Source organism: Diachasmimorpha longicaudata, unplaced genomic scaffold, assembly GCF_034640455.1.
Source record: "Diachasmimorpha longicaudata isolate KC_UGA_2023 unplaced genomic scaffold, iyDiaLong2 ctg00000055.1, whole genome shotgun sequence".
In the NCBI taxonomy this organism is placed as follows: Eukaryota; Metazoa; Arthropoda; class Insecta; order Hymenoptera; family Braconidae; genus Diachasmimorpha; species Diachasmimorpha longicaudata.
The window spans coordinates 1519783-1663540 of NW_026973895.1; the positions used below are offsets into that span (position 1 = coordinate 1519783).

A 143758-nucleotide genomic window follows, 5' to 3' on the forward strand; every position below is an offset into this window, starting at 1 on the left:
GGTCTCGTACTCGTTTAATCCATCGTATGATATATTCAAAGGAGAACAATTGGTGAAGGCCAAGGAGCTGGAGTCTGGAGAGTCAATGGAGCCACAGACGAACCAGCGGACTGCGGAGACGGGTGAGGAAACTGCGGATCCCTTCGAAGGAAAATCTGTAGCCGAGAGGAAGGAACGTGAGAAAAGAGCTCTCAGGAACTTCGAAAAAATGGCTAAGAAGTCCACCAAGTCCAAAACACTGGGGTCGAAGGTGATAAAGAAGAAGAAAGGGGGAAAAATAAAATTGGAATATGAATTTGTTATTTGGGTGGGTGAATAAAAAAAGTATTTTAGATTTTTGTCTTGTTCTTTAAGGTGGTGTCATTCAGGGAATTTTTTCTCCGCCGTCCCGTCAGGAAGACGCAAGGCATCGCCGCGGACGAGAGTACCCAAGTCAAGGTGAAAGTTATCGTGCCGAGGGCTGAATGGCACTGGGGAACAGTGTCTTCAACGATACCCTTGGGGAACCAGGCAGCACCCCATTGTATTTATGCCTTACCCCGGTATTCAGGCTCTGCGGGGGTGGACTTTACTTTCCTAGGCTTCTCGTGGGACATTTATGGAACCAACTAATAATCAAAATTGTAACGACGATAGCTTTCGTATTTACGGATTAACGAAATTTATCTGGAGAGATGTAAAAGGAGTTTTTCCAGAGTTTTATTCGAAGGGAGGAAGAAAAGAGATCTCTTGATGTGGTTTTCAAATGCCAAAAGTGGTCCTTCTGCCAAATTTGTCCTTGAGAATAGTAAGTTGATCTAGCAATTCCATATTGTCTTCCCAAATTTTTTTCCTACTTCTTCCTAATCTTTGAATATCCATTTTCCAATGAGGTTCTGATTTTTTGTTTTTTTTTTTTCTCATTTTAATTCATTAACTTTTTGAAACGTTCACATTTATTTAAACTGTCAATTTTCACAGTTCACACAATGGGAGAAATGAAATTGACAGGCAATTGCCTAAAGGGATCACGTCCAATTCTCTCCTTCGATGTGAACTTCTCCACAAATCCTCACTACGCCCTCCTGCAAGAGTTGGTCGCCCAGATATTTGGTGTGCCCAACAACCACCCCAAAAGCAAGTCCTTCTTCGACCACGTCTACACATTCAGCGTCCTGGACAACAGGAAATGGTTCAGAAACTACGAGATCCTGAGTGAAGATGGAGGATTGGCAGAGATAGGCCCCAGATTTGTTTTGAATCCAGTGAAAATATTCGCCGGGAGTTTCGCAGGAGAAACCCTCTGGGACAACTCCTTCTACATCTCTCCAGCGAAATTTCGTCAAGCCGTAAATAAGAAAGGTGGTGGAAAGTACATAAATAGAGTCGATCAGAAGATGGCACAGAAGACGAACAAGCCTGAGGTCTCGTACTCGTTTAATCCATCGTATGATATATTCAAAGGAGAACAATTGGTGAAGGCCAAGGAGCTGGAGTCTGGAGAGTCAATGGAGCCACAGACGAACCAGCGGACTGCGGAGACGGGTGAGGAAACTGCGGATCCCTTCGAAGGAAAATCTGTAGCCGAGAGGAAGGAACGTGAGAAAAGAGCTCTCAGGAACTTCGAAAAAATGGCTAAGAAGTCCACCAAGTCCAAAACACTGGGGTCGAAGGTGATAAAGAAGAAGAAAGGGGGAAAAATAAAATTGGAATATGAATTTGTTATTTGGGTGGGTGAATAAAAAAAGTATTTTAGATTTTTGTCTTGTTCTTTAAGGTGGTGTCATTCAGGGAATTTTTTCTCCGCCGTCCCGTCAGGAAGACGCAAGGCATCGCCGCGGACGAGAGTACCCAAGTCAAGGTGAAAGTTATCGTGCCGAGGGCTGAATGGCACTGGGGAACAGTGTCTTCAACGATACCCTTGGGGAACCAGGCAGCACCCCATTGTATTTATGCCTTACCCCGGTATTCAGGCTCTGCGGGGGTGGACTTTACTTTCCTAGGCTTCTCGTGGGACATTTATGGAACCAACTAATAATCAAAATTGTAACGACGATAGCTTTCGTATTTACGGATTAACGAAATTTATCTGGAGAGATGTAAAAGGAGTTTTTCCAGAGTTTTATTCGAAGGGAGGAAGAAAAGAGATCTCTTGATGTGGTTTTCAAATGCCAAAAGTGGTCCTTCTGTCAAATTTGTCCTTGAGAATAGTAAGTTGATCTAGCAATTCCATATTGTCGTCCCAAATTTTTTTCCTACTTCTTCCTAATCTTTGAATATCCATTTTCCAATGAGGTTCTGATTTTTTGTTTTTTTTCTCATTTTAATTCATTAACTTTTTGAAACGTTCAAATTTATTTAAACTGTCAATTTTCACAGTTCACACAATGGGAGAAATGAAATTGACAGGCAATTGCCTAAAGGGATCACGTCCAATTCTCTCCTTCGATGTGAACTTCTCCACAAATCCTCACTACGCCCTCCTGCAAGAGTTGGTCGCCCAGATATTTGGTGTGCCCAACAACCACCCCAAAAGCAAGTCCTTCTTCGACCACGTCTACACATTCAGCGTCCTGGACAACAGGAAATGGTTCAGAAACTACGAGATCCTGAGTGAAGATGGAGGATTGGCAGAGATAGGCCCCAGATTTGTTTTGAATCCAGTGAAAATATTCGCTGGGAGTTTCGCAGGAGAAACCCTCTGGGACAACTCCTTCTACATCTCTCCAGCGAAATTTCGTCAAGCCGTAAATAAGAAAGCTGGTGGAAAGTACATAAATAGAGTCGAGCAGAAGATGGCACAGAAGACGAACAAGCCTGAGGTCTCGTACTCGTTTAATCCATCGTATGATATATTCAAAGGAGAACAATTGGTGAAGGCCAAGGAGCTGGAGTCTGGAGAGTCAATGGAGCCACAGACGAACCAGCGGACTGCGGAGACGGGTGAGGAAACTGCGGATCCCTTCGAAGGAAAATCTGTAGCCGAGAGGAAGGAACGTGAGAAAAGAGCTCTCAGGAACTTCGAAAAAATGGCTAAGAAGTCCACCAAGTCCAAAACACTGGGGTCGAAGGTGATAAAGAAGAAGAAAGGGGGAAAAATAAAATTGGAATATGAATTTGTTATTTGGGTGGGTGAATAAAAAAAGTATTTCAGATTTTTGTCTTGTTTTTTAAGATCTTGTCATTCAGGGAATTTTTTCCCCGCCGTCCCGTCAGGAAGACGCAAGGCATCGCCGCGGACGAGAGTACCCAAGTCAAGGTGAAAGTTATCGTGCCGAGGGCTGAATGGCACTGGGGAACAGTGTCTTCAACGATACCCTTGGGGAACCAGGCAGCACCCCATTGTATTTATGCCATACCCCGGTATTCAGGCTCTGCGGGGGTGGACTTTACTTTCCTAGGCTTCTCGAGGGACATTTATGGAACCAACTAATAATCAAAATTGTAACGACGATAGCTTTCGTATTTACGGATTAACGAAATTTCTCTGGAGAGATGTAAAAGGAGTTTTTCCAGAGTTTTATTCGAAGGGAGAAAGAAAAGAGATCTCTTGATGTGGTTTTCAAATGCCAAAAGTGGTCCTTCTGCCAAATTTGTCCTTGAGAATAGTAAGTTGATCTAGCAATTCCATATTGTCTTCCCAAATTTTTTTCCTACTTCTTCCTAATTTTTGAATATCCATTTTCCAATGAGGTTCTGATTTTTTGTTTTTTTTTCTCATTTTAATTCATTAACTTTTTGAAACGTTCAAATTTATTTAAACTGTCAATTTTCACAGTTCACACAATGGGAGAAATGAAATTGACAGGCAATTGCCTAAAGGGATCACGTCCAATTCTCTCCTTCGATGAGAACTTCTCCACGAATCCTCACTACGCCCTCCTGCAAGAGTTGGTCGCCCAGATATTTGGTGTGCCCAACAACCACCCCAAAAGCAAGTCCTTCTTCGACCACGTCTACACATTCAGCGTCCTGGACAACAGGATATGGTTCAGAAACTACGAGATCCTGACTGAAGATGGAGGATTGGCAGAGATAGGCCCCAGATTTGTTTTGAATCCAGTGAAAAAGTTCGCCGGGAGTTTCGCAGGAGAAACCCTCTGGGACAACTCCTTCAACATCTCTCCAGCGAAATTTCGTCAAGCCGTAAATAAGAAAGCTGGTGGAAAGCACATAAATAGAGTCGAGCAGAAGATGGCACAGAAGACGAACAAGCCTGAGGTCTCGTACTCGTTTAATCCATTGTATGATATATTCAAAGGAGAACAATTGGTGAAGGCCAAGGAGCTGGAGGCCGGAGAGTCAATGGAGCCACAGACGAACCAGCGGACTGCGGAGACGGGTGAGGAAACTGCGGATCCCTTCGAAGGAAAATCTGTAGCCGAGATGAAGGAACGTGAGAAAAGAGCTCTGAGGAACTTCGAAAAAATGGCTAAGAAGTCCACCAAGTCCAAAACACTGGGGTCGAAGGTGATAAAGAAGAAGAAAGGGGGAAAAATAAAATTGGAAAATGAGTTTGTTATTTGTGTGGGTGAATAAAAAAAGTATTTTAGATTTTTGTCTTGTTCTTTAAGGTTGTGTCATTAAGGGAAATTTTTCCCCGCCGTCCCGTCAGGAAGACGCAAGGCATCGCCGCGGACGAGAGTACCCAAGTCAAGGTGAAAGTTATCGTGCCGAGGGCTGAATGGCACTGGGGAACAGTGTCTTCAAGGATACCCTTGGGGAACCAGGCAGCACCCCATTGTATTTATGCCTTACCCCGGTATTCAGGCTCTGCGGGGGTGGACTTTACTTTCCTAGGCTTCTCGTGGGACATTTATGGAACCAACTAATAATCAAAATTGTAGCGACGATAGCTTTCGTATTTACGGATTAACGAAATTTCTCTGGAGAGATGTAAAAGGAGTTTTTCCAGAGTTTTATTCGAAGGGAGGAAGAAAAGAGATCTCTTGATGTGGTTTTGAAATGCCAAAAGTGGTCCTTCTGCCAAATTTGTCCTTGAGAATAGTAAGTTGATCTAGCAATTCCATATTGTCTTCCCAAATTTTTTTCCTACTTCTTCCTAATCTTTGAATATCCATTTTCCAATGAGGTTCTGATTTTTTGTTTTTTTTTTTTCTCATTTTAATTCATTAACTTTTTGAAACGTTCACATTTATTTAAACTGTCAATTTTCACAGTTCACACAATGGGAGAAATGAAATTGACAGGCAATTGCCTAAAGGGATCACGTCCAATTCTCTCCTTCGATGTGAACTTCTCCACAAATCCTCACTACGCCCTCCTGCAAGAGTTGGTCGCCCAGATATTTGGTGTGCCCAACAACCACCCCAAAAGCAAGTCCTTCTTCGACCACGTCTACACATTCAGCGTCCTGGACAACAGGAAATGGTTCAGAAACTACGAGATCCTGAGTGAAGATGGAGGATTGGCAGAGATAGGCCCCAGATTTGTTTTGAATCCAGTGAAAATATTCGCCGGGAGTTTCGCAGGAGAAACCCTCTGGGACAACTCCTTCTACATCTCTCCAGCGAAATTTCGTCAAGCCGTAAATAAGAAAGGTGGTGGAAAGTACATAAATAGAGTCGATCAGAAGATGGCACAGAAGACGAACAAGCCTGAGGTCTCGTACTCGTTTAATCCATCGTATGATATATTCAAAGGAGAACAATTGGTGAAGGCCAAGGAGCTGGAGTCTGGAGAGTCAATGGAGCCACAGACGAACCAGCGGACTGCGGAGACGGGTGAGGAAACTGCGGATCCCTTCGAAGGAAAATCTGTAGCCGAGAGGAAGGAACGTGAGAAAAGATCTCTCAGGAACTTCGAAAAAATGGCTAAGAAGTCCACCAAGTCCAAAACACTGGGGTCGAAGGTGATAAAGAAGAAGAAAGGGGGAAAAATAAAATTGGAATATGAATTTGTTATTTGGGTGGGTGAATAAAAAAAGTATTTCAGATTTTTGTCTTGTTTTTTAAGATCTTGTCATTCAGGGAATTTTTTCCCCGCCGTCCCGTCAGGAAGACGCAAGGCATCGCCGCGGACGAGAGTACCCAAGTCAAGGTGAAAGTTATCGTGCCGAGGGCTGAATGGCACTGGGGAACAGTGTTTTCAACGATACCCTTGGGGAACCAGGCAGCACCCCATTGTATTTATGCCATACCCCGGTATTCAGGCTCTGCGGGGGTGGACTTTACTTTCCTAGGCTTCTCGTGGGACATTTATGGAACCAACTAATAATCAAAATTGTAACGACGATAGCTTTCGTATTTACGGATTAACGAAATTTCTCTGGAGAGATGTAAAAGGAGTTTTTCCAGAGTTTTATTCGAAGGGAGGAAGAAAAGAGATCTCTTGATGTGGTTTTCAAATGCCAAAAGTGGTCCTTCTGCCAAATTTGTCCTTGAGAATAGTAAGTTGATCTAGCAATTCCATATTGTCTTCCCAAATTTTTTTCCTACTTCTTCCTAATTTTTGAATATCCATTTTCCAATGAGGTTCTGATTTTTTGTTTTTTTTTCTCATTTTAATTCATTAACTTTTTGAAACGTTCAAATTTATTTAAACTGTCAATTTTCACAGTTCACACAATGGGAGAAATGAAATTGACAGGCAATTGCCTAAAGGGATCACGTCCAATTCTCTCCTTCGATGAGAACTTCTCCACGAATCCTCACTACGCCCTCCTGCAAGAGTTGGTCGCCCAGATATTTGGTGTGCCCAACAACCACCCCAAAAGCAAGTCCTTCTTCGACCACGTCTACACATTCAGCGTCCTGGACAACAGGATATGGTTCAGAAACTACGAGATCCTGACTGAAGATGGAGGATTGGCAGAGATAGGCCCCAGATTTGTTTTGAATCCAGTGAAAAAGTTCGCCGGGAGTTTCGCAGGAGAAACCCTCTGGGACAACTCCTTCAACATCTCTCCAGCGAAATTTCGTCAAGCCGTAAATAAGAAAGCTGGTGGAAAGCACATAAATAGAGTCGAGCAGAAGATGGCACAGAAGACGAACAAGCCTGAGGTCTCGTACTCGTTTAATCCATTGTATGATATATTCAAAGGAGAACAATTGGTGAAGGCCAAGGAGCTGGAGGCCGGAGAGTCAATGGAGCCACAGACGAACCAGCGGACTGCGGAGACGGGTGAGGAAACTGCGGATCCCTTCGAAGGAAAATCTGTAGCCGAGATGAAGGAACGTGAGAAAAGAGCTCTGAGGAACTTCGAAAAAATGGCTAAGAAGTCCACCAAGTCCAAAACACTGGGGTCGAAGGTGATAAAGAAGAAGAAAGGGGGAAAAATAAAATTGGAAAATGAGTTTGTTATTTGTGTGGGTGAATAAAAAAAGTATTTTAGATTTTTGTCTTGTTCTTTAAGGTTGTGTCATTAAGGGAAATTTTTCCCCGCCGTCCCGTCAGGAAGACGCAAGGCATCGCCGCGGACGAGAGTACCCAAGTCAAGGTGAAAGTTATCGTGCCGAGGGCTGAATGGCACTGGGGAACAGTGTCTTCAAGGATACCCTTGGGGAACCAGGCAGCACCCCATTGTATTTATGCCTTACCCCGGTATTCAGGCTCTGCGGGGGTGGACTTTACTTTCCTAGGCTTCTCGTGGGACATTTATGGAACCAACTAATAATCAAAATTGTAGCGACGATAGCTTTCGTATTTACGGATTAACGAAATTTCTCGGGAGAGATGTAAAAGGAGTTTTTCCAGAGTTTTATTCGAAGGGAGGAAGAAAAGAGATCTCTTGATGTGGTTTTCAAATGCCAAAAGTGGTCCTTCTGCCAAATTTGTCCTTGAGAATAGTAAGTTGATCTAGCAATTCCATATTGTCTTCCCAAATTTTTTTCCTACTTCTTCCTAATCTTTGAATATCCATTTTCCAATGAGGTTCTGATTTTTTGTTTTTTTTTTTCTCATTTTAATTCATTAACTTTTTGAAACGTTCACATTTATTTAAACTGTCAATTTTCACAGTTCACACAATGGGAGAAATGAAATTGACAGGCAATTGCCTAAAGGGATCACGTCCAATTCTCTCCTTCGATGTGAACTTCTCCACAAATCCTCACTACGCCCTCCTGCAAGAGTTGGTCGCCCAGATATTTGGTGTGCCCAACAACCACCCCAAAAGCAAGTCCTTCTTCGACCACGTCTACACATTCAGCGTCCTGGACAACAGGAAATGGTTCAGAAACTACGAGATCCTGAGTGAAGATGGAGGATTGGCAGAGATAGGCCCCAGATTTGTTTTGAATCCAGTGAAAATATTCGCCGGGAGTTTCGCAGGAGAAACCCTCTGGGACAACTCCTTCTACATCTCTCCAGCGAAATTTCGTCAAGCCGTAAATAAGAAAGCTGGTGGAAAGTACATAAATAGAGTCGAGCAGAAGATGGCACAGAAGACGAACAAGCCTGAGGTCTCGTACTCGTTTAATCCATCGTATGATATATTCAAAGGAGAACAATTGGTGAAGGCCAAGGAGCTGGAGTCTGGAGAGTCAATGGAGCCACAGACGAACCAGCGGACTGCGGAGACGGGTGAGGAAACTGCGGATCCCTTCGAAGGAAAATCTGTAGCCGAGATGAAGGAACGTGAGAAAAGAGCTCTGAGGAACTTCGAAAAAATGGCTAAGAAGTCCACCAAGTCCAAAACACTGGGGTCGAAGGTGATAAAGAAGAAGAAAGGGGGAAAAATAAAATTGGAAAATGAGTTTGTTATTTGTGTGGGTGAATAAAAAAAGTATTTTAGATTTTTGTCTTGTTCTTTAAGGTTGTGTCATTAAGGGAAATTTTTCCCCGCCGTCCCGTCAGGAAGACGCAAGGCATCGCCGCGGACGAGAGTACCCAAGTCAAGGTGAAAGTTATCGTGCCGAGGGCTGAATGGCACTGGGGAACAGTGTCTTCAAGGATACCCTTGGGGAACCAGGCAGCACCCCATTGTATTTATGCCTTACCCCGGTATTCAGGCTCTGCGGGGGTGGACTTTACTTTCCTAGGCTTCTCGTGGGACATTTATGGAACCAACTAATAATCAAAATTGTAGCGACGATAGCTTTCGTATTTACGGATTAACGAAATTTCTCTGGAGAGATGTAAAAGGAGTTTTTCCAGAGTTTTATTCGAAGGGAGGAAGAAAAGAGATCTCTTGATGTGGTTTTCAAATGCCAAAAGTGGTCCTTCTGCCAAATTTGTCCTTGAGAATAGTAAGTTGATCTAGCAATTCCATATTGTCTTTCCAAATTTTTTTCCTTCTTCTTCCTAATCTTTGAATATCCATTTTCCAATGAGGTTCTGATTTTTTGTTTTTTTTTTCTCATTTTAATTCATTAACTTTTTGAAACGTTCACATTTATTTAAACTGTCAATTTTCACAGTTCACACAATGGGAGAAATGAAATTGACAGGCAATTGCCTAAAGGGATCACGTCCAATTCTCTCCTTCGATGTGAACTTCTCCACAAATCCTCACTACGCCCTCCTGCAAGAGTTGGTCGCCCAGATATTTGGTGTGCCCAACAACCACCCCAAAAGCAAGTCCTTCTTCGACCACGTCTACACATTCAGCGTCCTGGACAACAGGAAATGGTTCAGAAACTACGAGATCCTGAGTGAAGATGGAGGATTGGCAGAGATAGGCCCCAGATTTGTTTTGAATCCAGTGAAAATATTCGCCGGGAGTTTCGCAGGAGAAACCCTCTGGGACAACTCCTTCTACATCTCTCCAGCGAAATTTCGTCAAGCCGTAAATAAGAAAGCTGGTGGAAAGTACATAAATAGAGTCGAGCAGAAGATGGCACAGAAGACGAACAAGCCTGAGGTCTCGTACTCGTTTAATCCATCGTATGATATATTCAAAGGAGAACAATTGGTGAAGGCCAAGGAGCTGGAGTCTGGAGAGTCAATGGAGCCACAGACGAACCAGCGGACTGCGGAGACGGGTGAGGAAACTGCGGATCCCTTCGAAGGAAAATCTGTAGCCGAGAGGAAGGAACGTGAGAAAAGAGCTCTCAGGAACTTCGAAAAAATGGCTAAGAAGTCCACCAAGTCCAAAACACTGGGGTCGAAGGTGATAAAGAAGAAGAAAGGGGGAAAAATAAAATTGGAATATGAATTTGTTATTTGGGTGGGTGAATAAAAAAAGTATTTTAGATTTTTGTCTTGTTCTTTAAGGTAGTGTCATTCAGGGAATTTTTTCTCCGCCGTCCCGTCAGGAAGACGCAAGGCATCGCCGCGGACGAGAGTACCCAAGTCAAGGTGAAAGTTATCGTGCCGAGGGCTGAATGGCACTGGGGAACAGTGTCTTCAACGATACCCTTGGGGAACCAGGCAGCACCCCATTGTATTTATGCCTTACCCCGGTATTCAGGCTCTGCGGGGGTGGACTTTACTTTCCTAGGCTTCTCGTGGGACATTTATGGAACCAACTAATAATCAAAATTGTAACGACGATAGCTTTCGTATTTACGGATTAACGAAATTTATCTGGAGAGATGTAAAAGGAGTTTTTCCAGAGTTTTATTCGAAGGGAGGAAGAAAAGAGATCTCTTGATGTGGTTTTCAAATGCCAAAAGTGGTCCTTCTGTCAAATTTGTCCTTGAGAATAGTAAGTTGATCTAGCAATTCCATATTGTCTTCCCAAATTTTTTTCCTACTTCTTCCTAATCTTTGAATATCCATTTTCCAATGAGGTTCTGATTTTTTGTTTTTTTTCTCATTTTAATTCATTAACTTTTTGAAACGTTCAAATTTATTTAAACTGTCAATTTTCACAGTTCACACAATGGGAGAAATGAAATTGACAGGCAATTGCCTAAAGGGATCACGTCCAATTCTCTCCTTCGATGTGAACTTCTCCACAAATCCTCACTACGCCCTCCTGCAAGAGTTGGTCGCCCAGATATTTGGTGTGCCCAACAACCACCCCAAAAGCAAGTCCTTCTTCGACCACGTCTACACATTCAGCGTCCTGGACAACAGGAAATGGTTCAGAAACTACGAGATCCTGAGTGAAGATGGAGGATTGGCAGAGATAGGCCCCAGATTTGTTTTGAATCCAGTGAAAATATTCGCCGGGAGTTTCGCAGGAGAAACCCTCTGGGACAACTCCTTCTACATCTCTCCAGCGAAATTTCGTCAAGCCGTAAATAAGAAAGGTGGTGGAAAGTACATAAATAGAGTCGATCAGAAGATGGCACAGAAGACGAACAAGCCTGAGGTCTCGTACTCGTTTAATCCATCGTATGATATATTCAAAGGAGAACAATTGGTGAAGGCCAAGGAGCTGGAGTCTGGAGAGTCAATGGAGCCACAGACGAACCAGCGGACTGCGGAGACGGGTGAGGAAACTGCGGATCCCTTCGAAGGAAAATCTGTAGCCGAGAGGAAGGAACGTGAGAAAAGAGCTCTCAGGAACTTCGAAAAAATGGCTAAGAAGTCCACCAAGTCCAAAACACTGGGGTCGAAGGTGATAAAGAAGAAGAAAGGGGGAAAAATAAAATTGGAAAATGAATTTGTTATTTGGGTGGGTGAATAAAAAAAGTATTTTAGATTTTTGTCGTGTTCTTTAAGGTAGTGTCATTCAGGGAATTTTTTCCCCGCCGTCCCGTCAGGAAGACGCAAGGCATCGCCGCGGACGAGAGTACCCAAGTCAAGGTGAAAGTTATCGTGCCGAGGGCTGAATGGCACTGGGGAACAGTGTCTTCAACGATACCCTTGGGGAACCAGGCAGCACCCCATTGTATTTATGCCTTACCCCGGTATTCAGGCTCTGCGGGGGTGGACTTTACTTTCCTAGGCTTCTCGTGGGACATTTATGGAACCAACTAATAATCAAAATTGTAACGACGATAGCTTTCGTATTTACGGATTACCGAAATTTATCTGGAGAGATGTAAAAGGAGTTTTTCCAGAGTTTTATTCGAAGGGAGGAAGAAAAGAGATCTCTTGATGTGGTTTTCAAATGCCAAAAGTGGTCCTTCTGCCAAATTTGTCCTTGAGAATAGTAAGTTGATCTAGCAATTCCATATTGTCTTCCCAAATTTTTTTCCTACTTCTTCCTAATCTTTGAATATCCATTTTCCAATGAGGTTCTGATTTTTTGTTTTTTTTCTCATTTTAATTCATTAACTTTTTGAAACGTTCAAATTTATTTAAACTGTCAATTTTCACAGTTCACAAAATGGGAGAAATGAAATTGACAGGCAATTGCCTAAAGGGATCACGTCCAATTCTCTCCTTCGATGAGAACTTCTCCACAAATCCTCACTACGTCCTCCTGCAAGAGTTGGTCGCCCAGATATTTGGTGTGCCCAACAACCACCCCAAAAGCAAGTCCTTCTTCGACCACGTCTACACATTCAGCGTCCTGGACAACAGGATATGGTTCAGAAACTACGAGATCCTGACTGAAGATGGAGGATTGGCAGAGATAGGCCCCAGATTTGTTTTGAATCCAGTGAAAATATTCGCCGGGAGTTTCGCAGGAGAAACCCTCTGGGACAACTGCTTCAACATCTCTCCAGCGAAATTTCGTCAAGCCGTAAATAAGAAAGCTGGAGGAAAGCACATAAATAGAGTCGAGCAGAAGATGGCACAGAAGACGAACAAGCCTGAGGTCTCGTACTCGTTTAATCCATTGTATGATATATTCAAAGGAGAACAATTGGTGAAGGCCAAGGAGCTGGAGGCCGGAGAGTCAATGGAGCCACAGACGAACCAGCGGACTGCGGAGACTGGTGAGGAAACTGCGGATCCCTTCGAAGGAAAATCTGTAGCCGAGATGAAGGAACGCGAGAAAAGAGCTCTGAGGAACTTCGAAAAAATGGCTAAGAAGTCCACCAAGTCCAAAACACTGGGGTCGAAGGTGATAAAGAAGAAGAAAGGGGGAAAAATAACATTGGAAAATGAATTTGTTATTTGGGTGGGTGAATAAAAAAAGTATTTCAGATTTTTGTCTTGTTTTTTAAGGTCTTGTCATTCAGGGAATTTTTTCCCCGCCGTCCCGTCAGGAAGACGCAAGGCATCGCCGCGGACGAGAGTACCCAAGTCAAGGTGAAAGTCATCGTGCCGAGGGCTGAATGGCACTGGGGAACAGTGTCTTCAACGATACCCTTGGGGAACCAGGCAGCACCCCATTGTATTTATGCCTTACCCCGGTATTCAGGCTCTGCGGGGGTGGACTTTACTTTCCTAGGCTTCTAGTGGGACATTTATGGAACCATCTAATAATCGAAATTGTAACGACGATAGCTTTCGTATTTACGGATTAACGAAATTTCTCTGGAGAGATGTGAAAGGAGTTTTTCCAGAGTTTTATTCAAAGGGAGGAAGAAAAGAGATCTCTTGATGTGGTTTTCAAATGCCAAAAGTGGTCCTTCTGCCAAATTTGTCCCTGAGAATAGTAAGTTGATCTAGCAATTCCATATTGTCTTTCCAAATTTCTTTCCTACTTCTTCCTAATCTTTGAATATCCATTGTCCAATGAGGTTCTGATTTTTTGTTTTTTTTTCTCATTTTAATTCATTAACTTTTTGAAACGTTCAAATTTATTTAAACTGTCAATTTTCACAGTTCACACAATGGGAGAAATGAAATTGACAGGCAATTGCCTAAAGGGATCACTTCCAATTCTCTCCTTCGATGAGAACTTCTCCACGAATCCTCACTACGCCCTCCTGCAAGAGTTGGTCGCCCAGATATTTGGTGTGCCCAACAACCACCCCAAAAGCAAGTCCTTCTTCGACCACGTCTACACATTCAGCGTCCTGGACAACAGGATATGGTTCAGAAACTACGAGATCCTGACTGAAGATGGAGGATTGGCAGAGATAGGCCCCAGATTTGTTTTGAATCCAGTGAAAAAGTTCGCCGGGAGTTTCGCAGGAGAAACCCTCTGGGACAACTCCTTCAACATCTCTCCAGCGAAATTTCGTCAAGCCGTAAATAAGAAAGCTGGTGGAAAGCACATAAATAGAGTCGAGCAGAAGATGGCACAGAAGACGAACAAGCCTGAGGTCTCGTACTCGTTTAATCCATTGTATGATATATTCAAAGGAGAACAATTGGTGAAGGCCAAGGAGCTGGAGGCCGGAGAGTCAATGGAGCCACAGACGAACCAGCGGACTGCGGAGACGGGTGAGGAAACTGCGGATCCCTTCGAAGGAAAATCTGTAGCCGAGATGAAGGAACGTGAGAAAAGAGCTCTGAGGAACTTCGAAAAAATGGCTAAGAAGTCCACCAAGTCCAAAACACTGGGGTCGAAGGTGATAAAGAAGAAGAAAGGGGGAAAAATAAAATTGGAAAATGAGTTTGTTATTTGTGTGGGTGAATAAAAAAAGTATTTTAGATTTTTGTCTTGTTCTTTAAGGTTGTGTCATTAAGGGAAATTTTTCCCCGCCGTCCCGTCAGGAAGACGCAAGGCATCGCCGCGGACGAGAGTACCCAAGTCAAGGTGAAAGTTATCGTGCCGAGGGCTGAATGGCACTGGGGAACAGTGTCTTCAAGCATACCCTTGGGGAACCAGGCAGCACCCCATTGTATTTATGCCTTACCCCGGTATTCAGGCTCTGCGGGGGTGGACTTTACTTTCCTAGGCTTCTCGTGGGACATTTATGGAACCAACTAATAATCAAAATTGTAGCGACGATAGCTTTCGTATTTACGGATTAACGAAATTTCTCTGGAGAGATGTAAAAGGAGTTTTTCCAGAGTTTTATTCGAAGGGAGGAAGAAAAGAGATCTCTTGATGTGGTTTTCAAATGCCAAAAGTGGTCCTTCTGTCAAATTTGTCCTTGAGAATAGTAAGTTGATCTAGCAATTCCATATTGTCTTCCCAAATTTTTTTCCTACTTCTTCCTAATCTTTGAATATCCATTTTCCAATGAGGTTCTGATTTTTTGTTTTTTTTCTCATTTTAATTCATTAACTTTTTGAAACGTTCAAATTTATTTAAACTGTCAATTTTCACAGTTCACACAATGGGAGAAATGAAATTGACAGGCAATTGCCTAAAGGGATCACGTCCAATTCTCTCCTTCGATGTGAACTTCTCCACAAATCCTCACTACGCCCTCCTGTAAGAGTTGGTCGCCCAGATATTTGGTGTGCCCAACAACCACCCCAAAAGCAAGTCCTTCTTCGACCACGTCTACACATTCAGCGTCCTGGACAACAGGAAATGGTTCAGAAACTACGAGATCCTGAGTGAAGATGGAGGATTGGCAGAGATAGGCCCCAGATTTGTTTTGAATCCAGTGAAAATATTCGCCGGGAGTTTCGCAGGAGAAACCCTCTGGGACAACTCCTTCTACATCTCTCCAGCGAAATTTCGTCAAGCCGTAAATAAGAAAGGTGGTGGAAAGTACATAAATAGAGTCGATCAGAAGATGGCACAGAAGACGAACAAGCCTGAGGTCTCGTACTCGTTTAATCCATCGTATGATATATTCAAAGGAGAACAATTGGTGAAGGCCAAGGAGCTGGAGTCTGGAGAGTCAATGGAGCCACAGACGAACCAGCGGACTGCGGAGACGGGTGAGGAAACTGCGGATCCCTTCGAAGGAAAATCTGTAGCCGAGAGGAAGGAACGTGAGAAAAGAGCTCTCAGGAACTTCGAAAAAATGGCTAAGAAGTCCACCAAGTCCAAAACACTGGGGTCGAAGGTGATAAAGAAGAAGAAAGGGGGAAAAATAAAATTGGAATATGAATTTGTTATTTGGGTGGGTGAATAAAAAAAGTATTTTAGATTTTTGTCTTGTTCTTTAAGGTAGTGTCATTCAGGGAATTTTTTCCCCGCCGTCCCGTCAGGAAGACGCAAGGCATCGCCGCGGACGAGAGTACCCAAGTCAAGGTGAAAGTTATCGTGCCGAGGGCTGAATGGCACTGGGGAACAGTGTCTTCAAGGATACCCTTGGGGAACCAGGCAGCACCCCATTGTATTTATGCCTTACCCCGGTATTCAGGCTCTGCGGGGGTGGACTTTACTTTCCTAGGCTTCTCGTGGGACATTTATGGAACCAACTAATAATCAAAATTGTAGCGACGATAGCTTTCGTATTTACGGATTAACGAAATTTCTCTGGAGAGATGTAAAAGGAGTTTTTCCAGAGTTTGATTCGAAGGGAGGAAGAAAAGAGATCTCTTGATGTGGTTTTCAAATGCCAAAAGTGGTCCTTCTGCCAAATTTGTCCTTGAGAATAGTAAGTTGATCTAGCAATTCCATATTGTCTTCCCAAATTTTTTTCCTACTTCTTCCTAATCTTTGAATATCCATTTTCCAATGAGGTTCTGATTTTTTGTTTTTTTTTTCTCATTTTAATTCATTAACTTTTTGAAACGTTCACATTTATTTAAACTGTCAATTTTCACAGTTCACACAATGGGAGAAATGAAATTGACAGGCAATTGCCTAAAGGGATCACGTCCAATTCTCTCCTTCGATGTGAACTTCTCCACAAATCCTCACTACGCCCTCCTGCAAGAGTTGGTCGCCCAGATATTTGGTGTGCCCAACAACCACCCCAAAAGCAAGTCCTTCTTCGACCACGTCTACACATTCAGCGTCCTGGACAACAGGAAATGATTCAGAAACTACGAGATCCTGAGTGAAGATGGAGGATTGGCAGAGATAGGCCCCAGATTTGTTTTGAATCCAGTGAAAATATTCGCCGGGAGTTTCGCAGGAGAAACCCTCTGGGACAACTCCTTCTACATCTCTCCAGCGAAATTTCGTCAAGCCGTAAATAAGAAAGCTGGTGGAAAGTACATAAATAGAGTCGAGCAGAAGATGGCACAGAAGACGAACAAGCCTGAGGTCTCGTACTCGTTTAATCCATCGTATGATATATTCAAAGGAGAACAATTGGTGAAGGCCAAGGAGCTGGAGTCTGGAGAGTCAATGGAGCCACAGACGAACCAGCGGACTGCGGAGACGGGTGAGGAAACTGCGGATCCCTTCGAAGGAAAATCTGTAGCCGAGAGGAAGGAACGTGAGAAAAGAGCTCTCAGGAACTTCGAAAAAATGGCTAAGAAGTCCACCAAGTCCAAAACACTGGGGTCGAAGGTGATAAAGAAGAAGAAAGGGGGAAAAATAAAATTGGAATATGAATTTGTTATGTGGGTGGGTGAATAAAAAAAGTATTTTAGATTTTTGTCTTGTTCTTTAAGGTAGTGTCATTCAGGGAATTTTTTCTCCGCCGTCCCGTCAGGAAGACGCAAGGCATCGCCGCGGACGAGAGTACCCAAGTCAAGGTGAAAGTTATCGTGCCGAGGGCTGAATGGCACTGGGGAACAGTGTCTTCAACGATACCCTTGGGGAACCAGGCAGCACCCCATTGTATTTATGCCTTACCCCGGTATTCAGGCTCTGCGGCGGTGGACTTTACTTTCCTAGGCTTCTCGTGGGACATTTATGGAACCAACTAATAATCAAAATTGTAACGACGATAGCTTTCGTATTTACGGATTAACGAAATTTATCTGGAGAGATGTAAAAGGAGTTTTTCCAGAGTTTTATTCGAAGGGAGGAAGAAAAGAGATCTCTTGATGTGGTTTTCAAATGCCAAAAGTGGTCCTTCTGTCAAATTTGTCCTTGAGAATAGTAAGTTGATCTAGCAATTCCATATTGTCTTCCCAAATTTTTTTCCTACTTCTTCCTAATCTTTGAATATCCATTTTCCAATGAGGTTCTGATTTTTTGTTTTTTTTCTCATTTTAATTCATTAACTTTTTGAAACGTTCAAATTTATTTAAACTGTCAATTTTCACAGTTCACACAATGGGAGAAATGAAATTGACAGGCAATTGCCTAAAGGGATCACGTCCAATTCTCTCCTTCGATTTGAACTTCTCCACAAATCCTCACTACGCCCTCCTGCAAGAGTTGGTCGCCCAGATATTTGGTGTGCCCAACAACCACCCCAAAAGCAAGTCCTTCTTCGACCACGTCTACACATTCAGCGTCCTGGACAACAGGAAATGGTTCAGAAACTACGAGATCCTGAGTGAAGATGGAGGATTGGCAGAGATAGGCCCCAGATTTGTTTTGAATCCAGTGAAAATATTCGCCGGGAGTTTCGCAGGAGAAACCCTCTGGGACAACTCCTTCTACATCTCTCCAGCGAAATTTCGTCAAGCCGTAAATAAGAAAGGTGGTGGAAAGTACATAAATAGAGTCGATCAGAAGATGGCACAGAAGACGAACAAGCCTGAGGTCTCGTACTCGTTTAATCCATCGTATGATATATTCAAAGGAGAACAATTGGTGAAGGCCAAGGAGCTGGAGTCTGGAGAGTCAATGGAGCCACAGACGAACCAGCGGACTGCGGAGACGGGTGAGGAAACTGCGGATCCCTTCGAAGGAAAATCTGTAGCCGAGAGGAAGGAACGTGAGAAAAGAGCTCTCAGGAACTTCGAAAAAATGGCTAAGAAGTCCACCAAGTCCAAAACACTGGGGTCGAAGGTGATAAAGAAGAAGAAAGGGGGAAAAATAAAATTGGAAAATGAATTTGTTATTTGGGTGGGTGAATAAAAAAAGTATTTTAGATTTTTGTCTTGTTCTTTAAGGTAGTGTCATTCAGGGAATTTTTTCCCCGCCGTCCCGTCAGGAAGACGCAAGGCATCGCCGCGGACGAGAGTACCCAAGTCAAGGTGAAAGTTATCGTGCCGAGGGCTGAATGGCACTGGGGAACAGTGTCTTCAACGATACCCTTGGGGAACCAGGCAGCACCCCATTGTATTTATGCCTTACCCCGGTATTCAGGCTCTGCGGGGGTGGACTTTACTTTCCTAGGCTTCTCGTGGGACATTTATGGAACCAACTAATAATCAAAATTGTAACGACGATAGCTTTCGTATTTACGGATTACCGAAATTTATCTGGAGAGATGTAAAAGGAGTTTTTCCAGAGTTTTATTCGAAGGGAGGAAGAAAAGAGATCTCTTGATGTGGTTTTCAAATGCCAAAAGTGGTCCTTCTGCCAAATTTGTCCTTGAGAATAGTAAGTAGATCTAGCAATTCCATATTGTCTTCCCAAATTTTTTTCCTACTTCTTCCTAATCTTTGAATATCCATTTTCCAATGAGGTTCTGATTTTTTGTTTTTTTTCTCATTTTAATTCATTAACTTTTTGAAACGTTCAAATTTATTTAAACTGTCAATTTTCACAGTTCACACAATGGGAGAAATGAAATTGACAGGCAATTACCTAAAGGGATCACGTCCAATTCTCTCCTTCGATGAGAACTTCTCCACAAATCCTCACTACGTCCTCCTGCAAGAGTTGGTCGCCCAGATATTTGGTGTGCCCAACAACCACCCCAAAAGCAAGTCCTTCTTCGACCACGTCTACACATTCAGCGTCCTGGACAACAGGAAATGGTTCAGAAACTACGAGATCCTGAGTGAAGATGGAGGATTGGCAGAGATAGGCCCCAGATTTGTTTTGAATCCAGTGAAAATATTCGCCGGGAGTTTCGCAGGAGAAACCATCTGGGACAACTCCTTCTACATCTCTCCAGCGAAATTTCGTCAAGCCGTAAATAAGAAAGCTGGTGGAAAGTACATAAATAGAGTCGAGCAGAAGATGGCACAGAAGACGAACAAGCCTGAGGTCTCGTACTCGTTTAATCCATCGTATGATATATTCAAAGGAGAACAATTGGTGAAGGCCAAGGAGCTGGAGTCTGGAGAGTCAATGGAGCCACAGACGAACCAGCGGACTGCGGAGACGGGTGAGGAAACTGCGGATCCCTTCGAAGGAAAATCTGTAGCCGAGATGAAGGAACGTGAGAAAAGAGCTCTGAGGAACTTCGAAAAAATGGCTAAGAAGTCCACCAAGTCCAAAACACTGGGGTCGAAGGTGATAAAGAAGAAGAAAGGGGGAAAAATAAAATTGGAAAATGAGTTTGTTATTTGTGTGGGTGAATAAAAAAAGTATTTTAGATTTTTGTCTTGTTCTTTAAGGTTGTGTCATTAAGGGAAATTTTTCCCCGCCGTCCCGTCAGGAAGACGCAAGGCATCGCCGCGGACGAGAGTACCCAAGTCAAGGTGAAAGTTATCGTGCCGAGGGCTGAATGGCACTGGGGAACAGTGTCTTCAACGATACCCTTGGGGAACCAGGCAGCACCCCATTGTATTTATGCCTTACCCCGGTATTCAGGCTCTGCGGGGGTGGACTTTACTTTCCTAGGCTTCTCGTGGGACATTTATGGAACCAACTAATAATCAAAATTGTAACGACGATAGCTTTCGTATTTACGGATTAACGAAATTTATCTGGAGAGATGTAAAAGGAGTTTTTCCAGAGTTTTATTCGAAGGGAGGAAGAAAAGAGATCTCTTGATGTGGTTTTCAAATGCCAAAAGTGGTCCTTCTGTCAAATTTGTCCTTGAGAATAGTAAGTTGATCTAGCAATTCCATATTGTCTTCCCAAATTTTTTTCCTACTTCTTCCTAATCTTTGAATATCCATTTTCCAATGAGGTTCTGATTTTTTGTTTTTTTTCTCATTTTAATTCATTAACTTTTTGAAACGTTCAAATTTATTTAAACTGTCAATTTTCACAGTTCACACAATGGGAGAAATGAAATTGACAGGCAATTGCCTAAAGGGATCACGTCCAATTCTCTCCTTCGATGTGAACTTCTCCACAAATCCTCACTACGCCCTCCTGCAAGAGTTGGTCGCCCAGATATTTGGTGTGCCCAACAACCGACCCAAAAGCAAGTCCTTCTTCGACCACGTCTACACATTCAGCGTCCTGGACAACAGGAAATGGTTCAGAAACTACGAGATCCTGAGTGAAGATGGAGGATTGGCAGAGATAGGCCCCAGATTTGTTTTGAATCCAGTGAAAATATTCGCCGGGAGTTTCGCAGGAGAAACCCTCTGGGACAACTCCTTCTACATCTCTCCAGCGAAATTTCGTCAAGCCGTAAATAAGAAAGGTGGTGGAAAGTACATAAATAGAGTCGATCAGAAGATGGCACAGAAGACGAACAAGCCTGAGGTCTCGTACTCGTTTAATCCATCGTATGATATATTCAAAGGAGAACAATTGGTGAAGGCCAAGGAGCTGGAGTCTGGAGAGTCAATGGAGCCACAGACGAACCAGCGGACTGCGGAGACGGGTGAGGAAACTGCGGATCCCTTCGAAGGAAAATCTGTAGCCGAGAGGAAGGAACGTGAGAAAAGAGCTCTCAGGAACTTCGAAAAAATGGCTAAGAAGTCCACCAAGTCCAAAACACTGGGGTCGAAGGTGATAAAGAAGAAGAAAGGGGGAAAAATAAAATTGGAAAATGAATTTGTTATTTGGGTGGGTGAATAAAAAAAGTATTTTAGATTTTTGTCTTGTTCTTTAAGGTAGTGTCATTCAGGGAATTTTTTCCCCGCCGTCCCGTCAGGAAGACGCAAGGCATCGCCGCGGACGAGAGTACCCAAGTCAAGGTGAAAGTTATCGTGCCGAGGGCTGAATGGCACTGGGGAACAGTGTCTTCAACGATACCCTTGGGGAACCAGGCAGCACCCCATTGTATTTATGCCTTACCCCGGTATTCAGGCTCTGCGGGGGTGGACTTTACTTTCCTAGGCTTCTCGTGGGACATTTATGGAACCAACTAATAATCAAAATTGTAACGACGATAGCTTTCGTATTTACGGATTACCGAAATTTATCTGGAGAGATGTAAAAGGAGTTTTTCCAGAGTTTTATTCGAAGGGAGGAAGAAAAGAGATCTCTTGATGTGGTTTTCAAATGCCAAAAGTGGTCCTTCTGCCAAATTTGTCCTTGAGAATAGTAAGTTGATCTAGCAATTCCATATTGTCTTCCCAAATTTTTTTCCTACTTCTTCCTAATCTTTGAATATCCATTTTCCAATGAGGTTCTGATTTTTTGTTTTTTTTCTCATTTTAATTCATTAACTTTTTGAAACGTTCAAATTTATTTAAACTGTCAATTTTCACAGTTCACACAATGGGAGAAATGAAATTGACAGGCAATTGCCTAAAGGGATCACGTCCAATTCTCTCCTTCGATGAGAACTTCTCCACAAATCCTCACTACGTCCTCCTGCTAGAGTTGGTCGCCCAGATATTTGGTGTGCCCAACAACCACCCCAAAAGCAAGTCCTTCTTCGACCACGTCTACACATTCAGCGTCCTGGACAACAGGATATGGTTCAGAAACTACGAGATCCTGACTGAAGATGGAGGATTGGCAGAGATAGGCCCCAGATTTGTTTTGAATCCAGTGAAAATATTCGCCGGGAGTTTCGCAGGAGAAACCCTCTGGGACAACTCCTTCAACATCTCTCCAGCGAAATTTCGTCAAGCCGTAAATAAGAAAGCTGGAGGAAAGCACATAAATAGAGTCGAGCAGAAGATGGCACAGAAGACGAACAAGCCTGAGGTCTCGTACTCGTTTAATCCATTGTATGATATATTCAAAGGAGAACAATTGGTGAAGGCCAAGGAGCTGGAGGCCGGAGAGTCAATGGAGCCACAGACGAACCAGCGGACTGCGGAGACTGGTGAGGAAACTGCGGATCCCTTCGAAGGAAAATCTGTAGCCGAGATGAAGGAACGCGAGAAAAGAGCTCTGAGGAACTTCGAAAAAATGGCTAAGAAGTCCACCAAGTCCAAAACACTGGGGTCGAAGGTGATAAAGAAGAAGAAAGGGGGAAAAATAACATTGGAAAATGAATTTGTTATTTGGGTGGGTGAATAAAAAAAGTATTTCAGATTTTTGTCTTGTTTTTTAAGGTCTTGTCATTCAGGGAATTTTTTCCCCGCCGTCCCGTCAGGAAGACGCAAGGCATCGCCGCGGACGAGAGTACCCAAGTCAAGGTGAAAGTCATCGTGCCGAGGGCTGAATGGCACTGGGGAACAGTGTCTTCAACGATACCCTTGGGGAACCAGGCAGCACCCCATTGTATTTATGCCTTACCCCGGTATTCAGGCTCTGCGGGGGTGGACTTTACTTTCCTAGGCTTCTAGTGGGACATTTATGGAACCATCTAATAATCGAAATTGTAACGACGATAGCTTTCGTATTTACGGATTAACGAAATTTCTCTGGAGAGATGTAAAAGGAGTTTTTCCAGAGTTTTATTCGAAGGGAGGAAGAAAAGAGATCTCTTGATGTGGTTTTCAAATGCCAAAAGTGGTCCTTCTGCCAAATTTGTCCTTGAGAATAGTAAGTTGATCTAGCAATTCCATATTGTCTTCCCAAATTTTTTTCCTACTTCTTCCTAATCTTTGAATATCCATTTTCCAATGAGGTTCTGATTTTTTGTTTTTTTTTTTCTCATTTTAATTCATTAACTTTTTGAAACGTTCACATTTATTTAAACTGTCAATTTTCACAGTTCACACAATGGGAGAAATGAAATTGACAGGCAATTGCCTAAAGGGATCACGTCCAATTCTCTCCTTCGATGTGAACTTCTCCACAAATCCTCACTACGCCCTCCTGCAAGAGTTGGTCGCCCAGATATTTGGTGTGCCCAACAACCACCCCAAAAGCAAGTCCTTCTTCGACCACGTCTACACATTCAGCGTCCTGGACAACAGGAAATGGTTCAGAAACTACGAGATCCTGAGTGAAGATGGAGGATTGGCAGAGATAGGCCCCAGATTTGTTTTGAATCCAGTGAAAATATTCGCCGGGAGTTTCGCAGGAGAAACCCTCTGGGACAACTCCTTCTACATCTCTCCAGCGAAATTTCGTCAAGCCGTAAATAAGAAAGCTGGTGGAAAGTACATAAATAGAGTCGAGCAGAAGATGGCACAGAAGACGAACAAGCCTGAGGTCTCGTACTCGTTTAATCCATCGTATGATATATTCAAAGGAGAACAATTGGTGAAGGCCAAGGAGCTGGAGTCTGGAGAGTCAATGGAGCCACAGACGAACCAGCGGACTGCGGAGACGAGTGAGGAAACTGCGGATCCCTTCGAAGGAAAATCTGTAGCCGAGATGAAGGAACGTGAGAAAAGAGCTCTGAGGAACTTCGAAAAAATGGCTAAGAAGTCCACCAAGTCCAAAACACTGGGGTCGAAGGTGATAAAGAAGAAGAAAGGGGGAAAAATAAAATTGGAAAATGAGTTTGTGTTGAGGCGACAGCCTCATATGGGCTGAGGGTGGCAGCACCTCCTGGACGAGGTCTGCCTGACCGGCCGCGCTGGCATCCAGGTGCGTGACTACGCACCTGAGGCGCTGCCCTTATCACCGTTTCCGGTGATTTATCTGGAACGTTCGATTTCGATCTCGAACGTTCCATACATCCGGAGGGATTTCTCTCGCACGTTCCATGAACTCACTTCTCAACGTGCTCTCGTGGCGACCTATCTCTACGTTACATCTCTGTCGCCAAAGTTGTCTCTACCGCGTGTAATATTAACGTGTTCGTTCGCGGCTCGTGTGCAAGGCACAACTGTGTAATTGTAGTTTTTTAATAATTGTTAATCACGAGTGACGTAGAAATAAACAGTTTTCTATAGTGACAAATAGTGCGTCTCGTGTCACAGTTATTCTCCCCCCTTAACCCGCATCCCCCTCTCTACCGGTTTTTTGTGCGCTCTCGCCGGAACATTTGGTCCTTCGAGCCGGATCGGGTTATCGGGAAGAGTTTTCAAGTTTTTTAGTGGTGCACATTTCGCGGGTGAGAAAACGCGGGAACCCGGACCTGCGTGTGGTGCGCCCCGCCTCCATCGACGTCACCGACGCCCCGCCCACAGCGACGCCTGCCGCTCCGCCCCTCTCTACACGTACCGGTCGCCGCCCACGGACCGACGGTCGAGGTTTTGGGGCTACGCTTTTACCGACGGGAGGCACGCTAACCGACTGGAGCATCCCTACACCCCCTCAGATCTCAGGAAAGTCAATAATTAATAATTCTACGGTTTTCTATTGATCTTTGCCTGTCAATATATTAATAATTAATTAATATTAATTAATTAATATTGCTGACCCTACTGCTATCGCTACCGGGGGTGTTTCGGTGTGCTTTATTACTGCGTGCGCTCAATTTGTTGTGGAATTCTCCGCCTGGGTTCTTATTTTCTTCTTTCTTTATTTGTTTATTGTTCCCTAACAAAGGGGAACTATCGGTGTTTCTCTCTGCTCGGGCTGCGGGCTGTTTTTTTTGAGGGAAAGGTTCCTCATTCCTGCTTGAGCATGGCGTTTAAGGGGAAAATTTTACTCCAGGCTAGCAGGGCTAGGTTTATCGAGAGTCTGAGAGCGGAGTCAGCCTCCGAAAGCGTGCAGGCTCTCACGGTGGCTGAGCTCCAATCCAAGCTCGACATGCTGGAGAACCATTGGAGCCTGTTCGACACTCTACATGTGAAGCTGCTGACTGCCAAAGATAATGAGGAGGTGCTGGAACACGCTTACGTCACGGAGGAGGTGTACGACAAGTGCCTGGTGATGTACTCCGCAGCGCGCAGCAAGTTCATGGGATTGATCAAGGGTCTGGATGAGTCCATCGACCTCTCCGAGTCATTCCGTCGGCCATCTGCTCCGTCTCCACCGGCGTCTGTGGCTCATCGGCAGTTGCCTAAGATCTCGCTGCCAACATTCTCAGGGGCCTTCTCGGAGTGGATACCGTACAAGGATCTGTTCCTCTCCATGGTGGTCGGGAGTTCGGCGTTAAGTACTGTGGAGAAGTTCCACTATCTGCTGACGTCTCTCACGGGTGAGCCTAAGCAGCTGGTCTCCACCTTGCCCGTGACCGAGGACGCGTTCCTGCCAGCGTGGAACGCCCTCTTGGCTCGTTACGAGAACAAGAGGCGGCTCATCTCTATCCAGCTGGGGAAGCTTCACGCGGCGCCGAGGGTCATTAACCGCACCGCCAGGGAGTACAACGCGCTTCTCAACTCCGTGGCTGAGGCGGTCACCGCGCTGGAGTCTCTCGGTCGTCCGGTGGAGCATTGGGACGATATGCTCGTCCACCTCGTTTCGACGCGGCTGGACGCCAAGATGCTGGAGGCTTGGGAGATTGAACTCGGCTCATCAACGGAGTTTCCCACGTACGCCGCTCTCAGGGAGTTCGTGCTCGGTAGGGCCTTGGCCAGGGAGACGATGGAGATGCACGCCTCGGAGCCGCCCTCGACTGCGTCATCGAACCCTCACCAGGCTTCGAAGCCTCGGCCATCGAAGGGCCAGCCCTCAAATCAGACTGTGACGGTCTACGCTCCAGGCCAGCCTGCTCGGGTCTACAGTGCCTCGGCTGGTCCTACTTCGCAGCCTATGTCCGGGAAAGAGTCGGGGAGCCACTCGTCTCGGGCTGTGAAGCCTCAACCTCAGCCTCCGTCTCAAAGTTGGGCGGACATGTGCTTCCGGGCCTGTCCGATGTGCGAGGAGGAGCATTCGTTGGACAGGTGCTCCAAATTCAAGGCTCTGTCTCCTACCGAGAGGAGATCATTCGTCGTTCTCAAGCATCGATGCTTCAACTGCCTGGGGAAGCATAATAGGGAGAGTTGCCGGAGCCTCAACAAGACCTGCGTTGTGTGTCGGCAGAATCACCACTCGATGATTCACATTAATCGTCCTCAGCCAACACCTCAAGGATACTCTCAGCCTCGTGACAGCCAGAAGGTTGTTAAGACGATGCAGGAGCCTCAGCCCGGCCCATCTATACAGTCCACTGCCTCTAGGGCTGACATGTCTCCACAGTGACATGCGATACCAACGCCTACGCCAGAGTCGTCGCCGCGCCATGACCTCTCTCTACGGCCGGCTCTGGCGAGTGCTGCTCCGTGTGTAGCCGCGATCAATCGCAAAGTCTCTCCACAGCCCAGACCAGGTGTAATTCTCGCCACGGCCCTAGCCTCGCTAGTCTTGAGGGACGGCGCTTCTCACGAGGTTAGGATGCTGCTGGATACCGGTTCTGAGCTGTCGTTTGCTACAAGGGAGCTGGTCAAGAAGCTCAGCTTGCCGATTTCTCCAGCTGTGCTGCCGGTCGTTGGTATCAGTGGTTCGACCTCGGCCTCTAATGGGTTCTCTCAATTCTCTCTCAAGTCTCTGCACTCCAGCAAGCAGATTCTTGTCAAGGCCTACGTTCTCGATAGCCTCACGTCGTCGTTGCCGTCGTTCTCTGCCTCTCAACCTCAGCAGTGGAAGCATCTCCGAGGGTTGCAGCTAGCGGATCCACACTATCTGACGTCAAGACCTGTCGATCTTCTCATTGGCGCAGATTTCTTTGGATCGATAGTGGAGCCGCAGATTATCAAGGGGCCATCCGACTCTCCTATTGCGATGCTGAGTCTCTTCGGGTGGGTAGTGCTAGGGCCCACCTCTGCAGTGACGTCGGCGGCGAGCTCGCATCACGTCTCTGTCAGCAACGAGGAACTTAGCGAGCTTCTCACCTCGTTCTGGCAGCAGGAGGAGGTATCTGCGGCGGAAGGCAAAGACGTCGCTCTCACGAGGGAGGAGGCAGAGTGTGAGGAGTTCTTCCAGCGCACCCATACCCGGGATCGGTCGGGGCGCTATATTGTGCGTCTGCCTCTCGTTCGCTCTCCCGCGGAGCTCGGGGATTCTCTAGGCCGCGCGAAGGCGTGCCTCGCGAGCCTGCTTAGGAGGCTGGAAAAGAATCAGGGATCTCTGCAGCTATATAGTGACTTTCTCAAGGAGTACGAAGAGTTGGGGCACATGGTGCGTGTTCCAGCTATGCCTGGCTCAACCGACTCTCGGATCTTGGACCGTCAACCTGGCGAGATGACCTTGGCACATGGGGCTTCGGCCTCAGGAGGGTTGAGGGTCTCCGAGGGCGGGTGGTCATATCAGGATTCCGGGCAGAGTTCGTCTACGAGGCAATCTCGCTCTTCTGCTCCTGCGTTCTACTTCCCTCATCATTGTGTTCTCCGGGAAGGTAGTGAAACTACGAAGCTGAGGGTAGTCTTCAATGGTTCCAGTAAGAGTAGCTCCGGAGTGTCTCTCAACGACATCCAGCATACTGGGGCCAAGCTGCAACGAAACATCTCTGATGTACTGCTCTGGTCTCGACAGAGCAGGTACATCTTTATGACGGACATCACGAAGATGTTCCGTCAGATCAAGGTGCATCGGGAGGACTGGCCTCTCCAACAGATTTTGTGGCGTGATTCTCGGGGCCAAATCTGCACCTATCAGCTCACCACCGTCACCTACGGGACCAAGTCTGCTCCATTTCTCGCCTGTAGGGTTCTCGACCAGCTGGTCAAGGACGAAGGGCATCGGTTCCCTCTAGCCGTTCCCCCCTTGAGCAGCGGAAGATATGTGGACGACATCTGTGGTGGAGCTGACGAGGAGGACGATCTCCACTTCGTAGCTCAGCAAGTGGCGGAGCTCTGCTGGGCTGGCGGATTCCCTCTAGCGAAGTGGCACTCGAACAGTCCGTCTCTACTTCGTGCTCTGACACCGGGAGGCTTCTCTCAGAGTCCGAAGCCGCTAGAGGACTCTACCACAAAAATTCTCGGCTTGAAGTGGGATCCAAGCGACGACCGGTTGAGGTTCTCCATCCAGCTCTCAGTTGGCGTGAAGCCATCGAAGAGGATTGTGCTGTCGGAGATTGCGCAGCTCTTCGACCCTCTAGGGCTGCTCTCACCGGTGGTGATACGGGCCAAGGCACTTCTGCAGCAACTGTGGCTGGAGAAATTGGACTGGGACGAGGAGTTGCCGGTGCATCTGGTCCAGAAGTGGGTTCGGTTCCGAGAAGAGCTGGCCCAGGTGGATCAACTCTCGATCCCGCGGTGGATGGGATATAGGAAGGATTCTCGGGTGGAAATCCATGGCTTCTCGGACGCGTCTCTACTAGCGATGTCGGCGGTGGTCTATTTGAAGGTGACGAGTGAGGATGGTGTCAGCATCTCCTTAGCTGTCGCTAAGACGAAGGTAGCTCCTCTCAAGAAGCTCACCATCCCGCGTCTGGAACTCAACGCCGCGGTTATCCTAGCGAAGCTCACAAGGTATGTGATTGAGCAGCTCAACCTTGTTGCTGTTCCGGTCCATTTATGGACGGACTCCGCTGTCGCTCTGGCGTGGATTTGCGCTCATCCTTCCAGGTGGAAGGAATATGTCCACAACAGAGTAACCGTCGTTCAGGAGCTTGTGCCAGAAGCCAATTGGAGGTACGTCAGTGGGAAGGAGAACCCGGCTGATTGTGCATCTCGGGGCATCTCGGTGGCCCAGCTTAATGGCCATCATCTGTGGTGGACGGGGCCGAAATGGCTACGCAAGGAAGCGTCCCAGTGGCCACGTGGGAGAGCAACGTTGGACCCGTCTACTGATCTCGAGGAGAAGCCGGGGTTGACGTTAACCGCTTCCCTCGGAAGATCAAGTCTCTGGGATCTCTGTTCGCGGTATTCCTCTCTCTACAAATTGCTGAGGATCACAGCAATTTGCCAGACGGTTGTGCGGAATCTGCTGCGGAAGCTGGAAAGGAGGAGGGGCATCATCGTTCCAGCTTTGTTCAGCCCTGGAAGCATGGAGGCAGCTCGGCTTTATTGGGTCAAGGCGACTCAAGCCCATCATCTCCAAGCCGAGTGTGACATCATCTCTCACGGATTGCAGTTGAAGAAGTCTCATCCGTTGACCAAGCTCACGGCCTTCATTGATCAACAAGGAGTTCTCAGGGTCGGCGGGCGGTTGAAGTTCTCTACTCTAGGGCCAGAGAGTAGGCATCAGGCCATCATCCCTCAAGGCTCAGTGCTCGCGGAGCTCATCATCAGGGACTCTCATCAGCGGACGCTGCACGGTGGGACTCAACTCACCTTGACACATCTCCGGAGGTCTTACTGGATTATTGGAGGTCGTCTACCAGTAAGATCCTTCATCCTCAAGTGCGTGGAGTGCGCACGTCATCGGGGAATTCGCGCTCAGCAGCTGATGGGACAGCTTCCAGTAGCACGTCTGGCGTCGGATCGTGCGTTCTCTAACACTGGTGTGGACTATGCCGGACCAGTGTCAATTAAGACTTGGAAGGGGCGTGGTCACAAGACCCAGAAGGGTTGGTTGGTGGTCTTCGTGTGCATGGCCACGTCCGCTCTCCATCTGGAAGCTGTCACGGACTACTCCGCGGAGGGGTTCATCGCCGCCTACAGGAGGTTCGTGAGTCGGCGGGGATACTGCAGGCACCTGTATAGTGACTGTGGGACCAACTTCATCGGGGCGGATAAGGAGCTGAAGAAGTTGTTCTCCGCTGGAGCTAAGGAGTTCCAGCATCTCTCTGCAGTGGTTCTCAAGGATGGGACGGGATGGAAGTTCAATCCCCCTGGAGCCCCTCATTTCGGGGGAAAATGGGAAGCAGCGGTCAAGTCGGTGAAGTACCACCTCGCTCGAACGGTTCGGGACACGACTCTCACGTTCGAGGAGCTCTCTACGCTGCTGTCCCAAATTGAAGCGGTCCTCAACTCCAGGCCTCTACAAGCGCTCTCGGAGGATCCTGATGATGTGTCCTGTCTCACCCCGGGACATTTCCTCATTGGAGAAGCTCCGATAGCTCTTCCGGAGCCCTCACTGGAACACCTCAACGTTGGACGACTCTCGAGATGGCAACTGATCCAGCAGAGGCTGCAGTTCTTCTGGAAGCAGTGGTCTGCAGGGTATCTGCAGCAGCTCCAGTCCATCTCCAAGTGGCATCACCCGTCCAACGAGATCAACGTCGGCAGCCTGGTTCTTCTCTACGACGAGCGGTTCCCGCCAGCGAAGTGGCCTCTTGCTCGGGTCACGGCTCTACATCCTGGAAGGGACGGTCTCTCCAGAGTTGTGACCATCAGGACCGCCTCGACGACGTTGACCAGGCCGATCTCCAAGCTGGTTCTGTTACCGATCTCCACCAGCTGACAGCTGGTCTCTATCGACTTGTTTGATGTTTGCTTAAGTGTTCCAGGTCTCTACAAACGATCTCTACTCCTTCTGTGTCAGCAACGGGGTTCCTGACGGGGGGGAGAATGTTGAGGCGACAGCCTCATATGGGCTGAGGGTGGCAGCACCTCCTGGACGAGGTCTGCCTGACCGGCCGCGCTGGCATCCAGGTGCGTGACTACGCACCTGAGGCGCTGCCCTTATCACCGTTTCCGGTGATTTATCTGGAACGTTCGATTTCGATCTCGAACGTTCCATACATCCGGAGGGATTTCTCTCGCACGTTCCATGAACTCACTTCTCAACGTGCTCTCGTGGCGACCTATCTCTACGTTACATCTCTGTCGCCAAAGTTGTCTCTACCGCGTGTAATATTAACGTGTTCGTTCGCGGCTCGTGTGCAAGGCACAACTGTGTAATTGTAGTTTTTTAATAATTGTTAATCACGAGTGACGTAGAAATAAACAGTTTTCTATAGTGACAAATAGTGCGTCTCGTGTCACAGTTATTCTCCCCCCTTAACCCGCATCCCCCTCTCTACCGGTTTTTTGTGCGCTCTCGCCGGAACAGTTTGTTATTTGTGTGGGTGAATAAAAAAAGTATTTTAGATTTTTGTCTTGTTCTTTAAGGTTGTGTCATTAAGGGAAATTTTTCCCCGCCGTCCCGTCAGGAAGACGCAAGGCATCGCCGCGGACGAGAGTACCCAAGTCAAGGTGAAAGTTATCGTGCCGAGGGCTGAATGGCACTGGGGAACAGTGTCTTCAAGGATACCCTTGGGGAACCAGGCAGCACCCCATTGTATTTATGCCTTACCCCGGTATTCAGGCTCTGCGGGGGTGGACTTTACTTTCCTAGGCTTCTCGTGGGACATTTATGGAACCAACTAATAATCAAAATTGTAGCGACGATAGCTTTCGTATTTACGGATTAACGAAATTTCTCTGGAGAGATGTAAAAGGAGTTTTTCCAGAGTTTTATTCGAAGGGAGGAAGAAAAGAGATCTCTTGATGTGGTTTTCAAATGCCAAAAGTGGTCCTTCTGCCAAATTTGTCCTTGAGAATAGTAAGTTGATCTAGCAATTCCATATTGTCTTCCCAAATTTTTTTCCTACTTCTTCCTAATCTTTGAATATCCATTTTCCAATGAGGTTCTGATTTTTTGTTTTTTTTTTCTCATTTTAATTCATTAACTTTTTGAAACGTTCACATTTATTTAAACTGTCAATTTTCACAGTTCACACAATGGGAGAAATGAAATTGACAGGCAATTGCCTAAAGGGATCACGTCCAATTCTCTCCTTCGATGTGAACTTCTCCACAAATCCTCACTACGCCCTCCTGCAAGAGTTGGTCGCCCAGATATTTGGTGTGCCCAACAACCACCCCAAAAGCAAGTCCTTCTTCGACCACGTCTACACATTCAGCGTCCTGGACAACAGGAAATGGTTCAGAAACTACGAGATCCTGAGTGAAGATGGAGGATTGGCAGAGATAGGCCCCAGATTTGTTTTGAATCCAGTGAAAATATTCGCCGGGAGTTTCGCAGGAGAAACCCTCTGGGACAACTCCTTCTACATCTCTCCAGCGAAATTTCGTCAAGCCGTAAATAAGAAAGCTGGTGGAAAGTACATAAATAGAGTCGAGCAGAAGATGGCACAGAAGACGAACAAGCCTGAGGTCTCGTACTCGTTTAATCCATCGTATGATATATTCAAAGGAGAACAATTGGTGAAGGCCAAGGAGCTGGAGTCTGGAGAGTCAATGGAGCCACAGACGAACCAGCGGACTGCGGAGACGGGTGAGGAAACTGCGGATCCCTTCGAAGGAAAATCTGTAGCCGAGATGAAGGAACGTGAGAAAAGAGCTCTGAGGAACTTCGAAAAAATGGCTAAGAAGTCCACCAAGTCCAAAACACTGGGGTCGAAGGTGATAAAGAAGAAGAAAGGGGGAAAAATAAAATTGGAAAATGAGTTTGTTATTTGTGTGGGTGAATAAAAAAAGTATTTTAGATTTTTGTCTTGTGCTTTAAGGTTGTGTCATTAAGGGAAATTTTTCCCCGCCGTCCCGTCAGGAAGACGCAAGGCATCGCCGCGGACGAGAGTACCCAAGTCAAGGTGAAAGTTATCGTGCCGAGGGCTGAATGGCACTGGGGAACAGTGTCTTCAAGGATACCCTTGGGGAACCAGGCAGCACCCCATTGTATTTATGCCTTACCCCGGTATTCAGGCTCTGCGGGGGTGGACTTTACTTTCCTAGGCTTCTCGTGGGACATTTATGGAACCAACTAATAATCAAAATTGTAGCGACGATAGCTTTCGTATTTACGGATTAACGAAATTTCTCTGGAGAGATGTAAAAGGAGTTTTTCCAGAGTTTGATTCGAAGGGAGGAAGAAAAGAGATCTCTTGATGTGGTTTTCAAATGCCAAAAGTGGTCCTTCTGCCAAATTTGTCCTTGAGAATAGTAAGTTGATCTAGCAATTCCATATTGTCTTCCCAAATTTTTTTCCTACTTCTTCCTAATCTTTGAATATCCATTTTCCAATGAGGTTCTGATTTTTTGTTTTTTTTTTCTCATTTTAATTCATTAACTTTTTGAAACGTTCACATTTATTTAAACTGTCAATTTTCACAGTTCACACAATGGGAGAAATGAAATTGACAGGCAATTGCCTAAAGGGATCACGTCCAATTCTCTCCTTCGATGTGAACTTCTCCACAAATCCTCACTACGCCCTCCTGCAAGAGTTGGTCGCCCAGATATTTGGTGTGCCCAACAACCACCCCAAAAGCAAGTCCTTCTTCGACCACGTCTACACATTCAGCGTCCTGGACAACAGGAAATGATTCAGAAACTACGAGATCCTGAGTGAAGATGGAGGATTGGCAGAGATAGGCCCCAGATTTGTTTTGAATCCAGTGAAAATATTCGCCGGGAGTTTCGCAGGAGAAACCCTCTGGGACAACTCCTTCTACATCTCTCCAGCGAAATTTCGTCAAGCCGTAAATAAGAAAGCTGGTGGAAAGTACATAAATAGAGTCGAGCAGAAGATGGCACAGAAGACGAACAAGCCTGAGGTCTCGTACTCGTTTAATCCATCGTATGATATATTCAAAGGAGAACAATTGGTGAAGGCCAAGGAGCTGGAGTCTGGAGAGTCAATGGAGCCACAGACGAACCAGCGGACTGCGGAGACGGGTGAGGAAACTGCGGATCCCTTCGAAGGAAAATCTGTAGCCGAGAGGAAGGAACGTGAGAAAAGAGCTCTCAGGAACTTCGAAAAAATGGCTAAGAAGTCCACCAAGTCCAAAACACTGGGGTCGAAGGTGATAAAGAAGAAGAAAGGGGGAAAAATAAAATTGGAATATGAATTTGTTATGTGGGTGGGTGAATAAAAAAAGTATTTTAGATTTTTGTCTTGTTCTTTAAGGTAGTGTCATTCAGGGAATTTTTTCTCCGCCGTCCCGTCAGGAAGACGCAAGGCATCGCCGCGGACGAGAGTACCCAAGTCAAGGTGAAAGTTATCGTGCCGAGGGCTGAATGGCACTGGGGAACAGTGTCTTCAACGATACCCTTGGGGAACCAGGCAGCACCCCATTGTATTTATGCCTTACCCCGGTATTCAGGCTCTGCGGGGGTGGACTTTACTTTCCTAGGCTTCTCGTGGGACATTTATGGAACCAACTAATAATCAAAATTGTAACGACGATAGCTTTCGTATTTACGGATTAACGAAATTTATCTGGAGAGATGTAAAAGGAGTTTTTCCAGAGTTTTATTCGAAGGGAGGAAGAAAAGAGATCTCTTGATGTGGTTTTCAAATGCCAAAAGTGGTCCTTCTGTCAAATTTGTCCTTGAGAATAGTAAGTTGATCTAGCAATTCCATATTGTCTTCCCAAATTTTTTTCCTACTTCTTCCTAATCTTTGAATATCCATTTTCCAATGAGGTTCTGATTTTTTGTTTTTTTTCTCATTTTAATTCATTAACTTTTTGAAACGTTCAAATTTATTTAAACTGTCAATTTTCACAGTTCACACAATGGGAGAAATGAAATTGACAGGCAATTGCCTAAAGGGATCACGTCCAATTCTCTCCTTCGATGTGAACTTCTCCACAAATCCTCACTACGCCCTCCTGCAAGAGTTGGTCGCCCAGATATTTGGTGTGCCCAACAACCACCCCAAAAGCAAGTCCTTCTTCGACCACGTCTACACATTCAGCGTCCTGGACAACAGGAAATGGTTCAGAAACTACGAGATCCTGAGTGAAGATGGAGGATTGGCAGAGATAGGCCCCAGATTTGTTTTGAATCCAGTGAAAATATTCGCCGGGAGTTTCGCAGGAGAAACCCTCTGGGACAACTCCTTCTACATCTCTCCAGCGAAATTTCGTCAAGCCGTAAATAAGAAAGGTGGTGGAAAGTACATAAATAGAGTCGATCAGAAGATGGCACAGAAGACGAACAAGCCTGAGGTCTCGTACTCGTTTAATCCATCGTATGATATATTCAAAGGAGAACAATTGGTGAAGGCCAAGGAGCTGGAGTCTGGAGAGTCAATGGAGCCACAGACGAACCAGCGGACTGCGGAGACGGGTGAGGAAACTGCGGATCCCTTCGAAGGAAAATCTGTAGCCGAGAGGAAGGAACGTGAGAAAAGAGCTCTCAGGAACTTCGAAAAAATGGCTAAGAAGTCCACCAAGTCCAAAACACTGGGGTCGAAGGTGATAAAGAAGAAGAAAGGGGGAAAAATAAAATTGGAAAATGAATTTGTTATTTGGGTGGGTGAATAAAAAAAGTATTTTAGATTTTTGTCTTGTTCTTTAAGGTAGTGTCATTCAGGGAATTTTTTCCCCGCCGTCCCGTCAGGAAGACGCAAGGCATCGCCGCGGACGAGAGTACCCAAGTCAAGGTGAAAGTTATCGTGCCGAGGGCTGAATGGCACTGGGGAACAGTGTCTTCAACGATACCCTTGGGGAACCAGGCAGCACCCCATTGTATTTATGCCTTACCCCGGTATTCAGGCTCTGCGGGGGTGGACTTTACTTTCCTAGGCTTCTCGTGGGACATTTATGGAACCAACTAATAATCAAAATTGTAACGACGATAGCTTTCGTATTTACGGATTACCGAAATTTATCTGGAGAGATGTAAAAGGAGTTTTTCCAGAGTTTTATTCGAAGGGAGGAAGAAAAGAGATCTCTTGATGTGGTTTTCAAATGCCAAAAGTGGTCCTTCTGCCAAATTTGTCCTTGAGAATAGTAAGTTGATCTAGCAATTCCATATTGTCTTCCCAAATTTTTTTCCTACTTCTTCCTAATCTTTGAATATCCATTTTCCAATGAGGTTCTGATTTTTTGTTTTTTTTCTCATTTTAATTCATTAACTTTTTGAAACGTTCAAATTTATTTAAACTGTCAATTTTCACAGTTCACACAATGGGAGAAATGAAATTGACAGGCAATTGCCTAAAGGGATCACGTCCAATTCTCTCCTTCGATGAGAACTTCTCCACAAATCCTCACTACGTCCTCCTGCAAGAGTTGGTCGCCCAGATATTTGGTGTGCCCAACAACCACCCCAAAAGCAAGTCCTTCTTCGACCACGTCTACACATTCAGCGTCCTGGACAACAGGATATGGTTCAGAAACTACGAGATCCTGACTGAAGATGGAGGATTGGCAGAGATAGGCCCCAGATTTGTTTTGAATCCAGTGAAAATATTCGCCGGGAGTTTCGCAGGAGAAACCCTCTGGGACAACTCCTTCAACATCTCTCCAGCGAAATTTCGTCAAGCCGTAAATAAGAAAGCTGGAGGAAAGCACATAAATAGAGTCGAGCAGAAGATGGCACAGAAGACGAACAAGCCTGAGGTCTCGTACTCGTTTAATCCATTGTATGATATATTCAAAGGAGAACAATTGGTGAAGGCCAAGGAGCTGGAGGCCGGAGAGTCAATGGAGCCACAGACGAACCAGCGGACTGCGGAGACTGGTGAGGAAACTGCGGATCCCTTCGAAGGAAAATCTGTAGCCGAGATGAAGGAACGCGAGAAAAGAGCTCTGAGGAACTTCGAAAAAATGGCTAAGAAGTCCACCAAGTCCAAAACACTGGGGTCGAAGGTGATAAAGAAGAAGAAAGGGGGAAAAATAACATTGGAAAATGAATTTGTTATTTGGGTGGGTGAATAAAAAAAGTATTTCAGATTTTTGTCTTGTTTTTTAAGGTCTTGTCATTCAGGGAATTTTTTCCCCGCCGTCCCGTCAGGAAGACGCAAGGCATCGCCGCGGACGAGAGTACCCAAGTCAAGGTGAAAGTCATCGTGCCGAGGGCTGAATGGCACTGGGGAACAGTGTCTTCAACGATACCCTTGGGGAACCAGGCAGCACCCCATTGTATTTATGCCTTACCCCGGTATTCAGGCTCTGCGGGGGTGGACTTTACTTTCCTAGGCTTCTAGTGGGACATTTATGGAACCATCTAATAATCGAAATTGTAACGACGATAGCTTTCGTATTTACGGATTAACGAAATTTCTCTGGAGAGATGTGAAAGGAGTTTTTCCAGAGTTTTATTCAAAGGGAGGAAGAAAAGAGATCTCTTGATGTGGTTTTCAAATGCCAAAAGTGGTCCTTCTGCCAAATTTGTCCCTGAGAATAGTAAGTTGATCTAGCAATTCCATATTGTCTTTCCAAATTTCTTTCCTACTTCTTCCTAATCTTTGAATATCCATTGTCCAATGAGGTTCTGATTTTTTGTTTTTTTTTCTCATTTTAATTCATTAACTTTTTGAAACGTTCAAATTTATTTAAACTGTCAATTTTCACAGTTCACACAATGGGAGAAATGAAATTGACAGGCAATTGCCTAAAGGGATCACTTCCAATTCTCTCCTTCGATGAGAACTTCTCCACGAATCCTCACTACGCCCTCCTGCAAGAGTTGGTCGCCCAGATATTTGGTGTGCCCAACAACCACCCCAAAAGCAAGTCCTTCTTCGACCACGTCTACACATTCAGCGTCCTGGACAACAGGATATGGTTCAGAAACTACGAGATCCTGACTGAAGATGGAGGATTGGCAGAGATAGGCCCCAGATTTGTTTTGAATCCAGTGAAAATATTCGCCGGGAGTTTCGCAGGAGAAACCCTCTGTGACAACTCCTTCTACATCTCTCCAGCGAAATTTCGTCAAGCCGTAAATAAGAAAGCTGGTGGAAAGCACATAAATAGAGTCGAGCAGAAAATGGCACAGAAGACGAACAAGCCTGAGGTCTCGTACTCGTTTAATCCATTGTATGATATATTCAAAGGAGAACAATTGGTGAAGGCCAAGGAGCTGGAGGCCGGAGAGTCAATGGAGCCACAGACGAACCAGCGGACTGCGGAGACTGGTGAGGAAACTGCGGATCCCCTCGAAGGAAAATCTGTAGCCGAGATGAAGGAACGCGAGAAAAGAGCTCTGAGGAACTTCGAAAAAATGGCTAAGAAGTCCACCAAGTCCAAAACACTGGGGTCGAAGGTGATAAAGAAGAAGAAAGGGGGAAAAATAAAATTGGAAAATGAATTTGTTATTTGGGTGGGTGAATAAAAAAAGTATTTCAGATTTTTGTCTTGTTTTTTAAGGTCTTGTCATTCAGGGAATTTTTTCCCCGCGGTCCCGTCAGGAAGACGCAAGGCATCGCCGCGGACGAGAGTACCCAAGTCAAGGTGAAAGTTATCGTGCCGAGGGCTGAATGGCACTGGGGAACAGTGTCTTCAACTATACCCTTGGGGAACCAGGCAGCACCCCATTGTATTTATGCCTTACCCCGGTATTCAGGCTCTGCGGGGGTGGACTTTACTTTCCTAGGCTTCTAGTGGGACATTTATGGAACCATCTAATAATCGAAATTGTAACGACGATAGCTTTCGTATTTACGGATTAACGAAATTTCTCTGGAGAGATGTAAAAGGAGTTTTTCCAGAGTTTTATTCGAAGGGAGGAAGAAAAGAGATCTCTTGATGTGGTTTTCAAATGCCAAAAGTGGTCCTTCTGCCAAATTTGTCCTTGAGAATAGTAAGTTGATCTAGCAATTCCATATTGTCTTCCCAAATTTTTTTCCTACTTCTTCCTAATCTTTGAATATCCATTTTCCAATGAGGTTCTGATTTTTTGTTTTTTTTTTTCTCATTTTAATTCATTAACTTTTTGAAACGTTCACATTTATTTAAACTGTCAATTTTCACAGTTCACACAATGGGAGAAATGAAATTGACAGGCAATTGCCTAAAGGGATCACGTCCAATTCTCTCCTTCGATGTGAACTTCTCCACAAATCCTCACTACGCCCTCCTGCAAGAGTTGGTCGCCCAGATATTTGGTGTGCCCAACAACCACCCCAAAAGCAAGTCCTTCTTCGACCACGTCTACACATTCAGCGTCCTGGACAACAGGAAATGGTTCAGAAACTACGAGATCCTGAGTGAAGATGGAGGATTGGCAGAGATAGGCCCCAGATTTGTTTTGAATCCAGTGAAAATATTCGCCGGGAGTTTCGCAGGAGAAACCCTCTGGGACAACTCCTTCTACATCTCTCCAGCGAAATTTCGTCAAGCCGTAAATAAGAAAGCTGGTGGAAAGTACATAAATAGAGTCGAGCAGAAGATGGCACAGAAGACGAACAAGCCTGAGGTCTCGTACTCGTTTAATCCATCGTATGATATATTCAAAGGAGAACAATTGGTGAAGGCCAAGGAGCTGGAGTCTGGAGAGTCAATGGAGCCACAGACGAACCAGCGGACTGCGGAGACGAGTGAGGAAACTGCGGATCCCTTCGAAGGAAAATCTGTAGCCGAGATGAAGGAACGTGAGAAAAGAGCTCTGAGGAACTTCGAAAAAATGGCTAAGAAGTCCACCAAGTCCAAAACACTGGGGTCGAAGGTGATAAAGAAGAAGAAAGGGGGAAAAATAAAATTGGAAAATGAGTTTGTTATTTGTGTGGGTGAATAAAAAAAGTATTTTAGATTTTTGTCTTGTTCTTTAAGGTTGTGTCATTAAGGGAAATTTTTCCCCGCCGTCCCGTCAGGAAGACGCAAGGCATCGCCGCGGACGAGAGTACCCAAGTCAAGGTGAAAGTTATCGTGCCGAGGGCTGAATGGCACTGGGGAACAGTGTCTTCAAGGATACCCTTGGGGAACCAGGCAGCACCCCATTGTATTTATGCCTTACCCCGGTATTCAGGCTCTGCGGGGGTGGACTTTACTTTCCTAGGCTTCTCGTGGGACATTTATGGAACCAACTAATAATCAAAATTGTAGCGACGATAGCTTTCGTATTTACGGATTAACGAAATTTCTCTGGAGAGATGTAAAAGGAGTTTTTCCAGAGTTTTATTCGAAGGGAGGAAGAAAAGAGATCTCTTGATGTGGTTTTCAAATGCCAAAAGTGGTCCTTCTGCCAAATTTGTCCTTGAGAATAGTAAGTTGATCTAGCAATTCCATATTGTCTTCCCAAATTTTTTTCCTACTTCTTCCTAATCTTTGAATATCCATTTTCCAATGAGGTTCTGATTTTTTGTTTTTTTTTTCTCATTTTAATTCATTAACTTTTTGAAACGTTCACATTTATTTAAACTGTCAATTTTCACAGTTCACACAATGGGAGAAATGAAATTGACAGGCAATTGCCTAAAGGGATCACGTCCAATTCTCTCCTTCGATGTGAACTTCTCCACAAATCCTCACTACGCCCTCCTGCAAGAGTTGGTCGCCCAGATATTTGGTGTGCCCAACAACCACCCCAAAAGCAAGTCCTTCTTCGACCACGTCTACACATTCAGCGTCCTGGACAACAGGAAATGGTTCAGAAACTACGAGATCCTGAGTGAAGATGGAGGATTGGCAGAGATAGGCCCCAGATTTGTTTTGAATCCAGTGAAAATATTCGCCGGGAGTTTCGCAGGAGAAACCCTCTGGGACAACTCCTTCTACATCTCTCCAGCGAAATTTCGTCAAGCCGTAAATAAGAAAGCTGGTGGAAAGTACATAAATAGAGTCGAGCAGAAGATGGCACAGAAGACGAACAAGCCTGAGGTCTCGTACTCGTTTAATCCATCGTATGATATATTCAAAGGAGAACAATTGGTGAAGGCCAAGGAGCTGGAGTCTGGAGAGTCAATGGAGCCACAGACGAACCAGCGGACTGCGGAGACGGGTGAGGAAACTGCGGATCCCTTCGAAGGAAAATCTGTAGCCGAGAGGAAGGAACGTGAGAAAAGAGCTCTCAGGAACTTCGAAAAAATGGCTAAGAAGTCCACCAAGTCCAAAACACTGGGGTCGAAGGTGATAAAGAAGAAGAAAGGGGGAAAAATAAAATTGGAATATGAATTTGTTATTTGGGTGGGTGAATAAAAAAAGTATTTTAGATTTTTGTCTTGTTCTTTAAGGTAGTGTCATTCAGGGAATTTTTTCTCCGCCGTCCCGTCAGGAAGACGCAAGGCATCGCCGCGGACGAGAGTACCCAAGTCAAGGTGAAAGTTATCGTGCCGAGGGCTGAATGGCACTGGGGAACAGTGTCTTCAACGATACCCTTGGGGAACCAGGCAGCACCCCATTGTATTTATGCCTTACCCCGGTATTCAGGCTCTGCGGGGGTGGACTTTACTTTCCTAGGCTTCTCGTGGGACATTTATGGAACCAACTAATAATCAAAATTGTAACGACGATAGCTTTCGTATTTACGGATTAACGAAATTTATCTGGAGAGATGTAAAAGGAGTTTTTCCAGAGTTTTATTCGAAGGGAGGAAGAAAAGAGATCTCTTGATGTGGTTTTCAAATGCCAAAAGTGGTCCTTCTGTCAAATTTGTCCTTGAGAATAGTAAGTTGATCTAGCAATTCCATATTGTCTTCCCAAATTTTTTTCCTACTTCTTCCTAATCTTTGAATATCCATTTTCCAATGAGGTTCTGATTTTTTGTTTTTTTTCTCATTTTAATTCATTAACTTTTTGAAACGTTCAAATTTATTTAAACTGTCAATTTTCACAGTTCACACAATGGGAGAAATGAAATTGACAGGCAATTGCCTAAAGGGATCACGTCCAATTCTCTCCTTCGATGTGAACTTCTCCACAAATCCTCACTACGCCCTCCTGCAAGAGTTGGTCGCCCAGATATTTGGTGTGCCCAACAACCACCCCAAAAGCAAGTCCTTCTTCGACCAGGTCTACACATTCAGCGTCCTGGACAACAGGAAATGGTTCAGAAACTACGAGATCCTGAGTGAAGATGGAGGATTGGCAGAGATAGGCCCCAGATTTGTTTTGAATCCAGTGAAAATATTCGCCGGGAGTTTCGCAGGAGAAACCCTCTGGGACAACTCCTTCTACATCTCTCCAGCGAAATTTCGTCAAGCCGTAAATAAGAAAGGTGGTGGAAAGTACATAAATAGAGTCGATCAGAAGATGGCACAGAAGACGAACAAGCCTGAGGTCTCGTACTCGTTTAATCCATCGTATGATATATTCAAAGGAGAACAATTGGTGAAGGCCAAGGAGCTGGAGTCTGGAGAGTCAATGGAGCCACAGACGAACCAGCGGACTGCGGAGACGGGTGAGGAAACTGCGGATCCCTTCGAAGGAAAATCTGTAGCCGAGAGGAAGGAACGTGAGAAAAGAGCTCTCAGGAACTTCGAAAAAATGGCTAAGAAGTCCACCAAGTCCAAAACACTGGGGTCGAAGGTGATAAAGAAGAAGAAAGGGGGAAAAATAAAATTGGAAAATGAATTTGTTATTTGGGTGGGTGAATAAAAAAAGTATTTTAGATTTTTGTCTTGTTCTTTAAGGTAGTGTCATTCAGGGAATTTTTTCCCCGCCGTCCCGTCAGGAAGACGCAAGGCATCGCCGCGGACGAGAGTACCCAAGTCAAGGTGAAAGTTATCGTGCCGAGGGCTGAATGGCACTGGGGAACAGTGTCTTCAACGATACCCTTGGGGAACCAGGCAGCACCCCATTGTATTTATGCCTTACCCCGGTATTCAGGCTCTGCGGGGGTGGACTTTACTTTCCTAGGCTTCTCGTGGGACATTTATGGAACCAACTAATAATCAAAATTGTAACGACGATAGCTTTCGTATTTACGGATTACCGAAATTTATCTGGAGAGATGTAAAAGGAGTTTTTCCAGAGTTTTATTCGAAGGGAGGAAGAAAAGAGATCTCTTGATGTGGTTTTCAAATGCCAAAAGTGGTCCTTCTGCCAAATTTGTCCTTGAGAATAGTAAGTTGATCTAGCAATTCCATATTGTCTTCCCAAATTTTTTTCCTACTTCTTCCTAATCTTTGAATATCCATTTTCCAATGAGGTTCTGATTTTTTGTTTTTTTTCTCATTTTAATTCATTAACTTTTTGAAACGTTCAAATTTATTTAAACTGTCAATTTTCACAGTTCACACAATGGGAGAAATGAAATTGACAGGCAATTGCCTAAAGGGATCACGTCCAATTCTCTCCTTCGATGAGAACTTCTCCACAAATCCTCACTACGTCCTCCTGCAAGAGTTGGTCGCCCAGATATTTGGTGTGCCCAACAACCACCCCAAAAGCAAGTCCTTCTTCGACCACGTCTACACATTCAGCGTCCTGGACAACAGGATATGGTTCAGAAACTACGAGATCCTGACTGAAGATGGAGGATTGGCAGAGATAGGCCCCAGATTTGTTTTGAATCCAGTGAAAATATTCGCCGGGAGTTTCGCAGGAGAAACCCTCTGGGACAACTCCTTCAACATCTCTCCAGCGAAATTTCGTCAAGCCGTAAATAAGAAAGCTGGAGGAAAGCACATAAATAGAGTCGAGCAGAAGATGGCACAGAAGACGAACAAGCCTGAGGTCTCGTACTCGTTTAATCCATTGTATGATATATTCAAAGGAGAACAATTGGTGAAGGCCAAGGAGCTGGAGGCCGGAGAGTCAATGGAGCCACAGACGAACCAGCGGACTGCGGAGACTGGTGAGGAAACTGCGGATCCCTTCGAAGGAAAATCTGTAGCCGAGATGAAGGAACGCGAGAAAAGAGCTCTGAGGAACTTCGAAAAAATGGCTAAGAAGTCCACCAAGTCCAAAACACTGGGGTCGAAGGTGATAAAGAAGAAGAAAGGGGGAAAAATAACGTTGGAAAATGAATTTGTTATTTGGGTGGGTGAATAAAAAAAGTATTTCAGATTTTTGTCTTGTTTTTTAAGGTCTTGTCATTCAGGGAATTTTTTCCCCGCCGTCCCGTCAGGAAGACGCAAGGCATCGCCGCGGACGAGAGTACCCAAGTCAAGGTGAAAGTCATCGTGCCGAGGGCTGAATGGCACTGGGGAACAGTGTCTTCAACGATACCCTTGGGGAACCAGGCAGCACCCCATTGTATTTATGCCTTACCCCGGTATTCAGGCTCTGCGGGGGTGGACTTTACTTTCCTAGGCTTCTAGTGGGACATTTATGGAACCATCTAATAATCGAAATTGTAACGACGATAGCTTTCGTATTTACGGATTAACGAAATTTCTCTGGAGAGATGTGAAAGGAGTTTTTCCAGAGTTTTATTCAAAGGGAGGAAGAAAAGAGATCTCTTGATGTGGTTTTCAAATGCCAAAAGTGGTCCTTCTGCCAAATTTGTCCCTGAGAATAGTAAGTTGATCTAGCAATTCCATATTGTCTTTCCAAATTTCTTTCCTACTTCTTCCTAATCTTTGAATATCCATTGTCCAATGAGGTTCTGATTTTTTGTTTTTTTTTCTCATTTTAATTCATTAACTTTTTGAAACGTTCAAATTTATTTAAACTGTCAATTTTCACAGTTCACACAATGGGAGAAATGAAATTGACAGGCAATTGCCTAAAGGGATCACTTCCAATTCTCTCCTTCGATGAGAACTTCTCCACGAATCCTCACTACGCCCTCCTGCAAGAGTTGGTCGCCCAGATATTTGGTGTGCCCAACAACCACCCCAAAAGCAAGTCCTTCTTCGACCACGTCTACACATTCAGCGTCCTGGACAACAGGATATGGTTCAGAAACTACGAGATCCTGACTGAAGATGGAGGATTGGCAGAGATAGGCCCCAGATTTGTTTTGAATCCAGTGAAAAAGTTCGCCGGGAGTTTCGCAGGAGAAACCCTCTGGGACAACTCCTTCAACATCTCTCCAGCGAAATTTCGTCAAGCCGTAAATAAGAAAGCTGGTGGAAAGCACATAAATAGAGTCGAGCAGAAGATGGCACAGAAGACGAACAAGCCTGAGGTCTCGTACTCGTTTAATCCATTGTATGATATATTCAAAGGAGAACAATTGGTGAAGGCCAAGGAGCTGGAGGCCGGAGAGTCAATGGAGCCACAGACGAACCAGCGGACTGCGGAGACTGGTGAGGAAACTGCGGATCCCTTCGAAGGAAAATCTGTAGCCGAGATGAAGGAACGCGAGAAAAGAGCTCTGAGGAACTTCGAAAAAATGGCTAAGAAGTCCACCAAGTCCAAAACACTGGGGTCGAAGGTGATAAAGAAGAAGAAAGGGGGAAAAATAACATTGGAAAATGAATTTGTTATTTGGGTGGGTGAATAAAAAAAGTATTTCAGATTTTTGTCTTGTTTTTTAAGGTCTTGTCATTCAGGGAATTTTTTCCCCGCCGTCCCGTCAGGAAGACGCAAGGCATCGCCGCGGACGAGAGTACCCAAGTCAAGGTGAAAGTCATCGTGCCGAGGGCTGAATGGCACTGGGGAACAGTGTCTTCAACGATACCCTTGGGGAACCAGGCAGCACCCCATTGTATTTATGCCTTACCCCGGTATTCAGGCTCTGCGGGGGTGGACTTTACTTTCCTAGGCTTCTAGTGGGACATTTATGGAACCATCTAATAATCGAAATTGTAACGACGATAGCTTTCGTATTTACGGATTAACGAAATTTCTCTGGAGAGATGTGAAAGGAGTTTTTCCAGAGTTTTATTCAAAGGGAGGAAGAAAAGAGATCTCTTGATGTGGTTTTCAAATGCCAAAAGTGGTCCTTCTGCCAAATTTGTCCCTGAGAATAGTAAGTTGATCTAGCAATTCCATATTGTCTTTCCAAATTTCTTTCCTACTTCTTCCTAATCTTTGAATATCCATTGTCCAATGAGGTTCTGATTTTTTGTTTTTTTTTCTCATTTTAATTCATTAACTTTTTGAAACGTTCAAATTTATTTAAACTGTCAATTTTCACAGTTCACACAATGGGAGAAATGAAATTGACAGGCAATTGCCTAAAGGGATCACTTCCAATTCTCTCCTTCGATGAGAACTTCTCCACGAATCCTCACTACGCCCTCCTGCAAGAGTTGGTCGCCCAGATATTTGGTGTGCCCAACAACCACCCCAAAAGCAAGTCCTTCTTCGACCACGTCTACACATTCAGCGTCCTGGACAACAGGATATGGTTCAGAAACTACGAGATCCTGACTGAAGATGGAGGATTGGCAGAGATAGGCCCCAGATTTGTTTTGAATCCAGTGAAAATATTCGCCGGGAGTTTCGCAGGAGAAACCCTCTGTGACAACTCCTTCTACATCTCTCCAGCGAAATTTCGTCAAGCCGTAAATAAGAAAGCTGGTGGAAAGCACATAAATAGAGTCGAGCAGAAAATGGCACAGAAGACGAACAAGCCTGAGGTCTCGTACTCGTTTAATCCATTGTATGATATATTCAAAGGAGAACAATTGGTGAAGGCCAAGGAGCTGGAGGCCGGAGAGTCAATGGAGCCACAGACGAACCAGCGGACTGCGGAGACTGGTGAGGAAACTGCGGATCCCCTCGAAGGAAAATCTGTAGCCGAGATGAAGGAACGCGAGAAAAGAGCTCTGAGGAACTTCGAAAAAATGGCTAAGAAGTCCACCAAGTCCAAAACACTGGGGTCGAAGGTGATAAAGAAGAAGAAAGGGGGAAAAATAAAATTGGAAAATGAATTTGTTATTTGGGTGGGTGAATAAAAAAAGTATTTCAGATTTTTGTCTTGTTTTTTAAGGTCTTGTCATTCAGGGAATTTTTTCCCCGCGGTCCCGTCAGGAAGACGCAAGGCATCGCCGCGGACGAGAGTACCCAAGTCAAGGTGAAAGTTATCGTGCCGAGGGCTGAATGGCACTGGGGAACAGTGTCTTCAACTATACCCTTGGGGAACCAGGCAGCACCCCATTGTATTTATGCCTTACCCCGGTATTCAGGCTCTGCGGGGGTGGACTTTACTTTCCTAGGCTTCTAGTGGGACATTTATGGAACCATCTAATAATCGAAATTGTAACGACGATAGCTTTCGTATTTACGGATTAACGAAATTTCTCTGGAGAGATGTAAAAGGAGTTTTTCCAGAGTTTTATTCGAAGGGAGGAAGAAAAGAGATCTCTTGATGTGGTTTTCAAATGCCAAAAGTGGTCCTTCTGCCAAATTTGTCCTTGAGAATAGTAAGTTGATCTAGCAATTCCATATTGTCTTCCCAAATTTTTTTCCTACTTCTTCCTAATCTTTGAATATCCATTTTCCAATGAGGTTCTGATTTTTTGTTTTTTTTTTTCTCATTTTAATTCATTAACTTTTTGAAACGTTCACATTTATTTAAACTGTCAATTTTCACAGTTCACACAATGGGAGAAATGAAATTGACAGGCAATTGCCTAAAGGGATCACGTCCAATTCTCTCCTTCGATGTGAACTTCTCCACAAATCCTCACTACGCCCTCCTGCAAGAGTTGGTCGCCCAGATATTTGGTGTGCCCAACAACCACCCCAAAAGCAAGTCCTTCTTCGACCACGTCTACACATTCAGCGTCCTGGACAACAGGAAATGGTTCAGAAACTACGAGATCCTGAGTGAAGATGGAGGATTGGCAGAGATAGGCCCCAGATTTGTTTTGAATCCAGTGAAAATATTCGCCGGGAGTTTCGCAGGAGAAACCCTCTGGGACAACTCCTTCTACATCTCTCCAGCGAAATTTCGTCAAGCCGTAAATAAGAAAGCTGGTGGAAAGTACATAAATAGAGTCGAGCAGAAGATGGCACAGAAGACGAACAAGCCTGAGGTCTCGTACTCGTTTAATCCATCGTATGATATATTCAAAGGAGAACAATTGGTGAAGGCCAAGGAGCTGGAGTCTGGAGAGTCAATGGAGCCACAGACGAACCAGCGGACTGCGGAGACGAGTGAGGAAACTGCGGATCCCTTCGAAGGAAAATCTGTAGCCGAGATGAAGGAACGTGAGAAAAGAGCTCTGAGGAACTTCGAAAAAATGGCTAAGAAGTCCACCAAGTCCAAAACACTGGGGTCGAAGGTGATAAAGAAGAAGAAAGGGGGAAAAATAAAATTGGAATATGAATTTGTTATTTGGGTGGGTGAATAAAAAAAGTATTTTAGATTTTTGTCTTGTTCTTTAAGGTAGTGTCATTCAGGGAATTTTTTCTCCGCCGTCCCGTCAGGAAGACGCAAGGCATCGCCGCGGACGAGAGTACCCAAGTCAAGGTGAAAGTTATCGTGCCGAGGGCTGAATGGCACTGGGGAACAGTGTCTTCAACGATACCCTTGGGGAACCAGGCAGCACCCCATTGTATTTATGCCTTACCCCGGTATTCAGGCTCTGCGGGGGTGGACTTTACTTTCCTAGGCTTCTCGTGGGACATTTATGGAACCAACTAATAATCAAAATTGTAACGACGATAGCTTTCGTATTTACGGATTAACGAAATTTATCTGGAGAGATGTAAAAGGAGTTTTTCCAGAGTTTTATTCGAAGGGAGGAAGAAAAGAGATCTCTTGATGTGGTTTTCAAATGCCAAAAGTGGTCCTTCTGTCAAATTTGTCCTTGAGAATAGTAAGTTGATCTAGCAATTCCATATTGTCTTCCCAAATTTTTTTCCTACTTCTTCCTAATCTTTGAATATCCATTTTCCAATGAGGTTCTGATTTTTTGTTTTTTTTCTCATTTTAATTCATTAACTTTTTGAAACGTTCAAATTTATTTAAACTGTCAATTTTCACAGTTCACACAATGGGAGAAATGAAATTGACAGGCAATTGCCTAAAGGGATCACGTCCAATTCTCTCCTTCGATGTGAACTTCTCCACAAATCCTCACTACGCCCTCCTGCAAGAGTTGGTCGCCCAGATATTTGGTGTGCCCAACAACCACCCCAAAAGCAAGTCCTTCTTCGACCACGTCTACACATTCAGCGTCCTGGACAACAGGAAATGGTTCAGAAACTACGAGATCCTGAGTGAAGATGGAGGATTGGCAGAGATAGGCCCCAGATTTGTTTTGAATCCAGTGAAAATATTCGCCGGGAGTTTCGCAGGAGAAACCCTCTGGGACAACTCCTTCTACATCTCTCCAGCGAAATTTCGTCAAGCCGTAAATAAGAAAGGTGGTGGAAAGTACATAAATAGAGTCGATCAGAAGATGGCACAGAAGACGAACAAGCCTGAGGTCTCGTACTCGTTTAATCCATCGTATGATATATTCAAAGGAGAACAATTGGTGAAGGCCAAGGAGCTGGAGTCTGGAGAGTCAATGGAGCCACAGACGAACCAGCGGACTGCGGAGACGGGTGAGGAAACTGCGGATCCCTTCGAAGGAAAATCTGTAGCCGAGAGGAAGGAACGTGAGAAAAGAGCTCTCAGGAACTTCGAAAAAATGGCTAAGAAGTCCACCAAGTCCAAAACACTGGGGTCGAAGGTGATAAAGAAGAAGAAAGGGGGAAAAATAAAATTGGAAAATGAATTTGTTATTTGGGTGGGTGAATAAAAAAAGTATTTTAGATTTTTGTCTTGTTCTTTAAGGTAGTGTCATTCAGGGAATTTTTTCCCCGCCGTCCCGTCAGGAAGACGCAAGGCATCGCCGCGGACGAGAGTACCCAAGTCAAGGTGAAAGTTATCGTGCCGAGGGCTGAATGGCACTGGGGAACAGTGTCTTCAACGATACCCTTGGGGAACCAGGCAGCACCCCATTGTATTTATGCCTTACCCCGGTATTCAGGCTCTGCGGGGGTGGACTTTACTTTCCTAGGCTTCTCGTGGGACATTTATGGAACCAACTAATAATCAAAATTGTAACGACGATAGCTTTCGTATTTACGGATTACCGAAATTTATCTGGAGAGATGTAAAAGGAGTTTTTCCAGAGTTTTATTCGAAGGGAGGAAGAAAAGAGATCTCTTGATGTGGTTTTCAAATGCCAAAAGTGGTCCTTCTGCCAAATTTGTCCTTGAGAATAGTAAGTTGATCTAGCAATTCCATATTGTCTTCCCAAATTTTTTTCCTACTTCTTCCTAATCTTTGAATATCCATTTTCCAATGAGGTTCTGATTTTTTGTTTTTTTTCTCATTTTAATTCATTAACTTTTTGAAACGTTCAAATTTATTTAAACTGTCAATTTTCACAGTTCACACAATGGGAGAAATGAAATTGACAGGCAATTGCCTAAAGGGATCACGTCCAATTCTCTCCTTCGATGAGAACTTCTCCACAAATCCTCACTACGTCCTCCTGCAAGAGTTGGTCGCCCAGATATTTGGTGTGCCCAACAACCACCCCAAAAGCAAGTCCTTCTTCGACCACGTCTACACATTCAGCGTCCTGGACAACAGGATATGGTTCAGAAACTACGAGATCCTGACTGAAGATGGAGGATTGGCAGAGATAGGCCCCAGATTTGTTTTGAATCCAGTGAAAATATTCGCCGGGAGTTTCGCAGGAGAAACCCTCTGGGACAACTCCTTCAACATCTCTCCAGCGAAATTTCGTCAAGCCGTAAATAAGAAAGCTGGAGGAAAGCACATAAATAGAGTCGAGCAGAAGATGGCACAGAAGACGAACAAGCCTGAGGTCTCGTACTCGTTTAATCCATTGTATGATATATTCAAAGGAGAACAATTGGTGAAGGCCAAGGAGCTGGAGGCCGGAGAGTCAATGGAGCCACAGACGAACCAGCGGACTGCGGAGACTGGTGAGGAAACTGCGGATCCCTTCGAAGGAAAATCTGTAGCCGAGATGAAGGAACGCGAGAAAAGAGCTCTGAGGAACTTCGAAAAAATGGCTAAGAAGTCCACCAAGTCCAAAACACTGGGGTCGAAGGTGATAAAGAAGAAGAAAGGGGGAAAAATAACGTTGGAAAATGAATTTGTTATTTGGGTGGGTGAATAAAAAAAGTATTTCAGATTTTTGTCTTGTTTTTTAAGGTCTTGTCATTCAGGGAATTTTTTCCCCGCCGTCCCGTCAGGAAGACGCAAGGCATCGCCGCGGACGAGAGTACCCAAGTCAAGGTGAAAGTCATCGTGCCGAGGGCTGAATGGCACTGGGGAACAGTGTCTTCAACGATACCCTTGGGGAACCAGGCAGCACCCCATTGTATTTATGCCTTACCCCGGTATTCAGGCTCTGCGGGGGTGGACTTTACTTTCCTAGGCTTCTAGTGGGACATTTATGGAACCATCTAATAATCGAAATTGTAACGACGATAGCTTTCGTATTTACGGATTAACGAAATTTCTCTGGAGAGATGTGAAAGGAGTTTTTCCAGAGTTTTATTCAAAGGGAGGAAGAAAAGAGATCTCTTGATGTGGTTTTCAAATGCCAAAAGTGGTCCTTCTGCCAAATTTGTCCCTGAGAATAGTAAGTTGATCTAGCAATTCCATATTGTCTTTCCAAATTTCTTTCCTACTTCTTCCTAATCTTTGAATATCCATTGTCCAATGAGGTTCTGATTTTTTGTTTTTTTTTCTCATTTTAATTCATTAACTTTTTGAAACGTTCAAATTTATTTAAACTGTCAATTTTCACAGTTCACACAATGGGAGAAATGAAATTGACAGGCAATTGCCTAAAGGGATCACTTCCAATTCTCTCCTTCGATGAGAACTTCTCCACGAATCCTCACTACGCCCTCCTGCAAGAGTTGGTCGCCCAGATATTTGGTGTGCCCAACAACCACCCCAAAAGCAAGTCCTTCTTCGACCACGTCTACACATTCAGCGTCCTGGACAACAGGATATGGTTCAGAAACTACGAGATCCTGACTGAAGATGGAGGATTGGCAGAGATAGGCCCCAGATTTGTTTTGAATCCAGTGAAAAAGTTCGCCGGGAGTTTCGCAGGAGAAACCCTCTGGGACAACTCCTTCAACATCTCTCCAGCGAAATTTCGTCAAGCCGTAAATAAGAAAGCTGGTGGAAAGCACATAAATAGAGTCGAGCAGAAGATGGCACAGAAGACGAACAAGCCTGAGGTCTCGTACTCGTTTAATCCATTGTATGATATATTCAAAGGAGAACAATTGGTGAAGGCCAAGGAGCTGGAGGCCGGAGAGTCAATGGAGCCACAGACGAACCAGCGGACTGCGGAGACGGGTGAGGAAACTGCGGATCCCTTCGAAGGAAAATCTGTAGCCGAGATGAAGGAACGTGAGAAAAGAGCTCTGAGGAACTTCGAAAAAATGGCTAAGAAGTCCACCAAGTCCAAAACACTGGGGTCGAAGGTGATAAAGAAGAAGAAAGGGGGAAAAATAAAATTGGAAAATGAGTTTGTTATTTGTGTGGGTGAATAAAAAAAGTATTTTAGATTTTTGTCTTGTTCTTTAAGGTTGTGTCATTAAGGGAAATTTTTCCCCGCCGTCCCGTCAGGAAGACGCAAGGCATCGCCGCGGACGAGAGTACCCAAGTCAAGGTGAAAGTTATCGTGCCGAGGGCTGAATGGCACTGGGGAACAGTGTCTTCAAGGATACCCTTGGGGAACCAGGCAGCACCCCATTGTATTTATGCCTTACCCCGGTATTCAGGCTCTGCGGGGGTGGACTTTACTTTCCTAGGCTTCTCGTGGGACATTTATGGAACCAACTAATAATCAAAATTGTAGCGACGATAGCTTTCGTATTTACGGATTAACGAAATTTCTCTGGAGAGATGTAAAAGGAGTTTTTCCAGAGTTTTATTCGAAGGGAGGAAGAAAAGAGATCTCTTGATGTGGTTTTCAAATGCCAAAAGTGGTCCTTCTGCCAAATTTGTCCTTGAGAATAGTAAGTTGATCTAGCATTTCCATATTGTCTTCCCAAATTTTTTTCCTACTTCTTCCTAATCTTTGAATATCCATTTTCCAATGAGGTTCTGATTTTTTGTTTTTTTTTTCTCATTTTAATTCATTAACTTTTTGAAACGTTCACATTTATTTAAACTGTCAATTTTCACAGTTCACACAATGGGAGAAATGAAATTGACAGGCAATTGCCTAAAGGGATCACGTCCAATTCTCTCCTTCGATGTGAACTTCTCCACAAATCCTCACTACGCCCTCCTGCAAGAGTTGGTCGCCCAGATATTTGGTGTGCCCGACAACCACCCCAAAAGCAAGTCCTTCTTCGACCACGTCTACACATTCAGCGTCCTGGACAACAGGAAATGGTTCAGAAACTACGAGATCCTGAGTGAAGATGGAGGATTGGCAGAGATAGGCCCCAGATTTGTTTTGAATCCAGTGAAAATATTCGCCGGGAGTTTCGCAGGAGAAACCCTCTGGGACAACTCCTTCTACATCTCTCCAGCGAAATTTCGTCAAGCCGTAAATAAGAAAGCTGGTGGAAAGTACATAAATAGAGTCGAGCAGAAGATGGCACAGAAGACGAACAAGCCTGAGGTCTCGTACTCGTTTAATCCATCGTATGATATATTCAAAGGAGAACAATTGGTGAAGGCCAAGGAGCTGGAGTCTGGAGAGTCAATGGAGCCACAGTTGAACCAGCGGACTGCGGAGACGGGTGAGGAAACTGCGGATCCCTTCGAAGGAAAATCTGTAGCCGAGACGAAGGAACGTGAGAAAAGAGCTCTCAGGAACTTCGAAAAAATGGCTAAGAAGTCCACCAAGTCCAAAACACTGGGGTCGAAGGTGATAAAGAAGAAGAAAGGGGGAAAAATAAAATTGGAATATGAATTTGTTATTTGGGTGGGTGAATAAAAAAAGTATTTTAGATTTTTGTCTTGTTCTTTAAGGTAGTGTCATTCAGGGAATTTTTTCTCCGCCGTCCCGTCAGGAAGACGCAAGGCATCGCCGCGGACGAGAGTACCCAAGTCAAGGTGAAAGTTATCGTGCCGAGGGCTGAATGGCACTGGGGAACAGTGTCTTCAACGATACCCTTGGGGAACCAGGCAGCACCCCATTGTATTTATGCCTTACCCCGGTATTCAGGCTCTGCGGGGGTGGACTTTACTTTCCTAGGCTTCTCGTGGGACATTTATGGAACCAACTAATAATCAAAATTGTAACGACGATAGCTTTCGTATTTACGGATTAACGAAATTTATCTGGAGAGATGTAAAAGGAGTTTTTCCAGAGTTTTATTCGAAGGGAGGAAGAAAAGAGATCTCTTGATGTGGTTTTCAAATGCCAAAAGTGGTCCTTCTGTCAAATTTGTCCTTGAGAATAGTAAGTTGATCTAGCAATTCCATATTGTCTTCCCAAATTTTTTTCCTACTTCTTCCTAATCTTTGAATATCCATTTTCCAATGAGGTTCTGATTTTTTGTTTTTTTTCTCATTTTAATTCATTAACTTTTTGAAACGTTCAAATTTATTTAAACTGTCAATTTTCACAGTTCACACAATGGGAGAAATGAAATTGACAGGCAATTGCCTAAAGGGATCACGTCCAATTCTCTCCTTCGATGTGAACTTCTCCACAAATCCTCACTACGCCCTCCTGCAAGAGTTGGTCGCCCAGATATTTGGTGTGCCCAACAACCACCCCAAAAGCAAGTCCTTCTTCGACCACGTCTACACATTCATCGTCCTGGACAACAGGAAATGGTTCAGAAACTACGAGATCCTGAGTGAAGATGGAGGATTGGCAGAGATAGGCCCCAGATTTGTTTTGAATCCAGTGAAAATATTCGCCGGGAGTTTCGCAGGAGAAACCCTCTGGGACAACTCCTTCTACATCTCTCCAGCGAAATTTCGTCAAGCCGTAAATAAGAAAGGTGGTGGAAAGTACATAAATAGAGTCGATCAGAAGATGGCACAGAAGACGAACAAGCCTGAGGTCTCGTACTCGTTTAATCCATCGTATGATATATTCAAAGGAGAACAATTGGTGAAGGCCAAGGAGCTGGAGTCTGGAGAGTCAATGGAGCCACAGACGAACCAGCGGACTGCGGAGACGGGTGAGGAAACTGCGGATCCCTTCGAAGGAAAATCTGTAGCCGAGAGGAAGGAACGTGAGAAAAGAGCTCTCAGGAACTTCGAAAAAATGGCTAAGAAGTCCACCAAGTCCAAAACACTGGGGTCGAAGGTGATAAAGAAGAAGAAAGGGGGAAAAATAAAATTGGAATATGAATTTGTTATTTGGGTGGGTGAATAAAAAAAGTATTTTAGATTTTTGTCTTGTTCTTTAAGGTAGTGTCATTCAGGGAATTTTTTCCCCGCCGTCCCGTCAGGAAGACGCAAGGCATCGCCGCGGACGAGAGTACCCAAGTCAAGGTGAAAGTTATCGTGCCGAGGGCTGAATGGCACTGGGGAACAGTGTCTTCAACGATACCCTTGGGGAACCAGGCAGCACCCCATTGTATTTATGCCTTACCCCGGTATTCAGGCTCTGCGGGGGTGGACTTTACTTTCCTAGGCTTCTCGTGGGACATTTATGGAACCAACTAATAATCAAAATTGTAACGACGATAGCTTTCGTATTTACGGATTACCGAAATTTATCTGGAGAGATGTAAAAGGAGTTTTTCCAGAGTTTTATTCGAAGGGAGGAAGAAAAGAGATCTCTTGATGTGGTTTTCAAATGCCAAAAGTGGTCCTTCTGCCAAATTTGTCCTTGAGAATAGTAAGTTGATCTAGCAATTCCATATTGTCTTCCCAAATTTTTTTCCTACTTCTTCCTAATCTTTGAATATCCATTTTCCAATGAGGTTCTGATTTTTTGTTTTTTTTCTCATTTTAATTCATTAACTTTTTGAAACGTTCAAATTTATTTAAACTGTCAATTTTCACAGTTCACACAATGGGAGAAATGAAATTGACAGGCAATTGCCTAAAGGGATCACGTCCAATTCTCTCCTTCGATGAGAACTTCTCCACAAATCCTCACTACGTCCTCCTGCAAGAGTTGGTCGCCCAGATATTTGGTGTGCCCAACAACCACCCCAAAAGCAAGTCCTTCTTCGACCACGTCTACACATTCAGCGTCCTGGACAACAGGATATGGTTCAGAAACTACGAGATCCTGACTGAAGATGGAGGATTGGCAGAGATAGGCCCCAGATTTGTTTTGAATCCAGTGAAAATATTCGCCGGGAGTTTCGCAGGAGAAACCCTCTGGGACAACTCCTTCAACATCTCTCCAGCGAAATTTCGTCAAGCCGTAAATAAGAAAGCTGGTGGAAAGCACATAAATAGAGTCGAGCAGAAGATGGCACAGAAGACGAACAAGCCTGAGGTCTCGTACTCGTTTAATCCATTGTATGATATATTCAAAGGAGAACAATTGGTGAAGGCCAAGGAGCTGGAGGCCGGAGAGTCAATGGAGCCACAGACGAACCAGCGGACTGCGGAGACTGGTGAGGAAACTGCGGATCCCTTCGAAGGAAAATCTGTAGCCGAGATGAAGGAACGCGAGAAAAGAGCTCTGAGGAACTTCGAAAAAATGGCTAAGAAGTCCACCAAGTCCAAAACACTGGGGTCGAAGGTGATAAAGAAGAAGAAAGGGGGAAAAATAACATTGGAAAATGAATTTGTTATTTGGGTGGGTGAATAAAAAAAGTATTTCAGATTTTTGTCTTGTTTTTTAAGGTCTTGTCATTCAGGGAATTTTTTCCCCGCCGTCCCGTCAGGAAGACGCAAGGCATCGCCGCGGACGAGAGTACCCAAGTCAAGGTGAAAGTCATCGTGCCGAGGGCTGAATGGCACTGGGGAACAGTGTCTTCAACGATACCCTTGGGGAACCAGGCAGCACCCCATTGTATTTATGCCTTACCCCGGTATTCAGGCTCTGCGGGGGTGGACTTTACTTTGCTAGGCTTCTAGTGGGACATTTATGGAACCATCTAATAATCGAAATTGTAACGACGATAGCTTTCGTATTTACGGATTAACGAAATTTCTCTGGAGAGATGTGAAAGGAGTTTTTCCAGAGTTTTATTCAAAGGGAGGAAGAAAAGAGATCTCTTGATGTGGTTTTCAAATGCCAAAAGTGGTCCTTCTGCCAAATTTGTCCCTGAGAATAGTAAGTTGATCTAGCAATTCCATATTGTCTTTCCAAATTTCTTTCCTACTTCTTCCTAATCTTTGAATATCCATTGTCCAATGAGGTTCTGATTTTTTGTTTTTTTTTCTCATTTTAATTCATTAACTTTTTGAAACGTTCAAATTTATTTAAACTGTCAATTTTCACAGTTCACACAATGGGAGAAATGAAATTGACAGGCAATTGCCTAAAGGGATCACGTCCAATTCTCTCCTTCGATGAGAACTTCTCCACGAATCCTCACTACGCCCTCCTGCAAGAGTTGGTCGCCCAGATATTTGGTGTGCCCAACAACCACCCCAAAAGCAAGTCCTTCTTCGACCACGTCTACACATTCAGCGTCCTGGACAACAGGATATGGTTCAGAAACTACGAGATCCTGACTGAAGATGGAGGATTGGCAGAGATAGGCCCTAGATTTGTTTTGAATCCAGTGAAAAAGTTCGCCGGGAGTTTCGCAGGAGAAACCCTCTGGGACAACTCCTTCAACATCTCTCCAGCGAAATTTCGTCAAGCCGTAAATAAGAAAGCTGGTGGAAAGCACATAAATAGAGTCGAGCAGAAGATGGCACAGAAGACGAACAAGCCTGAGGTCTCGTACTCGTTTAATCCATTGTATGATATATTCAAAGGAGAACAATTGGTGAAGGCCAAGTAGCTGGAGGCCGGAGAGTCAATGGAGCCACAGACGAACCAGCGGACTGCGGAGACTGGTGAGGAAACTGCGGATCCCTTCGAAGGAAAATCTGTAGCCGAGATGAAGGAACGCGAGAAAAGAGCTCTGAGGAACTTCGAAAAAATGGCTAAGAAGTCCACCAAGTCCAAAACACTGGGGTCGAAGGTGATAAAGAAGAAGAAAGGGGGAAAAATAAAATTGGAAAATGAATTTGTTATTTGGGTGGGTGAATAAAAAAAGTATTTCAGATTTTTGTCTTGTTTTTTAAGGTCTTGTCATTCAGGGAATTTTTTCCCCGCCGTCCCGTCAGGAAGACGCAAGGCATCGCCGCGGACGAGAGTACCCAAGTCAAGGTGAAAGTTATCGTGCCGAGGGCTGAATGGCACTGGGGAACAGTGTCTTCAACGATACCCTTGGGGAACCAGGCAGCACCCCATTGTATTTATGCCATACCCCGGTATTCAGGCTCTGCGGGGGTGGACTTTACTTTCCTAGGCTTCTCGTGGGACATTTATGGAACCAACTAATAATCAAAATTGTAACGACGATAGCTTTCGTATTTACGGATTAACGAAATTTCTCTGGAGAGATGTAAAAGGAGTTTTTCCAGAGTTTTATTCGAAGGGAGGAAGAAAAGAGATCTCTTGATGTGGTTTTCAAATGCCAAAAGTGGTCCTTCTGCCAAATTTGTCCTTGAGAATAGTAAGTTGATCTAGCAATTCCATATTGTCTTCCCAAATTTTTTTCCTACTTCTTCCTAATCTTTGAATATCCATTTTCCAATGAGGTTCTGATTTTTTGTTTTTTTTTCTCATTTTAATTCATTAACTTTTTGAAACGTTCAAATTTATTTAAACTGTCAATTTTCACAGTTCACACAATGGGAGAAATGAAATTGACAGGCAATTGCCTAAAGGGATCACGTCCAATTCTCTCCTTCGATGAGAACTTCTCCACGAATCCTCACTACGCCCTCCTGCAAGAGTTGGTCGCCCAGATATTTGGTGTGCCCAACAACCACCCCAAAAGCAAGTCCTTCTTCGACCACGTCTACACATTCAGCGTCCTGGACAACAGGATATGGTTCAGAAACTACGAGATCCTGACTGAAGATGGAGGATTGGCAGAGATAGGCCCCAGATTTGTTTTGAATCCAGTGAAAATATTCGCCGGGAGTTTCGCAGGAGAAACCCTCTGGGACAACTCCTTCTACATCTCTCCAGCGAAATTTCGTCAAGCCGTAAATAAGAAAGCTGGTGGAAAGCACATAAATAGAGTCGAGCAGAAAATGGCACAGAAGACGAACAAGCCTGAGGTCTCGTACTCGTTTAATCCATTGTATGATATATTCAAAGGAGAACAATTGGTGAAGGCCAAGGAGCTGGAGGCCGGAGAGTCAATGGAGCCACAGACGAACCAGCGGACTGCGGAGACTGGTGAGGAAACTGCGGATCCCTTCGAAGGAAAATCTGTAGCCGAGATGAAGGAACGCGAGAAAAGAGCTCTGAGGAACTTCGAAAAAATGGCTAAGAAGTCCACCAAGTCCAAAACACTGCGGTCGAAGGTGATAAAGAAGAAGAAAGGGGGAAAAATAAAATTGGAAAATGAATTTGTTATTTGGGTGGGTGAATAAAAAAAGTATTTCAGATTTTTGTCTTGTTTTTTAAGGTCTTGTCATTCAGGGAATTTTTTCCCCGCGGTCCCGTCAGGAAGACGCAAGGCATCGCCGCGGACGAGAGTACCCAAGTCAAGGTGAAAGTTATCGTGCCGAGGGCTGAATGGCACTGGGGAACAGTGTCTTCAACTATACCCTTGGGGAACCAGGCAGCACCCCATTGTATTTATGCCTTACCCCGGTATTCAGGCTCTGCGGGGGTGGACTTTACTTTCCTAGGCTTCTAGTGGGACATTTATGGAACCATCTAATAATCGAAATTGTAACGACGATAGCTTTCGTATTTACGGATTAACGAAATTTCTCTGGAGAGATGTGAAAGGAGTTTTTCCAGAGTTTTATTCAAAGGGAGGAAGAAAAGAGATCTCTTGATGTGGTTTTCAAATGCCAAAAGTGGTCCTTCTGCCAAATTTGTCCCTGAGAATAGTAAGTTGATCTAGCAATTCCATATTGTCTTTCCAAATTTCTTTCCTACTTCTTCCTAATCTTTGAATATCCATTGTCCAATGAGGTTCTGATTTTTTGTTTTTTTTTCTCATTTTAATTCATTAACTTTTTGAAACGTTCAAATTTATTTAAACTGTCAATTTTCACAGTTCACACAATGGGAGAAATGAAATTGACAGGCAATTGCCTAAAGGGATCACGTCCAATTCTCTCCTTCGATGAGAACTTCTCCACGAATCCTCACTACGCCCTCCTGCAAGAGTTGGTCGCCCAGATATTTGGTGTGCCAAACAACCACCCCAAAAGCAAGTCCTTCTTCGACCACGTCTACACATTCAGCGTCCTGGACAACAGGATATGGTTCAGAAACTACGAGATCCTGACTGAAGATGGAGGATTGGCAGAGATAGGCCCCAGATTTGTTTTGAATCCAGTGAAAAAGTTCGCCGGGAGTTTCGCAGGAGAAACCCTCTGGGACAACTCCTTCAACATCTCTCCAGCGAAATTTCGTCAAGCCGTAAATAAGAAAGCTGGTGGAAAGCACATAAATAGAGTCGAGCAGAAGATGGCACAGAAGACGAACAAGCCTGAGGTCTCGTACTCGTTTAATCCATTGTATGATATATTCAAAGGAGAACAATTGGTGAAGGCCAAGGAGCTGGAGGCCGGAGAGTCAATGGAGCCACAGACGAACCAGCGGACTGCGGAGACTGGTGAGGAAACTGCGGATCCCTTCGAAGGAAAATCTGTAGCCGAGATGAAGGAACGCGAGAAAAGAGCTCTGAGGAACTTCGAAAAAATGGCTAAGAAGTCCACCAAGTCCAAAACACTGGGGTCGAAGGTGATAAAGAAGAAGAAAGGGGGAAAAATAAAATTGGAAAATGAATTTGTTATTTGGGTGGGTGAATAAAAAAAGTATTTCAGATTTTTGTCTTGTTTTTTAAGATCTTGTCATTCAGGGAATTTTTTCCCCGCCGTCCCGTCAGGAAGACGCAAGGCATCGCCGCGGACGAGAGTACCCAAGTCAAGGTGAAAGTTATCGTGCCGAGGGCTGAATGGCACTGGGGAACAGTGTCTTCAACGATACCCTTGGGGAACCAGGCAGCACCCCATTGTATTTATGCCATACCCCGGTATTCAGGCTCTGCGGGGGTGGACTTTACTTTCGTAGGCTTCTCGTGGGACATTTATGGAACCAACTAATAATCAAAATTGTAACGACGATAGCTTTCGTATTTACGGATTAACGAAATTTCTCTGGAGAGATGTAAAAGGAGTTTTTCCAGAGTTTTATTCGAAGGGAGGAAGAAAAGAGATCTCTTGATGTGGTTTTCAAATGCCAAAAGTGGTCCTTCTGCCAAATTTGTCCTTGAGAATAGTAAGTTGATCTAGCAATTCCATATTGTCTTCCCAAATTTTTTTCCTACTTCTTCCTAATTTTTGAATATCCATTTTCCAATGAGGTTCTGATTTTTTGTTTTTTTTTCTCATTTTAATTCATTAACTTTTTGAAACGTTCAAATTTATTTAAACTGTCAATTTTCACAGTTCACACAATGGGAGAAATGAAATTGACAGGCAATTGCCTAAAGGGATCACGTCCAATTCTCTCCTTCGATGAGAACTTCTCCACGAATCCTCACTACGCCCTCCTGCAAGAGTTGGTCGCCCAGATATTTGGTGTGCCCAACAACCACCCCAAAAGCAAGTCCTTCTTCGACCACGTCTACACATTCAGCGTCCTGGACAACAGGATATGGTTCAGAAACTACGAGATCCTGACTGAAGATGGAGGATTGGCAGAGATAGGCCCCAGATTTGTTTTGAATCCAGTGAAAAAGTTCGCCGGGAGTTTCGCAGGAGAAACCCTCTGGGACAACTCCTTCAACATCTCTCCAGCGAAATTTCGTCAAGCCGTAAATAAGAAAGCTGGTGGAAAGCACATAAATAGAGTCGAGCAGAAGATGGCACAGAAGACGAACAAGCCTGAGGTCTCGTACTCGTTTAATCCATTGTATGATATATTCAAAGGAGAACAATTGGTGAAGGCCAAGGAGCTGGAGGCCGGAGAGTCAATGGAGCCACAGACGAACCAGCGGACTGCGGAGACGGGTGAGGAAACTGCGGATCCCTTCGAAGGAAAATCTGTAGCCGAGATGAAGGAACGTGAGAAAAGAGCTCTGAGGAACTTCGAAAAAATGGCTAAGAAGTCCACCAAGTCCAAAACACTGGGGTCGAAGGTGATAAAGAAGAAGAAAGGGGGAAAAATAAAATTGGAAAATGAGTTTGTTATTTGTGTGGGTGAATAAAAAAAGTATTTTAGATTTTTGTCTTGTTCTTTAAGGTTGTGTCATTAAGGGAAATTTTTCCCCGCCGTCCCGTCAGGAAGACGCAAGGCATCGCCGCGGACGAGAGTACCCAAGTCAAGGTGAAAGTTATCGTGCCGAGGGCTGAATGGCACTGGGGAACAGTGTCTTCAAGGATACCCTTGGGGAACCAGGCAGCACCCCATTGTATTTATGCCTTACCCCGGTATTCAGGCTCTGCGGGGGTGGACTTTACTTTCCTAGGCTTCTCGTGGGACATTTATGGAACCAACTAATAATCAAAATTGTAGCGACGATAGCTTTCGTATTTACGGATTAACGAAATTTCTCTGGAGAGATGTAAAAGAGTTTTTCCAGAGTTTTATTCGAAGGGAGGAAGAAAAGAGATCTCTTGATGTGGTTTTCAAATGCCAAAAGTGGTCCTTCTGCCAAATTTGTCCTTGAGAATAGTAAGTTGATCTAGCAATTCCATATTGTCTTCCCAAATTTTTTTCCTACTTCTTCCTAATCTTTGAATATCCATTTTCCAATGAGGTTCTGATTTTTTGTTTTTTTTTTCTCATTTTAATTCATTAACTTTTTGAAACGTTCACATTTATTTAAACTGTCAATTTTCACAGTTCACACAATGGGAGAAATGAAATTGACAGGCAATTGCCTAAAGGGATCACGTCCAATTCTCTCCTTCGATGTGAACTTCTCCACAAATCCTCACTACGCCCTCCTGCAAGAGTTGGTCGCCCAGATATTTGGTGTGCCCAACAACCACCCCAAAAGCAAGTCCTTCTTCGACCACGTCTACACATTCAGCGTCCTGGACAACAGGAAATGGTTCAGAAACTACGAGATCCTGAGTGAAGATGGAGGATTGGCAGAGATAGGCCCCAGATTTGTTTTGAATCCAGTGAAAATATTCGCCGGGAGTTTCGCAGGAGAAACCCTCTGGGACAACTCCTTCTACATCTCTCCAGCGAAATTTCGTCAAGCCGTAAATAAGAAAGCTGGTGGAAAGCACATAAATAGAGTCGAGCAGAAAATGGCACAGAAGACGAACAAGCCTGAGGTCTCGTACTCGTTTAATCCATTGTATGATATATTCAAAGGAGAACAATTGGTGAAGGCCAAGGAGCTGGAGGCCGGAGAGTCAATGGAGCCACAGACGAACCAGCGGACTGCGGAGACTGGTGAGGAAACTGCGGATCCCTTCGAAGGAAAATCTGTAGCCGAGATGAAGGAACGCGAGAAAAGAGCTCTGAGGAACTTCGAAAAAATGGCTAAGAAGTCCACCAAGTCCAAAACACTGGGGTCGAAGGTGATAAAGAAGAAGAAAGGGGGAAAAATAAAATTGGAAAATGAATTTGTTATTTGGGTGGGTGAATAAAAAAAGTATTTCAGATTTTTGTCTTGTTTTTTAAGGTCTTGTCATTCAGGGAATTTTTTCCCCGCGGTCCCGTCAGGAAGACGCAAGGCATCGCCGCGGACGAGAGTACCCAAGTCAAGGTGAAAGTTATCGTGCCGAGGGCTGAATGGCACTGGGGAACAGTGTCTTCAACTATACCCTTGGGGAACCAGGCAGCACCCCATTGTATTTATGCCTTACCCCGGTATTCAGGCTCTGCGGGGGTGGACTTTACTTTCCTAGGCTTCTAGTGGGACATTTATGGAACCATCTAATAATCGAAATTGTAACGACGATAGCTTTCGTATTTACGGATTAACGAAATTTCTCTGGAGAGATGTGAAAGGAGTTTTTCCAGAGTTTTATTCAAAGGGAGGAAGAAAAGAGATCTCTTGATGTGGTTTTCAAATGCCAAAAGTGGTCCTTCTGCCAAATTTGTCCCTGAGAATAGTAAGTTGATCTAGCAATTCCATATTGTCTTTCCAAATTTCTTTCCTACTTCTTCCTAATCTTTGAATATCCATTGTCCAATGAGGTTCTGATTTTTTGTTTTTTTTTCTCATTTTAATTCATTAACTTTTTGAAACGTTCAAATTTATTTAAACTGTCAATTTTCACAGTTCACACAATGGGAGAAATGAAATTGACAGGCAATTGCCTAAAGGGATCACGTCCAATTCTCTCCTTCGATGAGAACTTCTCCACGAATCCTCACTACGCCCTCCTGCAAGAGTTGGTCGCCCAGATATTTGGTGTGCCAAACAACCACCCCAAAAGCAAGTCCTTCTTCGACCACGTCTACACATTCAGCGTCCTGGACAACAGGATATGGTTCAGAAACTACGAGATCCTGACTGAAGATGGAGGATTGGCAGAGATAGGCCCCAGATTTGTTTTGAATCCAGTGAAAAAGTTCGCCGGGAGTTTCGCAGGAGAAACCCTCTGGGACAACTCCTTCAACATCTCTCCAGCGAAATTTCGTCAAGCCGTAAATAAGAAAGCTGGTGGAAAGCACATAAATAGAGTCGAGCAGAAGATGGCACAGAAGACGAACAAGCCTGAGGTCTCGTACTCGTTTAATCCATTGTATGATATATTCAAAGGAGAACAATTGGTGAAGGCCAAGGAGCTGGAGGCCGGAGAGTCAATGGAGCCACAGACGAACCAGCGGACTGCGGAGACTGGTGAGGAAACTGCGGATCCCTTCGAAGGAAAATCTGTAGCCGAGATGAAGGAACGCGAGAAAAGAGCTCTGAGGAACTTCGAAAAAATGGCTAAGAAGTCCACCAAGTCCAAAACACTGGGGTCGAAGGTGATAAAGAAGAAGAAAGGGGGAAAAATAAAATTGGAAAATGAATTTGTTATTTGGGTGGGTGAATAAAAAAAGTATTTCAGATTTTTGTCTTGTTTTTTAAGATCTTGTCATTCAGGGAATTTTTTCCCCGCCGTCCCGTCAGGAAGACGCAAGGCATCGCCGCGGACGAGAGTACCCAAGTCAAGGTGAAAGTTATCGTGCCGAGGGCTGAATGGCACTGGGGAACAGTGTCTTCAACGATACCCTTGGGGAACCAGGCAGCACCCCATTGTATTTATGCCATACCCCGGTATTCAGGCTCTGCGGGGGTGGACTTTACTTTCGTAGGCTTCTCGTGGGACATTTATGGAACCAACTAATAATCAAAATTGTAACGACGATAGCTTTCGTATTTACGGATTAACGAAATTTCTCTGGAGAGATGTAAAAGGAGTTTTTCCAGAGTTTTATTCGAAGGGAGGAAGAAAAGAGATCTCTTGATGTGGTTTTCAAATGCCAAAAGTGGTCCTTCTGCCAAATTTGTCCTTGAGAATAGTAAGTTGATCTAGCAATTCCATATTGTCTTCCCAAATTTTTTTCCTACTTCTTCCTAATTTTTGAATATCCATTTTCCAATGAGGTTCTGATTTTTTGTTTTTTTTTCTCATTTTAATTCATTAACTTTTTGAAACGTTCAAATTTATTTAAACTGTCAATTTTCACAGTTCACACAATGGGAGAAATGAAATTGACAGGCAATTGCCTAAAGGGATCACGTCCAATTCTCTCCTTCGATGAGAACTTCTCCACGAATCCTCACTACGCCCTCCTGCAAGAGTTGGTCGCCCAGATATTTGGTGTGCCCAACAACCACCCCAAAAGCAAGTCCTTCTTCGACCACGTCTACACATTCAGCGTCCTGGACAACAGGATATGGTTCAGAAACTACGAGATCCTGACTGAAGATGGAGGATTGGCAGAGATAGGCCCCAGATTTGTTTTGAATCCAGTGAAAAAGTTCGCCGGGAGTTTCGCAGGAGAAACCCTCTGGGACAACTCCTTCAACATCTCTCCAGCGAAATTTCGTCAAGCCGTAAATAAGAAAGCTGGTGGAAAGCACATAAATAGAGTCGAGCAGAAGATGGCACAGAAGACGAACAAGCCTGAGGTCTCGTACTCGTTTAATCCATTGTATGATATATTCAAAGGAGAACAATTGGTGAAGGCCAAGGAGCTGGAGGCCGGAGAGTCAATGGAGCCACAGACGAACCAGCGGACTGCGGAGACGGGTGAGGAAACTGCGGATCCCTTCGAAGGAAAATCTGTAGCCGAGATGAAGGAACGTGAGAAAAGAGCTCTGAGGAACTTCGAAAAAATGGCTAAGAAGTCCACCAAGTCCAAAACACTGGGGTCGAAGGTGATAAAGAAGAAGAAAGGGGGAAAAATAAAATTGGAAAATGAGTTTGTTATTTGTGTGGGTGAATAAAAAAAGTATTTTAGATTTTTGTCTTGTTCTTTAAGGTTGTGTCATTAAGGGAAATTTTTCCCCGCCGTCCCGTCAGGAAGACGCAAGGCATCGCCGCGGACGAGAGTACCCAAGTCAAGGTGAAAGTTATCGTGCCGAGGGCTGAATGGCACTGGGGAACAGTGTCTTCAAGGATACCCTTGGGGAACCAGGCAGCACCCCATTGTATTTATGCCTTACCCCGGTATTCAGGCTCTGCGGGGGTGGACTTTACTTTCCTAGGCTTCTCGTGGGACATTTATGGAACCAACTAATAATCAAAATTGTAGCGACGATAGCTTTCGTATTTACGGATTAACGAAATTTCTCTGGAGAGATGTAAAAGGAGTTTTTCCAGAGTTTTATTCGAAGGGAGGAAGAAAAGAGATCTCTTGATGTGGTTTTCAAATGCCAAAAGTGGTCCTTCTGCCAAATTTGTCCTTGAGAATAGTAAGTTGATCTAGCAATTCCATATTGTCTTCCCAAATTTTTTTCCTACTTCTTCCTAATCTTTGAATATCCATTTTCCAATGAGGTTCTGATTTTTTGTTTTTTTTTTCTCATTTTAATTCATTAACTTTTTGAAACGTTCACATTTATTTAAACTGTCAATTTTCACAGTTCACACAATGGGAGAAATGAAATTGACAGGCAATTGCCTAAAGGGATCACGTCCAATTCTCTCCTTCGATGTGAACTTCTCCACAAATCCTCACTACGCCCTCCTGCAAGAGTTGGTCGCCCAGATATTTGGTGTGCCCAACAACCACCCCAAAAGCAAGTCCTTCTTCGACCACGTCTACACATTCAGCGTCCTGGACAACAGGAAATGGTTCAGAAACTACGAGATCCTGAGTGAAGATGGAGGATTGGCAGAGATAGGCCCCAGATTTGTTTTGAATCCAGTGAAAATATTCGCCGGGAGTTTCGCAGGAGAAACCCTCTGGGACAACTCCTTCTACATCTCTCCAGCGAAATTTCGTCAAGCCGTAAATAAGAAAGCTGGTGGAAAGCACATAAATAGAGTCGAGCAGAAAATGGCACAGAAGACGAACAAGCCTGAGGTCTCGTACTCGTTTAATCCATTGTATGATATATTCAAAGGAGAACAATTGGTGAAGGCCAAGGAGCTGGAGGCCGGAGAGTCAATGGAGCCACAGACGAACCAGCGGACTGCGGAGACTGGTGAGGAAACTGCGGATCCCTTCGAAGGAAAATCTGTAGCCGAGATGAAGGAACGCGAGAAAAGAGCTCTGAGGAACTTCGAAAAAATGGCTAAGAAGTCCACCAAGTCCAAAACACTGGGGTCGAAGGTGATAAAGAAGAAGAAAGGGGGAAAAATAAAATTGGAAAATGAATTTGTTATTTGGGTGGGTGAATAAAAAAAGTATTTCAGATTTTTGTCTTGTTTTTTAAGATCTTGTCATTCAGGGAATTTTTTCCCCGCCGTCCCGTCAGGAAGACGCAAGGCATCGCCGCGGACGAGAGTACCCAAGTCAAGGTGAAAGTTATCGTGCCGAGGGCTGAATGGCACTGGGGAACAGTGTCTTCAACGATACCCTTGGGGAACCAGGCAGCACCCCATTGTATTTATGCCATACCCCGGTATTCAGGCTCTGCGGGGGTGGACTTTACTTTCGTAGGCTTCTCGTGGGACATTTATGGAACCAACTAATAATCAAAATTGTAACGACGATAGCTTTCGTATTTACGGATTAACGAAATTTCTCTGGAGAGATGTAAAAGGAGTTTTTCCAGAGTTTTATTCGAAGGGAGGAAGAAAAGAGATCTCTTGATGTGGTTTTCAAATGCCAAAAGTGGTCCTTCTGCCAAATTTGTCCTTGAGAATAGTAAGTTGATCTAGCAATTCCATATTGTCTTCCCAAATTTTTTTCCTACTTCTTCCTAATTTTTGAATATCCATTTTCCAATGAGGTTCTGATTTTTTGTTTTTTTTTCTCATTTTAATTCATTAACTTTTTGAAACGTTCAAATTTATTTAAACTGTCAATTTTCACAGTTCACACAATGGGAGAAATGAAATTGACAGGCAATTGCCTAAAGGGATCACGTCCAATTCTCTCCTTCGATGAGAACTTCTCCACGAATCCTCACTACGCCCTCCTGCAAGAGTTGGTCGCCCAGATATTTGGTGTGCCCAACAACCACCCCAAAAGCAAGTCCTTCTTCGACCACGTCTACACATTCAGCGTCCTGGACAACAGGATATGGTTCAGAAACTACGAGATCCTGACTGAAGATGGAGGATTGGCAGAGATAGGCCCCAGATTTGTTTTGAATCCAGTGAAAAAGTTCGCCGGGAGTTTCGCAGGAGAAACCCTCTGGGACAACTCCTTCTACATCTCTCCAGCGAAATTTCGTCAAGCCGTAAATAAGAAAGCTGGTGGAAAGTACATAAATAGAGTCGAGCAGAAGATGGCACAGAAGACGAACAAGCCTGAGGTCTCGTACTCGTTTAATCCATCGTATGATATATTCAAAGGAGAACAATTGGTGAAGGCCAAGGAGCTGGAGTCTGGAGAGTCAATGGAGCCACAGACGAACCAGCGGACTGCGGAGACGGGTGAGGAAACTGCGGATCCCTTCGAAGGAAAATCTGTAGCCGAGAGGAAGGAACGTGAGAAAAGAGCTCTCAGGAACTTCGAAAAAATGGCTAAGAAGTCCACCAAGTCCAAAACACTGGGGTCGAAGGTGATAAAGAAGAAGAAAGGGGGAAAAATAAAATTGGAATATGAATTTGTTATTTGGGTGGGTGAATAAAAAAAGTATTTTAGATTTTTGTCTTGTTCTTTAAGGTGGTGTCATTCAGGGAATTTTTTCTCCGCCGTCCCGTCAGGAAGACGCAAGGCATCGCCGCGGACGAGAGTACCCAAGTCAAGGTGAAAGTTATCGTGCCGAGGGCTGAATGGCACTGGGGAACAGTGTCTTCAACGATACCCTTGGGGAACCAGGCAGCACCCCATTGTATTTATGCCTTACCCCGGTATTCAGGCTCTGCGGGGGTGGACTTTACTTTCCTAGGCTTCTCGTGGGACATTTATGGAACCAACTAATAATCAAAATTGTAACGACGATAGCTTTCGTATTTACGGATTAACGAAATTTATCTGGAGAGATGTAAAAGGAGTTTTTCCAGAGTTTTATTCGAAGGGAGGAAGAAAAGAGATCTCTTGATGTGGTTTTCAAATGCCAAAAGTGGTCCTTCTGTCAAATTTGTCCTTGAGAATAGTAAGTTGATCTAGCAATTCCATATTGTCTTCCCAAATTTTTTTCCTACTTCTTCCTAATCTTTGAATATCCATTTTCCAATGAGGTTCTGATTTTTTGTTTTTTTTCTCATTTTAATTCATTAACTTTTTGAAACCTTCAAATTTATTTAAACTGTCAATTTTCACAGTTCACACAATGGGAGAAATGAAATTGACAGGCAATTGCCTAAAGGGATCACGTCCAATTCTCTCCTTCGATGTGAACTTCTCCACAAATCCTCACTACGCCCTCCTGCAAGAGTTGGTCGCCCAGATATTTGGTGTGCCCAACAACCACCCCAAAAGCAAGTCCTTCTTCGACCACGTCTACACATTCAGCGTCCTGGACAACAGGAAATGGTTCAGAAACTACGAGATCCTGAGTGAAGATGGAGGATTGGCAGAGATAGGCCCCAGATTTGTTTTGAATCCAGTGAAAATATTCGCTGGGAGTTTCGCAGGAGAAACCCTCTGGGACAACTCCTTCTACATCTCTCCAGCGAAATTTCGTCAAGCCGTAAATAAGAAAGCTGGTGGAAAGTACATAAATAGAGTCGAGCAGAAGATGGCACAGAAGACGAACAAGCCTGAGGTCTCGTACTCGTTTAATCCATCGTATGATATATTCAAAGGAGAACAATTGGTGAAGGCCAAGGAGCTGGAGTCTGGAGAGTCAATGGAGCCACAGACGAACCAGCGGACTGCGGAGACGGGTGAGGAAACTGCGGATCCCTTCGAAGGAAAATCTGTAGCCGAGAGGAAGGAACGTGAGAAAAGAGCTCTCAGGAACTTCGAAAAAATGGCTAAGAAGTCCACCAAGTCCAAAACACTGGGGTCGAAGGTGATAAAGAAGAAGAAAGGGGGAAAAATAAAATTGGAATATGAATTTGTTATTTGGGTGGGTGAATAAAAAAAGTATTTCAGATTTTTGTCTTGTTTTTTAAGATCTTGTCATTCAGGGAATTTTTTCCCCGCCGTCCCGTCAGGAAGACGCAAGGCATCGCCGCGGACGAGAGTACCCAAGTCAAGGTGAAAGTTATCGTGCCGAGGGCTGAATGGCACTGGGGAACAGTGTCTTCAACGATACCCTTGGGGAACCAGGCAGCACCCCATTGTATTTATGCCATACCCCGGTATTCAGGCTCTGCGGGGGTGGACTTTACTTTCCTAGGCTTCTCGAGGGACATTTATGGAACCAACTAATAATCAAAATTGTAACGACGATAGCTTTCGTATTTACGGATTAACGAAATTTCTCTGGAGAGATGTAAAAGGAGTTTTTCCAGAGTTTTATTCGAAGGGAGAAAGAAAAGAGATCTCTTGATGTGGTTTTCAAATGCCAAAAGTGGTCCTTCTGCCAAATTTGTCCTTGAGAATAGTAAGTTGATCTAGCAATTCCATATTGTCTTCCCAAATTTTTTTCCTACTTCTTCCTAATTTTTGAATATCCATTTTCCAATGAGGTTCTGATTTTTTGTTTTTTATTCTCATTTTAATTCATTAACTTTTTGAAACGTTCAAATTTATTTAAACTGTCAATTTTCACAGTTCACACAATGGGAGAAATGAAATTGACAGGCAATTGCCTAAAGGGATCACGTCCAATTCTCTCCTTCGATGAGAACTTCTCCACGAATCCTCACTACGCCCTCCTGCAAGAGTTGGTCGCCCAGATATTTGGTGTGCCCAACAACCACCCCAAAAGCAAGTCCTTCTTCGACCACGTCTACACATTCAGCGTCCTGGACAACAGGATATGGTTCAGAAACTACGAGATCCTGACTGAAGATGGAGGATTGGCAGAGATAGGCCCCAGATTTGTTTTGAATCCAGTGAAAAAGTTCGCCGGGAGTTTCGCAGGAGAAACCCTCTGGGACAACTCCTTCAACATCTCTCCAGCGAAATTTCGTCAAGCCGTAAATAAGAAAGCTGGTGGAAAGCACATAAATAGAGTCGAGCAGAAGATGGCACAGAAGACGAACAAGCCTGAGGTCTCGTACTCGTTTAATCCATTGTATGATATATTCAAAGGAGAACAATTGGTGAAGGCCAAGGAGCTGGAGGCCGGAGAGTCAATGGAGCCACAGACGAACCAGCGGACTGCGGAGACGGGTGAGGAAACTGCGGATCCCTTCGAAGGAAAATCTGTAGCCGAGATGAAGGAACGTGAGAAAAGAGCTCTGAGGAACTTCGAAAAAATGGCTAAGAAGTCCACCAAGTCCAAAACACTGGGGTCGAAGGTGATAAAGAAGAAGAAAGGGGGAAAAATAAAATTGGAAAATGAGTTTGTTATTTGTGTGGGTGAATAAAAAAAGTATTTTAGATTTTTGTCTTGTTCTTTAAGGTTGTGTCATTAAGGGAAATTTTTCCCCGCCGTCCCGTCAGGAAGACGCAAGGCATCGCCGCGGACGAGAGTACCCAAGTCAAGGTGAAAGTTATCGTGCCGAGGGCTGAATGGCACTGGGGAACAGTGTCTTCAAGGATACCCTTGGGGAACCAGGCAGCACCCCATTGTATTTATGCCTTACCCCGGTATTCAGGCTCTGCGGGGGTGGACTTTACTTTCCTAGGCTTCTCGTGGGACATTTATGGAACCAACTAATAATCAAAATTGTAGCGACGATAGCTTTCGTATTTACGGATTAACGAAATTTCTCTGGAGAGATGTAAAAGGAGTTTTTCCAGAGTTTTATTCGAAGGGAGGAAGAAAAGAGATCTCTTGATGTGGTTTTCAAATGCCAAAAGTGGTCCTTCTGCCAAATTTGTCCTTGAGAATAGTAAGTTGATCTAGCAATTCCATATTGTCTTCCCAAATTTTTTTCCTACTTCTTCCTAATCTTTGAATATCCATTTTCCAATGAGGTTCTGATTTTTTGTTTTTTTTTTCTCATTTTAATTCATTAACTTTTTGAAACGTTCACATTTATTTAAACTGTCAATTTTCACAGTTCACACAATGGGAGAAATGAAATTGACAGGCAATTGCCTAAAGGATCACGTCCAATTCTCTCCTTCGATGTGAACTTCTCCACAAATCCTCACTACGCCCTCCTGCAAGAGTTGGTCGCCCAGATATTTGGTGTGCCCAACAACCACCCCAAAAGCAAGTCCTTCTTCGACCACGTCTACACATTCAGCGTCCTGGACAACAGGAAATGGTTCAGAAACTACGAGATCCTGAGTGAAGATGGAGGATTGGCAGAGATAGGCCCCAGATTTGTTTTGAATCCAGTGAAAATATTCGCCGGGAGTTTCGCAGGAGAAACCCTCTGGGACAACTCCTTCTACATCTCTCCAGCGAAATTTCGTCAAGCCGTAAATAAGAAAGCTGGTGGAAAGTACATAAATAGAGTCGAGCAGAAGATGGCACAGAAGACGAACAAGCCTGAGGTCTCGTACTCGTTTAATCCATCGTATGATATATTCAAAGGAGAACAATTGGTGAAGGCCAAGGAGCTGGAGTCTGGAGAGTCAATGGAGCCACAGACGAACCAGCGGACTGCGGAGACGGGTGAGGAAACTGCGGATCCCTTCGAAGGAAAATCTGTAGCCGAGAGGAAGGAACGTGAGAAAAGAGCTCTCAGGAACTTCGAAAAAATGGCTAAGAAGTCCACCAAGTCCAAAACACTGGGGTCGAAGGTGATAAAGAAGAAGAAAGGGGGAAAAATAAAATTGGAATATGAATTTGTTATTTGGGTGGGTGAATAAAAAACGTATTTCAGATTTTTGTCTTGTTTTTTAAGATCTTGTCATTCAGGGAATTTTTTCCCCGCCGTCCCGTCAGGAAGACGCAAGGCATCGCCGCGGACGAGAGTACCCAAGTCAAGGTGAAAGTTATCGTGCCGAGGGCTGAATGGCACTGGGGAACAGTGTCTTCAAGGATACCCTTGGGGAACCAGGCAGCACCCCATTGTATTTATGCCTTACCCCGGTATTCAGGCTCTGCGGGGGTGGACTTTACTTTCCTAGGCTTCTCGTGGGACATTTATGGAACCAACTAATAATCAAAATTGTAGCGACGATAGCTTTCGTATTTACGGATTAACGAAATTTCTCTGGAGAGATGTAAAAGGAGTTTTTCCAGAGTTTTATTCGAAGGGAGGAAGAAAAGAGATCTCTTGATGTGGTTTTCAAATGCCAAAAGTGGTCCTTCTGCCAAATTTGTCCTTGAGAATAGTAAGTTGATCTAGCAATTCCATATTGTCTTCCCAAATTTTTTTCCTACTTCTTCCTAATCTTTGAATATCCATTTTCCAATGAGGTTCTGATTTTTTGTTTTTTTTTTTCTCATTTTAATTCATTAACTTTTTGAAACGTTCACATTTATTTAAACTGTCAATTTTCACAGTTCACACAATGGGAGAAATGAAATTGACAGGCAATTGCCTAAAGGGATCACGTCCAATTCTCTCCTTCGATGTGAACTTCTCCACAAATCCTCACTACGCCCTCCTGCAAGAGTTGGTCGCCCAGATATTTGGTGTGCCCAACAACCACCCCAAAAGCAAGTCCTTCTTCGACCACGTCTACACATTCAGCGTCCTGGACAACAGGATATGGTTCAGAAACTACGAGATCCTGACTGAAGATGGAGGATTGGCAGAGATAGGCCCCAGATTTGTTTTGAATCCAGTGAAAAAGTTCGCCGGGAGTTTCGCAGGAGAAACCCTCTGGGACAACTCCTTCAACATCTCTCCAGCGAAATTTCGTCAAGCCGTAAATAAGAAAGCTGGTGGAAAGCACATAAATAGAGTCGAGCAGAAGATGGCACAGAAGACGAACAAGCCTGAGGTCTCGTACTCGTTTAATCCATTGTATGATATATTCAAAGGAGAACAATTGGTGAAGGCCAAGGAGCTGGAGGCCGGAGAGTCAATGGAGCCACAGACGAACCAGCGGACTGCGGAGACGGGTGAGGAAACTGCGGATCCCTTCGAAGGAAAATCTGTAGCCGAGATGAAGGAACGTGAGAAAAGAGCTCTGAGGAACTTCGAAAAAATGGCTAAGAAGTCCACCAAGTCCAAAACACTGGGGTCGAAGGTGATAAAGAAGAAGAAAGGGGGAAAAATAAAATTGGAAAATGAGTTTGTTATTTGTGTGGGTGAATAAAAAAAGTATTTTAGATTTTTGTCTTGTTCTTTAAGGTTGTGTCATTAAGGGAAATTTTTCCCCGCCGTCCCGTCAGGAAGACGCAAGGCATCGCCGCGGACGAGAGTACCCAAGTCAAGGTGAAAGTTATCGTGCCGAGGGCTGAATGGCACTGGGGAACAGTGTCTTCAAGGATACCCTTGGGGAACCAGGCAGCACCCCATTGTATTTATGCCTTACCCCGGTATTCAGGCTCTGCGGGGGTGGACTTTACTTTCCTAGGCTTCTCGTGGGACATTTATGGAACCAACTAATAATCAAAATTGTAGCGACGATAGCTTTCGTATTTACGGATTAACGAAATTTCTCTGGAGAGATGTAAAAGGAGTTTTTCCAGAGTTTTATTCGAAGGGAGGAAGAAAAGAGATCTCTTGATGTGGTTTTCAAATGCCAAAAGTGGTCCTTCTGCCAAATTTGTCCTTGAGAATAGTAAGTTGATCTAGCAATTCCATATTGTCTTCCCAAATTTTTTTCCTACTTCTTCCTAATCTTTGAATATCCATTTTCCAATGAGGTTCTGATTTTTTGTTTTTTTTTTTCTCATTTTAATTCATTAACTTTTTGAAACGTTCACATTTATTTAAACTGTCAATTTTCACAGTTCACACAATGGGAGAAATGAAATTGACAGGCAATTGCCTAAAGGGATCACGTCCAATTCTCTCCTTCGATGTGAACTTCTCCACAAATCCTCACTACGCCCTCCTGCAAGAGTTGGTCGCCCAGATATTTGGTGTGCCCAACAACCACCCCAAAAGCAAGTCCTTCTTCGACCACGTCTACACATTCAGCGTCCTGGACAACAGGAAATGGTTCAGAAACTACGAGATCCTGAGTGAAGATGGAGGATTGGCAGAGATAGGCCCCAGATTTGTTTTGAATCCAGTGAAAATATTCGCCGGGAGTTTCGCAGGAGAAACCCTCTGGGACAACTCCTTCTACATCTCTCCAGCGAAATTTCGTCAAGCCGTAAATAAGAAAGCTGGTGGAAAGTACATAAATAGAGTCGAGCAGAAGATGGCACAGAAGACGAACAAGCCTGAGGTCTCGTACTCGTTTAATCCATCGTATGATATATTCAAAGGAGAACAATTGGTGAAGGCCAAGGAGCTGGAGTCTGGAGAGTCAATGGAGCCACAGACGAACCAGCGGACTGCGGAGACGGGTGAGGAAACTGCGGATCCCTTCGAAGGAAAATCTGTAGCCGAGAGGAAGGAACGTGAGAAAAGAGCTCTCAGGAACTTCGAAAAAATGGCTAAGAAGTCCACCAAGTCCAAAACACTGGGGTCGAAGGTGATAAAGAAGAAGAAAGGGGGAAAAATAAAATTGGAATATGAATTTGTTATTTGGGTGGGTGAATAAAAAAAGTATTTTAGATTTTTGTCTTGTTCTTTAAGGTAGTGTCATTCAGGGAATTTTTTCTCCGCCGTCCCGTCAGGAAGACGCAAGGCATCGCCGCGGACGAGAGTACCCAAGTCAAGGTGAAAGTTATCGTGCCGAGGGCTGAATGGCACTGGGGAACAGTGTCTTCAACGATACCCTTGGGGAACCAGGCAGCACCCCATTGTATTTATGCCTTACCCCGGTATTCAGGCTCTGCGGGGGTGGACTTTACTTTCCTAGGCTTCTCGTGGGACATTTATGGAACCAACTAATAATCAAAATTGTAACGACGATAGCTTTCGTATTTACGGATTAACGAAATTTTTCTGGAGAGATGTAAAAGGAGTTTTTCCAGAGTTTTATTCGAAGGGAGGAAGAAAAGAGATCTCTTGATGTGGTTTTCAAATGCCAAAAGTGGTCCTTCTGTCAAATTTGTCCTTGAGAATAGTAAGTTGATCTAGCAATTCCATATTGTCTTCCCAAATTTTTTTCCTACTTCTTCCTAATCTTTGAATATCCATTTTCCAATGAGGTTCTGATTTTTTGTTTTTTTTCTCATTTTAATTCATTAACTTTTTGAAACGTTCAAATTTATTTAAACTGTCAATTTTCACAGTTCACACAATGGGAGAAATGAAATTGACAGGCAATTGCCTAAAGGGATCACGTCAAATTCTCTCCTTCGATGTGAACTTCTCCACAAATCCTCACTACGCCCTCCTGCAAGAGTTGGTCGCCCAGATATTTGGTGTGCCCAACAACCACCCCAAAAGCAAGTCCTTCTTCGACCACGTCTACACATTCAGCGTCCTGGACAACAGGAAATGGTTCAGAAACTACGAGATCCTGAGTGAAGATGGAGGATTGGCAGAGATAGGCCCCAGATTTGTTTTGAATCCAGTGAAAATATTCGCCGGGAGTTTCGCAGGAGAAACCCTCTGGGACAACTCCTTCTACATCTCTCCAGCGAAATTTCGTCAAGCCGTAAATAAGAAAGGTGGTGGAAAGTACATAAATAGAGTCGATCAGAAGATGGCACAGAAGACGAACAAGCCTGAGGTCTCGTACTCGTTTAATCCATCGTATGATATATTCAAAGGAGAACAATTGGTGAAGGCCAAGGAGCTGGAGTCTGGAGAGTCAATGGAGCCACAGACGAACCAGCGGACTGCGGAGACGGGTGAGGAAACTGCGGATCCCTTCGAAGGAAAATCTGTAGCCGAGAGGAAGGAACGTGAGAAAAGAGCTCTCAGGAACTTCGAAAAAATGGCTAAGAAGTCCACCAAGTCCAAAACACTGGGGTCGAAGGTGATAAAGAAGAAGAAAGGGGGAAAAATAAAATTGGAATATGAATTTGTTATTTGGGTGGGTGAATAAAAAAAGTATTTTAGATTTTTGTCTTGTTCTTTAAGGTAGTGTCATTCAGGGAATTTTTTCTCCGCCGTCCCGTCAGGAAGACGCAAGGCATCGCCGCGGACGAGAGTACCCAAGTCAAGGTGAAAGTTATCGTGCCGAGGGCTGAATGGCACTGGGGAACAGTGTCTTCAACGATACCCTTGGGGAACCAGGCAGCACCCCATTGTATTTATGCCTTACCCCGGTATTCAGGCTCTGCGGGGGTGGACTTTACTTTCCTAGGCTTCTCGTGGGACATTTATGGAACCAACTAATAATCAAAATTGTAACGACGATAGCTTTCGTATTTACGGATTAACGAAATTTATCTGGAGAGATGTAAAAGGAGTTTTTCCAGAGTTTTATTCGAAGGGAGGAAGAAAAGAGATCTCTTGATGTGGTTTTCAAATGCCAAAAGTGGTCCTTCTGTCAAATTTGTCCTTGAGAATAGTAAGTTGATCTAGCAATTCCATATTGTCTTCCCAAATTTTTTTCCTACTTCTTCCTAATCTTTGAATATCCATTTTCCAATGAGGTTCTGATTTTTTGTTTTTTTTCTCATTTTAATTCATTAACTTTTTGAAACGTTCAAATTTATTTAAACTGTCAATTTTCACAGTTCACACAATGGGAGAAATGAAATTGACAGGCAATTGCCTAAAGGGATCACGTCAAATTCTCTCCTTCGATGTGAACTTCTCCACAAATCCTCACTACGCCCTCCTGCAAGAGTTGGTCGCCCAGATATTTGGTGTGCCCAACAACCACCCCAAAAGCAAGTCCTTCTTCGACCACGTCTACACATTCAGCGTCCTGGACAACAGGAAATGGTTCAGAAACTACGAGATCCTGAGTGAAGATGGAGGATTGGCAGAGATAGGCCCCAGATTTGTTTTGAATCCAGTGAAAATATTCGCCGGGAGTTTCGCAGGAGAAACCCTCTGGGACAACTCCTTCTACATCTCTCCAGCGAAATTTCGTCAAGCCGTAAATAAGAAAGGTGGTGGAAAGTACATAAATAGAGTCGATCAGAAGATGGCACAGAAGACGAACAAGCCTGAGGTCTCGTACTCGTTTAATCCATCGTATGATATATTCAAAGGAGAACAATTGGTGAAGGCCAAGGAGCTGGAGTCTGGAGAGTCAATGGAGCCACAGACGAACCAGCGGACTGCGGAGACGGGTGAGGAAACTGCGGATCCCTTCGAAGGAAAATCTGTAGCCGAGAGGAAGGAACGTGAGAAAAGAGCTCTCAGGAACTTCGAAAAAATGGCTAAGAAGTCCACCAAGTCCAAAACACTGGGGTCGAAGGTGATAAAGAAGAAGAAAGGGGGAAAAATAAAATTGGAATATGAATTTGTTATTTGGGTGGGTGAATAAAAAAAGTATTTTAGATTTTTGTCTTGTTCTTTAAGGTAGTGTCATTCAGGGAATTTTTTCTCCGCCGTCCCGTCAGGAAGACGCAAGGCATCGCCGCGGACGAGAGTACCCAAGTCAAGGTGAAAGTTATCGTGCCGAGGGCTGAATGGCACTGGGGAACAGTGTCTTCAACGATACCCTTGGGGAACCAGGCAGCACCCCATTGTATTTATGCCTTACCCCGGTATTCAGGCTCTGCGGGGGTGGACTTTACTTTCCTAGGCTTCTCGTGGGACATTTATGGAACCAACTAATAATCAAAATTGTAACGACGATAGCTTTCGTATTTACGGATTAACGAAATTTATCTGGAGAGATGTAAAAGGAGTTTTTCCAGAGTTTTATTCGAAGGGAGGAAGAAAAGAGATCTCTTGATGTGGTTTTCAAATGCCAAAAGTGGTCCTTCTGTCAAATTTGTCCTTGAGAATAGTAAGTTGATCTAGCAATTCCATATTGTCTTCCCAAATTTTTTTCCTACTTCTTCCTAATCTTTGAATATCCATTTTCCAATGAGGTTCTGATTTTTTGTTTTTTTTCTCATTTTAATTCATTAACTTTTTGAAACGTTCAAATTTATTTAAACTGTCAATTTTCACAGTTCACACAATGGGAGAAATGAAATTGACAGGCAATTGCCTAAAGGGATCACGTCAAATTCTCTCCTTCGATGTGAACTTCTCCACAAATCCTCACTACGCCCTCCTGCAAGAGTTGGTCGCCCAGATATTTGGTGTGCCCAACAACCACCCCAAAAGCAAGTCCTTCTTCGACCACGTCTACACATTCAGCGTCCTGGACAACAGGAAATGGTTCAGAAACTACGAGATCCTGAGTGAAGATGGAGGATTGGCAGAGATAGGCCCCAGATTTGTTTTGAATCCAGTGAAAATATTCGCCGGGAGTTTCGCAGGAGAAACCCTCTGGGACAACTCCTTCTACATCTCTCCAGCGAAATTTCGTCAAGCCGTAAATAAGAAAGGTGGTGGAAAGTACATAAATAGAGTCGATCAGAAGATGGCACAGAAGACGAACAAGCCTGAGGTCTCGTACTCGTTTAATCCATCGTATGATATATTCAAAGGAGAACAATTGGTGAAGGCCAAGGAGCTGGAGTCTGGAGAGTCAATGGAGCCACAGACGAACCAGCGGACTGCGGAGACGGGTGAGGAAACTGCGGATCCCTTCGAAGGAAAATCTGTAGCCGAGAGGAAGGAACGTGAGAAAAGAGCTCTCAGGAACTTCGAAAAAATGGCTAAGAAGTCCACCAAGTCCAAAACACTGGGGTCGAAGGTGATAAAGAAGAAGAAAGGGGGAAAAATAAAATTGGAATATGAATTTGTTATTTGGGTGGGTGAATAAAAAAAGTATTTTAGATTTTTGTCTTGTTCTTTAAGGTAGTGTCATTCAGGGAATTTTTTCTCCGCCGTCCCGTCAGGAAGACGCAAGGCATCGCCGCGGACGAGAGTACCCAAGTCAAGGTGAAAGTTATCGTGCCGAGGGCTGAATGGCACTGGGGAACAGTGTCTTCAACGATACCCTTGGGGAACCAGGCAGCACCCCATTGTATTTATGCCTTACCCCGGTATTCAGGCTCTGCGGGGGTGGACTTTACTTTCCTAGGCTTCTCGTGGGACATTTATGGAACCAACTAATAATCAAAATTGTAACGACGATAGCTTTCGTATTTACGGATTAACGAAATTTATCTGGAGAGATGTAAAAGGAGTTTTTCCAGAGTTTTATTCGAAGGGAGGAAGAAAAGAGATCTCTTGATGTGGTTTTCAAATGCCAAAAGTGGTCCTTCTGTCAAATTTGTCCTTGAGAATAGTAAGTTGATCTAGCAATTCCATATTGTCTTCCCAAATTTTTTTCCTACTTCTTCCTAATCTTTGAATATCCATTTTCCAATGAGGTTCTGATTTTTCGTTTTTTTTCTCATTTTAATTCATTAACTTTTTGAAACGTTCAAATTTATTTAAACTGTCAATTTTCACAGTTCACACAATGGGAGAAATGAAATTGACAGGCAATTGCCTAAAGGGATCACGTCCAATTCTCTCCTTCGATGTGAACTTCTCCACAAATCCTCACTACGCCCTCCTGCAAGAGTTGGTCGCCCAGATATTTGGTGTGCCCAACAACCACCCCAAAAGCAAGTCCTTCTTCGACCACGTCTACACATTCAGCGTCCTGGACAACAGGAAATGGTTCAGAAACTACGAGATCCTGAGTGAAGATGGAGGATTGGCAGAGATAGGCCCCAGATTTGTTTTGAATCCAGTGAAAATATTCGCCGGGAGTTTCGCAGGAGAAACCCTCTGGGACAACTCCTTCTACATCTCTCCAGCGAAATTTCGTCAAGCCGTAAATAAGAAAGCTGGTGGAAAGTACATAAATAGAGTCGAGCAGAAGATGGCACAGAAGACGAACAAGCCTGAGGTCTCGTACTCGTTTAATCCATCGTATGATATATTCAAAGGAGAACAATTGGTGAAGGCCAAGGAGCTGGAGTCTGGAGAGTCAATGGAGCCACAGACGAACCAGCGGACTGCGGAGACGGGTGAGGAAACTGCGGATCCCTTCGAAGGAAAATCTGTAGCCGAGAGGAAGGAACGTGAGAAAAGAGCTCTCAGGAACTTCGAAAAAATGGCTAAGAAGTCCACCAAGTCCAAAACACTGGGGTCGAAGGTGATAAAGAAGAAGAAAGGGGGAAAAATAAAATTGGAATATGAATTTGTTATTTGGGTGGGTGAATAAAAAAAGTATTTTAGATTTTTGTCTTGTTCTTTAAGGTAGTGTCATTCAGGGAATTTTTTCTCCGCCGTCCCGTCAGGAAGACGCAAGGCATCGCCGCGGACGAGAGTACCCAAGTCAAGGTGAAAGTTATCGTGCCGAGGGCTGAATGGCACTGGGGAACAGTGTCTTCAACGATACCCTTGGGGAACCAGGCAGCACCCCATTGTATTTATGCCTTACCCCGGTATTCAGGCTCTGCGGGGGTGGACTTTACTTTCCTAGGCTTCTCGTGGGACATTTATGGAACCAACTAATAATCAAAATTGTAACGACGATAGCTTTCGTATTTACGGATTAACGAAATTTATCTGGAGAGATGTAAAAGGAGTTTTTCCAGAGTTTTATTCGAAGGGAGGAAGAAAAGAGATCTCTTGATGTGGTTTTCAAATGCCAAAAGTGGTCCTTCTGTCAAATTTGTCCTTGAGAATAGTAAGTTGATCTAGCAATTCCATATTGTCTTCCCAAATTTTTTTCCTACTTCTTCCTAATCTTTGAATATCCATTTTCCAATGAGGTTCTGATTTTTTGTTTTTTTTCTCATTTTAATTCATTAACTTTTTGAAACGTTCAAATTTATTTAAACTGTCAATTTTCACAGTTCACACAATGGGAGAAATGAAATTGACAGGCAATTGCCTAAAGGGATCACGTCAAATTCTCTCCTTCGATGTGAACTTCTCCACAAATCCTCACTACGCCCTCCTGCAAGAGTTGGTCGCCCAGATATTTGGTGTGCCCAACAACCACCCCAAAAGCAAGTCCTTCTTCGACCACGTCTACACATTCAGCGTCCTGGACAACAGGAAATGGTTCAGAAACTACGAGATCCTGAGTGAAGATGGAGGATTGGCAGAGATAGGCCCCAGATTTGTTTTGAATCCAGTGAAAATATTCGCCGGGAGTTTCGCAGGAGAAACCCTCTGGGACAACTCCTTCTACATCTCTCCAGCGAAATTTCGTCAAGCCGTAAATAAGAAAGGTGGTGGAAAGTACATAAATAGAGTCGATCAGAAGATGGCACAGAAGACGAACAAGCCTGAGGTCTCGTACTCGTTTAATCCATCGTATGATATATTCAAAGGAGAACAATTGGTGAAGGCCAAGGAGCTGGAGTCTGGAGAGTCAATGGAGCCACAGACGAACCAGCGGACTGCGGAGACGGGTGAGGAAACTGCGGATCCCTTCGAAGGAAAATCTGTAGCCGAGAGGAAGGAACGTGAGAAAAGAGCTCTCAGGAACTTCGAAAAAATGGCTAAGAAGTCCACCAAGTCCAAAACACTGGGGTCGAAGGTGATAAAGAAGAAGAAAGGGGGAAAAATAAAATTGGAATATGAATTTGTTATTTGGGTGGGTGAATAAAAAAAGTATTTTAGATTTTTGTCTTGTTCTTTAAGGTAGTGTCATTCAGGGAATTTTTTCTCCGCCGTCCCGTCAGGAAGACGCAAGGCATCGCCGCGGACGAGAGTACCCAAGTCAAGGTGAAAGTTATCGTGCCGAGGGCTGAATGGCACTGGGGAACAGTGTCTTCAACGATACCCTTGGGGAACCAGGCAGCACCCCATTGTATTTATGCCTTACCCCGGTATTCAGGCTCTGCGGGGGTGGACTTTACTTTCCTAGGCTTCTCGTGGGACATTTATGGAACCAACTAATAATCAAAATTGTAACGACGATAGCTTTCGTATTTACGGATTAACGAAATTTATCTGGAGAGATGTAAAAGGAGTTTTTCCAGAGTTTTATTCGAAGGGAGGAAGAAAAGAGATCTCTTGATGTGGTTTTCAAATGCCAAAAGTGGTCCTTCTGTCAAATTTGTCCTTGAGAATAGTAAGTTGATCTAGCAATTCCATATTGTCTTCCCAAATTTTTTTCCTACTTCTTCCTAATCTTTGAATATCCATTTTCCAATGAGGTTCTGATTTTTTGTTTTTTTTCTCATTTTAATTCATTAACTTTTTGAAACGTTCAAATTTATTTAAACTGTCAATTTTCACAGTTCACACAATGGGAGAAATGAAATTGACAGGCAATTGCCTAAAGGGATCACGTCCAATTCTCTCCTTCGATGTGAACTTCTCCACAAATCCTCACTACGCCCTCCTGCAAGAGTTGGTCGCCCAGATATTTGGTGTGCCCAACAACCACCCCAAAAGCAAGTCCTTCTTCGACCACGTCTACACATTCAGCGTCCTGGACAACAGGAAATGGTTCAGAAACTACGAGATCCTGAGTGAAGATGGAGGATTGGCAGAGATAGGCCCCAGATTTGTTTTGAATCCAGTGAAAATATTCGCCGGGAGTTTCGCAGGAGAAACCCTCTGGGACAACTCCTTCTACATCTCTCCAGCGAAATTTCGTCAAGCCGTAAATAAGAAAGGTGGTGGAAAGTACATAAATAGAGTCGATCAGAAGATGGCACAGAAGACGAACAAGCCTGAGGTCTCGTACTCGTTTAATCCATCGTATGATATATTCAAAGGAGAACAATTGGTGAAGGCCAAGGAGCTGGAGTCTGGAGAGTCAATGGAGCCACAGACGAACCAGCGGACTGCGGAGACGGGTGAGGAAACTGCGGATCCCTTCGAAGGAAAATCTGTAGCCGAGAGGAAGGAACGTGAGAAAAGAGCTCTCAGGAACTTCGAAAAAATGGCTAAGAAGTCCACCAAGTCCAAAACACTGGGGTCGAAGGTGATAAAGAAGAAGAAAGGGGGAAAAATAAAATTGGAATATGAATTTGTTATTTGGGTGGGTGAATAAAAAAAGTATTTTAGATTTTTGTCTTGTTCTTTAAGGTAGTGTCATTCAGGGAATTTTTTCTCCGCCGTCCCGTCAGGAAGACGCAAGGCATCGCCGCGGACGAGAGTACCCAAGTCAAGGTGAAAGTTATCGTGCCGAGGGCTGAATGGCACTGGGGAACAGTGTCTTCAACGATACCCTTGGGGAACCAGGCAGCACCCCATTGTATTTATGCCTTACCCCGGCATTCAGGCTCTGCGGGGGTGGACTTTACTTTCCTAGGCTTCTCGTGGGACATTTATGGAACCAACTAATAATCAAAATTGTAACGACGATAGCTTTCGTATTTACGGATTAACGAAATTTATCTGGAGAGATGTAAAAGGAGTTTTTCCAGAGTTTTATTCGAAGGGAGGAAGAAAAGAGATCTCTTGATGTGGTTTTCAAATGCCAAAAGTGGTCCTTCTGTCAAATTTGTCCTTGAGAATAGTAAGTTGATCTAGCAATTCCATATTGTCTTCCCAAATTTTTTTCCTACTTCTTCCTAATCTTTGAATATCCATTTTCCAATGAGGTTCTGATTTTTTGTTTTTTTTCTCATTTTAATTCATTAACTTTTTGAAACGTTCAAATTTATTTAAACTGTCAATTTTCACAGTTCACACAATGGGAGAAATGAAATTGACAGGCAATTGCCTAAAGGGATCACGTCCAATTCTCTCCTTCGATGTGAACTTCTCCACAAATCCTCACTACGCCCTCCTGCAAGAGTTGGTCGCCCAGATATTTGGTGTGCCCAACAACCACCCCAAAAGCAAGTCCTTCTTCGACCACGTCTACACATTCAGCGTCCTGGACAACAGGAAATGGTTCAGAAACTACGAGATCCTGAGTGAAGATGGAGGATTGGCAGAGATAGGCCCCAGATTTGTTTTGAATCCAGTGAAAATATTCGCCGGGAGTTTCGCAGGAGAAACCCTCTGGGACAACTCCTTCTACATCTCTCCAGCGAAATTTCGTCAAGCCGTAAATAAGAAAGCTGGTGGAAAGTACATAAATAGAGTCGAGCAGAAGATGGCACAGAAGACGAACAAGCCTGAGGTCTCGTACTCGTTTCATCCATCGTATGATATATTCAAAGGAGAACAATTGGTGAAGGCCAAGGAGCTGGAGTCTGGAGAGTCAATGGAGCCACAGACGAACCAGCGGACTGCGGAGACGGGTGAGGAAACTGCGGATCCCTTCGAAGGAAAATCTGTAGCCGAGAGGAAGGAACGTGAGAAAAGAGCTCTCAGGAACTTCGAAAAAATGGCTAAGAAGTCCACCAAGTCCAAAACACTGGGGTCGAAGGTGATAAAGAAGAAGAAAGGGGGAAAAATAAAATTGGAATATGAATTTGTTATTTGGGTGGGTGAATAAAAAAAGTATTTTAGATTTTTGTCTTGTTCTTTAAGGTAGTGTCATTCAGGGAATTTTTTCTCCGCCGTCCCGTCAGGAAGACGCAAGGCATCGCCGCGGACGAGAGTACCCAAGTCAAGGTGAAAGTTATCGTGCCGAGGGCTGAATGGCACTGGGGAACAGTGTCTTCAACGATAGCCTTGGGGAACCAGGCAGCACCCCATTGTATTTATGCCTTACCCCGGTATTCAGGCTCTGCGGGGGTGGACTTTACTTTCCTAGGCTTCTCGTGGGACATTTATGGAACCAACTAATAATCAAAATTGTAACGACGATAGCTTTCGTATTTACGGATTACCGAAATTTATCTGGAGAGATGTAAAAGGAGTTTTTCCAGAGTTTTATTCGAAGGGAGGAAGAAAAGAGATCTCTTGATGTGGTTTTCAAATGCCAAAAGTGGTCCTTCTGCCAAATTTGTCCTTGAGAATAGTCAGTTGATCTAGCAATTCCATATTGTCTTCCCAAATTTTTTTCCTACTTCTTCCTAATCTTTGAATATCCATTTTCCAATGAGGTTCTGATTTTTTGTTTTTTTTCTCATTTTAATTCATTAACTTTTTGAAACGTTCAAATTTATTTAAACTGTCAATTTTCACAGTTCACACAATGGGAGAAATGAAATTGACAGGCAATTGCCTAAAGGGATCACGTCCAATTCTCTCCTTCGATGAGAACTTCTCCACAAATCCTCACTACGTCCTCCTGCAAGAGTTGGTCGCCCAGATATTTGGTGTGCCCAACAACCACCCCAAAAGCAAGTCCTTCTTCGACCACGTCTACACATTCAGCGTCCTGGACAACAGGATATGGTTCAGAAACTACGAGATCCTGACTGAAGATGGAGGATTGGCAGAGATAGGCCCCAGATTTGTTTTGAATCCAGTGAAAATATTCGCCGGGAGTTTCGCAGGAGAAACCCTCTGGGACAACTCCTTCAACATCTCTCCAGCGAAATTTCGTCAAGCCGTAAATAAGAAAGCTGGAGGAAAGCACATAAATAGAGTCGAGCAGAAGATGGCACAGAAGACGAACAAGCCTGAGGTCTCGTACTCGTTTAATCCATTGTATGATATATTCAAAGGAGAACAATTGGTGAAGGCCAAGGAGCTGGAGGCCGGAGAGTCAATGGAGCCACAGACGAACCAGCGGACTGCGGAGACGGGTGAGGAAACTGCGGATCCCTTCGAAGGAAAATCTGTAGCCGAGATGAAGGAACGTGAGAAAAGAGCTCTGAGGAACTTCGAAAAAATGGCTAAGAAGTCCACCAAGTCCAAAACACTGGGGTCGAAGGTGATAAAGAAGAAGAAAGGGGGAAAAATAAAATTGGAAAATGAGTTTGTTATTTGTGTGGGTGAATAAAAAAAGTATTTTAGATTTTTGTCTTGTTCTTTAAGGTTGTGTCATTAAGGGAAATTTTTCCCCGCCGTCCCGTCAGGAAGACGCAAGGCATCGCCGCGGACGAGAGTACCCAAGTCAAGGTGAAAGTTATCGTGCCGAGGGCTGAATGGCACTGGGGAACAGTGTCTTCAAGGATACCCTTGGGGAACCAGGCAGCACCCCATTGTATTTATGCCTTACCCCGGTATTCAGGCTCTGCGGGGGTGGACTTTACTTTCCTAGGCTTCTCGTGGGACATTTATGGAACCAACTAATAATCAAAATTGTAGCGACGATAGCTTTCGTATTTACGGATTAACGAAATTTCTCTGGAGAGATGTAAAAGGAGTTTTTCCAGAGTTTTATTCGAAGGGAGGAAGAAAAGAGATCTCTTGATGTGGTTTTCAAATGCCAAAAGTGGTCCTTCTGCCAAATTTGTCCTTGAGAATAGTAAGTTGATCTAGCAATTCCATATTGTCTTCCCAAATTTTTTTCCTACTTCTTCCTAATCTTTGAATATCCATTTTCCAATGAGGTTCTGATTTTTTGTTTTTTTTTTCTCATTTTAATTCATTAACTTTTTGAAACGTTCACATTTATTTAAACTGTCAATTTTCACAGTTCACACAATGGGAGAAATGAAATTGACAGGCAATTGCCTAAAGGGATCACGTCCAATTCTCTCCTTCGATGTGAACTTCTCCACAAATCCTCACTACGCCCTCCTGCAAGAGTTGGTCGCCCAGATATTTGGTGTGCCCAACAACCACCCCAAAAGCAAGTCCTTCTTCGACCACGTCTACACATTCAGCGTCCTGGACAACAGGAAATGGTTCAGAAACTACGAGATCCTGAGTGAAGATGGAGGATTGGCAGAGATAGGCCCCAGATTTGTTTTGAATCCAGTGAAAATATTCGCCGGGAGTTTCGCAGGAGAAACCCTCTGGGACAACTCCTTCTACATCTCTCCAGCGAAATTTCGTCAAGCCGTAAATAAGAAAGCTGGTGGAAAGTACATAAATAGAGTCGAGCAGAAGATGGCACAGAAGACGAACAAGCCTGAGGTCTCGTACTCGTTTAATCCATTGTATGATATATTCAAAGGAGAACAATTGGTGAAGGCCAAGGAGCTGGAGGCCGGAGAGTCAATGGAGCCACAGACGAACCAGCGGACTGCGGAGACTGGTGAGGAAACTGCGGATCCCTTCGAAGGAAAATCTGTAGCCGAGATGAAGGAACGCGAGAAAAGAGCTCTGAGGAACTTCGAAAAAATGGCTAAGAAGTCCACCAAGTCCAAAACACTGGGATCGAAGGTGATAAAGAAGAAGAAAGGGGGAAAAATAAAATTGGAAAATGAATTTGTTATTTGGGTGGGTGAATAAAAAAAGTATTTCAGATTTTTGTCTTGTTTTTTAAGGTCTTGTCATTCAGGGAATTTTTTCCCCGCCGTCCCGTCAGGAAGACGCAAGGCATCGCCGCGGACGAGAGTACCCAAGTCAAGGTGAAAGTTATCGTGCCGAGGGCTGAATGGCACTGGGGAACAGTGTCTTCAACGATACCCTTGGGGAACCAGGCAGCACCCCATTGTATTTATGCCATACCCCGGTATTCAGGCTCTGCGGGGGTGGACTTTACTTTCCTAGGCTTCTCGTGGGACATTTATGGAACCAACTAATAATCAAAATTGTAACGACGATAGCTTTCGTATTTACGGATTAACGAAATTTCTCTGGAGAGATGTAAAAGGAGTTTTTCCAGAGTTTTATTCGAAGGGAGGAAGAAAAGAGATCTCTTGATGTGGTTTTCAAATGCCAAAAGTGGTCCTTCTGCCAAATTTGTCCTTGAGAATAGTAAGTTGATCTAGCAATTCCATATTGTCTTCCCTAATTTTTTTCCTACTTCTTCCTAATCTTTGAATATCCATTTTCCAATGAGGTTCTGATTTTTTGTTTTTTTTTCTCATTTTAATTCATTAACTTTTTGAAACGTTCAAATTTATTTAAACTGTCAATTTTCACAGTTCACACAATGGGAGAAATGAAATTGACAGGCAATTGCCTAAAGGGATCACGTCCAATTCTCTCCTTCGATGAGAACTTCTCCACGAATCCTCACTACGCCCTCCTGCAAGAGTTGGTCGCCCAGATATTTGGTGTGCCCAACAACCACCCCAAAAGCAAGTCCTTCTTCGACCACGTCTACACATTCAGCGTCCTGGACAACAGGATATGGTTCAGAAACTACGAGATCCTGACTGAAGATGGAGGATTGGCAGAGATAGGCCCCAGATTTGTTTTGAATCCAGTGAAAAAGTTCGCCGGGAGTTTCGCAGGAGAAACCCTCTGGGACAACTCCTTCAACATCTCTCCAGCGAAATTTCGTCAAGCCGTAAATAAGAAAGCTGGTGGAAAGCACATAAATAGAGTCGAGCAGAAGATGGCACAGAAGACGAACAAGCCTGAGGTCTCGTACTCGTTTAATCCATTGTATGATATATTCAAAGGAGAACAATTGGTGAAGGCCAAGGAGCTGGAGGCCGGAGAGTCAATGGAGCCACAGACGAACCAGCGGACTGCGGAGACGGGTGAGGAAACTGCGGATCCCTTCGAAGGAAAATCTGTAGCCGAGATGAAGGAACGTGAGAAAAGAGCTCTGAGGAACTTCGAAAAAATGGCTAAGAAGTCCACCAAGTCCAAAACACTGGGGTCGAAGGTGATAAAGAAGAAGAAAGGGGGAAAAATAAAATTGGAAAATGAGTTTGTTATTTGTGTGGGTGAATAAAAAAAGTATTTTAGATTTTTGTCTTGTTCTTTAAGGTTGTGTCATTAAGGGAAATTTTTCCCCGCCGTCCCGTCAGGAAGACGCAAGGCATCGCCGCGGACGAGAGTACCCAAGTCAAGGTGAAAGTTATCGTGCCGAGGGCTGAATGGCACTGGGGAACAGTGTCTTCAAGGATACCCTTGGGGAACCAGGCAGCACCCCATTGTATTTATGCCTTACCCCGGTATTCAGGCTCTGCGGGGGTGGACTTTACTTTCCTAGGCTTCTCGTGGGACATTTATGGAACCAACTAATAATCAAAATTGTAGCGACGATAGCTTTCGTATTTACGGATTAACGAAATTTCTCTGGAGAGATGTAAAAGGAGTTTTTCCAGAGTTTTATTCGAAGGGAGGAAGAAAAGAGATCTCTTGATGTGGTTTTCAAATGCCAAAAGTGGTCCTTCTGCCAAATTTGTCCTTGAGAATAGTAAGTTGATCTAGCAATTCCATATTGTCTTCCCAAATTTTTTTCCTACTTCTTCCTAATCTTTGAATATCCATTTTCCAATGAGGTTCTGATTTTTTGTTTTTTTTTTCTCATTTTAATTCATTAACTTTTTGAAACGTTCACATTTATTTAAACTGTCAATTTTCACAGTTCACACAATGGGAGAAATGAAATTGACAGGCAATTGCCTAAAGGGATCACGTCCAATTCTCTCCTTCGATGTGAACTTCTCCACAAATCCTCACTACGCCCTCCTGCAAGAGTTGGTCGCCCAGATATTTGGTGTGCCCAACAACCACCCCAAAAGCAAGTCCTTCTTCGACCACGTCTACACATTCAGCGTCCTGGACAACAGGAAATGGTTCAGAAACTACGAGATCCTGAGTGAAGATGGAGGATTGGCAGAGATAGGCCCCAGATTTGTTTTGAATCCAGTGAAAATATTCGCCGGGAGTTTCGCAGGAGAAACCCTCTGGGGACAACTCCTTCTACATCTCTCCAGCGAAATTTCGTCAAGCCGTAAATAAGAAAGCTGGTGGAAAGTACATAAATAGAGTCGATCAGAAGATGGCACAGAAGACGAACAAGTCTGAGGTCTCGTACTCGTTTAATCCATCGTATGATATATTCAAAGGAGAACAATTGGTGAAGGCCAAGGAGCTGGAGTCTGGAGAGTCAATTGAGCCACAGACGAACCAGCGGACTGCGGAGACGGGTGAGGAAACTGCGGATCCCTTCGAAGGAAAATCTGTAGCCGAGAGGAAGGAACGTGAGAAAAGAGCTCTCAGGAACTTCGAAAAAATGGCTAAGAAGTCCACCAAGTCCAAAACACTGGGGTCGAAGGTGATAAAGAAGAAGAAAGGGGGAAAAATAAAATTGGAATATGAATTTGTTATTTGTGTGGGTGAATAAAAAAAGTATTTTAGATTTTTGTCTTGTTCTTTAAGGTTGTGTCATTAAGGGAAATTTTTCCCCGCCGTCCCGTCAGGAAGACGCAAGGCATCGCCGCGGACGAGAGTACCCAAGTCAAGGTGAAAGTTATCGTGCCGAGGGCTGAATGGCACTGGGGAACAGTGTCTTCAACGATACCCTTGGGGAACCAGGCAGCACCCCATTGTATTTATGCCTTACCCCGGTATTCAGGCTCTGCGGGGGTGGACTTTACTTTCCTAGGCTTCTCGTGGGACATTTATGGAACCAACTAATAATCAAAATTGTAACGACGATAGCTTTCGTATTTACGGATTAACGAAATTTCTCTGGAGAGATGTAAAAGGAGTTTTTCCAGAGTTTTATTCGAAGGGAAGAAGAAAAGAGATCTCTTGATGTGGTTTTCAAATGCCAAAAGTGGTCCTTCTGCCAATTTTGTCCTTGAGAATAGTAAGTTGATCTAGCAATTCCATATTGTCTTCCCAAATTTTTTTCCTACTTCTTCCTAATCTTTGAATATCCATTTTCCAATGAGGTTCTGATTTTTTGTTTTTTTTTCTCATTTTAATTCATTAACTTTTTGAAACGTTCAAATTTATTTAAACTGTCAATTTTCACAGTTCACACAATGGGAGAAATGAAATTGACAGGCAATTGCCTAAAGGGATCACGTCCAATTCTCTCCTTCGATGAGAACTTCTCCACGAATCCTCACTACGCCCTCCTGCAAGAGTTGGTCGCCCAGATATTTGGTGTGCCCAACAACCACCCCAAAAGCAAGTCCTTCTTCGACCACGTCTACACATTCAGCGTCCTGGACAACAGGATATGGTTCAGAAACTACGAGATCCTGACTGAAGATGGAGGATTGGCAGAGATAGGCCCCAGATTTGTTTTGAATCCAGTGAAAAAGTTCGCCGGGAGTTTCGCAGGAGAAACCTTCTGGGACAACTCCTTCAACATCTCTCCAGCGAAATTTCGTCAAGCCGTAAATAAGAAAGCTGGTGGAAAGCACATAAATAGAGTCGAGCAGAAGATGGCACAGAAGACGAACAAGCCTGAGGTCTCGTACTCGTTTAATCCATTGTATGATATATTCAAAGGAGAACAATTGGTGAAGGCCAAGGAGCTGGAGGCCGGAGAGTCAATGGAGCCACAGACGAACCAGCGGACTGCGGAGACGGGTGAGGAAACTGCGGATCCCTTCGAAGGAAAATCTGTAGCCGAGATGAAGGAACGTGAGAAAAGAGCTCTGAGGAACTTCGAAAAAATGGCTAAGAAGTCCACCAAGTCCAAAACACTGGGGTCGAAGGTGATAAAGAAGAAGAAAGGGGGAAAAATAAAATTGGAATATGAATTTGTTATTTGGGTGGGTGAATAAAAAAAGTATTTTAGATTTTTGTCTTGTTCTTTAAGGTAGTGTCATTCAGGGAATTTTTTCCCCGCCGTCCCGTCAGGAAGACGCAAGGCATCGCCGCGGACGAGAGTACCCAAGTCAAGGTGAAAGTTATCGTGCCGAGGGCTGAATGGCACTGGGGAACAGTGTCTTCAACGATACCCTTGGGGAACCAGGCAGCACCCCATTGTATTTATGCCTTACCCCGGTATTCAGGCTCTGCGGGGGTGGACTTTACTTTCCTAGGCTTCTCGTGGGACATTTATGGAACCAACTAATAATCAAAATTGTAACGACGATAGCTTTCGTATTTACGGATTAACGAAATTTCTCTGGAGAGATGTAAAAGGAGTTTTTCCAGAGTTTTATTCGAAGGGAGGAAGAAAAGAGATCTCTTGATGTGGTTTTCAAATGCCAAAAGTGGTCCTTCTGCCAATTTTGTCCTTGAGAATAGTAAGTTGATCTAGCAATTCCATATTGTCTTCCCAAATTTTTTTCCTACTTCTTCCTAATCTTTGAATATCCATTTTCCAATGAGGTTCTGATTTTTTGTTTTTTTTTCTCATTTTAATTCATTAACTTTTTGAAACGTTCAAATTTATTTAAACTGTCAATTTTCACAGTTCACACAATGGGAGAAATGAAATTGACAGGCAATTGCCTAAAGGGATCACGTCCAATTCTCTCCTTCGATGAGAACTTCTCCACGAATCCTCACTACGCCCTCCTGCAAGAGTTGGTCGCCCAGATATTTGGTGTGCCCAACAACCACCCCAAAAGCAAGTCCTTCTTCGACCACGTCTACACATTCAGCGTCCTGGACAACAGGATATGGTTCAGAAACTACGAGATCCTGACTGAAGATGGAGGATTGGCAGAGATAGGCCCCAGATTTGTTTTGAATCCAGTGAAAAAGTTCGCCGGGAGTTTCGCAGGAGAAACCCTCTGGGACAACTCCTTCAACATCTCTCCAGCGAAATTTCGTCAAGCCGTAAATAAGAAAGCTGGTGGAAAGCACATAAATAGAGTCGAGCAGAAGATGGCACAGAAGACGAACAAGCCTGAGGTCTCGTACTCGTTTAATCCATTGTATGATATATTCAAAGGAGAACAATTGGTGAAGGCCAAGGAGCTGGAGGCCGGAGAGTCAATGGAGCCACAGACGAACCAGCGGACTGCGGAGACGGGTGAGGAAACTGCGGATCCCTTCGAAGGAAAATCTGTAGCCGAGATGAAGGAACGTGAGAAAAGAGCTCTGAGGAACTTCGAAAAAATGGCTAAGAAGTCCACCAAGTCCAAAACACTGGGGTCGAAGGTGATAAAGAAGAAGAAAGGGGGAAAAATAAAATTGGAAAATGAGTTTGTTATTTGTGTGGGTGAATAAAAAAAGTATTTTAGATTTTTGTCTTGTTCTTTAAGGTTGTGTCATTAAGGGAAATTTTTCCCCGCCGTCCCGTCAGGAAGACGCAAGGCATCGCCGCGGACGAGAGTACCCAAGTCAAGGTGAAAGTTATCGTGCCGAGGGCTGAATGGCACTGGGGAACAGTGTCTTCAACGATACCCTTGGGGAACCAGGCAGCACCCCATCGTATTTATGCCTTACCCCGGTATTCAGGCTCTGCGGGGGTGGACTTTACTTTCCTAGGCTTCTCGTGGGACATTTATGGAACCAACTAATAATCAAAATTGTAACGACGATAGCTTTCGTATTTACGGATTAACGAAATTTCTCTGGAGAGATGTAAAAGGAGTTTTTCCAGAGTTTTATTCGAAGGGAAGAAGAAAAGAGATCTCTTGATGTGGTTTTCAAATGCCAAAAGTGGTCCTTCTGCCAATTTTGTCCTTGAGAATAGTAAGTTGATCTAGCAATTCCATATTGTCTTCCCAAATTTTTTTCCTACTTCTTCCTAATCTTTGAATATCCATTTTCCAATGAGGTTCTGATTTTTTGTTTTTTTTTCTCATTTTAATTCATTAACTTTTTGAAACGTTCAAATTTATTTAAACTGTCAATTTTCACAGTTCACACAATGGGAGAAATGAAATTGACAGGCAATTGCCTAAAGGGATCACGTCCAATTCTCTCCTTCGATGAGAACTTCTCCACGAATCCTCACTACGCCCTCCTGCAAGAGTTGGTCGCCCAGATATTTGGTGTGCCCAACAACCACCCCAAAAGCAAGTCCTTCTTCGACCACGTCTACACATTCAGCGTCCTGGACAACAGGATATGGTTCAGAAACTACGAGATCCTGACTGAAGATGGAGGATTGGCAGAGATAGGCCCCAGATTTGTTTTGAATCCAGTGAAAAAGTTCGCCGGGAGTTTCGCAGGAGAAACCTTCTGGGACAACTCCTTCAACATCTCTCCAGCGAAATTTCGTCAAGCCGTAAATAAGAAAGCTGGTGGAAAGCACATAAATAGAGTCGAGCAGAAGATGGCACAGAAGACGAACAAGCCTGAGGTCTCGTACTCGTTTAATCCATTGTATGATATATTCAAAGGAGAACAATTGGTGAAGGCCAAGGAGCTGGAGGCCGGAGAGTCAATGGAGCCACAGACGAACCAGCGGACTGCGGAGACGGGTGAGGAAACTGCGGATCCCTTCGAAGGAAAATCTGTAGCCGAGATGAAGGAACGTGAGAAAAGAGCTCTGAGGAACTTCGAAAAAATGGCTAAGAAGTCCACCAAGTCCAAAACACTGGGGTCGAAGGTGATAAAGAAGAAGAAAGGGGGAAAAATAAAATTGGAATATGAATTTGTTATTTGGGTGGGTGAATAAAAAAAGTATTTTAGATTTTTGTCTTGTTCTTTAAGGTAGTGTCATTCAGGGAATTTTTTCCCCGCCGTCCCGTCAGGAAGACGCAAGGCATCGCCGCGGACGAGAGTACCCAAGTCAAGGTGAAAGTTATCGTGCCGAGGGCTGAATGGCACTGGGGAACAGTGTCTTCAACGATACCCTTGGGGAACCAGGCAGCACCCCATTGTATTTATGCCTTACCCCGGTATTCAGGCTCTGCGGGGGTGGACTTTACTTTCCTAGGCTTCTCGTGGGACATTTATGGAACCAACTAATAATCAAAATTGTAACGACGATAGCTTTCGTATTTACGGATTAACGAAATTTCTCTGGAGAGATGTAAAAGGAGTTTTTCCAGAGTTTTATTCGAAGGGAGGAAGAAAAGAGATCTCTTGATGTGGTTTTCAAATGCCAAAAGTGGTCCTTCTGCCAATTTTGTCCTTGAGAATAGTAAGTTGATCTAGCAATTCCATATTGTCTTCCCAAATTTTTTTCCTACTTCTTCCTAATCTTTGAATATCCATTTTCCAATGAGGTTCTGATTTTTTGTTTTTTTTTCTCATTTTAATTCATTAACTTTTTGAAACGTTCAAATTTATTTAAACTGTCAATTTTCACAGTTCACACAATGGGAGAAATGAAATTGACAGGCAATTGCCTAAAGGGATCACGTCCAATTCTCTCCTTCGATGAGAACTTCTCCACGAATCCTCACTACGCCCTCCTGCAAGAGTTGGTCGCCCAGATATTTGTTGTGCCCAACAACCACCCCAAAAGCAAGTCCTTCTTCGACCACGTCTACACATTCAGCGTCCTGGACAACAGGATATGGTTCAGAAACTACGAGATCCTGACTGAAGATGGAGGATTGGCAGAGATAGGCCCCAGATTTGTTTTGAATCCAGTGAAAAAGTTCGCCGGGAGTTTCGCAGGAGAAACCCTCTGGGACAACTCCTTCAACATCTCTCCAGCGAAATTTCGTCAAGCCGTAAATAAGAAAGCTGGTGGAAAGCACATAAATAGAGTCGAGCAGAAGATGGCACAGAAGACGAACAAGCCTGAGGTCTCGTACTCGTTTAATCCATTGTATGATATATTCAAAGGAGAACAATTGGTGAAGGCCAAGGAGCTGGAGGCCGGAGAGTCAATGGAGCCACAGACGAACCAGCGGACTGCGGAGACGGGTGAGGAAACTGCGGATCCCTTCGAAGGAAAATCTGTAGCCGAGATGAAGGAACGTGAGAAAAGAGCTCTGAGGAACTTCGAAAAAATGGCTAAGAAGTCCACCAAGTCCAAAACACTGGGGTCGAAGGTGATAAAGAAGAAGAAAGGGGGAAAAATAAAATTGGAAAATGAGTTTGTTATTTGTGTGGGTGAATAAAAAAAGTATTTTAGATTTTTGTCTTGTTCTTTAAGGTTGTGTCATTAAGGGAAATTTTTCCCCGCCGTCCCGTCAGGAAGACGCAAGGCATCGCCGCGGACGAGAGTACCCAAGTCAAGGTGAAAGTTATCGTGCCGAGGGCTGAATGGCACTGGGGAACAGTGTCTTCAAGGATACCCTTGGGGAACCAGGCAGCACCCCATTGTATTTATGCCTTACCCCGGTATTCAGGCTCTGCGGGGGTGGACTTTACTTTCCTAGGCTTCTCGTGGGACATTTATGGAACCAACTAATAATCAAAATTGTAGCGACGATAGCTTTCGTATTTACGGATTAACGAAATTTCTCTGGAGAGATGTAAAAGGAGTTTTTCCAGAGTTTTATTCGAAGGGAGGAAGAAAAGAGATCTCTTGATGTGGTTTTCAAATGCCAAAAGTGGTCCTTCTGCCAAATTCGTCCTTGAGAATAGTAAGTTGATCTAGCAATTCCATATTGTCTTCCCAAATTTTTTTCCTACTTCTTCCTAATCTTTGAATATCCATTTTCCAATGAGGTTCTGATTTTTTGTTTTTTTTTTCTCATTTTAATTCATTAACTTTTTGAAACGTTCACATTTATTTAAACTGTCAATTTTCACAGTTCACACAATGGGAGAAATGAAATTGACAGGCAATTGCCTAAAGGGATCACGTCCAATTCTCTCCTTCGATGTGAACTTCTCCACAAATCCTCACTACGCCCTCCTGCAAGAGTTGGTCGCCCAGATATTTGGTGTGCCCAACAACCACCCCAAAAGCAAGTCCTTCTTCGACCACGTCTACACATTCAGCGTCCTGGACAACAGGAAATGGTTCAGAAACTACGAGATCCTGAGTGAAGATGGAGGATTGGCAGAGATAGGCCCCAGATTTGTTTTGAATCCAGTGAAAATATTCGCCGGGAGTTTCGCAGGAGAAACCCTCTGGGGACAACTCCTTCTACATCTCTCCAGCGAAATTTCGTCAAGCCGTAAATAAGAAAGCTGGTGGAAAGTACATAAATAGAGTCGAGCAGAAGATGGCACAGAAGACGAACAAGCCTGAGGTCTCGTACTCGTTTAATCCATCGTATGATATATTCAAAGGAGAACAATTGGTGAAGGCCAAGGAGCTGGAGTCTGGAGAGTCAATGGAGCCACAGACGAACCAGCGGACTGCGGAGACGGGTGAGGAAACTGCGGATCCCTTCGAAGGAAAATCTGTAGCCGAGAGGAAGGAACGTGAGAAAAGAGCTCTCAGGAACTTCGAAAAAATGGCTAAGAAGTCCACCAAGTCCAAAACACTGGGGTCGAAGGTGATAAAGAAGAAGAAAGGGGGAAAAATAAAATTGGAATATGAATTTGTTATTTGGGTGGGTGAATAAAAAAAGTATTTTAGATTTTTGTCTTGTTCTTTAAGGTAGTGTCATTCAGGGAATTTTTTCTCCGCCGTCCCGTCAGGAAGACGCAAGGCATCGCCGCGGACGAGAGTACCCAAGTCAAGGTGAAAGTTATCGTGCCGAGGGCTGAATGGCACTGGGGAACAGTGTCTTCAACGATACCCTTGGGGAACCAGGCAGCACCCCATTGTATTTATGCCTTACCCCGGTATTCAGGCTCTGCGGGGGTGGACTTTACTTTCCTAGGCTTCTCGTGGGACATTTATGGAACCAACTAATAATCAAAATTGTAGCGACGATAGCTTTCGTATTTACGGATTAACGAAATTTCTCTGGAGAGATGTAAAAGGAGCTTTTCCAGAGTTTTATTCGAAGGGAGGAAGAAAAGAGATCTCTTGATGTGGTTTTCAAATGCCAAAAGTGGTCCTTCTGCCAAATTTGTCCTTGAGAATAGTAAGTTGATCTAGCAATTCCATATTGTCTTCCCAAATTTTTTTCCTACTTCTTCCTAATTTTTGAATATCCATTTTCCAATGAGGTTCTGATTTTTTGTTTTTTTTTCTCATTTTAATTCATTAACTTTTTGAAACGTTCACATTTATTTAAACTGTCAATTTTCACAGTTCACACAATGGGAGAAATGAAATTGACAGGAAATTGCCTAAAGGGATCACGTCCAATTCTCTCCTTCGATGTGAACTTCTCCACAAATCCTCACTACGCCCTCCTGCAAGAGTTGGTCGCCCAGATATTTGGTGTGCCCAACAACCACCCCAAAAGCAAGTCCTTCTTCGACCACGTCTACACATTCAGCGTCCTGGACAACAGGAAATGGTTCAGAAACTACGAGATCCTGAGTGAAAATGGAGGATTGGCAGAGATAGGCCCCAGATTTGTTTTGAATCCAGTGAAAATATTCGCCGGGAGTTTCGCAGGAGAAACCCTCTGGGACAACTCCTTCTACATCTCTCCAGCGAAATTTCGTCAAGCCGTAAATAAGAAAGCTGGTGGAAAGTACATAAATAGAGTCGAGCAGAAGATGGCACAGAAGACGAACAAGCCTGAGGTCTCGTACTCGTTTAATCCATCGTATGATATATTCAAAGGAGAACAATTGGTGAAGGCCAAGGAGCTGGAGTCTGGAGAGTCAATGGAGCCACAGACGAACCAACGGACTGCGGAGACGGGTGAGGAAACTGCGGATCCCTTCGAAGGAAAATCTGTAGCCGAGAGGAAGGAACGTGAGAAAAGAGCTCTCAGGAACTTCGAAAAAATGGCTAAGAAGTCCACCAAGTCCAAAACACTGGGGTCGAAGGTGATAAAGAAGAAGAAAGGGGGAAAAATAAAATTGGAATATGAATTTGTTATTTGGGTGGGTGAATAAAAAAAGTATTTTAGATTTTTGTCTTGTTCTTTAAGGTAGTGTCATTCAGGGAATTTTTTCCCCGCCGTCCCGTCAGGAAGACGCAAGGCATCGCCGCGGACGAGAGTACCCAAGTCAAGGTGAAAGTTATCGTGCCGAGGGCTGAATGGCACTGGGGAACAGTGTCTTCAACGATACCCTTGGGGAACCAGGCAGCACCCCATTGTATTTATGCCTTACCCCGGTATTCAGGCTCTGCGGGGGTGGACTTTACTTTCCTAGGCTTCTCGTGGGACATTTATGGAACCAACTAATAATCAAAATTGTAACGACGATAGCTTTCGTATTTACGGATTAACGAAATTTCTCTGGAGAGATGTAAAAGGAGTTTTTCCAGAGTTTTATTCGAAGGGAGGAAGAAAAGAGATCTCTTGATGTGGTTTTCAAATGCCAAAAGTGGTCCTTCTGCCAATTTTGTCCTTGAGAATAGTAAGGTGATCTAGCAATTCCATATTGTCTTCCCAAATTTTTTTCCTACTTCTTCCTAATCTTTGAATATCCATTTTCCAATGAGGTTCTGATTTTTTGTTTTTTTTTCTCATTTTAATTCATTAACTTTTTGAAACGTTCAAATTTATTTAAACTGTCAATTTTCACAGTTCACACAATGGGAGAAATGAAATTGACAGGCAATTGCCTAAAGGGATCACGTCCAATTCTCTCCTTCGATGAGAACTTCTCCACGAATCCTCACTACGCCCTCCTGCAAGAGTTGGTCGCCCAGATATTTGGTGTGCCCAACAACCACCCCAAAAGCAAGTCCTTCTTCGACCACGTCTACACATTCAGCGTCCTGGACAACAGGAAATGGTTCAGAAACTACGAGATCCTGAGTGAAGATGGAGGATTGGCAGAGATAGGCCCCAGATTTGTTTTGAATCCAGTGAAAATATTCGCCGGGAGTTTCGCAGGAGAAACCCTCTGGGACAACTCCTTCTACATCTCTCCAGCGAATCTTCGTCAAGCCGTAAATAAGAAAGCTGGTGGAAAGTACATAAATAGAGTCGAGCAGAAGATGGCACAGAAGACGAACAAGCCTGAGGTCTCGTACTCGTTTAATCCATCGTATGATATATTCAAAGGAGAACAATTGGTGAAGGCCAAGGAGCTGGAGTCTGGAGAGTCAATGGAGCCACAGACGAACCAGCGGACTGCGGAGACGGGTGAGGAAACTGCGGATCCCTTCGAAGGAAAATCTGTAGCCGAGAGGAAGGAACGTGAGAAAAGAGCTCTCAGGAACTTCGAAAGAATGGCTAAGAAGTCCACCAAGTCCAAAACACTGGGGTCGAAGGTGATAAAGAAGAAGAAAGGGGGAAAAATAAAATTGGAATATGAATTTGTTATTTGGGTGGGTGAATAAAAAAAGTATTTTAGATTTTTGTCTTGTTCTTTAAGGTAGTGTCATTCAGGGAATTTTTTCTCCGCCGTCCCGTCAGGAAGACGCAAGGCATCGCCGCGGACGAGAGTACCCAAGTCAAGGTGAAAGTTATCGTGCCGAGGGCTGAATGGCACTGGGGAACAGTGTCTTCAACGATACCCTTGGGGAACCAGGCAGCACCCCATTGTATTTATGCCTTACCCCGGTATTCAGGCTCTGCGGGGGTGGACTTTACTTTCCTAGGCTTCTCGTGGGACATTTATGGAACCAACTAATAATCAAAATTGTAACGACGATAGCTTTCGTATTTACGGATTAACGAAATTTATCTGGAGAGATGTAAAAGGAGTTTCTCCAGAGTTTTATTCGAAGGGAGGAAGAAAAGAGATCTCTTGATGTGGTTTTCAAATGCCAAAAGTGGTCCTTCTGCCAAATTTGTCCTTGAGAATAGTAAGTTGATCTAGCAATTCCATATTGTCTTCCCAAATTTTTTTCCTACTTCTTCCTAATCTTTGAATATCCATTTTCCAATGAGGTTCTGATTTTTTGTTTTTTTTCTCATTTTAATTCATTAACTTTTTGAAACGTTCAAATTTATTTAAACTGTCAATTTTCACAGTTCACACAATGGGAGAAATGAAATTGACAGGCAATTGCCTAAAGGGATCACGTCCAATTCTCTCCTTCGATGTGAACTTCTCCACAAATCCTCACTACGCCCTCCTGCAAGAGTTGGTCGCCCAGATATTTGGTGTGCCCAACAACCACCCCAAAAGCAAGTCCTTCTTCGACCACGTCTACACATTCAGCGTCCTGGACAACAGGATATGGTTCAGAAACTACGAGATCCTGACTGAAGATGGAGGATTGGCAGAGATAGGCCCCAGATTTGTTTTGAATCCAGTGAAAAAGTTCGCCGGGAGTTTCGCAGGAGAAACCCTCTGGGACAACTCCTTCAACATCTCTCCAGCGAAATTTCGTCAAGCCGTAAATAAGAAAGCTGGTGGAAAGCACATAAATAGAGTCGAGCAGAAGATGGCACAGAAGACGAACAAGCCTGAGGTCTCGTACTCGTTTAATCCATTGTATGATATATTCAAAGGAGAACAATTGGTGAAGGCCAAGGAGCTGGAGTCTGGAGAGTCAATGGAGCCACAGACGAACCAGCGGACTGCGGAGACGGGTGAGGAAACTGCGGATCCCTTCGAAGGAAAATCTGTAGCCGAGAGGAAGGAACGTGAGAAAAGAGCTCTGAGGAACTTCGAAAAAATGGCTAAGAAGTCCACCAAGTCCAAAACACTTGGGTCGAAGGTGATAAACAAGAAGAAAGGGGGAAAAATAAAATTGGAATATGAATTTGTTATTTGGGTGGGTGAATAAAAAAAGTATTTTAGATTTTTGTCTTGTTCTTTAAGGTAGTGTCATTCAGGGAATTTTTTCCCCGCCGTCCCGTCAGGAAGACGCAAGGCATCGCCGCGGACGAGAGTACCCAAGTCAAGGTGAAAGTTATCGTGCCGAGGGCTGAATGGCACTGGGGAACAGTGTCTTCAACGATACCCTTGGGGAACCAGGCAGCACCCCATTGTATTTATGCCTTACCCCGGTATTCAGGCTCTGCGGGGGTGGACTTTACTTTCCTAGGCTTCTCGTGGGACATTTATGGAACCAACTAATAATCAAAATTGTAACGACGATAGCTTTCGTATTTACGGATTAACGAAATTTCTCTGGAGAGATGTAAAAGGAGTTTCTCCAGAGTTTTATTCGAAGGGAGGAAGAAAAGAGATCTCTTGATGTGGTTTTCAAATGCCAAAAGTGGTCCTTCTGCCAAATTTGTCCTTGAGAATAGTAAGTTGATCTAGCAATTCCATATTGTCTTCCCAAATTTTTTTCCTACTTCTTCCTAATCTTTGAATATCCATTTTCCAATGAGGTTCTGATTTTTTGTTTTTTTTCTCATTTTAATTCATTAACTTTTTGAAACGTTCAAATTTATTTTGTGGGGTTGAGCAGGTGGTTGAATAAGATTCACGCCAGTGTGTTGGTCAAAATATTTATTCTCAAGTTCTACAGGATACCGCGAGTGGTATGTCCAGGGTAGATCGGGAGTAGTGTGTCCGAGGAAGGTAGAGGAACGACTGTGTGGAAATCGGGAAGAGTGTGGGCTTATAAAGGAAAAGTGTAGGAAAGGGAATGCCTTGGGATCCCTGATCTAGGGTTCGGAAGGCGCCGGTTCTGGGGAGTTCCCCAGTCTCTAAATAATGGTTTATTGCCTGTAGATGACCAGGGTTTGGGGTGTTCCCCAAACTGATGATGGTCGAGAGGGTAATTAGCCTCCGAGGGTCAGGTCCGGGGCTAGACTCGGTTGGGGAATTTCCCATCGAGTTGATGGGGTGTCCTGGCGACACTGTCACCACAGTACCCCCCTGCCAGTGATTTGGATCACGATGATGATGCTACTGTCCTGCCTGGTAGTGGTTGGTGAACCTGACGCGTCTTCCTGAGCGCGTTGTTGGCGGTGTTGCTGGTGGTGGTGGTGGCTCTGGTACTTCCGGCTCGGGTGTTGCTACATTCTGGGTGGCTTGTTGGAGACCTGGTTCATCGTCAGCGATGACATAAGCTGGTTTCAACCTGTCGATGGAGACGTTCACGTCCTTGCCCCTGATGTGGATGGTGAACGTCTTGGCGCTGCGGCGGATGACCCTGTATGGACCTTGGTACGGCATCTGGAGAGGTCCTTTTGGTGCGTCATGGCGGACGAAGACTTGCTCTGCCGTGGCTAGGTCTTTGAACACAAAGGTTTTGTGAGCTCCGTGTCTGTTGACCTTAGCCGGGCGCAGGTTGGCGAAGTGCTGGCGAAGTTCCTTGACGTAGTCCGCTGGGTCGTCTTGGTGACTGACAGCTCGGGGGGCCAGGAACTCTCCAGGTAGGCGTAATGGCTCGCCGTATGCCAGGTCGGCTGCTGATGCCTGGAGGTCTTCCTTCCAGGCCGCTCTGATCCCCAAGAGCACCGTAGGGAGTACCTCCGTCCACGTGGTGTTCTCGTGGCACTTGATAGCTGCCTTGAGTTGGCGATGAAACCGCTCGACCATGCCGTTGGCTGCTGGGTGATAGGCAGTTGTCCTCAGGTGAGTCGTGCCTGCCAAGTAATTGAGGTGCTTGAACAGGTACGACTCGAATTGCCGACCTTGGTCTGTGGTGATGCGGAGGGGAACACCGAAGCGACAAATCCACCCTTCGTAGAAGGCTCTGGCTACCGTCGTTGCCTCCTGGTCCTCCAGGGGAAATGCTTCCGGCCACCTGGAGAATCTGTCGACGCACGTGAGGCAGTATCGGTAGCCCTCGGAGATGGACAGGATGATCAGGTCCATGTGCACGTGCTCGAACCTCGAAGATGGTGGGGCGAATTCTCCCACTGGCGCTGAGACATGCCTGGTGATCTTGGCCTGCTGGCACTGGATGCAGGTGCGAGCCCACTCGCGGCAGTCTGCTTTCACGGACGGCCAAACGTAACGTTGAGTCACGAGTTTGACCGAGGCTTTGACTCCAGGGTGAGCCAGGTTGTGGATGATGTTGAAGGCTGCTCGGCGGTATGGAGGTGTCAGGTATGGTCTTGGTGATGGTGATGACGTGTCGCAGAAGACAGCTACGCCTGCTCCTGGGATCTGGATTTGCTTGAGTTGCAAGCCTGATCCTGAGCGTAGGTATGTTTTCATTGTGTCATCGGCCTGCTGTGATGACGCCAGGGCGGTGTAGTCCAATGGTGACGAAACTGCGTCGATGCGGGATAGTGCGTCCGCGACGACGTTGTCCTTGCCGGACACGTGTTGGATGTCGGTGGAGAACTGCCCGATGAAATCCAGGTGCCGTGCCTGTCTGGGTGAAGCCTTTTCCAACTTCTGCCGGAATGCGAACGTGATTGGTTTGTGGTCCGTGAAGATCGTGAAGGTCCTGGCCTCTACCATGTGTCTGAAGTGTTTGATGGCGAGGTAGATTGCCAGGAGCTCACGGTCGAATGCGCTCCACTTTACTTGAGCTGGACTGAGCTTCTTTGAAAAGAAAGCCAATGGTTCCCAGTCCCTGTTGACTCGTTGCTGCAATGCTGCACCGACGGTGTGGTTGGAGGCGTCACAGATGAGCGCAAGGTTGGCGTCGGCCTTGGGGTGAGCCAGGAGCGCTGCGTCAGCTAGTCTGGCCTTGCAGGTGGTGAAAGCCGTCTGGGCTTCCGGAGTCCAGTTGATGGGAGTTCTGCCCTTGATATTCCCCACCAAGAGCTCGTTGAGTGGTGCCTGGTCCTGTGCAGTCCGGGGTATGAATCTCCGGTAGAAATTCAGCATACCCAGGAACTGTCGGAGCTGCTTCGCCGTTGTTGGTGCTGGATAGTCCAGGATGGCTTGGACTTTTTTCGGCAATGGACGTGTGCCCTCCTTGGACACCAGGTAGCCCAGGAACTCCACCTCAGGCTGGCCGAACACGCACTTCTGTGGGTTGATGAGGAGGCCGTAGGATTGGAGGCGTTCAAATAAGGTCCCCAGGTGCTGTTGGTGTTGTTCTGGTGTTTCGGAGGCTATCAGGATGTCGTCGATGTACGCGTAGCAGAAGTCCAAGTCCCGTAGCACCTCGTCGATGAAGCGTTGAAAGGTCTGGGCGGCGTTGCGAAGACCGAACGACATGTAGGGGAATTCGTACATACCGAATGGTGTGGTGATCGCCGTCTTCGGGATGTCCGCCTCGGCGACCGGAATTTGGTGGTACGCCCGAACCAGGTCGATCGTTGAGAAGATCTCCTTGCCTCGGAGTGCCTGCGCGAAGTCCTGGATGTGCCGCACTGGGTAGCGGTCCGGAACGGTGCGAGCGTTGAGCGCCCGGTAGTCTCCGCATGGTCTCCAGTCATCCGTCTTCTTCTTGGCCATGTGGAGAGGTGAAGACCATGGGCTATTCGATGGTCGGGCTGTACCTCGTTGGACCATGGCGCTGAACTCCTTTTTGGCATCGGCCAGGCGGTCTGGGGCCAAACGTCGTGGTTTGTTGGCGACTGGAGGTCCTGGAGTGGTCTGGATGTGATGCTTGGTGTCATGCCGCGGAGCTGTCCCGGTTCCATCGGGTCTGGTGAGGTCGGGGAACTGCTGAAGGAGCTCGTGGTACTGCGAACTACCTGTAACTATTTTAATACTCGATAGATTAACATTTTCGACTTGCCCGGGTGAGGTGAGCGAGGTGATGGAGTCCACGAGTCTGCCGTTGCGGAGGTCCACCAAGAGTCCGTAGTGGAACAGGAAGTCTGCTCCGATGATGGGTTTGGAGACGTCGGCGATGACGAAGCTCCACGGGAATGCTCGCCGCAGCTTCAAGTTGAGGTCCAATGAGACCGTCCCGTACGTCGCAATGGTGCTGCCGTTCGCCGCCGAGAGCTGATAAGTCGACTTGCGTTGCGGCCCGCGCACTAACCGTCGTGGGAAAACGCACAAGTCGGCTCCTGTGTCGATCAAAAAACGTACCTTGGTTTCCTGATCGGTGATGAATAGGCGGCGCGTCGTCGAGGCAGAGTCACTACCCGCCATTAGTGACTGCTCGGTCCGTTTCCCTGAGCGGTGAAATTGCACGGTCGTGTGCACATTTTAGCCTCAGGTCCGAAGCGCCGATGGTACCAACAGATGCGGTCGGTTCCGTGCTGCCGGTGCGTGGAGCGCGACCTGGACCTCTCTCGCCTGACGTTGCGGCCGCGGGGGGATCCTCCGTCTCCTCTGCTCGACCGCTTCAGGCTCTCGATTTCAGAGCGTAAGTCGCCGAATTGTTCCTCGAGGTTGAGGGCCAACTGGGACAGCTTGAGGCTCAGGAGCGCCTCAATGCTGTGCGCCGCTGCCTCAGCGACCTGTGGAGCAGCAGGTGGGATCCTTGGTCTCAGGATCTGGATGGTTTTGTCGGCCAGATCTGCAGCGTCGTCGAGGGAGGCCTTGCGCTGGGTGGCCAATAACACCTGGACGTCGGCCGGAAGGCGCGTGACCCACAGTGTCCGGAGAGCATCGTCCGGGAAGTTGGGTCCCGCCAGGTTTTTTAGGTGGCGCAGAAACTGAGACGGTTTCATGTCTCCCATTTCTGCGCCTTCTAGGAGCTTCCTCGTCTTCTCCTCCTGGGAGGAGCTCAGGCGCTTTATGAGCTCCGTTTTTAAATATGTGTAGGGGTTGTCCGCCGGAGGGTTCAGGATGATATCCCTCACGTCGGTGGCGTACCTTGACCTGGAGAGCTTCCCGCAGATGTGGCCGAATTTTGTTGATTCGGAAGTGATCCCGGCTGCGTGAAAACTGCGATCGGCGATGCCGAAGAAGAGTTCAGGGTCCTCCGGCGTGAACTCTCCTAGCTGCACGGCTACTCGGTTGATCTGGGCCGTACTCTCCATCGGGTTCTGCTGCTGCTGTGGAGGCCACGTGTCCTGCGATGGTGGTGAGGTGCACTCGTCGGATGGTGCTCGTTGCTGTAGTGGCCGCTCTCGTTCCACGACCATGTGGCGTCTGCTGGTGCTCAGTGTCCACGAACTTCCGCTGAATCACGTCGGGGTCACCAATTTGTGGGGTTGAGCAGGTGGTTGAATAAGATTCACGCCAGTGTGTTGGTCAAAATATTTATTCTCAAGTTCTACAGGATACCGCGAGTGGTATGTCCAGGGTAGATCGGGAGTAGTGTGTCCGAGGAAGGTAGAGGAACGACTGTGTGGAAATCGGGAAGAGTGTGGGCTTATAAAGGAAAAGTGTAGGAAAGGGAATGCCTTGGGATCCCTGATCTAGGGTTCGGAAGGCGCCGGTTCTGGGGAGTTCCCCAGTCTCTAAATAATGGTTTATTGCCTGTAGATGACCAGGGTTTGGGGTGTTCCCCAAACTGATGATGGTCGAGAGGGTAATTAGCCTCCGAGGGTCAGGTCCGGGGCTAGACTCGGTTGGGGAATTTCCCATCGAGTTGATGGGGTGTCCTGGCGACACTGTCACCACAATTTAAACTGTCAATTTTCACAGTTCACACAATGGGAGAAATGAAATTGACAGGCAATTGCCTAAAGGGATCACGTCCAATTCTCTCCTTCGATGTGAACTTCTCCACAAATCCTCACTACGCCCTCCTGCAAGAGTTGGTCGCCCAGATATTTGGTGTGCCCAACAACCACCCCAAAAGCAAGTCCTTCTTCGACCACGTCTACACATTCAGCGTCCTGGACAACAGGATATGGTTCAGAAACTACGAGATCCTGACTGAAGATGGAGGATTGGCAGAGATAGGCCCCAGATTTGTTTTGAATCCAGTGAAAAAGTTCGCCGGGAGTTTCGCAGGAGAAACCCTCTGGGACAACTCCTTCAACATCTCTCCAGCGAAATTTCGTCAAGCCGTAAATAAGAAAGCTGGTGGAAAGCACATAAATAGAGTCGAGCAGAAGATGGCACAGAAGACGAACAAGCCTGAGGTCTCGTACTCGTTTAATCCATTGTATGATATATTCAAAGGAGAACAATTGGTGAAGGCCAAGGAGCTGGAGTCTGGAGAGTCAATGGAGCCACAGACGAACCAGCGGACTGCGGAGACGGGTGAGGAAACTGCGGATCCCTTCGAAGGAAAATCTGTAGCCGAGAGGAAGGAACGTGAGAAAAGAGCTCTGAGGAACTTCGAAAAAATGGCTAAGAAGTCCACCAAGTCCAAAACACTTGGGTCGAAGGTGATAAACAAGAAGAAAGGGGGAAAAATAAAATTGGAATATGAATTTGTTATTTGGGTGGGTGAATAAAAAAAGTATTTTAGATTTTTGTCTTGTTCTTTAAGGTAGTGTCATTCAGGGAATTTTTTCCCCGCCGTCCCGTCAGGAAGACGCAAGGCATCGCCGCGGACGAGAGTACCCAAGTCAAGGTGAAAGTTATCGTGCCGAGGGCTGAATGGCACTGGGGAACAGTGTCTTCAACGATACCCTTGGGGAACCAGGCAGCACCCCATTGTATTTATGCCTTACCCCGGTATTCAGGCTCTGCGGGGGTGGACTTTACTTTCCTAGGCTTCTCGTGGGACATTTATGGAACCAACTAATAATCAAAATTGTAACGACGATAGCTTTCGTATTTACGGATTAACGAAATTTCTCTGGAGAGATGTAAAAGGAGTTTTTCCAGAGTTTTATTCGAAGGGAGGAAGAAAAGAGATCTCTTGATGTGGTTTTCAAATGCCAAAAGTGGTCCTTCTGCCAATTTTGTCCTTGAGAATAGTAAGTTGATCTAGCAATTCCATATTGTCTTCCCAAATTTTTTTCCTACTTCTTCCTAATCTTTGAATATCCATTTTCCAATGAGGTTCTGATTTTTTGTTTTTTTTTCTCATTTTAATTCATTAACTTTTTGAAACGTTCAAATTTATTTAAACTGTCAATTTTCACAGTTCACACAATGGGAGAAATGAAATTGACAGGCAATTGCCTAAAGGGATCACGTCCAATTCTCTCCTTCGATGAGAACTTCTCCACGAATCCTCACTACGCCCTCCTGCAAGAGTTGGTCGCCCAGATATTTGGTGTGCCCAACAACCACCCCAAAAGCAAGTTGTTGCATACCAATCGGTCGTTAATAGTATTACCACAATAAAATGATTATGTTCATTGATGTCAGCGTCGAATGGGAAAAATGGACACTTCGCGATGAAAATATGGGAAATTGTTTATTGTAGCGTTATTCCTAAAATCACCACCTCCGGGGAATCCCCCAAGAAAAACATCTGCTGAACACTCAAACCCTTTAACAGCATCTCGGGACCAGTCCCACCAATTATGTCATAAACAGGGTAAAATTCATTTTCAAAATCCTTCAGGCACTTCCATAAATCAAGATAAATCGTTCCCTATCAAAAAAAAGGGTTTCTACCAAAATTTCCCTCGTTCCGCTTATTTTACAGCTTGATCCTTTGCAACCGGTCAGCAATCTCCTCGCAAGCCTCGCAACAAAAATTCTTCTCCTTGCATGCAGACCCTCCTACAGAAACCTCCCACCAATCAGAACTACAATTTTCATCCCTTCTTAAAATTTAGGAAACTAGTTACTCCTCTCGGGAAGTAATTGAGGGGAGAGTGTAGGGAAAAGGAGCACAGTACCAAGTAGGAAAACAATCGAGCCACATCGCGAGTGTCCAAATTCTTCCGAAGACTTGAGTTTGGAGATTAGCTTCGATGATCAGAGTTGGTCCCCTTTAGACAAACCTACTCCTCTTTATAACCCCACGAACAGTGCAAATGTGAAAGGTTCAAACTTGTGAATAAATGAAAGGTGAAACCAAACCATAGTGCATTTTTGTTTTTGTTCAACCACCCGTGACAACTGTCAGTGAGATAAACTCAAAAATAAACAAATAAATATCAAAAACTCAAACAAAAGGAGTTCAAAAGAAATAAATAAAATAAAAGTTTAGTCATTAATTCTTTCGAGTGAAATTAATTTATTAACTCGAAAGTGCCACAGTCATTTTCTCGATTGCTGGCACACAATTTTTGGTCCTTCGAGCCGGATTATAAAAATAGATCAACGAACGTTGATAAGACTTAGAAGGGAAATAAATAGTTCGACGAATAACAGACGATAACAGAACAATAAACAAGTAAGAGTGCAGTGTTTGAACATAAAATAACATTCCAAAATGGAAGATCTGGAGGAAAGAAATATTCGAATTCAATCAACTCTCAAACGAATGAAAATATGGAAAGCGGAAAATACCAAATTACAAAAATTTCTTTCCATCTACGATAATGCACCTCCTGAAGCTGAAAAAATCGATCGGAAGATGCAGAAATATGAGGATGCTTTGGAAGGCCACGAAGAATTATTGGAAGAATTGGCCACATTGGATCCAGATTATGAACATCACGCAATCGAAGCTGCGTACGACATTGAAAATTGTTATCTAGATAACATAGCACACTACGAAAGATTGAAGGCGATGAACAGAGGAGAAGTGCCAACGGTTTCAAGAACTCAATCGGTGATGAGCAGCGCAAATGCAATCAGCCGTAGGAAGGTAAAATTACCAGAACCTTCGTTACCCAAATTCAACGGTGATTACGAACATTACCTATCATTCAAAGGAGAGTTCGACTCCATGATTCATAATCGAGAAGATCTCAGCGACGTCGATAAATTGACATATTATCGTGGTGCATTAACTGGACCAGCTCTGGATAAGATCAAAATGTTAGCAATCACAAATGAGAACTACGCAAGGGCGAGAAACCTGATTGAGGAAACTTATTCAAATCGACGTTTAATCATCTCCAGACACATTCGTTTACTGCTTCAATCCGTTAAACAGGAACGAGAAACAGCGACAGGACTCTCCAAACTCATAGATGACACACGCCAACACATCGAGATGCTCAAAGTGATGGACGTAAATCTGTCTGAGGAAATTATTGTAATTATCCTAGAGAACGCTCTACATCGTTCAACAGGAGACGAGTGGGATAAGATTCTAGAGAAAAATAAATTCCCGAAACTCGATGAATTTTTGGAATTTCTAGCACACAAGGCAGCCAGATTAGCGAGTCGGGAAACAACTGACAAGGCTATCTCACACAACTCATCAACAGACATTCACCCGTCCAGTGAGAAGAAAGCGTTTAAAAGAACCTTCGCACGAGCATTTTTAACCAACACCGAAACATTAGGAAAAGATTGTCCAGTATGCAACAAAGACTTACATCCACTCTTCAAATGTGAGAAATTCAAGTCACTATCAGCATCTCAACGGTTACAAATTATAAAAGATCGAAATTTCTGTTATAATTGCCTGAGGAATAATCATCGAAGCAGTGATTGTTATTCATCATCAAATTGCCGTCAATGCTGCGGAAGACACAATACGCTTTTACACGCTTCATTCACCCCCAAGAGAACGGAACGAGTCGAAACCAGCACAGCAGCCGACACCAATACCACCCTGAGTGATTCACGAGAGAAAAATCAAGCCAGTTGACTAACCGACCAGGTAACTGAACAGATCACATTAATTAACAATCCACCAATTGATCAAATAATACTGAGCGCTATGGTAAACTTGAAAGACAAACACAATCGACCAGTGCCTTGTAGAATCATACTAGACACCGCCTCAACAGCTAATTTCATTTCGGAAAAATTGGTAAAAACCCTGGGAATTCCAAAAAAGGCTTGTTCTGTACCAGTCGGAGGTCTCAACGGGCTCTCCACTCATACTAAGCATCTCGTGTCGGTAAAATTACAATCGATGAATCGAAAATATCAAGGAGAATTTCAATGCTTGACAATTCCGCAAATCTGCGGCCTTACCCCAACTCAAACCATTCAACGGGAATCCATCAAAATACCTCCAAATGTCCAACTGGCCGATCCAGAATTTTATAAACCGCGACCTGTAGACATGTTACTCGGCTCGGGACCGAGCCTGTTGTTATTTACCGGCGGGCAATACCACCTCAGCAATGATGGCAGACCCAACATTATATTACAAAAAACTCGACTAGGCTGGGTGGTCGGTGGAAGCATAACCAATCATTCAACACTACAACAAGCCTTTAATATAAATACCAATTTTGATCTAAGTAGATTTTGGGAAATAGAACAAGGTACAGGTATCAAACAATTGTCACCCAACGAAAAAGCTGCTGAAGATCATTTCATGAAACACCACATCAGGAATAGTGAAGGGAGATATGTGCTCGCGTTACCGTTCAAAAATTGCCCATCAGAATTGGGTGAATCAAGAGATCTGGCTCTCAAACGCTTCAAGGCATTGGAAGTTAGACTCAACAAGGACGTCAATCTGAAGAACCAATACGAAGCAGTCATGAACGAATATTTAATGCTAAATCATATGTCCAAGGCTATCAATACTGATTCTCCTGGCTATTATCTACCCCATCATGCTGTATTCAAAGAAAGCAGCAACACAACCAAGTTGAGAGTAGTTTTCGATGCTTCAGCAAAAACTACCACAGGCATATCTTTGAATGATTCTCTCTTGACTGGACCCACAATCCAAGACGACATTTTTTCTTTAATGATTAGGTTCAGAACACACCAATACGTCCTCACTGCAGATATTGAGAAAATGTATAGACAGTTTCTAATACGCCCAGAAGATCGCAAATTTCAACGAATTTTCTGGAAAGACGAACAAAATCATTTAGTTACATATGAATTAAACACAGTGACATTTGGACTATCAGCAGCTCCCTTTCTCGCCATCAGATCTTTGCAACAATTAGCCAAGGATGAAGCAACCCGTTATCCAACCGCATCACAGATAATACAGCGAGACATGTACGTGGACGATCTCTTAACTGGATTTGATTCAATCGAAGAAGCCATAAATGCAAGGAACCAAATCACCCATTTATTAAAAAAAGGAGGACTCAACCTACGTCAATGGGCATCAAATGAACCAAGGTTACTTGAAGGATTACCAAAAGAAGGAATCAACCAACATCTATCATTGGGTGGCGATAAAACCTTGAAAACATTAGGAATTTCATGGAACTCTGAAAATGATAGCATCAATTACACCACCAAGCCTATAAAACAAAAAGAAGTAATCAGTAAACGTACAATTTTATCAGAAGTCGCCGCAATTTTTGATCCTTTGGGACTACTAGGTCCAATCATTTTAAAGGCAAAAACTATAATTCAACAGTTATGGCTAGCTAACGTCGACTGGGATGAACCTATACCTCTCCATATCGCAACAATATGGACTGACTTCTGTAACCAGTTGTCGCTGATTAACGAATTGGAATTTGATCGAAAAACCCTTATCAAACACTCAGTCAATAATGAAATTCACGGTTTTTGTGATGCCAGTGAAGTAGGTTATGGAGCCTGTATCTACCTCAGATCAATTAATTCTAAGGGAAATGTTAAAATCACTTTACTATGCGCCAAATCCCGAGTAGCACCTTTAAAAACAATCAGCATTCCACGTTTAGAACTATGTGGTGCTCAAACTCTAGCTAACCTATACCAATCGGTAAAAGACTTCATAAACATCCCTATCTCCAAGACAGTCCTCTGGACTGATTCTATGATTGTTCTACACTGGATCCAGACCCCACCTCACACGTTGAAAACATTTGTTCAAAATAGAATCACCGAAATCCAACATCTAACTGAAAATTGCAAATGGAAACACGTATCATCAGGAGACAATCCTGCTGATGCCTTGTCCAGAGGACAACTGCCCATTGAATTCATAAAAAACCACCTCTGGACCACTGGGCCCACTTGGTTAACTCTTCCAAGTGAGCAGTGGCCAGACCGGCCATTACAAGCGCCAACTGTTGATAAAGAAACAAAACAAATAACTTGTTTAAAAACCATCATTGATTTATCATTGTTTAACACCTTTCACTCGTTTGACAAATTAATCCGCACGTTCGCTTACTGTTATAGATTCATTTCGAGAAAGAAAGATCGACGTTGGCAAGGGCGAGTGACATTAGTTGAATTAAGGGAAACTGAAGCTCGCATCATCAAACTCATCCAACATCAAGCCTTTCAAGAAGACATCCAAAGTCTTCAACAGACGAAGGCAGCACCCCAGCGTCAATCCATCAGACTGAAACAATTGACTCCTTTTCTCGATGATCAAGGCATATTACGTGTGGGAGGAAGACTAGAGAATGCGCAGATATCATTTAATCAACGGCATCCAATAATTTTACCACATACTGGTATCATTCCTGAATTGATCATCTCTAAATCTCATCTCGATAATTGTCACTCTGGAGTTCAAAGCACACTTTACAACATTAGACATAACTACTGGATTCTCAATGGTAGAAATTCCGTCAGAAAAATAATCCGAAGATGCTCTACTTGTTGTCGAGCAAATCCGCCTACAACACATTATATCATGGGCAACTTGCCAACAGCTCGAGTTTCTCAAACCATCAGACCTTTCGTCAATGTGGGTGTTGATTATTGCGGCCCTTTTTTGATTAAAGAAAAGAAGTACCGTAATCGAGGACACGTGAAAGTTTATGTTGCGGTTTTCATATGTCTTGCCGTAAAAGCCGTTCATCTCGAGCTAGTCAGCGACCTCACGACATCTGGATTTTTAGCAGCCTTGGATAGATTCATTTCAAGGAGAGGAAGACCCACATCGATAGAATCAGACAACGGAACAAATTTCACAGGCGCCAACAACGAGATGAAAGCCATCATCAATGAATTGAAAGAGTCACAGCAAGACGACATAATATCCCGCGAACTCAATAAGCAAGGCATTCAATGGAAATTCACACCCCCACTTTCTCCACATTTTGGCGGAATATGGGAAGCGGCCGTCAAATCTTTTAAGCATCATCTAATTCGAGTTACAAGAAACACTTCATTGACATTTGAGGAATTAAACACATTAATCATTAAAATTGAAGGGATTCTCAACTCCAGACCGATCACACCAATGTCAGCAGACCCTAATGATCTTCAAGCTCTCTCACCTGGTCACTTCCTAATCGGTACCACATTCACGAGTATCCCTGAGAGAGACTTCACAGAGGAAAAAATCAACACATTATCAAGATGGGAATTAATACAAAAAATGAAACAGGAATTCTGGTGCAGATGGAACAAGGAATATCTAAACGAACTCAACATACGAAAGAAATGGACTACGGGAACTCACAACATCGTCAAAGGTTCAATTGTACTGTTGAAAGAAGACAACATCCCACCGATGAAATGGAGGATCGGTCGAGTAATGGAACTCCACCCGGGAACAGATGACATCGTACGAGTAGTAACAGTCAAAACCGCCACCGGAATGTTGAAAAGAAACGTAAAACGACTCGCACCCTTGCCAACGCCCACATCGTAATTCACTCAAATTGAAAAATTAAATTGTTGATCGTTATACTCTCAACGGGGGGAGTATGTTGCATACCAATCGGTCGTTAATAGTATTACCACAATAAAATGATTATGTTCATTGATGTCAGCGTCGAATGGGAAAAATGGACACTTCGCGATGAAAATATGGGAAATTGTTTATTGTAGCGTTATTCCTAAAATCACCACCTCCGGGGAATCCCCCAAGAAAAACATCTGCTGAACACTCAAACCCTTTAACAGCATCTCGGGACCAGTCCCACCAATTATGTCATAAACAGGGTAAAATTCATTTTCAAAATCCTTCAGGCACTTCCATAAATCAAGATAAATCGTTCCCTATCAAAAAAAAGGGTTTCTACCAAAATTTCCCTCGTTCCGCTTATTTTACAGCTTGATCCTTTGCAACCGGTCAGCAATCTCCTCGCAAGCCTCGCAACAAAAATTCTTCTCCTTGCATGCAGACCCTCCTACAGAAACCTCCCACCAATCAGAACTACAATTTTCATCCCTTCTTAAAATTTAGGAAACTAGTTACTCCTCTCGGGAAGTAATTGAGGGGAGAGTGTAGGGAAAAGGAGCACAGTACCAAGTAGGAAAACAATCGAGCCACATCGCGAGTGTCCAAATTCTTCCGAAGACTTGAGTTTGGAGATTAGCTTCGATGATCAGAGTTGGTCCCCTTTAGACAAACCTACTCCTCTTTATAACCCCACGAACAGTGCAAATGTGAAAGGTTCAAACTTGTGAATAAATGAAAGGTGAAACCAAACCATAGTGCATTTTTGTTTTTGTTCAACCACCCGTGACAACTGTCAGTGAGATAAACTCAAAAATAAACAAATAAATATCAAAAACTCAAACAAAAGGAGTTCAAAAGAAATAAATAAAATAAAAGTTTAGTCATTAATTCTTTCGAGTGAAATTAATTTATTAACTCGAAAGTGCCACAGTCATTTTCTCGATTGCTGGCACACAAGTCCTTCTTCGACCACGTCTACACATTCAGCGTCCTGGACAACAGGATATGGTTCAGAAACTACGAGATCCTGACTGAAGATGGAGGATTGGCAGAGATAGGCCCCATATTTGTTTTGAATCCAGTGAAAAAGTTCGCCGGGAGTTTCGCAGGAGAAACCCTCTGGGACAACTCCTTCAACATCTCTCCAGCGAAATTTCGTCAAGCCGTAAATAAGAAAGGTGGTGGAAAGCACATAAATAGAGTCGAGCAGAAGATGGCACAGAAGACGAACAAGCCTGAGGTCTCGTACTCGTTTAATCCATTGTATGATATATTCAAAGGAGAACAATTGGTGAAGGCCAAGGAGCTGGAGGCCGGAGAGTCAATGGAGCCACAGACGAACCAGCGGACTGCGGAGACGGGTGAGGAAACTGCGGATCCCTTCGAAGGAAAATCTGTAGCCGAGATGAAGGAACGTGAGAAAAGAGCTCTGAGGAACTTCGAAAAAATGGCTAAGAAGTCCACCAAGTCCAAAACACTGTGGTCGAAGGTGATAAAGAAGAAGAAAGGGGGAAAAATAAAATTGGAAAATGAGTTTGTTATTTGTGTGGGTGAATAAAAAAAGTATTTTAGATTTTTGTCTTGTTCTTTAAGGTTGTGTCATTAAGGGAAATTTTTCCCCGCCGTCCCGTCAGGAAGACGCAAGGCATCGCCGCGGACGAGAGTACCCAAGTCAAGGTGAAAGTTATCGTGCCGAGGGCTGAATGGCACTGGGGAACAGTGTCTTCAAGGATACCCTTGGGGAACCAGGCAGCACCCCATTGTATTTATGCCTTACCCCGGTATTCAGGGTCTGCGGGGGTGGACTTTACTTTCCTAGGCTTCTCGTGGGACATTTATGGAACCAACTAATAATCAAAATTGTAACGACGATAGCTTTCGTATTTACGGATTAACGAAATTCCTCTGGAGAGATGTAAAAGGAGTTTTTCCAGAGTTTTATTCGAAGGGAGGAAGAAAAGAGATCTCTTGATGTGGTTTTCAAATGCCAAAAGTGGTCCTTCACCCAAATTTGTCCTTGAGAATAGTAAGTTGATCTAGCAATTCCATATTGTCTTCCCAAATTTATTTCCTACTTCGTCCTAATCTTTGGATATCCATTTTCCAATGAGGTTCTGATTTTTTGTTTTTTTTTTCTCATTTTAATTCATTAACTTTTTGAAACGTTCAAATTTATTTAAACTGTCGATTTTCACAGTTCACACAATGGGAGAAATGAAATTGACAGGCAATTGCCTAAAGGGATCACGTCCAATTCTCTCCTTCGATGAGAACTTCTCCACGAATCCTCACTACGCCCTCCTGCAAGAGTTGGTCGCCCAGATATTTGGTGTGCCCAACAACCACCCCAAAAGCAAGTCCTTCTTCGACCACGTCTACACATTCAGCGTCCTGGACAACAGGATATGGTTCAGAAACTACGAGATCCTGACTGAAGATGGAGGATTGGCAGAGATAGGCCCCAGATTTGTTTTGAATCCAGTGAAAAAGTTCGCCGGGAGTTTCGCAGGAGAAACCCTCTGGGACAACTCCTTCAACATCTCTCCAGCGAAATTTCGTCAAGCCGTAAATAAGAAAGCTGGTGGAAAGCACATAAATAGAGTCGAGCAGAAGATGGCACAGAAGACGAACAAGCCTGAGGTCTCGTACTCGTTTAATCCATTGTATGATATATTCAAAGGAGAACAATTGGTGAAGGCCAAGGAGCTGGAGGCCGGAGAGTCAATGGAGCCACAGACGAACCAGCGGACTGCGGAGACGGGTGAGGAAACTGCGGATCCCTTCGAAGGAAAATCTGTAGCCGAGATGAAGGAACGTGAGAAAAGAGCTCTGAGGAACTTCGAAAAAATGGCTAAGAAGTCCACCAAGTCCAAAACACTGGGGTCGAAGGTGATAAAGAAGAAGAAAGGGGGAAAAATAAAATTGGAAAATGAGTTTGTTATTTGTGTGGGTGAATAAAAAAAGTATTTTAGATTTTTGTCTTGTTCTTTAAGGTTGTGTCATTAAGGGAAATTTTTCCCCGCCGTCCCGTCAGGAAGACGCAAGGCATCGCCGCGGACGAGAGTACCCAAGTCAAGGTGAAAGTTATCGTGCCGAGGGCTGAATGGCACTGGGGAACAGTGTCTTCAAGGATACCCTTGCGGAACCAGGCAGCACCCCATTGTATTTATGCCTTACCCCGGTATTCAGGCTCTGCGGGGGTGGACTTTACTTTCCTAGGCTTCTCGTGGGACATTTATGGAACCAACTAATAATCAAAATTGTAGCGACGATAGCTTTCGTATTTACGGATTAACGAAATTTCTCTGGAGAGATGTAAAAGGAGTTTTTCCAGAGTTTTATTCGAAGGGAGGAAGAAAAGAGATCTCTTGATGTGGTTTTCAAATGCCAAAAGTGGTCCTTCTGCCAAATTCGTCCTTGAGAATAGTAAGTTGATCTAGCAATTCCATATTGTCTTCCCAAATTTTTTTCCTACTTCTTCCTAATCTTTGAATATCCATTTTCCAATGAGGTTCTGATTTTTTGTTTTTTTTTTCTCATTTTAATTCATTAACTTTTTGAAACGTTCACATTTATTTAAACTGTCAATTTTCACAGTTCACACAATGGGAGAAATGAAATTGACAGGCAATTGCCTAAAGGGATCACGTCCAATTCTCTCCTTCGATGTGAACTTCTCCACAAATCCTCACTACGCCCTCCTGCAAGAGTTGGTCGCCCAGATATTTGGTGTGCCCAACAACCACCCCAAAAGCAAGTCCTTCTTCGACCACGTCTACACATTCAGCGTCCTGGACAACAGGAAATGGTTCAGAAACTACGAGATCCTGAGTGAAGATGGAGGATTGGCAGAGATAGGCCCCAGATTTGTTTTGAATCCAGTGAAAATATTCGCCGGGAGTTTCGCAGGAGAAACCCTCTGGGGACAACTCCTTCTACATCTCTCCAGCGAAATTTCGTCAAGCCGTAAATAAGAAAGCTGGTGGAAAGTACATAAATAGAGTCGAGCAGAAGATGGCACAGAAGACGAACAAGCCTGAGGTCTCGTACTCGTTTAATCCATCGTATGATATATTCAAAGGAGAACAATTGGTGAAGGCCAAGGAGCTGGAGTCTGGAGAGTCAATGGAGCCACAGACGAACCAGCGGACTGCGGAGACGGGTGAGGAAACTGCGGATCCCTTCGAAGGAAAATCTGTAGCCGAGAGGAAGGAACGTGAGAAAAGAGCTCTCAGGAACTTCGAAAAAATGGCTAAGAAGTCCACCAAGTCCAAAACACTGGGGTCGAAGGTGATAAAGAAGAAGAAAGGGGGAAAAATAAAATTGGAATATGAATTTGTTATTTGGGTGGGTGAATAAAAAAAGTATTTTAGATTTTTGTCTTGTTCTTTAAGGTAGTGTCATTCAGGGAATTTTTTCTCCGCCGTCCCGTCAGGAAGACGCAAGGCATCGCCGCGGACGAGAGTACCCAAGTCAAGGTGAAAGTTATCGTGCCGAGGGCTGAATGGCACTGGGGAACAGTGTCTTCAACGATACCCTTGGGGAACCAGGCAGCACCCCATTGTATTTATGCCTTACCCCGGTATTCAGGCTCTGCGGGGGTGGACTTTACTTTCCTAGGCTTCTCGTGGGACATTTATGGAACCAACTAATAATCAAAATTGTAACGACGATAGCTTTCGTATTTACGGATTAACGAAATTTATCTGGAGAAATGTAAAAGGAGTTTTTCCAGAGTTTTATTCGGAGGGAGGAAGAAAAGAGATCTCTTGATGTGGTTTTCAAATGCCAAAAGTGGTCCTTCTGCCAAATTTGTCCTTGAGAATAGTAAGTTGATCTAGCAATTCCATATTGTCTTCCCAAATTTTTTTCCTACTTCTTCCTAATCTTTGAATATCCATTTTCCAATGAGGTTCTGATTTTTTGTTTTTTTTCTCATTTTAATTCATTAACTTTTTGAAACGTTCAAATTTATTTAAACTGTCAATTTTCACAGTTCACACAATGGGAGAAATGAAATTGACAGGCAATTGCCTAAAGGGATCACGTCCAATTCTCTCCTTCGATGAGAACTTCTCCACAAATCCTCACTACGCCCTCCTGCAAGAGTTGGTCGCCCAGATATTTGGTGTGCCCAACAACCACCCCAAAAGCAAGTCCTTCTTCGACCACGTCTACACATTCAGCGTCCTGGACAACAGGATATGGTTCAGAAACTACGAGATCCTGACTGAAGATGGAGGATTGGCAGAGATAGGCCCCAGATTTGTTTTGAATCCAGTGAAAAAGTTCGCCGGGAGTTTCGCAGGAGAAACCCTCTGGGACAACTCCTTCAACATCTCTCCAGCGAAATTTCGTCAAGCCGTAAATAAGAAAGCTGGTGGAAAGCACATAAATAGAGTCGAGCAGAAGATGGCACAGAAGACGAACAAGCCTGAGGTCTCGTACTCGTTTAATCCATTGTATGATATATTCAAAGGAGAACAATTGGTGAAGGCCAAGGAGCTGGAGGCCGGAGAGTCAATGGAGCCACAGACGAACCAGCGGACTGCGGAGACGGGTGAGGAAACTGCGGATCCCTTCGAAGGAAAATCTGTAGCCGAGATGAAGGAACGTGAGAAAAGAGCTCTGAGGAACTTCGAAAAAATGGCTAAGAAGTCCACCAAGTCCAAAACACTGGGGTCGAAGGTGATAAAGAAGAAGAAAGGGGGAAAAATAAAATTGGAAAATGAGTTTGTTATTTGTGTGGGTGAATAAAAAAAGTATTTTAGATTTTTGTCTTGTTCTTTAAGGTTGTGTCATTAAGGGAAATTTTTCCCCGCCGTCCCGTCAGGAAGACGCAAGGCATCGCCGCAGACGAGAGTACCCAAGTCAAGGTGAAAGTTATCGTGCCGAGGGCTGAATGGCACTGGGGAACAGTGTCTTCAAGGATACCCTTGGGGAACCAGGCAGCACCCCATTGTATTTATGCCTTACCCCGGTATTCAGGGTCTGCGGGGGTGGACTTTACTTTCCTAGGCTTCTCGTGGGACATTTATGGAACCAACTAATAATCAAAATTGTAACGACGATAGCTTTCGTATTTACGGATTAACGAAATTCCTCTGGAGAGATGTAAAAGGAGTTTTTCCAGAGTTTTATTCGAAGGGAGGAAGAAAAGAGATCTCTTGATGTGGTTTTCAAATGCCAAAAGTGGTCCTTCACCCAAATTTGTCCTTGAGAATAGTAAGTTGATCTAGCAATTCCATATTGTCTTCCCAAATTTATTTCCTACTTGGTCCTAATCTTTGGATATCCATTTTCCAATGAGGTTCTGATTTTTTGTTTTTTTTTTCTCATTTTAATTCATTAACTTTTTGAAACGTTCAAATTTATTTAAACTGTCGATTTTCACAGTTCACACAATGGGAGAAATGAAATTGACAGGCAATTGCCTAAAGGGATCACGTCCAATTCTCTCCTTCGATGAGAACTTCTCCACGAATCCTCACTACGCCCTCCTGCAAGAGTTGGTCGCCCAGATATTTGGTGTGCCCAACAACCACCCCAAAAGCAAGTCCTTCTTCGACCACGTCTACACATTCAGCGTCCTGGACAACAGGATATGGTTCAGAAACTACGAGATCCTGACTGAAGATGGAGGATTGGCAGAGATAGGCCCCAGATTTGTTTTGAATCCAGTGAAAAAGTTCGCCGGGAGTTTCGCAGGAGAAACCCTCTGGGACAACTCCTTCAACATCTCTCCAGCGAAATTTCGTCAAGCCGTAAATAAGAAAGCTGGTGGAAAGCACATAAATAGAGTCGAGCAGAAGATGGCACAGAAGACGAACAAGCCTGAGGTCTCGTACTCGTTTAATCCATTGTATGATATATTCAAAGGAGAACAATTGGTGAAGGCCAAGGAGCTGGAGGCCGGAGAGTCAATGGAGCCACAGACGAACCAGCGGACTGCGGAGACGGGTGAGGAAACTGCGGATCCCTTCGAAGGAAAATCTGTAGCCGAGATGAAGGAACGTGAGAAAAGAGCTCTGAGGAACTTCGAAAAAATGGCTAAGAAGTCCACCAAGTCCAAAACACTGGGGTCGAAGGTGATAAAGAAGAAGAAAGGGGGAAAAATAAAATTGGAAAATGAGTTTGTTATTTGTGTGGGTGAATAAAAAAAGTATTTTAGATTTTTGTCTTGTTCTTTAAGGTTGTGTCATTAAGGGAAATTTTTCCCCGCCGTCCCGTCAGGAAGACGCAAGGCATCGCCGCGGACGAGAGTACCCAAGTCAAGGTGAAAGTTATCGTGCCGAGGGCTGAATGGCACTGGGGAACAGTGTCTTCAAGGATACCCTTGCGGAACCAGGCAGCACCCCATTGTATTTATGCCTTACCCCGGTATTCAGGCTCTGCGGGGGTGGACTTTACTTTCCTAGGCTTCTCGTGGGACATTTATGGAACCAACTAATAATCAAAATTGTAGCGACGATAGCTTTCGTATTTACGGATTAACGAAATTTCTCTGGAGAGATGTAAAAGGAGTTTTTCCAGAGTTTTATTCGAAGGGAGGAAGAAAAGAGATCTCTTGATGTGGTTTTCAAATGCCAAAAGTGGTCCTTCTGCCAAATTCGTCCTTGAGAATAGTAAGTTGATCTAGCAATTCCATATTGTCTTCCCAAATTTTTTTCCTACTTCTTCCTAATCTTTGAATATCCATTTTCCAATGAGGTTCTGATTTTTTGTTTTTTTTTTCTCATTTTAATTCATTAACTTTTTGAAACGTTCACATTTATTTAAACTGTCAATTTTCACAGTTCACACAATGGGAGAAATGAAATTGACAGGCAATTGCCTAAAGGGATCACGTCCAATTCTCTCCTTCGATGTGAACTTCTCCACAAATCCTCACTACGCCCTCCTGCAAGAGTTGGTCGCCCAGATATTTGGTGTGCCCAACAACCACCCCAAAAGCAAGTCCTTCTTCGACCACGTCTACACATTCAGCGTCCTGGACAACAGGAAATGGTTCAGAAACTACGAGATCCTGAGTGAAGATGGAGGATTGGCAGAGATAGGCCCCAGATTTGTTTTGAATCCAGTGAAAATATTCGCCGGGAGTTTCGCAGGAGAAACCCTCTGGGGACAACTCCTTCTACATCTCTCCAGCGAAATTTCGTCAAGCCGTAAATAAGAAAGCTGGTGGAAAGTACATAAATAGAGTCGAGCAGAAGATGGCACAGAAGACGAACAAGCCTGAGGTCTCGTACTCGTTTAATCCATCGTATGATATATTCAAAGGAGAACAATTGGTGAAGGCCAAGGAGCTGGAGTCTGGAGAGTCAATGGAGCCACAGACGAACCAGCGGACTGCGGAGACGGGTGAGGAAACTGCGGATCCCTTCGAAGGAAAATCTGTAGCCGAGAGGAAGGAACGTGAGAAAAGAGCTCTCAGGAACTTCGAAAAAATGGCTAAGAAGTCCACCAAGTCCAAAACACTGGGGTCGAAGGTGATAAAGAAGAAGAAAGGGGGAAAAATAAAATTGGAATATGAATTTGTTATTTGGGTGGGTGAATAAAAAAAGTATTTTAGATTTTTGTCTTGTTCTTTAAGGTAGTGTCATTCAGGGAATTTTTTCTCCGCCGTCCCGTCAGGAAGACGCAAGGCATCGCCGCGGACGAGAGTACCCAAGTCAAGGTGAAAGTTATCGTGCCGAGGGCTGAATGGCACTGGGGAACAGTGTCTTCAACGATACCCTTGGGGAACCAGGCAGCACCCCATTGTATTTATGCCTTACCCCGGTATTCAGGCTCTGCGGGGGTGGACTTTACTTTCCTAGGCTTCTCGTGGGACATTTATGGAACCAACTAATAATCAAAATTGTAACGACGATAGCTTTCGTATTTACGGATTAACGAAATTTATCTGGAGAAATGTAAAAGGAGTTTTTCCAGAGTTTTATTCGGAGGGAGGAAGAAAAGAGATCTCTTGATGTGGTTTTCAAATGCCAAAAGTGGTCCTTCTGCCAAATTTGTCCTTGAGAATAGTAAGTTGATCTAGCAATTCCATATTGTCTTCCCAAATTTTTTTCCTACTTCTTCCTAATCTTTGAATATCCATTTTCCAATGAGGTTCTGATTTTTTGTTTTTTTTCTCATTTTAATTCATTAACTTTTTGAAACGTTCAAATTTATTTAAACTGTCAATTTTCACAGTTCACACAATGGGAGAAATGAAATTGACAGGCAATTGCCTAAAGGGATCACGTCCAATTCTCTCCTTCGATGAGAACTTCTCCACAAATCCTCACTACGCCCTCCTGCAAGAGTTGGTCGCCCAGATATTTGGTGTGCCCAACAACCACCCCAAAAGCAAGTCCTTCTTCGACCACGTCTACACATTCAGCGTCCTGGACAACAGGATATGGTTCAGAAACTACGAGATCCTGACTGAAGATGGAGGATTGGCAGAGATAGGCCCCAGATTTGTTTTGAATCCAGTGAAAATATTCGCCGGGAGTTTCACAGGAGAAACCCTCTGGGACAACTCCTTCTACATCTCTCCAGCGAAATTTCGTCAAGCCGTAAATAAGAAAGCTGGTGGAAAGCACATAAATAGAGTCGAGCAGAAAATGGCACAGAAGACGAACAAGCCTGAGGTCTCGTACTCGTTTAATCCATTGTATGATATATTCAAAGGAGAACAATTGGTGAAGGCCAAGGAGCTGGAGGCCGGAGAGTCAATGGAGCCACAGACGAACCAGCGGACTGCGGAGACGGGTGAGGAAACTGCGGATCCCTTCGAAGGAAAATCTGTAGCCGAGATGAAGGAACGTGAGAAAAGAGCTCTGAGGAACTTCGAAAAAATGGCTAAGAAGTCCACCAAGTCCAAAACACTGTGGTCGAAGGTGATAAAGAAGAAGAAAGGGGGAAAAATAAAATTGGAAAATGAGTTTGTTATTTGTGTGGGTGAATAAAAAAAGTATTTTAGATTTTTGTCTTGTTCTTTAAGGTTGTGTCATTAAGGGAAATTTTTCCCCGCCGTCCCGTCAGGAAGACGCAAGGCATCGCCGCGGACGAGAGTACCCAAGTCAAGGTGAAAGTTATCGTGCCGAGGGCTGAATGGCACTGGGGAACAGTGTCTTCAAGGATACCCTTGGGGAACCAGGCAGCACCCCATTGTATTTATGCCTTACCCCGGTATTCAGGGTCTGCGGGGGTGGACTTTACTTTCCTAGGCTTCTCGTGGGACATTTATGGAACCAACTAATAATCAAAATTGTAACGACGATAGCTTTCGTATTTACGGATTAACGAAATTCCTCTGGAGAGATGTAAAAGGAGTTTTTCCAGAGTTTTATTCGAAGGGAGGAAGAAAAGAGATCTCTTGATGTGGTTTTCAAATGCCAAAAGTGGTCCTTCTGCCAAATTCGTCCTTGAGAATAGTAAGTTGATCTAGCAATTCCATATTGTCTTCCCAAATTTTTTTCCTACTTCTTCCTAATCTTTGAATATCCATTTTCCAATGAGGTTCTGATTTTTTGTTTTTTTTTTCTCATTTTAATTCATTAACTTTTTGAAACGTTCACATTTATTTAAACTGTCAATTTTCACAGTTCACACAATGGGAGAAATGAAATTGACAGGCAATTGCCTAAAGGGATCACGTCCAATTCTCTCCTTCGATGTGAACTTCTCCACAAATCCTCACTACGCCCTCCTGCAAGAGTTGGTCGCCCAGATATTTGGTGTGCCCAACAACCACCCCAAAAGCAAGTCCTTCTTCGACCACGTCTACACATTCAGCGTCCTGGACAACAGGAAATGGTTCAGAAACTACGAGATCCTGAGTGAAGATGGAGGATTGGCAGAGATAGGCCCCAGATTTGTTTTGAATCCAGTGAAAATATTCGCCGGGAGTTTCGCAGGAGAAACCCTCTGGGACAACTCCTTCTACATCTCTCCAGCGAATCTTCGTCAAGCCGTAAATAAGAAAGCTGGTGGAAAGTACATAAATAGAGTCGAGCAGAAGATGGCACAGAAGACGAACAAGCCTGAGGTCTCGTACTCGTTTAATCCATCGTATGATATATTCAAAGGAGAACAATTGGTGAAGGCCAAGGAGCTGGAGTCTGGAGAGTCAATGGAGCCACAGACGAACCAGCGGACTGCGGAGACGGGTGAGGAAACTGCGGATCCCTTCGAAGGAAAATCTGTAGCCGAGAGGAAGGAACGTGAGAAAAGAGCTCTCAGGAACTTCGAAAGAATGGCTAAGAAGTCCACCAAGTCCAAAACACTGGGGTCGAAGGTGATAAAGAAGAAGAAAGGGGGAAAAATAAAATTGGAATATGAATTTGTTATTTGGGTGGGTGAATAAAAAAAGTATTTTAGATTTTTGTCTTGTTCTTTAAGGTAGTGTCATTCAGGGAATTTTTTCTCCGCCGTCCCGTCAGGAAGACGCAAGGCATCGCCGCGGACGAGAGTACCCAAGTCAAGGTGAAAGTTATCGTGCCGAGGGCTGAATGGCACTGGGGAACAGTGTCTTCAACGATACCCTTGGGGAACCAGGCAGCACCCCATTGTATTTATGCCTTACCCCGGTATTCAGGCTCTGCGGGGGTGGACTTTACTTTCCTAGGCTTCTCGTGGGACATTTATGGAACCAACTAATAATCAAAATTGTAACGACGATAGCTTTCGTATTTACGGATTAACGAAATTTATCTGGAGAGATGTAAAAGGAGTTTCTCCAGAGTTTTATTCGAAGGGAGGAAGAAAAGAGATCTCTTGATGTGGTTTTCAAATGCCAAAAGTGGTCCTTCTGCCAAATTTGTCCTTGAGAATAGTAAGTTGATCTAGCAATTCCATATTGTCTTCCCAAATTTTTTTCCTACTTCTTCCTAATCTTTGAATATCCATTTTCCAATGAGGTTCTGATTTTTTGTTTTTTTTCTCATTTTAATTCATTAACTTTTTGAAACGTTCAAATTTATTTAAACTGTCAATTTTCACAGTTCACACAATGGGAGAAATGAAATTGACAGGCAATTGCCTAAAGGGATCACGTCCAATTCTCTCCTTCGATGTGAACTTCTCCACAAATCCTCACTACGCCCTCCTGCAAGAGTTGGTCGCCCAGATATTTGGTGTGCCCAACAACCACCCCAAAAGCAAGTCCTTCTTCGACCACGTCTACACATTCAGCGTCCTGGACAACAGGATATGGTTCAGAAACTACGAGATCCTGACTGAAGATGGAGGATTGGCAGAGATAGGCCCCAGATTTGTTTTGAATCCAGTGAAAAAGTTCGCCGGGAGTTTCGCAGGAGAAACCCTCTGGGACAACTCCTTCAACATCTCTCCAGCGAAATTTCGTCAAGCCGTAAATAAGAAAGCTGGTGGAAAGCACATAAATAGAGTCGAGCAGAAGATGGCACAGAAGACGAACAAGCCTGAGGTCTCGTACTCGTTTAATCCATTGTATGATATATTCAAAGGAGAACAATTGGTGAAGGCCAAGGAGCTGGAGTCTGGAGAGTCAATGGAGCCACAGACGAACCAGCGGACTGCGGAGACGGGTGAGGAAACTGCGGATCCCTTCGAAGGAAAATCTGTAGCCGAGAGGAAGGAACGTGAGAAAAGAGCTCTGAGGAACTTCGAAAAAATGGCTAAGAAGTCCACCAAGTCCAAAACACTTGGGTCGAAGGTGATAAACAAGAAGAAAGGGGGAAAAATAAAATTGGAATATGAATTTGTTATTTGGGTGGGTGAATAAAAAAAGTATTTTAGATTTTTGTCTTGTTCTTTAAGGTAGTGTCATTCAGGGAATTTTTTCCCCGCCGTCCCGTCAGGAAGACGCAAGGCATCGCCGCGGACGAGAGTACCCAAGTCAAGGTGAAAGTTATCGTGCCGAGGGCTGAATGGCACGGGGAACAGTGTCTTCAACGATACCCTTGGGGAACCAGGCAGCACCCCATTGTATTTATGCCTTACCCCGGTATTCAGGCTCTGCGGGGGTGGACTTTACTTTCCTAGGCTTCTCGTGGGACATTTATGGAACCAACTAATAATCAAAATTGTAACGACGATAGCTTTCGTATTTACGGATTAACGAAATTTCTCTGGAGAGATGTAAAAGGAGTTTTTCCAGAGTTTTATTCGAAGGGAGGAAGAAAAGAGATCTCTTGATGTGGTTTTCAAATGCCAAAAGTGGTCCTTCTGCCAATTTTGTCCTTGAGAATAGTAAGTTGATCTAGCAATTCCATATTGTCTTCCCAAATTTTTTTCCTACTTCTTCCTAATCTTTGAATATCCATTTTCCAATGAGGTTCTGATTTTTTGTTTTTTTTTCTCATTTTAATTCATTAACTTTTTGAAACGTTCAAATTTATTTAAACTGTCAATTTTCACAGTTCACACAATGGGAGAAATGAAATTGACAGGCAATTGCCTAAAGGGATCACGTCCAATTCTCTCCTTCGATGAGAACTTCTCCACGAATCCTCACTACGCCCTCCTGCAAGAGTTGGTCGCCCAGATATTTGGTGTGCCCAACAACCACCCCAAAAGCAAGTCCTTCTTCGACCACGTCTACACATTCAGCGTCCTGGACAACAGGATATGGTTCAGAAACTACGAGATCCTGACTGAAGATGGAGGATTGGCAGAGATAGGCCCCAGATTTGTTTTGAATCCAGTGAAAAAGTTCGCCGGGAGTTTCGCAGGAGAAACCCTCTGGGACAACTCCTTCAACATCTCTCCAGCGAAATTTCGTCAAGCCGTAAATAAGAAAGCTGGTGGAAAGCACATAAATAGAGTCGATCAGAAGATGGCACAGAAGACGAACAAGCCTGAGGTCTCGTACTCGTTTAATCCATCGTATGATATATTCAAAGGAGAACAATTGGTGAAGGCCAAGGAGCTGGAGTCTGGAGAGTCAATGGAGCCACAGACGAACCAGCGGACTGCGGAGACGGGTGAGGAAACTGCGGATCCCTTCGAAGGAAAATCTGTAGCCGAGAGGAAGGAACGTGAGAAAAGAGCTCTCAGGAACTTCGAAAAAATGGCTAAGAAGTCCACCAAGTCCAAAACACTGGGGTCGACGGTGATAAAGAAGAAGAAAGGGGGAAAAATAAAATTGGAATATGAATTTGTTATTTGGGTGGGTGAATAAAAAAAGTATTTTAGATTTTTGTCTTGTTCTTTAAGGTAGTGTCATTCAGGGAATTTTTTCCCCGCCGTCCCGTCAGGAAGACGCAAGGCATCGCCGCGGACGAGAGTACCCAAGTCAAGGTGAAAGTTATCGTGCCGAGGGCTGAATGGCACTGGGGAACAGTGTCTTCAACGATACCCTTGGGGAACCAGGCAGCACCCCATTGTATTTATGCCTTACCCCGGTATTCAGGCTCTGCGGGGGTGGACTTTACTTTCCTAGGCTTCTCGTGGGACATTTATGGAACCAACTAATAATCAAAATTGTAACGACGATAGCTTTCGTATTTACGGATTAACGAAATTTCTCTGGAGAGATGTAAAAGGAGTTTTTCCAGAGTTTTATTCGAAGGGAGGAAGAAAAGAGATCTCTTGATGTGGTTTTCAAATGCCAAAAGTGGTCCTTCTGCCAATTTTGTCCTTGAGAATAGTAAGTTGATCTAGCAATTCCATATTGTCTTCCCAAATTTTTTTCCTACTTCTTCCTAATCTTTGAATATCCATTTTCCAATGAGGTTCTGATTTTTTGTTTTTTTTTCTCATTTTAATTCATTAACTTTTTGAAACGTTCAAATTTATTTAAACTGTCAATTTTCACAGTTCACACAATGGGAGAAATGAAATTGACAGGCAATTGCCTAAAGGGATCACGTCCAATTCTCTCCTTCGATGAGAACTTCTCCACGAATCCTCACTACGCCCTCCTGCAAGAGTTGGTCGCCCAGATATTTGGTGTGCCCAACAACCACCCCAAAAGCAAGTCCTTCTTCGACCACGTCTACACATTCAGCGTCCTGGACAACAGGATATGGTTCAGAAACTACGAGATCCTGACTGAAGATGGAGGATTGGCAGAGATAGGCCCCAGATTTGTTTTGAATCCAGTGAAAAAGTTCGCCGGGAGTTTCGCAGGAGAAACCCTCTGGGACAACTCCTTCAACATCTCTCCAGCGAAATTTCGTCAAGCCGTAAATAAGAAAGCTGGTGGAAAGCACATAAATAGAGTCGAGCAGAAGATGGCACAGAAGACGAACAAGCCTGAGGTCTCGTACTCGTTTAATCCATTGTATGATATATTCAAAGGAGAACAATTGGTGAAGGCCAAGGAGCTGGAGTCTGGAGAGTCAATGGAGCCACAGACGAACCAGCGGACTGCGGAGACGGGTGAGGAAACTGCGGATCCCTTCGAAGGAAAATCTGTAGCCGAGAGGAAGGAACGTGAGAAAAGAGCTCTGAGGAACTTCGAAAAAATGGCTAAGAAGTCCACCAAGTCCAAAACACTTGGGTCGAAGGTGATAAACAAGAAGAAAGGGGGAAAAATAAAATTGGAATATGAATTTGTTATTTGGGTGGGTGAATAAAAAAAGTATTTTAGATTTTTGTCTTGTTCTTTAAGGTTGTGTCATTAAGGGAAATTTTTCCCCGCCGTCCCGTCAGGAAGACGCAAGGCATCGCCGCAGACGAGAGTACCCAAGTCAAGGTGAAAGTTATCGTGCCGAGGGCTGAATGGCACTGGGGAACAGTGTCTTCAAGGATACCCTTGGGGAACCAGGCAGCACCCCATTGTATTTATGCCTTACCCCGGTATTCAGGGTCTGCGGGGGTGGACTTTACTTTCCTAGGCTTCTCGTGGGACATTTATGGAACCAACTAATAATCAAAATTGTAACGACGATAGCTTTCGTATTTACGGATTAACGAAATTCCTCTGGAGAGATGTAAAAGGAGTTTTTCCAGAGTTTTATTCGAAGGGAGGAAGAAAAGAGATCTCTTGATGTGGTTTTCAAATGCCAAAAGTGGTCCTTCACCCAAATTTGTCCTTGAGAATAGTAAGTTGATCTAGCAATTCCATATTGTCTTCCCAAATTTATTTCCTACTTCGTCCTAATCTTTGGATATCCATTTTCCAATGAGGTTCTGATTTTTTGTTTTTTTTTTCTCATTTTAATTCATTAACTTTTTGAAACGTTCAAATTTATTTAAACTGTCGATTTTCACAGTTCACACAATGGGAGAAATGAAATTGACAGGCAATTGCCTAAAGGGATCACGTCCAATTCTCTCCTTCGATGAGAACTTCTCCACGAATCCTCACTACGCCCTCCTGCAAGAGTTGGTCGCCCAGATATTTGGTGTGCCCAACAACCACCCCAAAAGCAAGTCCTTCTTCGACCACGTCTACACATTCAGCGTCCTGGACAACAGGATATGGTTCAGAAACTACGAGATCCTGACTGAAGATGGAGGATTGGCAGAGATAGGCCCCAGATTTGTTTTGAATCCAGTGAAAAAGTTCGCCGGGAGTTTCGCAGGAGAAACCCTCTGGGACAACTCCTTCAACATCTCTCCAGCGAAATTTCGTCAAGCCGTAAATAAGAAAGCTGGTGGAAAGCACATAAATAGAGTCGATCAGAAGATGGCACAGAAGACGAACAAGCCTGAGGTCTCGTACTCGTTTAATCCATCGTATGATATATTCAAAGGAGAACAATTGGTGAAGGCCAAGGAGCTGGAGTCTGGAGAGTCAATGGAGCCACAGACGAACCAGCGGACTGCGGAGACGGGTGAGGAAACTGCGGATCCCTTCGAAGGAAAATCTGTAGCCGAGAGGAAGGAACGTGAGAAAAGAGCTCTCAGGAACTTCGAAAAAATGGCTAAGAAGTCCACCAAGTCCAAAACACTGGGGTCGAAGGTGATAAAGAAGAAGAAAGGGGGAAAAATAAAATTGGAATATGAATTTGTTATTTGGGTGGGTGAATAAAAAAAGTATTTTAGATTTTTGTCTTGTTCTTTAAGGTAGTGTCATTCAGGGAATTTTTTCCCCGCCGTCCCGTCAGGAAGACGCAAGGCATCGCCGCGGACGAGAGTACCCAAGTCAAGGTGAAAGTTATCGTGCCGAGGGCTGAATGGCACTGGGGAACAGTGTCTTCAACGATACCCTTGGGGAACCAGGCAGCACCCCATTGTATTTATGCCTTACCCCGGTATTCAGGCTCTGCGGGGGTGGACTTTACTTTCCTAGGCTTCTCGTGGGACATTTATGGAACCAACTAATAATCAAAATTGTAACGACGATAGCTTTCGTATTTACGGATTAACGAAATTTATCTGGAGAGATGTAAAAGGAGTTTCTCCAGAGTTTTATTCGAAGGGAGGAAGAAAAGAGATCTCTTGATGTGGTTTTCAAATGCCAAAAGTGGTCCTTCTGCCAAATTTGTCCTTGAGAATAGTAAGTTGATCTAGCAATTCCATATTGTCTTCCCAAATTTTTTTCCTACTTCTTCCTAATCTTTGAATATCCATTTTCCAATGAGGTTCTGATTTTTTGTTTTTTTTCTCATTTTAATTCATTAACTTTTTGAAACGTTCAAATTTATTTAAACTGTCAATTTTCACAGTTCACACAATGGGAGAAATGAAATTGACAGGCAATTGCCTAAAGGGATCACGTCCAATTCTCTCCTTCGATGTGAACTTCTCCACAAATCCTCACTACGCCCTCCTGCAAGAGTTGGTCGCCCAGATATTTGGTGTGCCCAACAACCACCCCAAAAGCAAGTCCTTCTTCGACCACGTCTACACATTCAGCGTCCTGGACAACAGGATATGGTTCAGAAACTACGAGATCCTGACTGAAGATGGAGGATTGGCAGAGATAGGCCCCAGATTTGTTTTGAATCCAGTGAAAAAGTTCGCCGGGAGTTTCGCAGGAGAAACCCTCTGGGACAACTCCTTCAACATCTCTCCAGCGAAATTTCGTCAAGCCGTAAATAAGAAAGCTGGTGGAAAGCACATAAATAGAGTCGAGCAGAAGATGGCACAGAAGACGAACAAGCCTGAGGTCTCGTACTCGTTTAATCCATTGTATGATATATTCAAAGGAGAACAATTGGTGAAGGCCAAGGAGCTGGAGTCTGGAGAGTCAATGGAGCCACAGACGAACCAGCGGACTGCGGAGACGGGTGAGGAAACTGCGGATCCCTTCGAAGGAAAATCTGTAGCCGAGAGGAAGGAACGTGAGAAAAGAGCTCTGAGGAACTTCGAAAAAATGGCTAAGAAGTCCACCAAGTCCAAAACACTTGGGTCGAAGGTGATAAACAAGAAGAAAGGGGGAAAAATAAAATTGGAATATGAATTTGTTATTTGGGTGGGTGAATAAAAAAAGTATTTTAGATTTTTGTCTTGTTCTTTAAGGTAGTGTCATTCAGGGAATTTTTTCCCCGCCGTCCCGTCAGGAAGACGCAAGGCATCGCCGCGGACGAGAGTACCCAAGTCAAGGTGAAAGTTATCGTGCCGAGGGCTGAATGGCACTGGGGAACAGTGTCTTCAACGATACCCTTGGGGAACCAGGCAGCACCCCATTGTATTTATGCCTTACCCCGGTATTCAGGCTCTGCGGGGGTGGACTTTACTTTCCTAGGCTTCTCGTGGGACATTTATGGAACCAACTAATAATCAAAATTGTAACGACGATAGCTTTCGTATTTACGGATTAACGAAATTTATCTGGAGAGATGTAAAAGGAGTTTCTCCAGAGTTTTATTCGAAGGGAGGAAGAAAAGAGATCTCTTGATGTGGTTTTCAAATGCCAAAAGTGGTCCTTCTGCCAAATTTGTCCTTGAGAATAGTAAGTTGATCTAGCAATTCCATATTGTCTTCCCAAATTTTTTTCCTACTTCTTCCTAATCTTTGAATATCCATTTTCCAATGAGGTTCTGATTTTTTGTTTTTTTTCTCATTTTAATTCATTAACTTTTTGAAACGTTCAAATTTATTTAAACTGTCAATTTTCACAGTTCACACAATGGGAGAAATGAAATTGACAGGCAATTGCCTAAAGGGATCACGTCCAATTCTCTCCTTCGATGTGAACTTCTCCACAAATCCTCACTACGCCCTCCTGCAAGAGTTGGTCGCCCAGATATTTGGTGTGCCCAACAACCACCCCAAAAGCAAGTCCTTCTTCGACCACGTCTACACATTCAGCGTCCTGGACAACAGGATATGGTTCAGAAACTACGAGATCCTGACTGAAGATGGAGGATTGGCAGAGATAGGCCCCAGATTTGTTTTGAATCCAGTGAAAAAGTTCGCCGGGAGTTTCGCAGGAGAAACCCTCTGGGACAACTCCTTCAACATCTCTCCAGCGAAATTTCGTCAAGCCGTAAATAAGAAAGCTGGTGGAAAGCACATAAATAGAGTCGAGCAGAAGATGGCACAGAAGACGAACAAGCCTGAGGTCTCGTACTCGTTTAATCCATTGTATGATATATTCAAAGGAGAACAATTGGTGAAGGCCAAGGAGCTGGAGTCTGGAGAGTCAATGGAGCCACAGACGAACCAGTGGACTGCGGAGACGGGTGAGGAAACTGCGGATCCCTTCGAAGGAAAATCTGTAGCCGAGAGGAAGGAACGTGAGAAAAGAGCTCTGAGGAACTTCGAAAAAATGGCTAAGAAGTCCACCAAGTCCAAAACACTTGGGTCGAAGGTGATAAACAAGAAGAAAGGGGGAAAAATAAAATTGGAATATGAATTTGTTATTTGGGTGGGTGAATAAAAAAAGTATTTTAGATTTTTGTCTTGTTCTTTAAGGTAGTGTCATTCAGGGAATTTTTTCCCCGCCGTCCCGTCAGGAAGACGCAAGGCATCGCCGCGGACGAGAGTACCCAAGTCAAGGTGAAAGTTATCGTGCCGAGGGCTGAATGGCACTGGGGAACAGTGTCTTCAACGATACCCTTGGGGAACCAGGCAGCACCCCATTGTATTTATGCCTTACCCCGGTATTCAGGCTCTGCGGGGGTGGACTTTACTTTCCTAGGCTTCTCGTGGGACATTTATGGAACCAACTAATAATCAAAATTGTAACGACGATAGCTTTCGTATTTACGGATTAACGAAATTTATCTGGAGAGATGTAAAAGGAGTTTCTCCAGAGTTTTATTCGAAGGGAGGAAGAAAAGAGATCTCTTGATGTGGTTTTCAAATGCCAAAAGTGGTCCTTCTGCCAAATTTGTCCTTGAGAATAGTAAGTTGATCTAGCAATTCCATATTGTCTTCCCAAATTTTTTTCCTACTTCTTCCTAATCTTTGAATATCCATTTTCCAATGAGGTTCTGATTTTTTGTTTTTTTTCTCATTTTAATTCATTAACTTTTTGAAACGTTCAAATTTATTTAAACTGTCAATTTTCACAGTTCACACAATGGGAGAAATGAAATTGACAGGCAATTGCCTAAAGGGATCACGTCCAATTCTCTCCTTCGATGTGAACTTCTCCACAAATCCTCACTACGCCCTCCTGCAAGAGTTGGTCGCCCAGATATTTGGTGTGCCCAACAACCACCCCAAAAGCAAGTCCTTCTTCGACCACGTCTACACATTCAGCGTCCTGGACAACAGGATATGGTTCAGAAACTACGAGATCCTGACTGAAGATGGAGGATTGGCAGAGATAGGCCCCAGATTTGTTTTGAATCCAGTGAAAAAGTTCGCCGGGAGTTTCGCAGGAGAAACCCTCTGGGACAACTCCTTCAACATCTCTCCAGCGAAATTTCGTCAAGCCGTAAATAAGAAAGCTGGTGGAAAGCACATAAATAGAGTCGAGCAGAAGATGGCACAGAAGACGAACAAGCCTGAGGTCTCGTACTCGTTTAATCCATTGTATGATATATTCAAAGGAGAACAATTGGTGAAGGCCAAGGAGCTGGAGTCTGGAGAGTCAATGGAGCCACAGACGAACCAGCGGACTGCGGAGACGGGTGAGGAAACTGCGGATCCCTTCGAAGGAAAATCTGTAGCCGAGAGGAAGGAACGTGAGAAAAGAGCTCTGAGGAACTTCGAAAAAATGGCTAAGAAGTCCACCAAGTCCAAAACACTTGGGTCGAAGGTGATAAACAAGAAGAAAGGGGGAAAAATAAAATTGGAATATGAATTTGTTATTTGGGTGGGTGAATAAAAAAATTATTTTAGATTTTTGTCTTGTTCTTTAAGGTAGTGTCATTCAGGGAATTTTTTCCCCGCCGTCCCGTCAGGAAGACGCAAGGCATCGCCGCGGACGAGAGTACCCAAGTCAAGGTGAAAGTTATCGTGCCGAGGGCTGAATGGCACTGGGGAACAGTGTCTTCAACGATACCCTTGGGGAACCAGGCAGCACCCCATTGTATTTATGCCTTACCCCGGTATTCAGGCTCTGCGGGGTCGGACTTTACTTTCCTAGGCTTCTCGTGGGACATTTATGGAACCAACTAATAATCAAAATTGTAACGACGATAGCTTTCGTATTTACGGATTAACGAAATTTCTCTGGAGAGATGTAAAAGGAGTTTTTCCAGAGTTTTATTCGAAGGGAGGAAGAAAAGAGATCTCTTGATGTGGTTTTCAAATGCCAAAAGTGGTCCTTCTGCCAATTTTGTCCTTGAGAATAGTAAGTTGATCTAGCAATTCCATATTGTCTTCCCAAATTTTTTTCCTACTTCTTCCTAATCTTTGAATATCCATTTTCCAATGAGGTTCTGATTTTTTGTTTTTTTTTCTCATTTTAATTCATTAACTTTTTGAAACGTTCAAATTTATTTAAACTGTCAATTTTCACAGTTCACACAATGGGAGAAATGAAATTGACAGGCAATTGCCTAAAGGGATCACGTCCAATTCTCTCCTTCGATGAGAACTTCTCCACGAATCCTCACTACGCCCTCCTGCAAGAGTTGGTCGCCCAGATATTTGGTGTGCCCAACAACCACCCCAAAAGCAAGTCCTTCTTCGACCACGTCTACACATTCAGCGTCCTGGACAACAGGATATGGTTCAGAAACTACGAGATCCTGACTGAAGATGGAGGATTGGCAGAGATAGGCCCCAGATTTGTTTTGAATCCAGTGAAAAAGTTCGCCGGGAGTTTCGCAGGAGAAACCCTCTGGGACAACTCCTTCAACATCTCTCCAGCGAAATTTCGTCAAGCCGTAAATAAGAAAGCTGGTGGAAAGCACATAAATAGAGTCGATCAGAAGATGGCACAGAAGACGAACAAGCCTGAGGTCTCGTACTCGTTTAATCCATCGTATGATATATTCAAAGGAGAACAATTGGTGAAGGCCAAGGAGCTGGAGTCTGGAGAGTCAATGGAGCCACAGACGAACCAGCGGACTGCGGAGACGGGTGAGGAAACTGCGGATCCCTTCGAAGGAAAATCTGTAGCCGAGAGGAAGGAACGTGAGAAAAGAGCTCTCAGGAACTTCGAAAAAATGGCTAAGAAGTCCACCAAGTCCAAAACACTGGGGTCGAAGGTGATAAAGAAGAAGAAAGGGGGAAAAATAAAATTGGAATATGAATTTGTTATTTGGGTGGGTGAATAAAAAAAGTATTTTAGATTTTTGTCTTGTTCTTTAAGGTAGTGTCATTCAGGGAATTTTTTCCCCGCCGTCCCGTCAGGAAGACGCAAGGCATCGCCGCGGACGAGAGTACCCAAGTCAAGGTGAAAGTTATCGTGCCGAGGGCTGAATGGCACTGGGGAACAGTGTCTTCAACGATACCCTTGGGGAACCAGGCAGCACCCCATTGTATTTATGCCTTACCCCGGTATTCAGGGTCTGCGGGGGTGGACTTTACTTTCCTAGGCTTCTCGTGGGACATTTATGGAACCAACTAATAATCAAAATTGTAACGACGATAGCTTTCGTATTTACGGATTAACGAAATTCCTCTGGAGAGATGTAAAAGGAGTTTTTCCAGAGTTTTATTCGAAGGGAGGAAGAAAAGAGATCTCTTGATGTGGTTTTCAAATGCCAAAAGTGGTCCTTCACCCAAATTTGTCCTTGAGAATAGTAAGTTGATCTAGCAATTCCATATTGTCTTCCCAAATTTATTTCCTACTTCGTCCTAATCTTTGGATATCCATTTTCCAATGAGGTTCTGATTTTTTGTTTTTTTTTTCTCATTTTAATTCATTAACTTTTTGAAACGTTCAAATTTATTTAAACTGTCGATTTTCACAGTTCACACAATGGGAGAAATGAAATTGACAGGCAATTGCCTAAAGGGATCACGTCCAATTCTCTCCTTCGATGAGAACTTCTCCACGAATCCTCACTACGCCCTCCTGCAAGAGTTGGTCGCCCAGATATTTGGTGTGCCCAACAACCACCCCAAAAGCAAGTCCTTCTTCGACCACGTCTACACATTCAGCGTCCTGGACAACAGGATATGGTTCAGAAACTACGAGATCCTGACTGAAGATGGAGGATTGGCAGAGATAGGCCCCAGATTTGTTTTGAATCCAGTGAAAAAGTTCGCCGAGAGTTTCGCAGGAGAAACCCTCTGGGACAACTCCTTCAACATCTCTCCAGCGAAATTTCGTCAAGCCGTAAATAAGAAAGCTGGTGGAAAGCACATAAATAGAGTCGATCAGAAGATGGCACAGAAGACGAACAAGCCTGAGGTCTCGTACTCGTTTAATCCATCGTATGATATATTCAAAGGAGAACAATTGGTGAAGGCCAAGGAGCTGGAGTCTGGAGAGTCCATGGAGCCACAGACGAACCAGCGGACTGCGGAGACGGGTGAGGAAACTGCGGATCCCTTCGAAGGAAAATCTGTAGCCGAGAGGAAGGAACGTGAGAAAAGAGCTCTCAATGAACTTCGAAAAAATGGCTAAGAAGTCCACCAAGTCCAAAACACTGGGGTCGAAGGTGATAAAGAAGAAGAAAGGGGGAAAAATAAAATTGGAATATGAATTTGTTATTTGGGTGGGTGAATAAAAAAAGTATTTTAGATTTTTGTCTTGTTCTTTAAGGTAGTGTCATTCAGGGAATTTTTTCCCCGCCGTCCCGTCAGGAAGACGCAAGGCATCGCCGCGGACGAGAGTACCCAAGTCAAGGTGAAAGTTATCGTGCCGAGGGCTGAATGGCACTGGGGAACAGTGTCTTCAACGATACCCTTGGGGAACCAGGCAGCACCCCATTGTATTTATGCCTTACCCCGGTATTCAGGCTCTGCGGGGTCGGACTTTACTTTCCTAGGCTTCTCGTGGGACATTTATGGAACCAACTAATAATCAAAATTGTAACGACGATAGCTTTCGTATTTACGGATTAACGAAATTTCTCTGGAGAGATGTAAAAGGAGTTTTTCCAGAGTTTTATTCGAAGGGAGGAAGAAAAGAGATCTCTTGATGTGGTTTTCAAATGCCAAAAGTGGTCCTTCTGCCAATTTTGTCCTTGAGAATAGTAAGTTGATCTAGCAATTCCATATTGTCTTCCCAAATTTTTTTCCTACTTCTTCCTAATCTTTGAATATCCATTTTCCAATGAGGTTCTGATTTTTTGTTTTTTTTTCTCATTTTAATTCATTAACTTTTTGAAACGTTCAAATTTATTTAAACTGTCAATTTTCACAGTTCACACAATGGGAGAAATGAAATTGACAGGCAATTGCCTAAAGGGATCACGTCCAATTCTCTCCTTCGATGAGAACTTCTCCACGAATCCTCACTACGCCCTCCTGCAAGAGTTGGTCGCCCAGATATTTGGTGTGCCCAACAACCACCCCAAAAGCAAGTCCTTCTTCGACCACGTCTACACATTCAGCGTCCTGGACAACAGGATATGGTTCAGAAACTACGAGATCCTGACTGAAGATGGAGGATTGGCAGAGATAGGCCCCAGATTTGTTTTGAATCCAGTGAAAAAGTTCGCCGGGAGTTTCGCAGGAGAAACCCTCTGGGACAACTCCTTCAACATCTCTCCAGCGAAATTTCGTCAAGCCGTAAATAAGAAAGCTGGTGGAAAGCACATAAATAGAGTCGAGCAGAAGATGGCACAGAAGACGAACAAGCCTGAGGTCTCGTACTCGTTTAATCCATTGTATGATATATTCAAAGGAGAACAATTGGTGAAGGCCAAGGAGCTGGAGGCCGGAGAGTCAATGGAGCCACAGACGAACCAGCGGACTGCGGAGACGGGTGAGGAAACTGCGGATCCCTTCGAAGGAAAATCTGTAGCCGAGATGAAGGAACGTGAGAAAAGAGCTCTGAGGAACTTCGAAAAAATGGCTAAGAAGTCCACCAAGTCCAAAACACTGGGGTCGAAGGTGATAAAGAAGAAGAAAGGGGGAAAAATAAAATTGGAATATGAATTTGTTATTTGGGTGGGTGAATAAAAAAAGTATTTTAGATTTTTGTCTTGTTCTTTAAGGTAGTGTCATTCAGGGAATTTTTTCCCCGCCGTCCCGTCAGGAAGACGCAAGGCATCGCCGCGGACGAGAGTACCCAAGTCAAGGTGAAAGTTATCGTGCCGAGGGCTGAATGGCACTGGGGAACAGTGTCTTCAACGATACCCTTGGGGAACCAGGCAGCACCCCATTGTATTTATGCCTTACCCCGGTATTCAGGCTCTGCGGGGGTGGACTTTACTTTCCTAGGCTTCTCGTGGGACATTTATGGAACCAACTAATAATCAAAATTGTAACGACGATAGCTTTCGTATTTACGGATTAACGAAATTTATCTGGAGAGATGTAAAAGGAGTTTCTCCAGAGTTTTATTCGAAGGGAGGAAGAAAAGAGATCTCTTGATGTGGTTTTCAAATGCCAAAAGTGGTCCTTCTGCCAAATTTGTCCTTGAGAATAGTAAGTTGATCTAGCAATTCCATATTGTCTTCCCAATTTTTTTTCCTACTTCTTCCTAATCTTTGAATATCCATTTTCCAATGAGGTTCTGATTTTTTGTTTTTTTTCTCATTTTAATTCATTAACTTTTTGAAACGTTCAAATTTATTTAAACTGTCAATTTTCACAGTTCACACAATGGGAGAAATGAAATTGACAGGCAATTGCCTAAAGGGATCACGTCCAATTCTCTCCTTCGATGTGAACTTCTCCACAAATCCTCACTACGCCCTCCTGCAAGAGTTGGTCGCCCAGATATTTGGTGTGCCCAACAACCACCCCAAAAGCAAGTCCTTCTTCGACCACGTCTACACATTCAGCGTCCTGGACAACAGGATATGGTTCAGAAACTACGAGATCCTGACTGAAGATGGAGGATTGGCAGAGATAGGCCCCAGATTTGTTTTGAATCCAGTGAAAAAGTTCGCCGGGAGTTTCGCAGGAGAAACCCTCTGGGACAACTCCTTCAACATCTCTCCAGCGAAATTTCGTCAAGCCGTAAATAAGAAAGCTGGTGGAAAGCACATAAATAGAGTCGAGCAGAAGATGGCACAGAAGACGAACAAGCCTGAGGTCTCGTACTCGTTTAATCCATTGTATGATATATTCAAAGGAGAACAATTGGTGAAGGCCAAGGAGCTGGAGTCTGGAGAGTCAATGGAGCCACAGACGAACCAGCGGACTGCGGAGACGGGTGAGGAAACTGCGGATCCCTTCGAAGGAAAATCTGTAGCCGAGAGGAAGGAACGTGAGAAAAGAGCTCTGAGGAACTTCGAAAAAATGGCTAAGAAGTCCACCAAGTCCAAAACACTTGGGTCGAAGGTGATAAACAAGAAGAAAGGGGGAAAAATAAAATTGGAATATGAATTTGTTATTTGGGTGGGTGAATAAAAAAAGTATTTTAGATTTTTGTCTTGTTCTTTAAGGTAGTGTCATTCAGGGAATTTTTTCCCCGCCGTCCCGTCAGGAAGACGCAAGGCATCGCCGCGGACGAGAGTACCCAAGTCAAGGTGAAAGTTATCGTGCCGAGGGCTGAATGGCACTGGGGAACAGTGTCTTCAACGATACCCTTGGGGAACCAGGCAGCACCCCATTGTATTTATGCCTTACCCCGGTATTCAGGCTCTGCGGGGGTGGACTTTACTTTCCTAGGCTTCTCGTGGGACATTTATGGAACCAACTAATAATCAAAATTGTAACGACGATAGCTTTCGTATTTACGGATTAACGAAATTTCTCTGGAGAGATGTAAAAGGAGTTTTTCCAGAGTTTTATTCGAAGGGAGGAAGAAAAGAGATCTCTTGATGTGGTTTTCAAATGCCAAAAGTGGTCCTTCTGCCAATTTTGTCCTTGAGAATAGTAAGTTGATCTAGCAATTCCATATTGTCTTCCCAAATTTTTTTCCTACTTCTTCCTAATCTTTGAATATCCATTTTCCAATGAGGTTCTGATTTTTTGTTTTTTTTTCTCATTTTAATTCATTAACTTTTTGAAACGTTCAAATTTATTTAAACTGTCAATTTTCACAGTTCACACAATGGGAGAAATGAAATTGACAGGCAATTGCCTAAAGGGATCACGTCCAATTCTCTCCTTCGATGAGAACTTCTCCACGAATCCTCACTACGCCCT

The 143758-nt window shown here is 44.2% G+C and overlaps 4 protein-coding genes across 4 annotated transcripts; 3 read left to right on the forward strand and 1 right to left on the reverse strand.

Annotated features, from left to right (window-relative positions):
• Positions 1-25153: 25153 nt before the first annotated feature.
• LOC135171612 (uncharacterized) lies at positions 25154-26653 on the forward strand. The gene has a single exon (XM_064138241.1). It carries the CDS (start codon positions 25154-25156, stop codon positions 26651-26653), a length of 1500 nt encoding a protein of 499 aa, XP_063994311.1.
• Position 26654: 1 nt separating this feature from the next.
• Positions 26655-103816, forward strand: LOC135171614 (uncharacterized). The gene is made up of 5 exons (XM_064138242.1): positions 26655-26723; positions 26771-30769; positions 30843-30987; positions 103454-103561; positions 103668-103816. Exons 1-5 carry the CDS (start codon positions 26655-26657, stop codon positions 103814-103816), a joined length of 4470 nt encoding a protein of 1489 aa, XP_063994312.1.
• Positions 103817-106940: 3124 nt separating this feature from the next.
• Positions 106941-107882, reverse strand: LOC135171615 (uncharacterized). The gene has a single exon (XM_064138243.1). The coding sequence runs from the start codon at positions 107880-107882 to the stop codon at positions 106941-106943; it is 942 nt and encodes a 313-aa protein (XP_063994313.1).
• Positions 107883-112435: 4553 nt separating this feature from the next.
• Positions 112436-116242, forward strand: LOC135171616 (uncharacterized). Its single transcript, XM_064138245.1, has one exon. The coding sequence runs from the start codon at positions 112436-112438 to the stop codon at positions 116240-116242; it is 3807 nt and encodes a 1268-aa protein (XP_063994315.1).
• The last annotated feature ends 27516 nt before the right edge of the window (positions 116243-143758 follow it).

What these genes read in the sequence shown, in the direction of transcription:
- LOC135171612 (XM_064138241.1), top strand. Translation starts at nt 25,154, where the DNA reads ATGGCGTTTAAGGGGAAAATTTTACTCCAGGCTAGCAGGGCTAGGTTT.
- LOC135171614 (XM_064138242.1), top strand. Translation starts at nt 26,655, where the DNA reads ATGCGATACCAACGCCTACGCCAGAGTCGTCGCCGCGCCATGACCTCT. An exon ending in CCAGGCCGATCTCCAAGCTG is followed by an intron (nt 30,770 to 30,842) that starts GTTCTGTTACCG and finishes TAAGTGTTCCAG; the next exon opens with GTCTCTACAAACGATCTCTA. An exon ending in TGGGCTTATAAAGGAAAAGT is followed by an intron (nt 103,562 to 103,667) that starts GTAGGAAAGGGA and finishes GTAGATGACCAG; the next exon opens with GGTTTGGGGTGTTCCCCAAA.
- LOC135171615 (XM_064138243.1), bottom strand. Translation starts at nt 107,882, where the DNA reads ATGGTCGTGGAACGAGAGCGGCCACTACAGCAACGAGCACCATCCGAC.
- LOC135171616 (XM_064138245.1), top strand. Translation starts at nt 112,436, where the DNA reads ATGGTAAACTTGAAAGACAAACACAATCGACCAGTGCCTTGTAGAATC.